The sequence below is a fragment of the Pangasianodon hypophthalmus genome, chromosome 12, assembly GCF_027358585.1.
Source record: "Pangasianodon hypophthalmus isolate fPanHyp1 chromosome 12, fPanHyp1.pri, whole genome shotgun sequence".
NCBI classification, from domain to species: Eukaryota; Metazoa; Chordata; class Actinopteri; order Siluriformes; family Pangasiidae; genus Pangasianodon; species Pangasianodon hypophthalmus.
The window spans coordinates 23,919,849-24,064,027 of record NC_069721.1 but is presented as its reverse complement, the minus strand read 5'-3'; the positions used below and the strand labels follow the sequence as shown (position 1 = coordinate 24,064,027).

At 39.1% G+C, this 144,179-nt stretch overlaps 6 protein-coding genes and 1 pseudogene across 12 annotated transcripts in view; 5 read left to right on the top strand and 2 right to left on the bottom strand.

Moving 5' to 3' along the window:
- The window catches only part of LOC113527250 (C-terminal-binding protein 2), a 105,195-nt gene extending 98,522 nt beyond the window's left edge, over nt 1-6,673 (bottom strand). For 3 of the 4 annotated variants that reach the window (XM_034309376.2, XM_034309377.2, XM_034309375.2), the window contains exon 1: nt 6,225-6,673. The gene's annotated coding sequence lies outside the window, so the exon portion shown is untranslated. The remainder of the gene's footprint in view (nt 1-6,224) is intronic. The other variant, XM_053238638.1, reaches the window with a different exon arrangement.
- Nucleotides 6,674-60,621: 53,948 nt separating this feature from the next.
- Nucleotides 60,622-86,009, bottom strand: LOC113527253 (matrix metallopeptidase-21). Its single transcript, XM_034309130.2, has 17 exons — nt 85,627-86,009; nt 85,170-85,249; nt 83,229-83,312; nt 82,265-82,361; nt 77,572-77,643; nt 77,003-77,077; nt 76,820-76,903; nt 75,837-75,922; nt 73,873-73,971; nt 72,888-73,016; nt 69,357-69,539; nt 67,449-68,163; nt 65,291-65,430; nt 64,055-64,196; nt 61,300-61,557; nt 61,033-61,205; nt 60,622-60,945 (listed from the first exon to the last, which is right to left on the bottom strand). The coding sequence occupies exons 2-17, from the start codon at nt 85,230-85,232 to the stop codon at nt 60,637-60,639; spliced, it is 2,709 nt and encodes a 902-aa protein (XP_034165021.2). The 5' UTR covers nt 85,233-85,249; nt 85,627-86,009; the 3' UTR covers nt 60,622-60,636.
- Nucleotides 86,010-96,995, top strand: zgc:92749 (elongation of very long chain fatty acids protein). Its single transcript, XM_026914559.3, has 4 exons — nt 86,010-86,212; nt 89,922-90,053; nt 91,545-91,696; nt 93,957-96,995. The coding sequence occupies exons 1-4, from the start codon at nt 86,058-86,060 to the stop codon at nt 94,397-94,399; spliced, it is 882 nt and encodes a 293-aa protein (XP_026770360.3). The 5' UTR covers nt 86,010-86,057; the 3' UTR covers nt 94,400-96,995.
- A 130-nt stretch (nt 96,996-97,125) lies between these two features.
- On the top strand, nt 97,126-114,357 carry LOC113527068 (transmembrane protein 150A). 4 transcript variants are annotated; one of them, XM_026914560.3, is made up of 7 exons: nt 97,126-99,094; nt 102,094-102,141; nt 103,531-103,617; nt 105,904-105,971; nt 106,898-107,028; nt 110,834-111,011; nt 112,467-114,357. In XM_026914560.3, the coding sequence occupies exons 1-7, from the start codon at nt 99,030-99,032 to the stop codon at nt 112,670-112,672; spliced, it is 783 nt and encodes a 260-aa protein (XP_026770361.2). In that variant the 5' UTR covers nt 97,126-99,029; the 3' UTR covers nt 112,673-114,357. The 4 variants fall into 4 exon arrangements, with proteins under 4 accessions (XP_026770361.2, XP_026770362.2, XP_026770363.2 ...); XM_026914561.3 differs by lacking the exon at nt 102,094-102,141; XM_026914562.3 differs by lacking the exon at nt 103,531-103,617.
- Nucleotides 114,358-115,680: 1,323 nt separating this feature from the next.
- Nucleotides 115,681-126,736, top strand: dydc2 (DPY30 domain containing 2). The gene is made up of 10 exons (XM_026914776.3): nt 115,681-115,741; nt 117,088-117,235; nt 118,988-119,098; nt 120,203-120,304; nt 121,373-121,486; nt 122,916-123,014; nt 123,246-123,371; nt 124,922-125,005; nt 125,154-125,600; nt 125,957-126,736. The coding sequence occupies exons 2-10, from the start codon at nt 117,089-117,091 to the stop codon at nt 125,975-125,977; spliced, it is 1,251 nt and encodes a 416-aa protein (XP_026770577.3). The 5' UTR covers nt 115,681-115,741; nt 117,088; the 3' UTR covers nt 125,978-126,736.
- A 2,450-nt stretch (nt 126,737-129,186) lies between these two features.
- Nucleotides 129,187-134,963, top strand: LOC113527154 (peroxiredoxin-like 2A; annotated as a pseudogene).
- Nucleotides 134,964-135,084: 121 nt separating this feature from the next.
- pdzd7b (PDZ domain containing 7b) overlaps nt 135,085-144,179 on the top strand; it is a 10,132-nt gene continuing 1,037 nt past the window's right edge. Inside the window, exons 1-15 of the mRNA XM_053238507.1 lie at nt 135,085-135,199; nt 136,590-136,865; nt 137,179-137,313; nt 137,481-137,655; nt 138,143-138,319; nt 139,273-139,420; nt 139,982-140,042; nt 140,127-140,513; nt 140,627-140,779; nt 140,877-140,989; nt 141,083-141,174; nt 141,560-141,651; nt 141,954-142,025; nt 142,124-142,645; nt 143,446-143,546. Of these exons, the coding sequence (XP_053094482.1) occupies nt 136,763-136,865; nt 137,179-137,313; nt 137,481-137,655; nt 138,143-138,319; nt 139,273-139,420; nt 139,982-140,042; nt 140,127-140,513; nt 140,627-140,779; nt 140,877-140,989; nt 141,083-141,174; nt 141,560-141,651; nt 141,954-142,025; nt 142,124-142,645; nt 143,446-143,546 (2,331 nt within the window). The 5' untranslated portion in view covers nt 135,085-135,199; nt 136,590-136,762. The remainder of the gene's footprint in view (nt 135,200-136,589; nt 136,866-137,178; nt 137,314-137,480; nt 137,656-138,142; nt 138,320-139,272; nt 139,421-139,981; nt 140,043-140,126; nt 140,514-140,626; nt 140,780-140,876; nt 140,990-141,082; nt 141,175-141,559; nt 141,652-141,953; nt 142,026-142,123; nt 142,646-143,445; nt 143,547-144,179) is intronic.

Genomic DNA, 144,179 nt, shown 5'->3' with positions numbered 1-144,179 from the left:
CTTTTTGAGATTTAGACTAACAGCTTCTGAAAGTGCCCTTAAAGACATTTAAAAAATCACCCTAAATGTGACGACTTGGACTTGACAGTAACAATGAACGTTGCTCAGATAAGAGAAATAATGTATTCGAGATTACCCCACTCAACCACGTATAATTTTGACGTAGTCCTTTCACAATTCACTTGTCTAAGTTAGAAACAAACAAGTGCTTTACATCTAATTATCATCATCACTGAAATTATTTGTACACTGGTAGATTTCACACTATTTAATCTTATTTTCTGTCAAACTTGTCAGCTTGTTTCTTTTTTGCCCGAAAGAGTTACTTTTCTGAACCGTTTTCCATCCAAAAATTTTCAATGGCATCGCTAATAAATATAGTTAAGTGATGTAAAGTATGTATGTGTGTAATGTTAGCTAAGTTGAACATACGCTGATAGATTTTATTTCACATTCATGAACTTCATTTACCAGGACAGAAAACAACAATGCAGCATCAGTGCATCTTTCAAGCAGGAAAATCAGCTCAAGTTTAGATATTAGTAATGCAAGATGAGGGGAAGGGGGCGGGGCTTCCAGGGGGTCAGTTAATATCAGCGAGTCCAAAACACCGGTCAATCAGTCCAGATTCCTATTGGCTCATCTGCTGGTTTTATTGGGTTTTATTGGGTATGAGTTTCAGTGATAACTCATACTTGCGGAGCCTTATGCAAAGTGTGTGAAGGTTGTCAGGTCTGAGATTAAACCTTACGTCCAGTTGTTCTGACTCACTGCCTTATCATTCATGACTGGGTTAGGTGTTTAATTTTTAACGCCATGTTCAGCATCAAGTGCTAAATTCATGGCAGGAGCAAGGTTATATATAATAATTGAATAAAAATGTATAAATGAATACATGGGAAGATATACATAAGAGCAGACACAAAAATAAATAGGTAAACAAATAAATTAACACAATTAATTAGAAGATATTTTAAAAAGGAAATAATTTAAAAGTGTAAAATATTTCACAAGGGAAGCACCTATATGGATAGTTTCAAATTAACTTCATAAATGTTATAAATTTTAATAAATTTTAAAACTCTTTCTGGTGTTACCTTGTCAAAAATCTCCTTAAAAGACCTTACTGAGTCTAATCACGACTGTGAAGCTTCCAAAACCAAGCTCACACTTTAGCTTTACAGATCCGTACACGCTCACACCGGCTCGCAGGACGACGCGCTTTTACCCCTATTTATGAAATCGTTTGCTTGACAGGAAGGTGACCTTCAAATGGCTCACATCTGCTGTCATCTTTAACATTAAAGTCAACAATACAACCACTAACAGCTTCTTAATGACTCACTCACACACACACACACACACACACACACACACACCCACACGCACACACAAACAATATTATCCCTCAACCAATTATCACAAATTTCATCATGTTTTACTGCAGTGAAATTTACTCACAATCTTTAACAAAATGGTTCTGCAGATATTTAACACTCCTAGCTTTCGAAATGTTTTCTTCTTCAAAGCTTTCGAGAAATTTTATGTAGGTTCTACGTTTATTGTTGGTTAAGTTTGAGAAGCTGTAAAGTTTAAACAGGCACTGAAGTGTGCTTGATGGAGGTTTTTTTCCTGAAAGTTTCTGTTACAGATCATTGGCTGGTTAAATTTACAAAAAAACACACTAAAGAATAGGACACGCTCTTCTGAAAGGTAAGAAAATCTTAAAGAGTTTCTGAAATCAAAATCTGAGTTCTTTTTTTTGAGCTTTTTTGTACCTTTTCCTAAGTGTTATCGACAACAATACAATAATATATACGTAGAAAACAAAAAAAGACCAAAAAGCTGGGTGATATGACGATATAATATCGATATTGTGATAAACTACGTCATAATACACTTTACTGAGACGTCACAGGTATTTTCATATCCTTTTCTGACATTTTTTAAAAGTAACAATTACAAACCGATCAGCTGATTTGATTTTTGATTAATATATTATATTATGAGATGTTATTAGAAAGTATTATTTTTCTCCTTTTCAGTTTGAAGCAGTTTGTAAACATATGAAATAAAAGCATCATTAAACTCTGTGTAAATATTAGTGTTGTTCTGGCAGGTTGTTAGCAGTCCTGTATATCATCATGATGCAGATCATGAACCATAGAAATGTCACGATATGATGTTTTTGTCACCCCTATAAGCCCTATTCTGGAGGTTTTTTGTTTGTTTGTTTTTTAACAGTTCCTCACTTCTGGAAAAACGATCCTTCTTAGCTGAAAAAAGGCTTTTGTTAAACCTTTACTCCATATTTAGCTAGTTCACTAAGCTACTGTCAGGTTTGTTTAAAATTTACAGGGGTGTGGCATGGCGTATCATGAACGCTATTGGCTGTTGTTTAAATCAGTGATGCTCTTCAATCACTCTGACTTCCTGTTTCAAAAGGAAATACTTTAGCATATCGAATCAAATCCTGGCTCTCAGTTAAGGCTGGACGATATGACATCATTATATGACTATCGATACACTTTCTGGAGATTTCTCAGATATCGTGATATCCTTTTAAGATTTTTAAACTTGACCAACTTCGGAAGCAGATTTGATAAAGTTGCTACTGTCTGTTAATTTATTTTTGTACACATTAAATAAAATGTAGCACCAAACAAATTCTTAAAGGTTTATTTTTAACATTATGCATAACGTGTATCGCAGAAACGTCTAGAGAAATTGCGATACGATATTTTTGACACATCGCCTACACTCTGAAGACTTTAAGTGTTCTTCGGTTGTCCTTCTACATGTTCTATGTAGCTTCCTACTCCAGAGCGTTTCCCTACTAGAGCTGTTTTAGGAAGTTAAAGACACTTATTTGTACAAAGATCCCTTGAGGATTGTACAAAAATGAAACAAGAACCATTTGGAGAGCTGAAGTATGCACTCCTGATGCTTTACACTGTTCATGGACATCGCTAAGATTTCCAGGACATCTCATCTACGCTCTTCACATTTCCAGGTGTTTTCTATGTTTGAAAACTAGCACACGTAGCACGTGTGTGATGAGACTGGAGCGGGGTGAATCTGGGTGATCATGGAGGGTAAATGGTGCAAAGGTCAGCAGGGGGTCGCTGAAAGACCCCTGAGGCCTGAAGACGCAGCTGGTGAAGGAGTGGAATTAAAAAAAAAAAAAAAAAACACTTTGTGCAGCTTGAAAATCCCAAAAGCACGGCAGCGCAATGTGAGAAGGTCGTTTGTTCGAGAACGACACTCAAAACTCTCTCTAATTAACTCGGATGATCTTCACGCTCTGGTGCTTTTGGGAAACAGGGTCGCGTTTAGCGTCTTTTAGAGGACACGCTGATTTATCCCTGCTTCACTTCACCTCGCCTGCTTAGATCTAATGATCCTCCTGTACAAGGAGAGTTTCCTGACAGATAGTTGGGTTTTGTTTCAAAAAAGAATGAAAGATTGGAACCTATTTGGTGAGCATCGAATAAATCGGACGTTCCCTTTTTAAAGGCAGCCAGGCGAGAGAGGAGTGATTCTGGCCAAGGTTCTTCGTGCATTCCTCTGACAAGGCTCCTTTTGTTGCACCGATTCGTCCACCATCTTAAACCTCGACAATGGCAGGAGAAAACGCAGTCAGTTGTCCGAGGGAGAGCACATCTGTAGTGCCAGAACCCCCTCCCGCTCTCCCTTCTTCCTTCCCTTCCTTCGTCCATCTATCCCTCACTCCTTGTTTCTCTGACATTCCTGCCCTCCCTCTCGCTCCTTTTCTTCTTCTACTCTATCTTTCTTCTACTCGCTCCCCCTTCCTCACTTTTTCTCTCCATTCCTCCTTCCTCCCTGCTTCTTGCTTTTTCTCTCTCGACCACACAAAAGCTGCAGGTCCCAAGGTTGCGCTCCATTCAGCCCACTTCTCTCCATCCATTCAAATCCACAATCGCCTCTTTCAGGGACAAGGAGAAAGAGATGATAGCATGCAGCACTGCAGCTCCAACTTCTCTCTGGTAACACCGTCACTATGTTTATGATTTTACGTTATAGGGATGCGTTGTTTTTGCTGGTTCGGGTTGTGTTCCCAAATGCATTAACCTCTAAAATCCCTCTACAACTACAGGTCAGTGTCTTGCTAGCTAACGTTACTTTGGCTGGTTGTGATTTGAGTTTCCTGATATTAGCATAAAGATATCCAATCAGAATTAGCAAACTGGTTCACTAATTAAACTGAATTTTATTTACACAAAGCAGCTCTACAGAAACCCGGATATAGATTTAGATCCCTAATGAACAAGACATGAGGATGAAGCCTTGAGTCAAAATGGAGCCTGTATTCTTCCGGGTCACACCGGGTAGTGGGATTAATAAATCATTACCGTGTGCAGGTGTAAAAGAGTAAAGACTAACAGTACTGAGTGTGTTTACAGGATGTTCAGTATGAGCAGACTGTAAATACGAGCACAGGCCAGTCTTTATGATTACAGCAGCAGCTCTCAGCTACAAATCTACAGAATCCAGGCGAGATTATCAACATTAAGGCCATGACTACAACAGGCAAATCCATTAAATCCTTTCAAACTCCAAATTAAAAAAAGAGACAAAACTATTAAAGTATGTTAATCAGTATGTTAGAGCTGTTCTATCATGTTTTAATGTACTAAAAAAAAAAAACCTGCAACCATTCCTCATGCATACAAAGACAGAAATTAGCATAATGCGTAACAACGAAGTTATCTAAAGCTAATGATCACTTCATGATTTAAAAATCAGCTCTAAAACCCTATCAGAGCTCCTGTTGGTCAAACTGCTTTTTCAGGGTCAACCATGAAATAGATTGCTGATAGAGTACTCGATTTCTGATACCAAGGTAAAAGCGAGCAATAGCAACAATGTCGTATAATAAATTGAACTATGGAAAATACTAAAACTATGAAATTTGAATAAAAATTAAAATTTGAATAAAATAATGCACACACAGCTCTCTGTCACTCTCCACAACTCCACCATCTCAGAAGTTCAGGGTACTAAACTGTACCGTTCCTCATGACTGGCGTGGTAACTTTAATGTGTATCTTGCACTTCAGCAAGAAGAATATAGTGTATCTTTACTCTAAAATGTAATTACAGTCGTGTAAATCTTCCTTAAAGGTACACCATGTCCACGTTTCATATTAAAGCAACAAGGAAAGGTACTATTTAGTATCCTTTTATCTGAAAGCGCGCAGCAAGACGTGCAACAAGCTACGTTTCAGGATAAATAAATCAGCTGCCCTGCTTCTGACAGCTTGTCAATCAAATAAACCACGCCCCCTACTTTATGCTGACATCACAATACGTGACAAATCTAACGATTTCGCAATACACCAGTGACGGAGTCTGGAATCACACACAGTAAGAGATGATAAAGTTATAGATCATGTTTGTGTTATGTTTTATAAAGTTAAATAAGACGAAAACTTTACTGCTGCTGAAGAAACATTTTAGCGCAAACTTAGACGATACAAATAACTCTGGAAGACTCGATTTCGTGAAAAATATATACATGTTTACATAGACACAAAGCTGGTATGTGTAATAAAAATAGAAATTGTGTTTTAATTGTAGCTTGTGTGTGCAAAAAAAGAAAAGGAAAAAAAGAAATTGTGTAACTTTTGGAGCAAATTTTGGGTCCATGCACATAAAATCAGTATATTTATTTATTTATTTATTTATTAATCTAAACATTTCAGTGTTCAGCTTTGTAATAATCGACTGATGCGATGATTCGAATAATCGCTCCATCACCTTGGATGCTAAACTCTATCCTCGTAAACTCCAACCTGTGTGAAGTGAAATAAATCTCATACTTGATCATGTAGTAAGATTGAACACGAACACACACACACACACACACACACACACACGCGCGCGCGCGTCAGAGAGAGAGAGAGAGAGAGGTTATTTATGAGGACCGAATGACTGGACAGTGTCTTTTGGACACATTGTTGCTGTTTGTCCAGACAAATAAACAAACAAAACACAGTGTTGCTCTCCTTCGTCCTTCTCTTTTCCCTCCGTGGCGCAATCGAGGCGAAAACAAATGGCCACAGAGAGAGAGAGAGAGAGGGAGAGAGAGAGAGAGAAATGTTGAGCCACATCTCGGACAAAAACGCGGACAGAATAACGCCATGGATGACCCTGGAGAAGTTTTACACCGAATATTCGCTTCATGCGGAACAAAATCTTACCTTAATGTGACGCGTTTTGTTGCAAGTTGATGAGATATTGAGTTTTATTTTATTTTTTTTCCTCCTCAGGCTCCCGGAGACACCACCACCATCATCATCATCATCATCCTCATCAGAGCCGCAGCGTTTCAGTGTTTCCTTCCGATGTGTCTCTTCGTTTACAAACAGTTGCTCCAATTGAAAAAAAAAAAAAAAAAAACAAGGTACGAAAAAAAGCTAAATAAACTTAATCATCAAATTCCGAATAATCGAACAATCCCAAAGGACGCCGCCGAGCCGAGCCGAGCCGAGCCGAACCGAACCGAACCGGGTCCGAATGAACGGGACGAACCGGGATGCTGCTGGTGGAGAGGTTCAGAGTAGGAGGGAAATGTTGGTTGTTTTCTCTCTCTCTCTCTCTCTCTCTCTCTCTCTCCTCCTTTTTCTTTCCTCCACCTCTCCCACTCTGCTTCTTCTTCTTCTTTTTTTTTTTTTTTTTTTAACTAAGGCGGGATTTTGGCTTTTGCAAAACCAATGACACAAAGCGGAAAAAAAAAAAGAGAAGCCCCGCCCACTCATACCCCCCCCCCCCCCCCCCCAACACACACACACACACACACACACACACACACACACACACACACACACACACACACACACACACACACTCAATCCTGCGCTCTCTCTCTCTCTCTCTCTCTCTCTCTCTCACACACACACACACACACACACACACACACATTTGTATGCCTATCCTTGTGAGGACCTTCCATTAACATAATTATAAAATGCAGCTAATTAATGCTATGCTGCGCCTAAATCTAACCCTAACCTTAACCTCAGTAACCGAAAGGAAACTATTTCACTCGTTCAGTTTATTATTCTTTATTCTTAAATAAAATCTGCAATTATTATTATTTTTTTTTTTTACATAAAGGAGATTTCCTCATGGGGACCAGCCAGATGTCCTCGCAAGGCCAAAGCCATTTTGAGGAGAAACAGCGTTTCTTTTCTCAAGTTTCAAGTTTATTGTCATGTGCATAAAGAGTGCTCATCTATATGCAATGAAATTCTTGTGCTGCAGTTGCACCCTCCTACCCAGAAATGATAACGAACTCTTACCTAGTACAAAAGTAGCAACCTGTAAACACTGAACACAGACAAAAGACTGTGCAAGATTATTAAGGTGCTCTAAGCGAGTGTATGCAGTCAGAAAGTGACATAGTGGGAGATAGCAGTGCAGTGCATGGAAGGTAGAGTGGGTTGTGCTTGTGGTGATGTTATTGATTGTGGTTCAACAGTCTGATGGCCTGTAAGAAGAAGCTGTACCGCAACCTGCTGGTGTGGGATCTGATGCTGCGATACCGTCTGCCTGAGAGTAGCAGCGAGAGCAGTCCATGGCTCGGGTGGCTGGAGTCTCTAATGATCTTCCGTGCTTTCCTCACAGATGTCTTGGAGGGAAGGAAGCTCACCTCACACGATGTGCTGGGCTGTCTGAACCACTCTCTGCAGAGCTTCGCGGTTGAGGGCGGTGCTGTTCCACGCTCCCTCCGATCCTCTAGCAGTGCTCGACTGGTCCCACCATCTGTCAGGGTACAAGCAAGGCATGCATCGAGACTCTTCTCTGTTCTGGCACCAAGGTGGTGGAATGAACTTCCCCTAGATGTCCGAACAGCTGAGTCACTGGCAGTCTTCAAACAAATGTCTAAAGACTTACCTCTTCCTTAAGTACTTAAGTTAGCACTTACAAAACCAAAAAAAAAGGATTGTTGGAGCGCTCGTCTATTACCTCCCCAACAGAGTTTTGGACTGATGATATTCCTAGTTTGTGATCTAGTGAGCCAATATGAGAATGTATTTTGATAGACTTCAAAGCTCTTTTGTAAGTCGCTCTGGATAACAGCATCTGCCAAATGCCATAAATGTAAATGTAAATGTTCCCATACCAGGCGCTGGTGCAGCCAGTCAGGATGCCCTCCACGATGCAGGTGTAGAATGATTTGAGTATGTTGGGGCTCATACCGAACCAGTGTGAATGGACCATGGGAGGTCCTCAGTGATACGAACACCGAGGAACTTAAAGCTGCTGACCCGCTCCACTGGCGTCCTGTTGATGGTGATGGGGGTGTGCTCCCTGTCCTGTCTCCTATAGTCCAATACAAGCACCTTTGTTTTTTTTTATGTTGAGCGAGAGGTTGTTTTCAGAGTGCGCATCTCTTCTCTGTAAGCTGTCTCATCGTTGTCGGTGATCAGACCTACCATGGTGGTGTCATCTGCAAATATGACGATGACATTAGAACTGTGTGTGGCCACATAGCTGTAGGTGTATAAGGAGTGCAGGAGAAGGCTGAGATCATATCCCTGCGGGACTCCAGTGTTGAGGGTCAGCGGGGAGGAGATGTTTTTTGCCGATTCTGATCACCTGGCTTCTGCCTGACAGGACGTCCAGGATCCAGCTCTACAGGGAGCTGTTCAGGCCCAGAGCCTGTAGTTTCCAGTCAAGCTTGGAGGGGGAAGGATTTGTAGCCATCACGGAAGGGAGAGTAGCAATGGTCCAAAACCTGGTCCCCCCTGTGTGTTGCTTGCGATGAGCTGAAAATACTATATTGTATGTGATGTGTTGAGTTGTTGTTCTGAGGTTGGCTTTTTAACATTGAAGTCCCCGGCGACAATGAATGCGGCCTCAGGATGCGCAGTTTCCTACTTGCTGATATTTCCATACAGTTCCTTGAGAGCCTGGTCTGTGTCAGCTTGAGGGGGGTTGTACACAGCTGTAATAATAACTGCCATGAATTCCCTCAGTATCCAGTATGGCCGACATAGAAGCAAGAGGTATTCCAGGTCAGGGGAGCAAAAGGACTTGATAGAGTGTATGTTCCTCCAAACACACCATGAGTTGTTGACCATAAAACATAGATCCCTCCTCTGCTTTTTCCCGAGAGGTCTTTCGCCCTATCCGCATGGTGCAGCAGTCCCTTGTCTCTCGTTGGTAGGAGATCCTTGCTCAAAGCTTGCAGAGCTTGTTGTCCAGGGATTGAACATTTGCCAGTAGAATGCTGGGTCGCGGGGGTCGATTAGCATGGCGTCTTAGTCTGATGAGGACGCCAGCTCTCCTTCCCCTTTCCTGGTCGCGGATGAGTGGCCCAGACCAAGGGCTCCACTGCAGCATTTGTAAACAGAGGGTCAGCGTTGAGGAACTCAAAGTCCATTTTGCGGTGTGCGATTGAAGAGCCAATTACTTAAAGTGTCTATTTGTCATAGACAATGAGGCTGACTGCTTCCAACATGAAAAACATTGTAGACAAAACAAACAAAAATGACCAAATGGCCATACTTGGCAACATATTGGAACTACTTGGAGTTCCTACTAGTGAGTTTGAACAAACTAGTGAATTTGTTTTTTGTTTTGTTGTATTTGGAATTTTCACCTTTGATTGGTTATTTATCTTTTAATAAAGTGGTGTGTAAATGTTTGCGTAAGCCAGACCTATCTAAAAATTCTTGCCGGATTTACAAAAATTTTGGAAACACTGATTTTGTTCGTACTCGTGTGCTTCTGTTGACGAATTACAAATCACCCGTAAATTACCAGTTTTAGTGACGCCCACAAAACTCCATAAAAGGCAAAGCTCAAAGAGCTTAAATGACGAGTAAAAGGTTAAAAACAAAGAGACTTTCTCTATATATATATATATAGATAGATAGATATAGATATAGATATATATTTTTTTCTTTTTAACAGCATACAACCCCTTGATAAGGCCAAAAAAAAGATGTGGATTAAGCGAGATGAAAAACTGGTTTGACATAAAAAAATATATAAATATAATATATCTACTGCACCCAGGTGATCGTGGACACCAAGCACTTCACACAGAGAAACTGCTATTTTTTTAATTCAGAGTGAAGTATCTGAGTGACTCTGCTACAGAAACTCACACCCTCTCCGTTGCCATGTTGGAAAAGCAGGAGAGTGTGTGTCACAGGATGTCAGCGTTGGCACACGGCACACTAGAGAGTTTACGGCACATTGCAGCTGGAGACATACCAGATCGGTCACTTATCGCTCGCTTAGTGCTGGCTCTAATAAAGTTCTGCACAGCATTAAAAGAAGACGTTGTATCTTATGGATTTATTTTGGCCAGCTTTCTTTCTTTCTTTTCATATTTAATATTTCTTTAGTTAATCCCATTTATCTGAACTGACCTGGTTTCACAAAATTGTCATTAAATTTGTGTGTGCAGTTGAAAAACATACAAACTTGACAGTGTAATCTGTATATAAAAGTGCAGTAACTCATAGCAAATGATATGATTTGAAGTCGATCAATAGACAATAAAGAGGTTTTAGTCATTAGTTAGTGTTATGTGTCAATTTACACACACTCAGGCGCACGAGTAGGATACGAAAGTTTTTTCCGGAATTTACGCGATGTTCATAAATACCAAATTTCTTGTATAAATGCTTGTTTAAATGATTTACGAATAAATCTGTTTGTATCCAGCTTGATGAATAGAACTGCAAAAAATATTTCTCATGGTTTTTTCTCAGGCGAATGCTAGTTAGCGTTTCATCTTTTTAAAGAATGTCCACAGTTCTTGTTGCTATATATAGCGTATTTGCTTTGCTGTGTCAGGCTGAACAGTAAACACTCCACAATGACGGATGACAGACATGTTTTCCAGTTTATGTGTCCTAAACCTGTTGGACTGATATGAAGAACTCACAATGTGTCCAATGAGCTGGTGTGTAAATCTCATGAATTAAAATAGAGCAGCTGCAAGTCACAGGTTTATATTAAAATCTGTTATTATATTATATTGTTCTAATATGTTATCGTTTCTATAGAACAGCTCATTCAGAGGGACTTGTGTGGCGGACATTCCACGTAGATGGATTAAAAACAGTATGCAATTGTTGATATGCTAAAGTTTTCTTAAGGTATAGAGACGCTTATTTAACATTTATGGAAGGAGTCTCCAGTGTCAGCTTTTTGTAACAGTCAAAGGTAACGCTTAAGTTTTCTGACATCTTCAGGACAGACGAGTTTTTCGCTTCTTTGCGGTTTCTTGGTAACATGACAAGCTGCGTTTTTTTTTGTCTTATTAACTTCAAGAGAGAAAAAATAACGTAAGTGAGAACAGGAAGTAACTTGTTTCACAGACGTTCCACAACATATAAATGAATAAATGATACATTGGTCTTTAATAAAAAAACTAAAAAAAATTCTGTTTTGGTAATTTGTGGAATAAAACACTTTGGAACTTTCCAATGTTGGAAAACTTCTGACTGTTACAAAGCCCTGACACTGGAGACTCCTTCCATAAATGTTAAATAAACGTCTCTATACTTTAAGAAAACTTCACCATATTGACGGTTAAACGTGTTTTTTAATCTGTGTATGTTAAGCATTTGCTGTACAAGTCCCTTTGAACGAGCTGTTACTATAGAAACGGTAATGTATTAACAACGAGAGCATTAATATAAACCTGTGATTTGCAGCTGCATTACTATCACAGCTGTTGTTATAGGAAATGAATCAACACCTTCTGACCAATCAGAATAAAGGATTGATTCATCAGTGCCGTGCTTTAAATTGTCGTAATCAACATTTATAAATATTGTTATTATACAGTGGTCAGTCAGTAGAGGTCAAGTGACAGTTTATTGTTTTTTGTTTTTTTTTAAAGCTGTCTTTAGAGATTTTATTTATTCTCCAAGGTTACTACAGTTCTTCACAACAATTCAGCAAATTTATTTGGAAAATTTTGCACATCTGTTTTTTATATATACAGTATAATCATGTAATATTGTTATAGACTATGATTAAAAAGTTATTTAGTAATATATGTGATGTGATAATTTACCATCATCTCATCTTCTCATTATTGTGCAGCAGTGTGACAGAATTAGCTTCCTGACGCCGCAGAGGCTTCATCATAACACACGAGACGTTATAACAGCGTGTAAGTCATCAGTTTCGAGCGAGATGCCAAGTGACATCGGGCCGATAAATAACATCGTCTCATATACAACTTTAATGAATTATTCACCAGAGTCTTCTGTCATTCTGAAAATTTAATGAAGACAGACATCACACATTAATCCATATTTACATTCCTCTGGGCCTCTCTCTCTCTCTCTCACACACACACACACACACACACACACACACACTCACACACTCTCTCTCTCTCTCTCTCTCTCTCTCTCTCTGTCATCAAACCTTATCAAACTCTCCGAGCGTAACACAACAACAGCTCACTGTTTGTTTTTGCCTGTCTGGGATTTTTTTCCTGTTTATGCACAGTTCAGGCCATTCGAGCATAAAGTCCATAAAAAGAGCGTTTGCATTTGCGTGTGTGTGTTTGTGTGTGTGTGTGTGTGTGTGTGTGTGTGTGATCAGCGTTTCAGTGGAGATATGGAGCCATTTAGAGTTAGCATACACACAGTGAGGATACGAAAATAACACATTGATGCTAATATCCCAAAAAACACTTATTAATAACTTTGCTAACAGTATGAGGCTTACGGCTACTGATACTCTGTGTGTGTGTGTGTGTGTGTGTGTGTGTGTGTGTTTGGACCCCCATCCTTTTCCAAGGCTCATGTGCTGTTATTGATCCACACATCGACCTCACATCATGAGCCGTTTTCTCTTCTCTTCATCCTCATAAAAAGACCTTTAAGAGCCAAGACTAAGTCGTGTTGCTAATCTAGTCAGCTAGTTTCAGTTCTGTAGATGATGTTTAGCTAACGCTGTGAAACGCTGCCTTATTCACGTTATTTGATTTAATACTATTTTACATTAGCTATCTAACTACAAAACTTTTGAGCTAAATAGCAAGTATTTGGCTATTTAATGTTTAGTTGCTCATCTGTGTGATGCTAGCCTATATTTTCACAGCTGACTAGCTGATTATGCTTCGCTAACATACTCCAATGACTCGTGTGAATTTGAACCTTAGCCAATCACAAGGCTGATGTCACTCATTCCATACAGATTAGCAAAACCATGCGTGCCCAATTGAACAACAGCTGACTAGCGAAGAAAGTAAACTAGCAAGAGAATTCTAGCCTCATACACAAATGTTTACTCGGGTGAAAGCTAACTCAGTGAGTGAAATCTTTCTTTTTTTCTTTTTCTCCACACCTCTTGCTTTCTTTCTGCTTCTCTCTCTAGCTCTTTTGCCCTCTATCACTTTGTTAGTGATCTCCGTTCTGTAGGTGATGTTTAGCTATCTAACTATCAAACTTTCTCGCCGTTTAGCTATTAATGTCCTTGTTGTAATGTTAGCCAACTAGCTATATTTAATACTTCATTTCATGGATCTTTCTAGCTAGCTGTTTATGTTTAGCTAACATACGACAATGACGACCCCTCCCTGCAATGAAAAATGAAAAGTGGGTGGGGCTAAACATAGGTAACCCTTGTGTAATACTTTAATCTTTAGCCAATCACAAGGCTGATGTCTGTCATCACACGCATACAGGTTAGAAAAACAATGCACTCTCATGTGATTGGTCTGTATTGAGTGACGGCTAACTAGCGAATAACATACACTAACAATAAAAAGTTAACGTAGCAAGACAGCATAGCGAGTGAAAGCTAATTTAACACGTTAAAACTAACATAGAGCGTAAAAGCTCATCAAGCGAGTGAACGTTTCAGATAGAGGGCTGTCAATCAAGCATGCTCATTAGAATATTAGGCCACGCCCATTAGGTCAGTTCCCAGATTTTCCAGATTGGAATTTGAGCAGGATTGTATCACTTTCATTTCATCCAAACTTTGCTGGATGTTTTATAGAACCCTGAAGTTTAATACTAAATAAACACTCAGGGATTCCTGAGCAGTGTCCTTCCTTCCTTTCTGCTGTTTTCTTTCTTCTCTTTTCTCATTTTCTTTCCCTTTTTCATATACGTTTTCATTTTTTCCTTTTGTTTCTTTCTTTGAGTTATTTTCTTATTTCTTTCTTTCATTCCTTTCTTTTTCCTTTTTTATTATGTACTTTCCCCTCTTCTTTCATTCTTTCTTTCCTTCCTTGTAAACTTCTCACTTTCTCTCTGTTTCTCTTTCTCTCTTCAGTTCTTTGGTCCTTTACCACTTTGTCTCTATCTTTGTGTCTCTTTATTTCTTTACAATCTTTCTTTCAGTTTTCTTTTTCCTCTTTTTCCATTTTTGTTCCATTGTTTCTTTTTTTTAAATTTCTTTTCCCCCCTTTCTTTCCTTCTTTTTAATTTATTTGATCTTCTTTCATTCACATGTTTGTGTCTCTTTCTGTCTCTTTCTCTTTGTCTCAATTTCTGTCTCTATCTCTCCGTTCCCATCCTTCCCTACACATGCTGCACCTCTCAGTGGGGTTGTTCTGTGATGCATCGAATGAGATTCAGAAGGACGGATGTGGAATTCATTACAGCTCTGCTAATAAGTTCAGAGCCGTAGCCTCCATTTTCATGTTGACCTTTGACCTCTATCATGACAGTCTCAGATTCACAGTTGGACAGAGCAGTGCGTCTCGGGGGAGCTCAACACCGAGTGTGTATATATTCACACTTCCCCCGAGATCGACACCTGTCAATCATATGCTGAATTATTAAAGAAAGAGAGAGAGACACAGAGAGAGAGAAGGACAGAGAAAAAGACAGAAAGACAGAGAGAAAGACAGTTACAGAGATACAGAGAGACAGAAAGACAGCAAAAGAAAGACAGAAAAAAACAGAAAAAGAGAGAGAGAGATAGAGAGAGACAGAGAGATAAAGAGAGAGGGATCATCTCATATCTTCATCTTATACAACTAATAACCTTAAAACCCCGCTGAACTCACTCAGTCTAAAACTCTTCACATAAACGGATTAAAAAACATGTAATCATCGATATGGAGAAGTTTTCTGTAAGGAGATGTTTATGTAACATTCATGTAAGGAGTCTCCAGTGTCAGCGCTTTGTAAAAGTCAGAGGTAAAGCTGGAATTTTAAGTTTTCCAACATCTTCAGGACAGAGAAGTTTCCGCTTCTTTGCAGTTTCTCTGTAATACGACAAGCTGTGTTTTTTTTGTCTTGTTAATTTAAGAGAGGAAATAAAAGAGAGGCTGGCGAGGGAACGAGTGTTTATAGCTGCTATAACGTAAGCGAGAACAGGAACTAACTTATTATATGTAACTATAAACGGATAAAAAGTAAGATCTGTTCTTTAATTAGTAAGAAATTGTACTTGCGTCACAGCTTCAGGGCGGCAACCGTAACCCTGCTTCATCACATCACGCCATCATTGATTATTTTCCTAGAACAGCATGACACCGAGTGTTTTATTTCTTACTTAATGAAGCTAATAAACTGGAATTGACAGGTTTATCAGTTAATCCCAATCTCTCGTGATTAATCTGAAATCTCTCTCTCTCTCTACATAACTCTGAGGTAATGAACATCTCTCTCTCTCCTCATCCCCCCCATGTGTATCCCCCCCCTCGTGTCTTCGGTGGTGTCTGAAAGGGGGACGGACTCCGGGAGCCGAGCTCGATCCCCCAGGATGCCGACTCGAATCAATTCTGCTAATGATGTTTGTAATTTAGCAGACTAATGACATGCACAGCAGCCTGGAAGAAGTGGTTTAAAAAAAAATATCACTCTAGAGAGAGGTCTTTCCCCCCACTTTCCTCCGACATGATGGAAATGATGTGAGGAGACCAGTGACCTTTTTGACTGACTGATGCATTTCATATGTGTCAAATTAACTGCGAGTAGTGCTGAAGCAGAAGCTGAAACGCCTTCAGCAAGGATGAAAACAACATGCTGATGCTGGGATTAGCATTTCATTTCTTTATTGAGTGATATTTAGGACATCGTGCAGCTGCTGTCATTTAGACTCAAACTTAGAACCGGAAAATAAAATTAACACGCTGTTCTCCTTTTACCCAAAAATGAAGCCCAGTGCAGTCCGTTTATCTCACTGCACCTGTCAATCATTAGCTTTGACCAATCAGATTTGCAGACTGAACGTAATGTAATTAGTGGGAATAAATCCTGATAAATGAATAGCGTTTACAGTGAATTAGGAGAAATAGGGGTGGAGTGGGAAAAAAAAAGGAAAAAAAATGATTTCAGGTTGTCCAAGTGTCAGGATATACCAGACTCGGAAACAAAGGTAAGAACCCAAGACAAATTTATGAGAGGATTTGGCAAAGACAGGGTAAACACAAAGATAAGTACTGCAGGCTGGTGGGTAACACAGATAGAGTCACTAGGCAAATGAATGAGGGAAAGGAGCACACACACCTCATGTGTCTTGAAGGAGAATCGCTGGAGAAAGCGTAGGGAGACATAGGGAAGTTCCAGTGTACACAGGTACTCACAGAGAAGAGGTCTACTCCTAGCTGTGTGCTTATATAGAGTGCTAATGAGAGTGGTGATTGGGGACAGGTGGTGCTGGTTAGTACTCTGCGGAGAGAGGGCGCTGACTGTTGGTGACAGAGCCTGGTGTTCCTGCGACACCAAGATGGCTGCCTTATTATACAGTGAAGTATAGTTGATGTATATAGGAAGTGTAACGTCACTGAAGAAGTGGGCGTGGTTTAAGATTTTGGGTGTGACAGACTTCCGTTACTATGTTAGTGTCGTAGCTTTGCAAAAACAAAACACTTGATTGATTGACTGACTGTGTGTGTGTGTGTGTGTATGTGTGTAAGTGTGCATGTTAAACGGTTTACACAGTAGTTACTGTGTAAGGTGGTAGAGTATCATAGCATAACAGTATTAGTGTGTGTGTGTGTGTGTGTGTGTGTGTGTGTGTGTGCGCATGTTAAATGGTTTACACAGCAGTTAATGTGTAAAGTGGTAGAGTTTCAGTATTAGTGTGTGTGTGTGTGTGTGTTAAACGGTTTACACAGCAGTTACTGTGTAAGGTGGTAGAGTTTCATAGCATAACAGTATTAGTGTGTGTGTGTGTGTGTGTGTGTGTGTGGTTAGCGTGTAAAGCAGTGGAGGTTCTTGATGTTAACCGTGTGTGTGTGTGTGTGTGTGTGTGTGTGTGCGCGGTTAGCGTGTAAAGCAGTGGAGGCTCTTGATGTTAACTGTGTGTGTGTGTGTGTGTGTGTGTGTGTGTGTGGTTAGCGTGTAAAGCAGTGGAGGTTCTTGATGTTAACTTTGTGTGTGTGTGTGTGTGTGTGGGTTAGCGTGTAAAGCAGTGGAGGTTCTTGATGTTAACTGTGTGTGTGTGTGTGTGTGTGTGTGTGTGTGTGTGTGTGTGAGACAGATGTTGAGTGAGTAGTTGAGAGTGAAGCGCACCACTGCTGCTAATTGTGGATTTATCCTCTGGGTTTGCTGATGGCCGACTCCTCAGAGACACACATCCTGAGAGAGAGGGAGAGAGAGAGAGAGAGAGAGAGACTGTTGGAGAGCACAAAAAAGGGGAAAAAGAGCAAGACTGCGAGACAGCAGGAGAGAGAGAGAGACAGGAAGAAACAAATGAAAGAACAGACCAGAGACAGGTAACAGTTAATAATGAAAGAAAGAGGGATCAAAAGAGAGAACTAACAAAAAGAAAGACAGAGCCTCAGGTAGAGAAGATAGAAAGATGAGGGAGAGAGAGAAAAAGAAAGAAAAGAGATAGATAGATAGATAGATAGATAGATAGATAGAGACAGCCAAGGAAAGAGAAAGTGAGAATGAAAGAGAGAAATAGTGAAAGAAAGAGACAGAAAGAGAGATAGTGAAGGAAATAGAGAGAAATAAAAGAGGGAGATAGTGCAGAAAGAAAGAAAGAAAGAAATAGGAGAGAGAGAAAAAGAGAGAGTAAAAGAAAGAGAGACAAACAGAGAAAAGACACAGAAAGAAAGAAGGAAAGAAAGAAAGAAAAGGAGAGAGAGAGGGAAAAAGAGAGAGTAATAGAAAGAGAGACAAACAGAGAAAAGACAGACAGAGAAAGAAAGAAAGAAAGAAGAAAGAGAACATAAATTATTGAGGGAGCAGTTACTTGTAGCAGAAACTGTTGTGCTCTCTCTCTCTCTCTCTCTCTCTCTCTCTCTCTCTCTCAGGGGTCCTGTGACAGTCATTATGTCGGGTCATTAAGGCTCGTTTACACTTTGCTGTCGGGGGCCAAAACCAACTGCACTCAGCTCACACTGACTCCGCCCCTTCTCCCACAACCTCATTAATATGCAAATGAACCCTGCTGTTATTAGGCTGGGAGGAAGCTGTGATGTTCATTCATTTTTAAGTGCTGTGTGTGTTATGTTTATTTAAAATGTGACTGCGTTAGCTTCGTAAGTACGTGATTGAAAACGTTTGACGAGTAAACGAGGCGTCGCATGGCTCTCTGTGGTTTTATCTCGGCTTTGTTTCACTTCTCCAGATGAAAACCTGCTGTAATAATAAACAAATAAACAAACAAACAAACAAACAAATAAATACATTTTAATTACAGTTACAACGTGTTATTAATGACAATCAGCCTCACCATGAGAACAGGAGCTAACTTGTTTCATTGATGTTCCACAACATTAATGTAACTATAAAAAAATAAAAGTTTGACATGCCATTTTTTTAATATATTGTTGTTACAATATATTAAAAAATTATTGTTGTTGCTGTGGAGTAAGAGGAATAAAACACTTTGGAACATGCTGTTATTGGAAAATAATCAATTTCCTGGTGGTAACAGTAACTCTGCTTTATCACATCCCCCTGTCACTGATTACTTTCCTATAACAGCACCACATGGAGTGAGTTATTTACTTAAAATACTTAAAATGTATTCTGAACACAGGAGTTTATTCCACGATGTCTAGAAATCCAATAGTGCAATAACTGTTTTACATTTTAAACCCAGAGCACAATACGAACCCCAAAACTCTTCAGAAATCATCAATAAGCCAAATATCAGGTGTGTTGAACCTGAGTGTTATTGATGGAAACTTTCTGGAAAGTTCTTCCCTATCATATTTGGTAAAATTTCAGTTAAAAATTTAACACACAGTATCTCCTCTACCTGAAATGTCGTCAATCAGCCAAAAGATGTTCGCGAGCTAAAGCTAGCTTCTTTAATAGTCTATTTTATGAAGCTATTTTTTGCGTTTTAAGGCGCACGTGTGATGATTTAGACATGTGTTTTGCTGTACAAGGCTTATTGATATTCACACTTTTTTGCTATTTAGGCTGAGAGATTAGAATCAGTAAACAAATTAGAAAATTAGTAAATGAGTCCTCCAGAAGTCATGTGTGCAAGATTTACCCTGAATGTTCTGTATTCGAGCTCTTCTTCTGTGCTCTTTAATCAGCAGCTTGTTGTTTTCCCTCATTAGTATATTTTTGGATGAGTGGACGCTTATGGGACGAATAATTTGTGAAACGAATAATTGTGAAGTAGGCTCCAGTGGAACGAGTGGTTTGTTTGTGTGTTTAGTCGCCTGGTGGTTAATCAGGAGCCATCTTATGGAGGGTTTCATCTGCTCTCAGACATTTTAAAAGAGAAGGTGTTGATTTATATTCTATAACAGCAGCTCTGACAGTAGAGCAGCTGCAAAATCACAGGTTTATATTAACGCACAGTATCGTTTCTATAGTAACAGCTCATTCACAGGGACTTGTATGGCAGATGGATTAAACAATCGTGTGTAATCGCTGACATGGTGAAGTTTTCTGTAAGGAGGTGTTTATTTAACATTAATGGAAGGAGTCTCCAGTGTCAGAGCTTTGTACCAGTCAGAGGTAGAGCTGTAACTTTAAGTTTTCCTTCATCTTCAGGACAGAGGAGTTTACGCTTCTTTGCGGTTTCTCTGTAACATGACAAGCTGCATTTTTTGTCTTATTAACTTCAAGAGAGAAAAAAAGAGAGGCTGGTGAGGGAGCGAGTGCTTATAGCTGCTATAACATAAGTGAGAACAGGAACTAACTTGTTCTCACTTGTGTTTCTAACATTAAATGTGACTATAAATGGATAGAAAGTATGATGTCATTTATTAATTAATAAAAAGTTGTTACTGGCAAATTGTTGTGGTGGAAGAGGAATAAAACGCTTCAGGATGTGCTGTTATTGGAAAATAATCAACTTTGGAGGGGTAAGTATAACTCTGGTTCATCATGCCACCCCATCACTGATTATTTTACCATAACAGCATGTCACTAAGTGTGTTATTCCTTACTTAACTCTATTTAACAATTTGATGATTAATGAGCATATTAGTCCATTATTATTATTATTATTATTATTGTTGTTGTTGTTGTTGTTTTTATTTTTCCTCCTTTCCTCTTCTCCTTCTTCTTCTTCTTACTACTATATAATATTTTTTCACAAAAGTTAAATAAAAATGTTCTTTAAAAAACAGTCTGAGCCCTATTTCCTAGAAAATACTTGGTTCTAATTTGTAAATGATGCTGAAGGCCTTGATGAGACAGATCAAATGTGTGTGAATAGGTTTAGAACCAGCTTCCACCAGGTTATAGATCTCTATAAACATCCTACGTCTGTCTGAGTGAGCAGTGGATGTGTGTTATCTCTCGGTCGGTACATACAGAACGGCTGTAACGTGCCATCAGTGTGACAAAGCCTGAATAACGGCATGTGACGAGTGTATGAGCTGAACATTCTGCCTGAGCACATACTCTGAATGGAGACGAGATGATTCTCGCTGTATCTCTGTTAAAAGCCACGCCACATTTACTGCCCTGAAAAGCAGCTTTGAGTAGAAAGCAGACAAAGAGAGACGCTGATGAACGCTCAGGAGCTAATCATGGCTTTGTCCACATGGAGAAGGAGAATGAAAAAGGAAAATGCTTCTTCTTCTTCTTCTTCTTCTTCACAGTGTGATAGCTCTGAGGGAGAAAATGTCCGAGTCCCTCAGGGTTACGCTGTGTTTATGAGTCAGGATCTGAACAGCGTGTCAAAGCGTCAGGTCAGTGTGGCGAGTTCAAAGAGCAGCATTACTCACAAGACGGATACAGAGAGGGAAATCGATGTTTCTGAAGATGTGACATGAGTGACTGGAGAAGCGTCCTTCATGTCCTTCTGCTGCCTGAAAAATGAAAAGTTATCTTCCTTCTTCAGAGTGAATCGCATGAACACAAGAATAAACTACGAACACAAAAAAAATGTAGGAAAGTCTTTTCTATGTTATTAAAATGAATTTAGAGTAGTAGGGGCGGGGCGTCCGGCTCGTCTACAGGTCATGGTGATGATGTCCACTACACCGTGGTCCAGTATCTGCTTAAACAAGAGGGCACTCCGTTCTCTTCCTCCTTGGCAGATGAACAGTTATTCTGAGGATCAGATGGCTGAAATCTGGGATAAATAGTACTGTAAAAGTCTAGTAAAGAGGCAGTTTCTTTTTAGAGACACACATTTCAGCTTGGCATCTTGCATGGGCTTGTAAGAAGGCAGGGTTATTGGACTCGAGGACAAACAGGACAGCTAATGCTGGACTCGTAGTCTTTCTTTTCTTTTTTTTCTGTGAGCTTCATATCTGACCGCTCACATGACTTGCGTCCCAGTCCCAATGCACACCTCTACACTCAGATGCCTTGTGAACCTTTCTGCAAAGTGTTCTTAAACACAATGACATCAACAAAACGAGCTGCTGATTGTCGCAGCAGAAAAGCGTTCGCTCTATCGTTAGGAGATTGTGAGCTTGAATCCCAACGATGCCACAACTATCCGTGACCAGCAGTCGAAGAGAGCAAAACTGGCTGTTCTCTCTCTCCCCTGTCAATCACAGCAACACTGGCCAATCATTGGCATCTGTAAGCTCATGTATTTGGAAGAGGGCAGATAGAGCTTTGCTCTGAATGTGTATGAGCAGCAGTTTGAGATGATGCGGTCAGCTGACATGTCTGTGAGAGGAAGCACGTGTTAGCCTTCACCCTCCACTTTTGGTCGCTGATGTATGATAGGAGAGAGAGACGGTGGGAACTAGCCAGGACTAAATCAGAGAGGAAAATTGGTCTCCGTTTACTGTATATTTATGGCATTTAGCAGACGCTCTTATCCAGAGCAATTTTTGGACACATTATCATTATTATTGTTATGTATAGAGCTGTAACCCAATACAAACACATTCTAAATAATGCTCTATAGCTCTATAGCACACTTGCTGCACCACTGCTGTTCGATTAAATTTTTAAATTTTTTTTAAATGTAATAGCTGATTTCAAGCAACATGCAACGTCATTATCTGTACCAGTGTGGTATAACGTCATTAATGTAACTGTTTTAGATTTCATCATCATGTTGTGCCATCATACAAGTGCATAATAACTCCAAAAAAGAAAAAAAAAACACGTCGAAGTCCAGGTTTGAATATTAACCTGAACTCATCAACATAGAACAAACTGAGAGCGAAGCAGCGTATGATAAGATCTGTATTCTCTTTTTGTCTCTCTCACCTTGTGTGTGTGTGTATTATTTTGCATTTATATTCATCTATCCATCTCTGTCTCTGTCGGCCGACTCTCATTTCCATGCAGGCTGATATATAACGGCATCCAGGAGGAATCTCGATAATAGGATATTTACTTTCTGTGTGAATTGCAAAATGTCAAAATAAAGATAAAAAATTCAAACACCTCAACGGGAACAAATTACGTTGTCCGTCAGAGCTGCATGGAGACAGAGGGGGGGAAAAAAGTTCGAGCATGACATTTGGAAAGTGTCAGACACTGAAGGATCTGTAATTTTACTGAATGTGTTATTTATTCAATTCCCTCGGGTTAGTTTTTAACCTGCACTTTCAGCTCTCATACACAAAACAAGTTGAGGAGATGGAGGGTGGAGTGTTTCTCCTTCATATGTCATCCGTAGTTACTTATATAATAAAAAAGATATATATATTCTCAGGTGATCTTGATCTGATCACACTCTCAGTTACACCTCATCCCGGTCCTTGTGCCTGCTCCTTATTAAAACAAAGAGGAAATATTTATACAACTTTCTTCTTAACTCAAGAGAACTTCAAGGTTTGATGTTTGCTTATGTAGTTAACAAATAAAGGAAGTCTATCTCACCCAAAATCTTAATATACATACATGAATTCCTTAAGCTCTATAATCTCTTTTCTTAAAGTAAAAAGCGAAATAAAATTGAAAATCAGAAAGTCTGCGTTTACAAATTTAAGTTCAACTGCATTATCATCAGTTTAAACCACAGCGCTGTTGAATTCTGGATTCCTGATTGGTCAGATGGTGTTGATTATTTTTTATTAACTCAGACAAAAATAAAACATAAACAGATTAGAAAATGTGAGTAATCACTTATATGCTGAAAGTAAGGAGATGTTTATTTAACATTTATGGAAGGAGTTCCCAGTGTCAGCGCTTTCTAACAATCAGATGTAAAGCTGTAACTTTAAAGAGGAGATTCTGTTCTTTGCAGTTTCTCAGTAACATGACAAGCTGCATTTTTGTGTTATTAACTTCAGGAAAGAGAATAAAGTCTGTTTACAGCTGCTATAACGCAAGTGAGAACAGGAACTAACTTGTTTCAACATTAAATGTAACTATACACATAAAAGTATGACGTGTTGTTCTTTAGTGAATTAAAAATTGTAATCGTTGGCAAAATGCAGTGGTATAAATTGTCACTGAGAGAAAATATCCTTCTCTTTCAGGAAAATGGACAAGCTATATTGAGCAGGTTTCCCAAATGTGATTTTTTTGGTGTCTCTTTAACTTTTTTTGACGTTTCCGAGCACATTATTAGAGCTGAGCACTGCTTCACTGCTGACTTTCAAGGTGACGAGAGTCACAATTGAATTTTAACTTCAGATTTAACATTTGTCCAGTAATAGCGCTATACATCATGAGTTACTTGTACAGATTTCTGCCATCATGAGCGCTGGTCAGTTCACTCATCATACAGTGTAAGAAAGAAAAACACTGACATTTCCACCTAAATAGAAATGACATTTTAGAGATGGAATTAGCCCAAGTCCCATCTGAATAGGGTTTAAAATGAGAATTAAACAATATACCTGAATGCTAACTCTTTGTTTATAAAACTATTTGTACCATCTCTGTATCTCCAACTTCACAAAGTCACTCTCTCTTCATTGTGAGTGCGGTTTTTAAGAAACAGCCTTTAATATTTCAGGAATTTCACCCTGCTAAGAGTTCAGTCTGCAGTGGCCAGATAATGAGCTCCCACCCAATACACACTGAGGGTAATAAAAGAACAGAAACTCCACCACAATAACGATGTCTGCATCAATAGAATAAATTTCATCATTAGCCTTTTATTACCGTTTCCTTTCCCGCTCTGTTCACACACACACTGATGGAAACCCGTTTGGCTCATTTTCAGCCCTGATCATAACCATTCATTACTGCGGCTTTTTCTTTGCTTTTCTTGGCCGGTGTTATAATACTGCTTTTAACACACTCTCATTGACCTTCCCTCACATCTCAGTAGCATGCATCACGTGCGTCACGCAAGCGGCCACTTGCAGCACAGAAGCACGGCTTAGTTGAAGTTGTTTGAGTTGAAGTGTAAATTGACAATTTGCACTGAATTTCTTTTAAATGATGTACAGTCATGTACAGCATTACGTCACAAAATAAAACACTCCGTGTCATGCTGTTATAGGAACATAATCAACAACGGTGTAGTGTGATGAAGCGGAGTTACTGTTACTGTTACTGAAGTTGATTATTTTCCTATAACAACATGTCCCTATAACAGCAAGTGCTTTATTCCTCTTATAGCACAGCAATCTGGCAACAGTTACATGTTTTTTTATTTATTAAAGAACAACACATTGTATTTTATAACCATTTATAGTTATATTTCATACAAAGGGTATGCATGCAGCATAAATGTAATCTTTATACCACAGCGATGCCAGATTCTGGATTCTGATTGGTCAGAAGGGGTTGATTAATTTTCTATCACAGCAGCTCTGACAGTAGTGCAGCTGCAAATCACAGGTTTATATTAATGTTACTATTAATTATATTAGGTTTATTAATCATGTGTGACAAACTCCACATAAATGGATTAAAAAACGTGTGTAATCATTGAAACCGTGAAGTTTTCTGTAAGGAGATGTTTATTTAACATTTATGGAAGGAGTCTCCAGTGTCAGTGCTTTGTAACAGTCAGAGGTAACGTTACAGTTTACAAAAAAAACTCCACAAAATATGATGAGAAACTGCACAGTATAAACTCCTCTGTCCTGAAGTTTTCTGAATTTCTGAATCTTAATCTGCAGATTCTTGTCATATTGCATTTTTTTGTCATATTACCTTTTAGAGATATTTAAAAAAGAGAGTCAGGTGAGGCAACGACTGCTTATAGCTGCTATAACGTAAGTGAGAACAGGAACTTTTCTGGTTTTGTGGTTGTTCGACAACATTATATGTAACCATCAACTAATAAAAATATGATGGAAGGTTCTTTAGTTAATTTGAAATTGTTAGTGTTGATTAATTGCTGTGGTATAAGCAGAATAAAATACTTGGGGACATGGTGTTATAGGAAAATAATCAACTTCGGGGAGGTAAGAGCAACTTAACAGTAACTTATTTTCCTAAAATAGCATGCCCTCAAAGTGTTTTATTCCTTCATATTCCTGAAAAGTATCTTTTGCCATGTCGGCTGATGATGTCGCTAATATTACTGTAATAACCATTTCAAACTAGGAAGCTGAATTTTACGTGGTGAACACAGACGAGCGAGTGATACACACAGTCAAACATCCCAGCGTGGCTATAGTTAATATAGGCACTCTCAGAACACCGCTCAACCAATCAAATTAGTGGACTGGAACTAACTGTAGCATAATGTCACATAAATACTGTAAATTTCTATCTAAGAGCTACTGCTGTAATCATGAAGACGGTCCTGTGCTCATCCCAGAATGAAATGCTCATATTGAACATTGCTTGAACACACTATTACTGTTTGTCTTTATTCTTTTATGCCTCTATACTGTACTGATTTATAATCCTACTATCTGGGGTCGCTTTTGAGTCAGGTTCCTCTCAAGGTTTGTTACTTATGTTATCTCAGGAAGAAGATTTTCCTCACCACTGTCTCCTCTGGCTTGCTCATTTTGGATCATGAGGTGTTTGTGTGTGAAAACCGTAATATTGTGTTATACATTTGTCACACCATGAATTTATCTTACCACTCCGACCTTAGTGCTAGTAGCTTCTTTCCCTGTGTGTCGACTCATGCTCTGTCTTCCTTTTTCTCCTTTTTCTCCTTTTTCCAGGCAGCAGAGGAACGTCTCTGCTTCCTCACATCTCATCACTCACATCACATCTTCAAAAACATTGATCTCTCTCTCTCTCTCTCTGTCAATCTTGTGAGTAATGCTGCTCTCTGAACTCACCACACTGCCCTGACTTGTATTTAGTGTTCCTGCTTCTCTGTCAGGTTTTATATGGGTGCATTGATTTAAAATGTTGGCAGAGTAAAATTGGTATTATTTTTCTCTAACTGCTAATTAGCCAATTATCTAGCAGGCCGCATTAGTGTAAAGTTATGATATACCCTTGTTCACTGAATTTTGTGTTTATTAAAGTTGTAAATCAGTTACAATCACTTGGTGAGCTTTTACAATTTTCCTTAATGTATCACAGGCAAGGGAATATAAGACCCAGAACATTAGGGTTCTGGGATAATAGATCTATTTGAACACAAGGCCCTGAGAATAAAGGACAAATGGTATCTAAGAATATAGAGCTCTGGGAACACAGGAACACAGTTGTGTATGGGTCTGGGAAAACAGGGACCTGTATAGCACCATAACTTTATGAGGCTCTGGGTATATATTTATAGGGCCCTAAGAATGTAGAGCCGTGGCTATATAAAGTTCTGGAAACATCTGGATCCAAGAACATTGGGGGCTGGGAACACAGAGCTCTGGAAATACAGGACAATGGCTATATAGGGTTCTGGGAAAATAGGGACTTTTGTATGTATGGCTGAGAGCCTAGTATAGACCTCTGGGAACATATGGCCATTAAACACAGGACTACATAGGGATGTGAGAATAAAAGTGGCCTGGAACAACAAGGGCCTGTAGACCTAGGGCTCTGGGAATATAAAGCCATGGCTACATAGGAACATATAGGAGCTGTACAGTCCTATATAGGCCTCGGTGAACAAATGGTCCTGGAACATAGGGTTGTGTCAGGCTCTGGGAACATAGGGCCCTTTCAACATAGGGTTGTGAGAATGTAGCGTCATGGTGACATAGGGCTCTGGGAACGTAGAGATCTAAGAATTTAAACCCCGGCCAGTATAAAGCTCTGGGAATACAGGACCATAGTTGTATTGGGCTCTAGGTATATCAGGCCCTTTGAACACAGGGCTACTGAGAATGCACAGGCATGGATACATAAGGCCTATTTAGTCCTATGTGGGCCTGTGGGGAAAAATGGCTCTGAAAAAAAAAAAAATAGGGCTACATAGAGTCCTGAGAATATACGACTACAGCTATATAGGGCTTTGGGTATATAGGGTCCTTTGAACATAGGGCTCTGGGTATATAGGACAGTGGCGGCTCAACAATTAAGGCTCTGGGTTGCTGATCAGAAGTTCAGGGGTTCATGCCCCAGCACTGCCAAGCTGCCACTGTTGGGCCCTTGAGCAAGGGCCCTTAACTCATATCATGACTGACAATGTAGAACCATAATTATATACCGAGCATGAGTCTATTATGCAAGTAAAAGCAGCATGAGGTTTATTAAGGGTAATCTATGAATCATTGATATTGTCTGTAGCATAGGTAAAGGAACAGGCAGACGGAAAGTAAGCAGGGATAATTTATATTCAGAACATGTAAACAAGAAACAGGGCTCAGAACATAACGAGACAAACAACATGATACGACCTTGTGATAAGACAAAGAAACGGGAGGGTATAAATGTACAAACTAATTACAGACTTAACACAGAACACATGGACGCAATCAGGTAACAGACCAATGAAAGGACCGGGGTGGAGACAGGGCAGGAAACAAAACACATGCACATGGCCATAACAAACAGAAGCACATGGAGTGGACTGAAAGCACAGCAAACGAGAGCAGCACTCATCATGCTGGATACACGCCATGCACTTGAGAGGGAGAATTCATGACAGTATAGTTCTCTGAGAACATATGGCCCTGGAATTACAGGGCTCTGGGAACATCCAGTCCTGGAAACAAAGATATGAGGGAACAGCTTGCTTGAGACACATCCAGTGTGTAAATGGAGATGATGGGACTTTGGGTGTGGTTTAAAGATGAGATGAGGAAGTTTACCCTAACTGTAGAAAGCACTAGAAAAACTCCAACAGCAATCTGATCCATCTTTCCTTTCTTTCCCTCGTCCTTTTCATCTTTTTCTTCCTCCTCAAGCCTCGGTAGGAGAAAATCCCCACTTGCATGCAAATCAGCCCTTTTCTTTTGTCCCTCCATCACAAAACGTCCTCGAATTCATTGAGGTCATTGATGGTTTAATCGAAATCTCTTTCATTCACAAGAGTGGGATTAAATCGAGTCCTTGTGGAGACTTCTAAAAAAGATATTAGCCTGAATATATTCCGATACAAATTACGCACAAAATGTTTGAAGCCTCAGCCAGGCGGGACATAAGTTAAGAGACTCTCACTAGTTAATTAAAGTAGTGTGAGACTTTTTTAATAAAAAAGGTATCAAGAACCTTGTGTCCTTCATGCACGCTTTTAACACATCACCTTCCCTAATGACGAAATAATGACCTCGGTCTGACCTGTCCAGTGGCCTCTGTTCTGCTTCTCTCTCATGGAGTGGGGTAACGTTCATGAGTTCTCCGGGTCAAGATGCATAATTGAGCTCAGACGTGATGTGCATAAGGACACAGACATGAGAGACAGTGTGCGCTTGGTTTATTTAAGATCATTTACCAAGTTAATTTCTGTTCAGCCTGCCACCATTTTATTGATTCTGAACTTGTGTGATACCGGCTCTAGTGAGGAGCACTATTAAGTACAATGCCACTGTCTGACAGTTTGATGTAACCACAATATATCGTGCTGAAATTTATGTTTTGGATGTAAATACACTCAAAAGCACTATGAAATGCCATTTGAGGTCAATATCAAATATAGAAATATGCCACTATTCATGTATTAATAATACTATCCCTTTACTATCCCTTTATAAAAAGGTTTTTCACATCAGAGGACATCAGAGGATATGCAGCTTAATCTGAGACATTGCTTATCGCTAATATCGCTAGGTCAGCTTATCCTTCAAACCTTGGTCACATTTTCTTTACAGAAGAGAGCATTGAATTAACAAAATCATGAGAACAAGGGATACACAAATAGTGAATGAACAGCATGATAAAATCTCCTACATCCACTGCACACATGACGATTTCATGACCTCGATGTAGTATCTTGGGCCTTCAAGTCATGTGCACCAGCACGACATAAAAAAAATAAAAATTTAAATACACAATTATAGGATGTGCTGGATCAAGTGCTATTTTATAAGGTGCTGATGATGAGATAATAAGAGTGGAAGCCGTATCGTTAAATTAAACCAAATTTGCAGCAATCACAGAGTGAAATATTTACAATTTGCCTTTCATGTGCTGAATAATAATTCTATATATTGGCTGTATAAAAACCTAAACAAAGAAAGAAAGCAGCAGGATTTTATTTATAAATGTGTTTGAAACTGTCCGCGTTTACATCAACTAGTTATTTTAATTTGGTCAGCATCAAAAGGACAAAAAATAATCCACAGACACAGAAGATTGAGTAAATTTTAAATGACATTTTGCTAAAGATTAAAACTAAACAATATGTTATCATATCAGTCGGTTGGAGGCATAGCTTTTTGTTGAAGTACGCACATTTCCGAATCATGTCAGTGATGCCACAGCTGCTAACCTGGAAAACACCAAACTCTATTAAGAGAAAGAAAGTGAGAGTGAAAAAGAAGGGACTATCCCAGAATTTGGATCGGTTAGACCATCAAATCCACCTTTGCTTCAGTTTTTAACCTCTTCTCTTAAGGAGGTGTAGGAAGGAAGTCAGGACAGACTGATGAACAGGAAAAAAGGAAAATCATAAAGGAATGAGATATGACCTGTAGTGTAAGATTTAGAGAAACAACATGTAGAAGTTTCTAATCTGCTCCCTAGATTAGATTTATTAATACAGATGGAGTAAAGATTGGTGTAACTCTGGTGATGAGGAAGTTGTTTGTCTTCGCTGTAGCTTTGGAGGCAGAAAATGAAGAGAATTTGAGCTGCTTGTGTGATGTGACTGCACGCAGCTACAGTGAGACATCACGTAACAGTGAACGTCCCATACATACACACTGTGTTATTTTTAGTTACACTGCAACATTGAAGTATTTTTCCTTCAACCTGCTGTAAATCTCTTCATGTTCAGTCAATAACAAGAATCATTTTCCCACCAGCACTTTGTCCTCCATGTTTGTTTTTGTCACTAGCCCTATAACTTGTGATCTGATCGATCAGGAGGTGAAAAAGTGTGCAATGTCACTCTGTAAAGTTAACTTTGGAAACTCCTCTATAACAGTGATGGCAGTGTTTTTAAAAGCTTTCCACAGGAGAAAAAAAAAGCCAAAAAAAAAGTGGTGTGAATCTTACTTCTAACTTGGCAGTTTTGGCAGAAAAATTTTAAAGGAATTTTTACAGAAGGCCAAATTGTATCTAGCTAGAAACCTTAAATGCCAGATGTACTGTTTAAAACAAAAATTTCTATTTAATAACATATTAACATAATAATAATAATAATAATAATAATGATGAGAAGTGACAAAGAAATAATAACCTTATTATTTTATAATTAATAATCTATATTATTATTATTATTATTATTATAAAGTAAAAAAAATGGGAAATGTATTAAAAGATGTTTAAGCTTTTAATTGAGTTTATATGAGCTGTCTCTGTTACAAATTGCTCAAAACTATGTTAGAGAGAACCAAAGACATCTTTATTTGATTCCCTGATTCCCTTTCCTACATCACTTATTTGTTTAAAAAAAAATGACAGGGAGAGAAATTGAGAAAAATGAAATATCAGTGTCTATGTGTGATCCGAGGAGCTCATCACAGAGCGAGAAAAGGTGAATAAAACATCCTGCGTTCAGACCTGCCTTCTGTTATTGCAGCATTAATATCAACAGAGAGAGAAAGAGAGACAGAGTGAGAGAAAGGGAGAGAGAAAGACAGAGAGAGAGAGACAGTGGTATTGGAAAGTAAAAGAGAGAACATAACAGCAGTGAAATAATTAAGGCAGTAAATTAAATCCTCTCCTGTTGTTAATTTCAGAAATAACCCATTTTCTTCATGAAGCTGTGTTTGCTCACGGAACCAGAGAACCTTTTTAAGAAACAGACTGTATTCCTAAACCATTATGTTCTCAGATAATTTCCTAAAGAAGAGCATAAAAACTATAATCTAGAAATATTGGAAAAGAGTTGTAACATAATGCACTGTTGCTATTGATGATTTTAGTCTATTTTGCCTGCTTTTCGGAAAAGTGGCTTATGTCAACATTTACACGTTTTATTACCTGCTAGCTGAATAAGATTTTAGTAGCACGGAAAACCTGATTCCCCCCATTCCCTCACCATCCTTCCCCATTCCCTCACCATCCTCCCCCATTCCCTCACCATCCTTCCCCATTCCCTCACCATCCTTCCCCATTCCCTCACCATCCTCCCCCATTCCCTCACCATCCTTCCCCATTCCCTCACCATCCTCCCCCATTCCCCCACCATCCTCCCTCATTCCCTCACCATTCCCTCACCATCCTTCCCCATTCCCTCACCATTCCCCACCATTTTCTCATCATTCTTCCATTCCCTCAACATTCCCTCTCCATTCCCCCTATTCCCTCACAATTCTCTCACCATTCCCTCACCCTTCCCCCATTCCCTCACCATTCCCTCACCATCCTCCCCATTCCCTCACCATTCCCTCACCATTCTCTCACCATCCTTCCCTCATTCCCTCACCATCCCTCACCATTCCCTCACCAACCTTCCCCATTCCCTCACCATTCCCCACCATTTTCTCATCATTCTTCCATTCCCTCACCATTTCCCCATTCCCTCACCATTCACCCATTCCCTCACTAATCCCCCACCATCCTCCCCAGTCCCTCACCATTCTCTCACTATCCTTCCCCATCCCCTCACCATTCCCCACCATTTTCTCATCATTCTTCCATTCCCTCAACATTCCCTCACCATTCTTCCATTCCCTCAACATTTCCCCCAATCCATCACCATTCCCACATTCCCTCACCATTTCCCCAATCCCCCACCATTCCCTCACCATACCCCCATTCCCTCACTAATCTCCCACCATTCCCTCACTAATCCCTCACCATTCCCCCATTCCCTCACTAATCTCCCACCCTTCCCTCACTAATCCCTCACCATTCCCCCATCCCCTCACTAATCTCCCACCATTCCCTCACTAATCCCTCACCATTCCCTCACCATTCCCCCATTCACTCACCATTCCCCCATTCCCTCACTAATCCCCCACCATTCCACACAATTCCCCCATTCCCTCACTAATCCCCCACCATTGCCCACCATCCCGTCACTGTGGTGCCCATGCACTCATCTCTCCACGTGATTCTGGTGTTCGTGTTGGTACATTAAGGCCGGGTTCTCAAACCTTTTGCAACTGTTAAAAAAACTCTCCCTGAGTGTGTATTTCTTTTATCAACATATTCCAGCTATTGAAATATTAGGTGCATTATTTAAATATGTATATTAAATTTTATCTCTTTATTGGAGCTGTAGTGCTTTTCACTTCTGAACTTTCTACTCACCAACAGAGCATTACTCTTGTCAACTGGTTGTCTAACTCGACTGCACTAAAGCGTAAAGCAGCAGATGAAGAAAAGTTCTCAGAATGGTACATTACACTGAAGTCATAATAATATCCAATGCATAGATGAACCATATTAAATACACACGCGAGGAGGGGGTGGATAGAATGCAGCTAAATTAACACTAACCAAATGCAGACTTAATTAAAAGATGTCTGCTGTGAAATACAAACAGGAGTAAATTGTAACCTATTAATAAGACAATAATTATATCCCAGTTTCCACGCTGTTTATGAGTTGATTAGATTAATTAGGTAAATGGCAGCCGTACTCTTAGTGCAATAGCAGTTGTTATGGAAACTGTGAAAGACCACAGGGATGTAGTTATAATGGACTGTAAATATAAGGTCTATACATGTCAGGTACAGTAATGTATAGATTACTGCATCAGGTAAGCAGGCAAAGATACTCAGAATTGGAGATACATGTGTCTTAAGGCTCTATGAAATGTCTTGAGAGGTGTGGCGCACAATCAAATGTTGCGAGATGGCGAGTTTGCTGTGCTCTCTGTCCCGACAATCAGAGTGATATTAACCAATCGAGGGTATCTTTGAGCTCAGGTATGTGGACGTCTGTTCCTCTGAAAGTGTGTTAAACATGCAAAATAAGCTAGCCTTATGAATGAACTACGTTTTCAAATACGTCTTGATGTTTTTGGAGGAAGCACATGCTAGCCTTCACTAGCTAGTGGGTGGAGAATGGAAGTGAACAAATTGGGGGGAAAATGGGATAAAGATAATTATCCCATTTTTTATTCCAAGTAGTTCTCTTACAGAGAGAGAGATGTAAAGAAAGAAATAACTTCAGCACAAGTTCAACAAAAATGTAATGTTGAATTATAAAAAATATGAAATAAAAAATCTGTCTATGCAGAGAAAAAACCAAACCTACATGAAACTGTGAAAAGTCAGCCAGTCTACTATCTTAAAACGAAAGTAGAGTCAGCAGCATCATTACACTAGTTATGGGAATTCCAGCTCTCTTCAGTGAGTCACATCTCCAATGACTTGTTCCCAGTTTTTTCAAAACTCTCCCAAGTTGTTGGTCGCTGCTGATGTCACATAGCAAAATAGGATTATACTTGATATAAAATCTGTTTTAGATAAATGTAAATCCATTTGCAAATGAAAATACCTATCCGCTATCTATAAGACCCTGTATTGTTTTGTTTATTGCCCCTGATCCTGAAAACCCGATATTTCACACCTCTATATTGTGTATTTGTGGAAAGAACATTTGAAATCCCACCCAGATACACTATGCTAATCCACTTTGTGGGTTTGTTGGGGATTGTTGGGGTGACGCATCACTAGCTGTAAAATAAGCAAACAGAGAGAGAGAGAGAGAGAGAGAGACAAAGAGAGAGAGAGAGGGAGTGAGTGAGAGAGAGAGAGAGAGAGAGAGACTGACAGCAGCTGAGGATATTAGATATCTCCACTCCAATCCCCCGTACTTTCCAGAGACGTGATATTCATCTCCGTGCATCTGATCTCACAGCGTTTCTTGTTCTTTCACTTTTTCTCACACATTTCCTCATCTTTTTAAAAATATTAGAGTATAGACTCACCTCCTGTCTTTACACATAGTAAGTCATTTTTAGTGTTTTTATGCTTCGTAATATAGATTATACACATACACATAGCGCGAGAGAGAGAGAGAGAGAGAGAGAGAGAGAGAGTGCGAGAGAGAGAGAAGAAGGATGCCCTAATTTTTTGCTCTCAGCCCAAGGGGTCCAGCATGCCCTGAGCACTTCGGCCTACTTTCTTGTGTTTTTTCCCCTCAAAAGCCACTCACACTCAATCTGTTCCTTCTTTTCATTATTCTTTCTGACATTACCTTGGTACTGGGCCAAACAGAGGAATGATATTACAGTGGGATAAGGAAATGTAAACGTTACACAGATAGCTTCATGCTGTATGAGTGTAGCTAGTTATCACGTTTGCAATCATGTCATTTTCTCTTGTAATCTGCTACAAGATTTACAAATCGATATTTTAAATAGGTCAGATATATTAAAAAGTATTTCTACAGTAGTTATTTTTAATATGCAATTCCAACAGAATGTAGCTATCTCTAAATTCCACAGCAATATGATGACCATCTAATGAAGGAAAAGATTCACCAAAATATTATATTTACACTGAAACATGATTCGGTATTGAAAAAAAAATTATGTCAATATAAAAGTATTAGCTTTGATGATTGAGAGGCCACGCCTCCTTCACTTAGACTGACAGGGACAGAGGCCACGCCTCCTTCTCTGAGACTGACAAACACAGAGGCCACGCCTCCTTCTCTGAGACTGACAGGGACAGAGGCCACGCCTCCTTCTCTGAGACTGACAGGTACAGAGGCCACGCCTCCTTCTCTGAGACTGACAGGTACAGAGGCCACGCCTCCTTCTCTGAGACTGACAGGTACAGAGGCCACGCCTCCTTCGCTGAGACTGACAAACACAGAGGCCACGCCTCCTTCACTGAGACTAACAGACACAGAGGCCACGCCTCCTTCACTGAGACTGACACACATAGGCCACGCCTCCTTCAGAGACTGACACACATAGGCCACGCCTCCTTCGCTGAGACTAACAGACACAGAGGTCATACAGAATAACACGATGAGCCCATGACCTAACCAAATAAATTTAAAATAATGAAAAAGTTCCTTTGTAAGAAATAATTTATATGTCCTCACATTACCTCGGGTAATAACACACACACTGGTGCTGAATGGGGTTGTGTTTAATATGGGCGCTTTATCAGCTGGATTCATGTGAGGAGTGAGATATTAGAGTGAAATGAGTTTGTTGTTGTGATTTCACTCCTCCTCCGTCTGCACTGCTGGGAATTGGACCGTCGTCACACTTATCGTCTGCGTATCTGCTCTGGAAAATTGAATCGAAACAAGGGGTGCAAATTAAAGAGCCTGTGAAAAATCGCTTTCAATAATGACGAGGAGAGAGAGAGAGAGAGAGAGAGAGAGAGAGAGAGAAACTCTCCGCTCGACTGCTTTTATGAGCCCTGGAACAATATTCCAGGATAATTTGCAGCTACATTGAGGTGTTTTTGTCATGTTGATATAAAACATTAGCCTGTCTCATTTACGCACACCGCCATGTCAGTGACGCTCACACTCTTATGCAAATTACTGCCTGCTGGAGAGAATTAAGTGCATCAGAGATTACCAAAAAAATTAATTCAGCAGTCGGGATTAGCATGGGGTGAGCGAATCCCAGAAATAATAATGTATGGGTGTGTAGTGTGTAGTCATTAGTGTTTGTTAAAGATTTATAGAACTGTATAACTCTGCACACAGAGTTGCTCGGTGCTGATAATTCTGTACTAATGACGTAAAGACTGAGATCTCGGGTCAGAATATAAAGACTTCATGCCAAAGTTCATTTCTGACCTGAGGAATACTAACAGCAGTGTACCTTATACACTGTATGTTATTGGATTTATGGATTTTTTTTTAAATATTACAAATTCATAAATAAAACAAAACTAATAATTAATGCATATGTGAGAGAAAGAAAGAAAGACAGAAAGAAAATGGAGTAAGAAAGGAGGGAAAGAAAAAGTAAAAGAAAGAAAGGAAAGGAAGAAAGAAAATGGAGTAAGAAAGAAAGCATACGGTGAAAGAAAGAAAGAAAGAAAGAAAATGGAGTAAGAAAGGGAGGAAAGAAAAAGTAACAGAAAGAAAGAAAGAAAGAAAGAAAGAAAGAAAGAAAGAAAGAAAATGGACTAAGAAAGGGAGGAAAGAAAGAAAGAAAGAAAATGGAGTAAGAAAGGGAGAAAAGAAAACATAAAAGAAAGAAAGGAAGAGACAGACAGAGAAGGATGGGAGAAAGAGAGAGAGAGCGAGACAGAGAGAGACAGGGATGGAGAGAGACAGAGAGAGGGAGAGAGAGAGAGACAGAGAGGGATGGGAGAGAGAGAGAGAGAGATGGGAGAGAGAGAGAGAGACAGAGAGAGAGATGGGAGAGAGAGAGAGAGAGGGAGAGAGAGAGAGAGGGATGGGGAGAGAGAGAGAGAGAGAGAGACAGGGATGGAGAGAGAGAGATGGGAGAGAGAGAGAGAGAGAGAGAGACAGACAGAGAGGGATGGGAGAGAGAGAGAGAGAGAGAAAGGGATGGAGAGAGAGAGAGAGGGATGGGAGGGAGAGAGAGAGAGAGAGAGAGGGATGGGAGAGAGAGAGACAGACAGAGAGGGATGGGAGAGAGAGGGAGAGAGAGAGGGATGGGAGAGAGAGAGAGAGGGATAGAGAGAGAGAGAGAGAGAGGGATGGAGAGAGGGAGAGAGAGAGGGATGGGAGAGAGAGAGAGAGGGATAGAGAGAGAGAGAGAGAGAGAGAAAGGGATGGAGAGAGAGAGAGAGGGATGGGAGGGATGGGAGAGAGAGAGAGAGAGAGAGAGAGAGAGAGAGAGAGAGGGATGGGAGAGAGAGAGAGAAAGGGATGGAGAGAGACAGAGAGAGAGGGATGGAGAGAGAGAGAGAGGGATGGGGGGAGAGAGAGAGAGAGAGAGAGAGAGGGATGGGAGAGAGAGAGAGAAAGGGATGGAGAGAGACAGAGAGAGAGGGATGGAGAGAGAGAGAGAGGGATGGGAGAGAGAGAGAGAGAGAGAGAGAAAGGGATGGAGAGAGAGAGAGAGGGATGGGAGGGATGGGAGAGAGAGAGGGATGGAGAGAGAGAGAGAGAGAGAGAGAGAGAGAGAGAGAGAGAGAGGGATGGGAGAGAGAGAGAGAAAGGGATGGAGAGAGACAGAGAGAGAGGGATGGAGAGATAGAGAGGGAGAGAGAGAGAGAGAGAGAGAGGTGTGTACAGATTATTAGTGTTAATGCAGGCAGCAGATTGTAAAGCAGTGTGTTAATCTTTAATAAGCAGCAGATGAAGTTTGAATTAATGAGAACTGATTAATGGTAAATTTGTAGCATTAATTAAATACAGTCAGGTTATAAACACAAATTATTTATAATATTCACATGTACATGTTAACCTTTTAAATATTTTCTGCTCACATTTTATAAACGTTAGAACATTTACAGACCTCAGCTCTTCACCTGCGACGTTCACTGAGCGAGAGAAACTGCTGGAACTGCTGTTCTTACGTCAGTGATTTATCAGTCATGCAGAAACAGCGTTTCTTAGAACTGTTGCTTATGAAAATGAGGGACAAGTTGAAATTTCACCATCTCATCATCTCACTGCAAGAAATACATTCACCTACGATAAATAAAGTGTATAAGCTGAATCTAAGATGGTGTGTGTGTATTTCTGTCCGTCCCACACATGCATGAACACACACTCGTCTGTGGATACACTGTGTGTCAGCTCCAGAGTCTCTCTCCACGCAGAAGGTGCATTCAGGTGATGTATCTGTCTTACACACGCGCTCCTTTACACTGTGGAGTCTTTACTCCGAGTGTGTCATGACAGATGTGGAAACGTGACAAGAGCCATGATTAAACTCTGCAGGAAGTGGAACCTCAACATACACGTGAGGAAAAGGGGCAAATCTGTGGCGTATCTGATGATATGTGACATACAACCTGCTCGATTTTCTACCCTGTGAATGCGATAACCTTTTTTCATGTACATATACAGTGTCATTTACTCAAATGTCATTTTACGTGCTAAAACGTACAGAAATGCGGCGTGAAATGTCACTTCATCCCCAATGCAATTTTTCTTATAGTGCACTGTTATTAGGCATCACAGCGCTACTTAACGTCCGTCATTACCATCCTTCACCAGTTACACAACTGGACAAAAAAATCCTCTGGTTTCTCCGTAAGGAAAGCTTTACATGTTCTGTGTAGAACATTACGACAAAATGATTCCCATTTAGAGAAGCTTCAAGACTTTCCTCCTCTCTTTGCTAGCTTTAAGCACCAAAAGTGTACGTCAGTTGTTCCTGTGCTGTAAAAATACTAAACAAAGTAAAAGAAGAGAAGAGCAAAAAAAGAGAGGCTGGTGAGGGAACGACTCTTTACAGTTGCTGTAATGTAAAAGGAGAACAGGAACTACTCGTTTACAGACATTAAATATAACTATAAACTGATTAAAAAAATTAATCACTGGTATAAGTGGAATAAAACACTTCATGACATGCTGATATAGGAAAATAATCAATTTTTTAAACTGTGGTATCAGTAACTCTGCATCATGTTGAGTTCATTATTCACGCCGAGTGTTTTATTCCCTAGTTACAGCTAATATAGCTAATAAGTAGTGCAGGTTTATTTTCCATTTTAGTGTACATTTGATAAACTTTACGATTAAAAAAAAAAAAAAGAAAACAGACTATGAAATGCCAGGATCCATGTGTGTGTGAGCGATACCGAAGTCACACAGGTAGACAGAATAGAAATGGAAATCGAAAAGGTGGATATTGACTGGTACACAAATAAACACAGGAAATGTAGGTCAAATGGACATGAGTGTTAGGAATAACGATGCTCAGAACTTACGCAAACGCAAGATAAGCAACATGAGTTCATATACAGACTGAACCAGGAAGTAAACAGGAAGTGAACAGTGGAAGTAGTACAGTACTCAGGAGATGGTGACCTCTGCTGGTGGGAGGGGTAATGTTCAGCGTTGCGAGTGTGTTGGTTAGTTTAGCTAGTTAATGTCAAGTCTGGAAATATTGTCCAAACCGTATGCTTTTTTTGGACATCACATGCTTTTTAAAAATCATTACACCTCCAAAAACAGGCTTTCTGTGTTTCAGATTATTCGTCTGAATGCAACCAGAGACCCACAAGTGGCTATGACATCGATGGGATTCATGGGAATTCACCATGGTCTGTTTTTTTTTTACACATCACTTTTCTTATGTAAAAAATGGTTAGTGTTTGAAAAGGACCAAGTGTTCATGTATGAAACTGATCAAATATATTAAGCAAGGAATAAAACACAAAGGGGTGTGCTGTTATAGGAAAATAATCATCAATGGGGTGGTGTGATCTGACCGAAGTTGATTATTTTCCTATTAGAGCACATCCTGAAGTGTTTTATTCCTCTAGCCACTGAGTATAATTTTTATTTATTAAAGAACAACACACCAGTGTTTCATTTGCAGCTGCACTACTGTCAGAGATGCTGTTATAGAAAATGAATCACCTTCTGACCAATCACAATCCAGAATTTAACAGCACTTTACATTTAGGTATTAAGTCATAGCATGCAATGTGAGGTGCAACTAGGACCTAGGAGGAAAAACAAACAAAACACAGAGGACAGGAAGTAAACCAGAACATGAAAAGTAAGACATTGTGACATAAAAGCAAGGCTAATGTGGACATGTGTAATGAGGACAACATTTATATAATAAGAAAAAAAAATCTGGATCCAGATGCATTTGCTAAAGAACGAGATTAAACTACACTTTATTTTGGCAGGTGTTAAAGATTACACATGGCAGCAGATCCATGATGGTATGTTCCGGCATCTTCTGGGACCAACGGTAGCTCTGCATGCTTTTGTAATTGCTGAAGATTAGGAAGGCATTTTAAAGGAGCAGATGGTGGAGACGCGTTTTCCTCATCATACTCCCATATTCCGAGACGATAATGTTCCTGTACACACAGCTAAACGAATTCAGGAGCGCTTTCATCAGAATGAAGCCATCAGAAAGTCAGAATGAAGGCCACGAGCACCTTCCATGCTTCTTTCTCTGCAGCACTAACATTCATGTGATTTCTGGAGGTGATGTCATAAAAAAATTAATTTGACAATCTGTTCTTCCTAGAGGTGTAATGAGATACAAAATCCAAAATGCGATTCGATACAATACAGTGGTGTTTTGATATGATGCACGTTTCGATACACCGTTGTCTGAACATGCGTGTTAAGTATGGAGTGTGGCCTTGATTAAGTTTAAATATTTATTACCTCATGATATTTTATGACGAATACTTTAGCATGCAGTCTGTTGGTCGACGCTGCACTGTCTCTTACTGTGGCTATTGTACTGTTTTAGTAGCTATTGTACTGTCTTGTGCTGTTTACACACATTTATATATGCACTTTATGTAGTAATGTGTAGTCTCATGTAGCTCTGTGTTGTTTTATGTAGCATCATGGTCCTGGAGGAACGTCGTTTCGTTTCACTGTGTACTGCACCAGCTGTATAAATAACAATAAAAAGCCACTTGACTTGTTAAATGTATTTTTCAAATTTCTTTTTGAGCATATTGTTACAGCCTGAGTTCTTCCCCTGAAAAAAAAAAAACAAAGCAACTGGTTTGGATCTTCTGATGCACATTCTGAAACTGAATAGCATTTCTTTTATATAATAGAGCAAGAGGTCAGACAGAACCATGCCAAGCAAAGCACATCAATTCTGAAATATAAAAAAGGAAAAGAAAAGGAGGTCAGTGCAAAGGCACGGTTCATCGTCTCACTCTTTTCTAATAAATGAAGCAGTGTTAGCAGATTATTCAGGGTGCTGAGGTTTTGTGATCTAGAAATAGGGTGATGTCATGAGGGCAGTCAGAGCTAACACCACTCTGAGTTGAGCTGACCATCACATCCATGTGGTTCTTCCCCAAACACACAGTTGTATAGAATGGCTTTGTATTCTGTAGCATTACAATTTCCCTTCACTGGAACTAAGAGGTTCAAACCTGTTCTAGCATGACGATGCCCCTGTGAACAAAGCGAGCTCCATGAAGACATGGTGTGTGAAGGTTGGAGTGGAAGAACTCGAGTGTCCTGCACAGAGCCCTGACCTCAACCCCACTGAACACCTTTGGGATGAACTGGAACACCGACTGAACCCCAGACCTCCTCGACATCCCAACATCAGCGCCTGACCTCACTAATGCTCTTGTAGCTGAATGAACACAAATCCCCACAGCCACGCTCCAACATCTAGTGGAAAGCTTCCCAGAAGAGTGGAGCTCATTACAACAGCAAAGGAGGAATCAGTCTAAAGTGCAATTTTCAACAAGCACATCTGAGTGTGATGATGTGGTGTAACTATATTTGTGTAGTTCTGTATTTATTATATTTTAAATGTGTATAAAACGAAGCCTTCATTTGGTGCACTTTGCTCATAAGACCGCATGCATGTGCATTATTGATCCTGCCTTTTAGCTCACGCAGCACATTCCTCTCATTCAGAGCGTTTCAATGAGGCTGACTGACACAGTACTCAAGGCTTTCTGCTGCCGTGTGGAAAATGGTTAATAAAGAAACTCTCATTATAATGAGATGTCCTCGCATGCCGTTCTGTAATAATCACGACTCTGTGCTGTCGCAGGTGATGATGGCCGGTCATCAGCCGCTCTGCAGAGGAGATGAGACCCCAACCATTCCAGTGCTGATATAATGAGTAAATTAGTCCTGTGTGAAATGTTGGTGCCGCTGAAAGCAGGTTTTATTCTGTACTGTGCTTTCTTTCAGTTCATATTCAGCATATTATCATGTCAAAACGCCTGAGAGGGTGTTGATGAAGAAACCCTGAGAAGAAACAAGACTAACTATCTTCCTCTCATGAGCAGATTTGTTAATTATGATGATGAAATTTTCATTAGGAGGCATGAACAATGTAAGTATGATAAATTAATTGCTAACATATTATCAGGTATCTCAAATCTCAATATATTTTTGTACATTTTCAAAGAAGACACAATTAAACTAAAGTTACCACAGTCTATGCTTCTCATTTCTCTTATAAACTCACTGGTCACTTTAATAGGAACACCTGTATAGCTTGCATTCATGCAGTTCTGCAATCAGTCAATCAGATACAGTTAAAGAGCTTCGGTTAATGTTCACATCAAACATCAGATTGGGGAAAACATCTCAGTGATCTCAGTGATGCCAGTTTGAGAATTTCAGAAACTGCTGATTTCATGGGATTTTCATGCAAACAATCTCTAGACTTTACACAGAATTGTGGCAAAAAAATAAAAAATAAAAAATCCAGTTCAGCAGTCTGAAACATTTTGTTGATGAGAGAGGTCAGAGGTGAATGGCCAGACTGGTTCGAGCTGACAGGAAGAAGAAGGTTAACTCCCATAACCACTCTTTACAACCATGGTGAGCAGAAAAGCATCTCAGAATGCACAACATATCATAACCTTGAGTTGGATGAGCAACAACAGAAGGACAGATCAGCAGAAGGACACATCAGGCTCCACACCTGAACAGGAGCAGAACAGGAATCTAGGTCTACAGTGGGCAGTTGAAGACAGCTGAACATCACCTGGGCTTTTTGGTCACTTTATTTCAGTTCCTAATAAAGTGGCCAGTGAGTGTATATAAATCTAGCATATATAAAACTTTATATGAAAGAGTACAACTGTAGAAACTGTCAGTGAACTGACACACAGGAATTTTTCTTCACTTCCTGTCAGTGAATAAAGACCAGCTTCCTGCAACTGCTTCCTGAAAGCACGAGTCCAATTTTCTAAATACAACATTAAATACATTCTGTATATTTACTGTGCATTTTGTTCGTATTTTAAAATTGTAACCATTGCTAGAAAAACTTTATTACTTTTAATGTATTGGAAATTCATAGACATACTCAAGCACATTTAAAGTTGGCTAATTCTTTATAAATAATTGAATGTATTTTTTCTGTGTTAAATTCCCCAAAAAAGATAGATAGAATAAAAAGAAGACATACTTTAACTAAAAATTAATTGTTCTTTCTGTGTACTGTATTTTTATACTTTGTTGACTTCTGAGAGTCAGACAGTCTGATTATCACTGTGATTAATATTAGATTAGATCTCATGGGAAATAATACATATTCAACCAGATTTGCATAGTACAATTTATTAGAAATAAAGTCGTAAGAAAATATATGAAACACTAACCCCGCCCCTAAGGTTATACTCTATACTGACTGAGTTCTGCGTTCCAGATGTCCCTCATGCTTCCAGTTACATTTTGTTGAATTTTGTTCAAATGAATGAAATTATAAGAAATAAGTATGAAATTTAACCCCGCCCCCTGACCCTAACCTTAGTCAATTTTCTTTCTTAACTAATTGGTGTGAATTGTTACACATTTTCTTTTCTTTCAACATCAATTATATGAAATTGAACAAACCGTTCTCGGGAGTTTAACATCAAATCTTGATCAGATCCTGCTCGTTATACTGAATATCTTAGAGTTTCCTGTTCTTCCACATCCACGTTCACCTTGTTATGAGCTTATTAACGAACCATCATTTCAGTCAGGTGTTTGAGTAGTGTGAAACACACACACACACACACACACATATGCAGTGTTAGTCCTACACGAGCTTGAGATTGAGCTGAGATTGCGAATGAAAGACACCTCTGCATCCCATCAGTCCAGTAAACAACACAGTCCATAATGCATAATGCACCGAGACTTTTTTCACTCCTTTGTTTCCATAGCAACGGCTATTTTCCAGACCTACCTTTAATGAAAAGGTAATGAGAGAAACGTAACACCCCCCCCCCCCCCCAACATCATTAGCCTACCAGTGTGTGGAATAATGGCCTGTTTTTCTCTGCAACGCTGACATTTCTTACGGCCATCTGCATTACGACTGCGTGTCCATGCGCCGATCCAAATTTTTAAAAATGTGTTTCATTTTAACAAGAAGAGCAAGGTGATGAAAGCTGGTGCCCGAAGGCTGAGTTCATTCAAGTGACTGTTGAAATGTCAAAATAAGTAGTTTTAACAAGCAAAATGTGACCTTTTTTCCGGAGTGAAGGCCAGAAGTGGATGGACAGCACACACAGCAGAGCACCAGCTAAAAAAATGTAATAATTATTAAAAAAAAAAAAAAAAACAGCGAATAAAACAAAAAGCCAAACACCAAAGTCTTTCCACCAACTTGGTGTTGTTTCAGGAAACCAGAGAAGTTTTCCAAGAACTGCTCCCACTGGTCTGAGATCCATGATGTGATGTGGGCTTTTGCTAATGCATGCTGTAAAAATAATAACGCCCGTGGAGGATTTTATGTTTTACCTCACACTTCGAGAACAATTTTTATCACCCAAAGTCAAACCCACATCAGCATCAGGACAAAGACTCCACTAACAACTATTCTCAAGACACAGACACAGAGACAGTTGAGACAAAAAGATTTTGAATAGAAATTTATTTTAAAATTTATGTACAAAAATAGAATTAATGTAACAAGACAACGATCAAGAAGCAAAATCACCAAAAAAATGTTGAAAAGAAGTTTGCGTTTAGAGTTCAGTTCATTTGGTAAAGTGTGAAAGCTGTGTTCAATCCCTGGTCCTCTTTAAAACAGTGATCTGGGGTTCACTTCAGCTGAACCGTGGTGAGATCCACATCGGGTGTGACCCCCATCTGTTCTTTCATCGATTCGCTCCGGAAGGAATACACAAGGACGACATGTTGAGCTCGTGAAAGCAGTGCAGTGAGTGTATGGAAACACCACAACAGTTAAAATGACCATCTCTCCAGTCATAGCCTTCACCTTGATAGTGAACTCTCGACTCATGATACAATAGTAAATTAACATTTTCTTTCTTTTTTTGTTCAAAGAACTGAGCTCATAATTTTTTTCAGTTAAATACTAAAGACACTACACAAACAGACAATAAAAAATAATACTATAGCATGCCTGGAGTATAGTAGGAAACGCCACAACAAATAAAATTACCATCTCTCTGGTCATAGCTGTAAATAAAATGTATAAATAAAATAAATAAAACACTTGCGCTTAAAGCATGTTTCTCCCATCATGTGCGAGTTACACAAACAAACCACAATATACTTAAGCATCTTCAAACTTTACAAATTACACAGACTTTGATAAATAAATTCTACCATGAAATAACATGAATTACATCAATCTCAAAGAAATACCTTCATTTAAAATGGAAATGAAAGAATATTACAGCATATTAGCCAGAGAGATGAAACTACGTACCATTCACTTTGACAGTGAACTCTCGAATGACGAGAAAATGGCCGACCTCCCTTGTTATACTCATTATCTTTACCTTTTACCAATTACTCATACGCTATAGGATGAACAAACATAATGTAAGATCAACCATTTTGGTGAGATTCATAACCTCATTTCCTGTGTCTGTTACACACGCTTGGCAACACATGCCAGATAACCTGATTGGTTCGACTTCTCATGTTACTTCCTGTTTCTATTTTCATGATGCTGGGGAAAGGGTTGTTATGGTTAATGATATATAAAAGCAGACATTCACAGGAATGGAGCTCTGTAATTAGCTCACCTTTGTGGTGTGAGTGTTAGCACTGAGAGCATTGTGAAAAAACAAGCGTCAGATGCCGGCCTGCACGACTAAACACGGTTATTCTTATACAACAACAGCTCCTCATTTGTAGGTATTCCTGTAAGATGACATGCTGTGCATTCAAAAAACTCCATTCTTCACCACTTGATTTTTTGGTACCAGAGAAAAATAATTAAAACAGAAAACAGATGAACCTACAGTGGGGCGTATTATTTTGCAAACCTGCGTGCAACATATTAATGTATGGCATTGCACAGTTGATCCCAATTTTGGAAGGAATTCTTCTATGTGAACGCAAACCTGAGATTATGAGCCTCGTCCCTAAACGAGCCCAAAATCAGTCCTGAGTGCGGACCTGAGTATTCAAACCAAAGGTGAAAAAGCACTAAATGTCTAAATGTCTATTTTAATCAAACTAAGTTATCAGTAAATCATTATTAAAGAAAGAACTTGCACTAGGTATGAGCATCATTTTGATGATTTGCCTCTTTTCAGATGGTCAAAGGGGAAGTGTCTAGCTAATAGTTCTCTAATGAGTTCTGTAGCACTCATAATGTGTTAAAAAAATACACTCACCGCAACAGAAGAGATGAAATGAGAGTATCGCCAGGATATGCGGAGCTCGGAGCGTAGCCACAAGCTGCTAAGAGGATAGCTCCACATGCAGTACAGTTAAGGTGAGAAGAAGAAGAAGTGAAAAGATGACTGTATGCAAGCGGGATTTATTGTGACTTTGTTGGAAGGACTTAGTAAGTGTGCGCATACACACAACAAGGATTTCACGTGATTCTCACTACGTGAGGTGGGTAGGAGGGGTGAAAGAGAACTTTTAACGTTTGGTGGATTTTTACCTGCTAAGTTATTTGACTCAAATATGTTTTCCATACAGGTTTGATGTTGTCTCACGCCATCCATTCTTATATAATGTCTTTGCCTTAACGCTGGAAACTGGAATAGATGATTGAAATGTTACAGCACAAACAACATACAGTACAGTTCCAGATGAATTTTGTGAGTCATTCCATGATGATGGGGTGATTTAATAAAAGCTTTCTTACCAAATTCAGATCTTACTGAAAATACATCAGAATAAATCTCACAGAAAAAAACGTTTGCACCTTCTATACGTTGAATATCAAAGTTCTGGCACAAGCGTATGTTGGATAGCAACATATCAACCTTTCACTCTATATAAGAACTTTAACATATTAACATAAACATATTAATGCGTAAGGTTTGTGCTTTCCATGATATAATTAGATTTACTAGGCTCATGAAACTTCTCCTCTCTGCAAACACAATCAGGCTTTAACGTCACATGGAATCGCAGTACTCAACACACATATTTTCAAAACACAGAAACTCTCTGGATTCTCAATAGCCTAAAGAATTTACTGCCAAAAAAACATCCGCATTCTTAAAAAGACCTGCGTTACCATACTGTGTTACCACGTGACCTGCGAGCCGGACTGTGTTTGCAGAGAAGAGGAGAAGTTAGGCTTATTTCATGATATATTGACCTTATTCCAGAAGCGTAGTGGTCGAGGTGGACGTGGTTAAACATTCGAGTCAAAGTTTGATAGGTTGCTTGTGCCAGAACATTGATATTCGACGTATAAAAGGTGCTGCATGTGAATGTTTTTCCTGTGAGACTCAGTTAGATGGTCTGTCATGCTAAACATGAAGGAAGAATTGCCTTGTACACAAACGTACTCCAGTGTATCTGTCTTAACCCTGGAAATGGCGAGCAATCAGTCATTCGATGGAGATCACAGTGAAGAGTAACGCTGCGAGCATTTGTTATGACAAACAGAATCGAACGATTTCAAAGCTGACACCATTGAAATATCACCATGATGTGAAATAAGCAAAAATGTAGCTTCAACGAGTGTTTTTTTTTCTAAACACGCACTGCTCCTAAATGAGAAACAACAGATTAGAGAAACATCATTGTCAGAATCAGGATGCGTTGTGAGTTATAACCCGACTCATCGTGTTAAATATTCAACACCATCAACATGTGATCTTGTGTATGTAAATATGCACACACACACACACACACACACACACACACACAAACAGAGTCATGTGTAAGAGTGTCTTTGTTTGTGTGTGTGTGTCTGTGTGTAGACAGCAGGTGCAGATGTAGAGAAGCAGGTGTGAAACAAAAACATCTGGGTGGTCTAAACACACACACACACACACACACACAACCACTCCACTGAAGATGATTAGCTTTGCTGCAGAGCACAATGATGTACAAGACCCACAATGTAATTAGGGTGAAGAGCAAAGACCTCTCTCTCTCTCTCTCTCTCTCTCTCTCTCTCTCTCTCTCTCTCTCTCTACTCTGTCATTCTCTTTCTGTCTCACTTTTTTCTCTTTCTCTTCTTTGCTCTCTCTCTCTGACTTTCACTTTCTGTCTCTCTCACTTTTTCTCTCACTGTCTTGCTCTCTCTCTCTCTCTCTCTCTCTTGGTCTCTCTCTCTCTCTCTCTCTCGTTCCTGCTCTCTCTGTGTTTCTCTCTCTCTCTGTCTCACACTTTGCAGTTTCTCAGTAACATGACAAGCTGAATTTTTTTGGTTTTATTAACTTAAAGAGAGAGAATAAAGAGAGGCTGGTTTATAGCTGCTGTAACGTAAGTGAAAACAGGAACTAACTTGTCTCACAGGCATTCCACAACATTAACTGTAACTACAAATGGATAAGAAGTATGACATTTCGTTGGTTAATAAATTAAAAATTGAAATTGTTGGCAAATTGCTGTAAAAGGAATAGAGGAATAAAACACTTCTCGGGGGGGTAACAGTAACTCCGCTTCATCACTGATTAGTTTCCTATAATGCAAAGACACAGAGTGTTTTATTCCTTAGTTAGTAAATGGTTATATGTGGGTTACGTATGTAATCTAGGACTTAGATTTGAGCATATAGAGGTTATACTGTATATGGACTGCATATCTTTACACATGGTTTCTGTTTAATTAATGCCAATATTTTAAAAATAATACTAAATATGGGTTATTTGTGATCAAATCTGGTTTCTATAACACATTAGAAAAGCACAGCACAAGTATTTATAGCAAACCACAGACAAGTATTAACACATATTAACAGTGTAACCTCTCAGAAGTGAAACCCGCACTGACACACACACACACACACACACACACACACATACACACACACACAGCTCTCTGACAAAAACCAGGTTAGATCCAGAACAGATCTAAATAATTTAATAACCACAATAAAATAAAGTGAAACTGAAAGAGACCTGCAGTTTAGAAAGCAGAAGAGTTTCTCCTTTCCCATGTCTGAGAGAGAGAGAGAGAGAGAGAGAGAGAGAGAGAGAGAGAGGTGGGGGGGATGATGTAACTCTTTGATGCATAAATTACAAAACATATACAGACTTTTAAATGGTTTATTACTCAATAATTTAATGCAAATTCAAAGTAATTTTGACTTTTCTTTTCTTTTTTTTTTTTTAATTAAAAGCGATTGAAAATAAAAGCGACTAAAAGCGATTGAAAATCACAGGCACCAAAGGACATCAGAGGAGTAAACTGGGGTAAAAACATTACTGCTGAAAAATACATGTAACATTTTAGTTCAGAAAATATCTACACAACAACAAATGTGATGTCCAAAATGATTGAAAATACCATTTTAAATAAATACAGTTGTGCACATGTGCCTTTTAGGTCACAAGTGATATGATGTTTTATTAATTATACAACGTGTTATTAGTTATTTACTTTATTAGACCTTTCTGTGTATAAGGTTTAAACGTACAAGTAAATATGTTGCTTCTGTCACTGTCAGCCATGTTGGCAACACACACAAATGACAAGGTCTGTGGTGAAGATGCAGCAATACACACTATACACAGTACATACTGTATGTATGTAAGTAAGTTCATTTTAGTCGACTGCTTTACATCTCTGTACATTAAACCAAACGCTGCCAATCAGACTTTCAGATCTCAACAACCCTGGAACAACCGGGACTCTGTCTAGTAGAAGACGTCCATTAACAGTCAGTGACTTTTGTAAAGACAGGATTAGTCAGAGAGGCAAGCAAGATGCCAAGGGAGTCATTAAACATGATGCTACCACCACCATGCTTCACAGTGAGGTCAGTGTTCTCGGTGTGCTCAGCAGTGTTGGGTACCAAAAGTAGCGCTTTGTTCCAAGGCCAAAAATTTCAGTTTTAGTCTTCAAATCCCTGTACACTATGTGTTTATCTGTAAGAGTGCTCTCTAGTGGTGAATCCAATCAGTGCACCTGGGACTTTCGATAAAATAGGATGCTCTGTTTGGAAAGCTAACATGTGGAAGAGATAAACAGCATCCTCAGGTTTTGGGAGAAAAAAAAAAGATTTGAGAACAGGATATTCAGATTCAGAGATATTTCTTACACAGATAATTTGTCAGTTTAATACATTGCATTTTTAAACTACCATATAAATAAAAAAAATAATAACAAGGATGCAGACCCAATCTACATTCTACATCCTACATCTGCTCTCTTTCTCCGTCAGTGAGGTGTGTGTTCACAGTGGCAGTGCTGAAGAAATGTCTGCTACAGCTCCTTATATGCAGGCACGTATAGAAGTCATCTGAAGGACCACAAATACACACACACACACACACACATACCACCCACTCCATTTCCACCTCCTCTCACAGCTGTCACTCAACATGGCAGCACCAGCTTGTCAGTATTTATATCAGGTCAAAGATCATCCATCACATCTGAGTGGGCGGAGCCACATCATACTGGGTATTCACATGGAAAATGTGTGTATGCGTGTGACAACAGATGTTGCTCTACAATGTTTCGAATTAATTCGAGACAAACGCAAATATCGATTTCTAAGCAAGGGGAAAACATCATTATACCTCAAAATATCAGCCTTACATACACACGCCTCTTTTACCTGATCAGGTCAGACATTACGCTGGATTACGCTGACCAATGACGTCGTAATGGTGTTTAATCGCAGGTCAATCATTAGAAGATCGTCTAATCCAACATGGAGAACACACATTATCACGCCGTCTGTTACACAATTCAGCCCAGATCTTATTCATACAGTTTGTTAAGAAATAATCTTAAAAGAACTGCAGAGTCTAAAACCGGCTTTACTCATTATACACAGTTTAACATCCAGTATAAAAGTACTCCATCCCAGCCTCACAGGCAGATCTGCTGTTTTTTTCCCTCATGCTGATTTCTTTAATTAACTCTAATGGTGTTTTATTCCAGCTCAGGAATTGTGGGTAAAAATCAGAATCAGGCTCCACAGTATTCAAAGTTCATTAAAACACAGTGCTGAGATTTAGGAAAGACAGAAACACTGTGTCCGGGCTCGCTTTCGACTCAGAACCTGCTGTGCTCTTTCTCTTTTGATCTTTTTGATTTAGTTCTTTAGCACACACACACACACACACACACACACATACAGAGAGAGAGAGAGAGAGAGAGAGAGAGAGAGAGAGAGAGAGAGAGAAAAGACTACATGTTTTCACTGATGCAGCAGAAATCAGAACCGATATCACCTTCTGCTCTTCTGCTCACTCCATCCTCTAAGTTCTTTATGAGACAGAAAAGAGGGATTAAAAAAAGATTTCACTCTTTTCATGTGGACAGAAAAATGAAAAACTTATGATTTTTGAAAACACTCACCCTGTGCATGCCCTTTGCGGTTCGACGTGTGTTAAGTATGTGCTAGGATGTTTATCACCCAGGTTATGTGGCCCTTTCTGACAGATTTTTGTTGTTATTATGTCGTCATGTTACCCAGGGATATAATTATACAATGTACATTTAAAAGTAGACAAAACACATCTAACAGAACATAAAGAGTTTCTTTTTTACAGCTTCATGCTGTGTTTTACAAATAGGAAATCAAACCTCAGTGAGGAGTATTTTCATTGTTAGTTAACGTTAACTAATATTAACTTACGTATTAACTAACGTGAAGTATTGATTTGCGGGAGTAAGTGGGACAGTAGAACTACTTGCCGAGCGTTGCCGCCGGTGTTGTGCGCATCGGTGTTGTACTGTAATGGCTTGGGACTGCGATTGCTGTAGTGGCTTTGGGGCTGCAGTTGCCACGAGCAGCTTCGTACTCAGGACTCCATCAGTGGACAGTGGATAGATTTTAAACCAGCCGGACTTCTTGCAAAAACTGTGATGAATTTATTGGTTGCACAATTGCACTATTTGTCCATATAGTACACAATAGAAGGGATTTATTTATAATCGCACTATCCGTTGCACCCAGATGAGGATGGGTTCCCTTTTGAGCCTGGTTCCTCTCAAGGTTTCTTCCTCATATCATCTCGGGGAGTTTTTCCTTGCCACCGTCGCCACTGGCTCGCTCATTAGGGATAAATTCACAGTGATAAATTCAAATATTTACAATATATTTTTGTGAATCCATTTATTTCTGTAAAGCTGCTTTGTGACAATGTCCATTGTTAAAAGCGCTATACAAATAAAACTGAATTGAATTGAATCACTCCCAATACCACCTATTGCATTTCAGCCCACATTAAGAACTGCTAACACTACTCAAAACATGCTAACCCTAGCTAACTATTACCAATAATTCTTCATATCTTGCAAATAATAAGGTGAAATAAATCTTTAATTGGACAACAAAATGTGAGTTTGTTTGTTTTTTAATTATCCTTAATTAATTCGTCATTATCTCCATCACTTCCTGCTGTCCCGTTTCCTCTTTTCCTCCTCTGCTTGTTTTCTCTTGTGTTTCTGGCTGCCAGATAGGTAGGCTATGTCCTCTTCATTTTCAGGAATTAAAGCAGCCTGCAAAGGGGGTTGCTAAGATGTTTATTCACATTATTGAAAAGATCAGCCCTCAGGAGCCCTCTCAGAATGCGGGGTCCCAGGCGATTGCCTGCTCTGTAGCTATGCCTCTGATCACGGCTGCTGATCAGGTTGTTACTTTTTTATTTATTAACCTGTTTGCAATTTAGTCTAGCTGTTTTATTATTACACCCCCATGTGATCCATGCTGTACTGCTCCTGAATCCACTGCTTTAGCTCCACACTTTTTCTGTGTCCGTGTGTGTGTGTGTGTGTGTGTGTGTGTGCTTGCGTCTGTGTTTCCGTCTATTCTGTGTTCACTTCCGGAGGCAGCCTAGCACTCGTTGCTTGTTGTGTTGATTGTGAATGATAGTTCTGTACGATCCTTTGCTTGCTCTTGAGTTTTAATATTAGCTTTGCTTTGTGTAAATAGTGTCACTTTTGTACATTTTCTGTGTATATGTTCTATATGCTAAGTCACCGGGTGTAAGGCTTGGCTGCCATGTTGTTTTGGTTGTGGCTTTTGTCTATGTTTTTGGTGAGTCAACGAGTTATGCAAGTCACTTGTTATTGGTTTATTGTGTTTATTGTGCTATGTAAAGTAGTGTCTGTCTGTATAGTTATAGTTAGTTTGGGGTTTTGTTTGTTGACGATACTCCAGTGAATATCCATACTGTACATAATGATTGAAATTTTCTCACCAGTGTCCTTTTTCCATTCACGTTTCTTCAGTCACATCTGTTCTGTTATTGTCCTCAACCCTGGACCGGGGCGTAACAAAGTGTAAAATTAAACTCACACCTCATCATCAATCCACACATATAAATCCTCGCGTTTGTCATTTTCTCCTTTTGGATCTATTAGTCATGTTGGTGTCTTTTTGTGCTTTTTGCCTTCTCTACAGTTCTTCAGCTCTTAATGATATTCTTGAGGCATAACAGTTTATGCTCATGTGAGTATTTTACTGCGCCCTTATTACAGCGTTATAACTCATGTAACTACAATGTACTGAACAGATTTGGGTGTAATGCGTTACTGTGTAATGCGTTACTGTGTAATGCGTTACTGTATTCGAATTACTTTTCCTGATAACGCAGTAATGTAATGCATTACATTTTAAATTTCTGTAATTTGATTACAGTTACCAATGTCAATAACATTACGTTACTAGCGTTACAAATGTAGTGTTTAAAAATGAATTAAAATGCATTTTAAAATCACGTTTTGCGTGGAAGCGTCAGTTAACGAGCATGCGCTTTAATCAATCATCGGAGAACGCGGGCTAAAATGGATGCAGAGTGTGGTGGTTGTTTCTTCAAGTGGAAATACAGACATTATTTTGATTTCATTGAGCGTAAAAACAAAAATATTACTGTTAAATGCAAACTGTGTGCAGTTCCTAAAGAACTTTCTAGCGCTCTTAACTCGACGAGCAATTTAAGCAAGCACTTAAGCAGAAGGCATTCCACGACAAAACTCCTCGCCAAGGAGGATGCCCGCGCCCAAGAAGAGAGCGGCCCAACCAAGCCTAAACAGGTTAAATTGGATTTTTGTTCAGGATCAGGAGGGAAAGTAACTTCAGAACAAGTGAAGTGGGGCGTAGCAGCGTACGTCGTGGAGGAAATGCTGCCCTTGTCCACTGTGGAATCGCAGTCATTCAGAGACATACTTGCGAATATAATACATTGTACAGACACATTTAAAGATACAGTTTTCATTGTTAGGCAGGTTTATATGAAGAATGTTTAGTTTTATTTCTAGAGATTGATTACATCTCTAAGTCAAGTTGCAGTTTTCATACTTCTGTAATATTTTTCAGTCAGAATTAAATTACTGAAAGAACTGAGTTTCACTTTGTAGTTTTTTTACGTTTGATGTTTTCAAAGTAACTTGAAAGTAAAGTAATTAGTAACCTGATTACTTTTGACATGTAGTAATCAGTAATGTAATCAAATTACAAGTTTAAAGTAGTAATTAGTAATTTGTAGTGGATTACTTTTTTGAGTAACTTACCCAACACTGGTACTGAACAATACAAAACAATACCAATTACAACAATTCCAGACCAGAGACAGATTAAATGTGGGAATTTTAAATCTCATTCCCCTCAAACAGGCATCCAAAGCCAAAGGAAGGCACTGTGAAGAGGGAGGAGTGTGAAAATTTACACTCCAGACCTGAAATGTCCAGAACATGCCAACCTTCTCCTGTGTGATTGACAGGAGCTTTGGCAAGGAGTCTGTCCTCAGTAGGGCTGGGCAATACGATGATATAATATCAGTATCGTGATACATTTTGTCCCGAAATACTTTTCGGAGATATCATGATATCTTTTTATAATATTTATATAAATTTTTTTTTACTATGAATACAAACTGATCAGGCAAAGACAAAATGTTGTACCGTTACCCTATTTTTCCTCCTTTTCACAGTACAAAATATATTTTAGATATTAACACAGTGTAAAAGTAATGTGACTGTTTTGCTGGAAGTTTCTTAGCAAACCTACAGTATATATCATTATATATATATATATATATATATATATATATATATATATATATATAGTGTATTGTAGAAATGTCTTCGAGGATTGTGATATTTTTGTCATATCGTCCATCCTACTCCTCAGACACATTTATTTGGTTGTTGTAACTGCATTTCCTGTCGTGAACAGGAAACGGCATTTCGTTTAAATCAAGTAGCTTACAAATAGACTGTTTTTTTCAGCCGAGCAGCAGACGATAATCCATGCAGGTTGTAATGTAGCTACATTTCTGTGAAGGATAATTTGATACGTTTTACTCTACACTCCACAAAGCACCTTGTATTCCTCCATGAATATGAGGACTTTATAGACCAGCACACTGTGATCCCTGATTCAGTTTGTCACGCGTTAGTGACTCGGCTTTTCACAACCAGAAAAAACATGCCTAAACATTTCTATAATGGGGAACGATGGATCGATTATCAATGACTGTAAAGCAGCGACTCCTGCAGTGAGTGGAACGTCTCTGATAATTACCTGCAGCAGCCTGAAATTAGCCGAGCAGCTGAAGCAGAAAAAAAAACCCCTCCGTATGTTCCTCCAGTCTGCTGATTTTTTTTTTCTTCTTGTCCTTTACAGTCATAGGCACCAATACGATAGAATATCTAAAGAAAAACAAAACAAAATAAAAAAATATTCTTGTTTTAATTTTTTAGTTTATCACTTCCAGGAAAACAATACAATTTTTTGATTACTCATCCTGAACTAGTCCTGTGAACATCCAATTAAATGCTTTCTAAGCGTATATGCCCCGCCCCCACACTTAAAAAAAAAAAAAGCTCTAAGTTTACAGGATTTATTTTACAGTAAAATACTCACGTCTCGTATTCAGTCTCCTTTGGGCTACATATTGCTGGAATTGCCAAGCTGGAACTGCAGCTTCAATACATTAAAGAGAGTACAGAGATACATTCAATGAAATAAAAAGCCCATGTGTTGTTTTAGCTCCCTCTACTGGTCGCTTGGTGTGTGTGTGTGTGTGTGTGTGTGTGTGTGTGTGTGTGTGTGTGTTTCTTAAACAGTTCTTAATCGCTCTATTAACAGTTTGATGAATTTAATAATCAGTAAATGTTCATTGCTGTGACTGTGATGATGAGATGGCAGTAAAAGCTTGACAAGGGAACAGTGTAACAGTATAACACCTTCATTCCAGACAACACACACACACACACACACACACACACACACCTGCTTTGTCAGTCAACACACAAAGGTGTCTGTTAGCACTCATACAGTACACAGCTTGCTCAGGTGCAAGCAGAGTCTGCGGTTTGATAAATTGTTCCTGTTTGCACTGAGTTGTTCTTTTTGTGGTCAGAAGGTAAGTTTCCTGAGTATAACACACTTTGGTCCAATAGTGCGCTTGTGTTAAACCCTACTGAAACCTGCATTAGCACAAACACAGTGCAAAGATGGGAATTTTCCTGGCTTTAAGCCTTAAAAGCCCTGTCTTAATTTTGTACAACCTGGTTTTGTAGATGTTTATTATTTATTTAATATTTAATATCGCTACTAACGAAAGTTGATTATTTTATCTGTAACAATTCAGTAATTCACAGGACGTCTAACAAAAATAAGTAGATCCCCGAGTCGCTAAATTTATTGCCATCACAGAGATGGATGAAGAAATGATGACCGAGAAGTCATAACGCATTAAAATATCACTGTGGTATCTACAAGAGATATCTGATCATACGTTATTATGAAAATGATAAAATAGTATAAGCAGATGAGCATGATGGACATTGATGCATCCCATCATGCTCATTTTCTCGCACTCGTAATAAATGCTCTGATACCATCATCTGATATGGTGTGATACTATGTGACGTAAACCTTAAAAAGTGCCGTGAAGGAACTGGCGAATGATGAGCAGTGAATCAGAGAAACTGTCTCGTGTGAGGACACTTCACTTCAGCGAGCACTGAGCACTGAGACACTTTGTTCATGAATGAAGATGCAATTCACGCCACATTGCGCTCATTTTTGATGAACACGCTCATTGGTAGTGCTCTGTGTGCTCATCTAACTATACAAGTTTGTGTTTGCACTGGTCAGTGTGTGTGTGTGTGTGTGTGTGTGTGTGTCTGAAGAACAGGATAAGGTCATTCAACAGCGGGAGTTTAATCTGCTCCAGCCAACAGAGTGAATGAACAGAAAAAACTTGAATTGCACACACACTGACTGCATGATCGATGTGTGCCTGCAGCCTCGCTTCATTTTTTCATAGAAAACACACACACACACACACACACACAGTGAAAATGAATTACATCAACAAGAGCAAGACTAAATTCACACAGCTTAATACTGAGACATCTGGACATCACGCACACACACACACACACACACACACACACAAAATCATGCAGAAAAACCAATAACACACTTAAACTTTATATAAACTCTCTTGTACTCTGTAGATATGAATCTAAGAGTTGTCATTTTATTGTACTCATACAAAAAATAAACAATTATTAATAAAAAAATTCAAACAAACGGGTAGTAAACACTCTGTTTTTGTCTTACACAGATAAATAGGGTTATAAATAACAGTGCATAAAATGAAACATTGATCTCTATAGCTCTCTATACCTGAACTTTTACACATACATTTATATTCTTTAAAACCTTACGAGATCGGAGCGGCTGGGGAAATTTACAAACGTGTCAAAACACGTCTAAGTCACATATAAGTCACACATATAAAAATACTTATGTCAACAATAACACTCATTTCATAATATGCCTACAGATATTACAGTGATTTTCCCCAGAGTTTGAATAATTTTCTCTCGATTTGCTGATCATCAGGAAAGTTTGTTCTGGTTCCAAGATGGCTTCCTCAGTTCAAAGCTACTTTTGGATAAAATGTTCTCCAATTGCATAAATGTAAATGAAATGATACCTGCTAATATAACTGATCTCGCGATGTCCGGTTCTTGCTCAAATTGGCTTGTAAAACTATATTCTGTAATGTCATTTGAATACTTTGAATACACAGACTATTCAAATGGGGATGGATTTCAATTCACCAGTTGGTTCCTTTTCATATATTTGTGGAATGTGGAACTTTAAGCAGACAGCGTGTAATCAACCGATGTACCTGACTGGATCCCTTTTAGGATCATTAGGATCCATTTACTTCCATTTAAAAAGGTGTCTTATTGATATCTAGCGTCATCTGTAGTGCTTTTGTGTTTACATTACTAAATGTCTAATATACTGCAGGAATGTAAGTTGTACATGGATCCTATGGCATATTACATTATACCAAGAGACTCAAAAATGTGTAAAAATTGAGCTTTGGTTGTGTATTGCTGTCTGCGTTTGCATTTGTAGCATGAAGCTGGTTTAAAAAGCTATAAGCTGTATTCTGACACTAGGATTGGAGGAATTCTTTTTCGCAAACATTCAGACAAACTGGAGAACAAATGAGGAGCTGGGACGGTTGTTACGGTTTGAAATTCTCACTGTAAGATAACATAGTCTAAAAATATCCCAGGCCCTGGGTGCATCTTGGGTGATCTGATGGTAAGTGGTCAGCGCTAAGTACAGGTGTGGACGGGGTTCAAATGTGTCTCGGAGACGCTTTGTGATCCGATCTCTCAAACACCTTCGGAGGTGGTCTGGGATACATATGACCACATAACATTTGTAGTGCGAACGCAAAATCGTCTCAGTGTGTCCCGTACAGCAACAAAGGACCAACTAATTGACTGTGTCATTACCCTAGGCTGAAAAAAAAACAATCGTTGCGAGACATCTCTCCACCGCAAGGCTAATGGATAAAGACGACGCTCTAACAGCAGAGACGAAAGCAGCTTCTTTTCATAGCTTCTTTCTTCATCTCTTCTGCCATACATTTATAATTTTTTTAACAGATCAGGCAACTAAAGCGTTTGAAACAGCTTGTACAGTTACATGAGATATGATTCGTGGGACATTTCTGCCTAAAAACGAATGCAGTAGAAGACTGACATAATAAATGTTCGTGACAGCCTTCCTCCGGCAGAAACGATGAATTAAATCCGATCACTGAAGATGCGTTTATAATGCCAGGTGTGAACGACAGTATACTTGAGACAGATGTAACAGGTGTGAATAGGGCCATAGTCTTACAGTATGACAGTATTAATTTAAAGCATATTAAAACAAATAATCCAGTGGTGAAATAATAAAAGGAAAAATGTAAATATATGATATAGTTATATATAAAACAAAAAGAACAAACAAACTAAATCCCTTAATTGTTCTTTTTTCCTAGAAAGATAATTTTGAGAGTAACCTTTCCACAAAATCACTTAAACTGTCAGTATTTATCACGTTGGCATTATAAGCTGAAAGAGAGCGCAGCTGAGAGGAAATGTGGAGCACCGAGCCAGAAAAGTATGCAGTGCTGCTTAGACAAAAATACAGCGTTGTTTGGTTTAGCCGTGTTTCATAGTCGTCATGTATGATAAAGTTTGGAACGTGCTAGGAGCAGCGGCAATGTAACGGAAAGCAGAGGAACCAGAAATGGAGGTTGCTCCTGAGTCCAGAGGGAAGGAGGTTGTAAAAATTTTGTGGAGTGGCAGCCAGACACAAGAGAGATGATAAGCTCTGGAGTAAGGAACAAGATCAGTTGTTAATAGGCAGGTAATCAGAATTAAAAGTCGGCATTTGATCACACACTGGAAGTAATCATTAAATCAGGAGAACCGAAACAATCCGAGAAGCTAGGTTGTGGAAAAAACGGAGGTGTTTGTCGGCTGGGTAAAGAAAATGCGGGTTTCCATTTTCCACTCGTCCAGAGGGCTTTATCAGGGTCCTCTGTTTTGTAAAAGTCTTTGTGGTTAACAGGAAAATCCAAACATTGCTATTAAAGAAGCTGTACGCTTCTATGAGCTTCTACACTGCAGTGTGAGTATCAGTCTCTGACTGATGGACAGTGCTTGCTCTTGCGCTGACCCTCCGTCACCGGCGGCTAGTTTTCAGAGCGCTGGCGTGGACGTCGCAGATGTCGAACCACTGCTGCTGCACCTCTCGACTTGGCAGCAGGCTGTTGTAGGGCAGCGAGCGCTTCATCTTGCGCTCCCTCCTTCCCACCACCCTCCAGTAGGAGGTGCCCTTTAGCAGGAAGAGGGTGTTGTGTGTGTATGAGAAATATGCGGCGTCCAGGTTACTCGTAGGATGATCTCCCAGAGTCAGGGCAGGAAACAACTCGGTCATTTTCTGAGGAGATTTAGCAGCTAGCTTGTTAGCTTGGACACTGAACCTATAAACCTGGGGGGAAATTCAACATTAAAATATGACTGTATTTTATGAGGTAGTGGACATGTATTACTCAGGATTATAGCTCCTAGCTCTTACCATGGAACCTCTGAAGAAGTAGATGTGAGCGTCTCTCCTGTCGTAGTAGGCCGTGTCGATGGGGCTCGGCACGCCGGGGAAGCCCTCGGAGATGAGACGGGGGTAACGCTGGCCGTCTGCATCTTCAGAGAAGACCTGATCGTTCTCACTGTCGTATCTCCAATACTGCGTTCCTACAGCACAACACATCCGGTCAACATGATCATACTATAAATAAACAAAATCAATTATACTTTAAGTAGGTCACATTTGTTTTTTTGAGTTTACCTTTAAAGAAATACACTTCGTCCGTGGTGTGGCTCCACACGTGCACGTAGGCGTCCACGCCGGAAGACGGGAGTCCGTGCCATCCGACCTGCACGGAGACGGGATCTCCGTAACGAGTTCTGTTGCTGCGGTTTTCGTAGAGCCAGTACCAACTGTTGCGCATGAAGTAGGTGTTAAAGCGCACGACCACCTCACCGTACGCCGTTCTCTCCTTTCTGATCCAATCAAACACGGTGCTGAACCGACCCTCGCACCCTCCTGAACATGAAACAGAAAGACTGAGCATAGGCACGAGGCTGAACCTCAAATATAATCCAATTCAAGAACCAGATTAAACACAGAACCTGTATATTTACATTTAATCTTCTGGCAGATGCTTTTATCCAAAATGACTAGAACTGAGCTGAGCAGATTATGGGCCTTGCTCATGGTAGTTGTATTTTATACACTTCCTTTTCTTAACTGGAAAGAAATTGTGTATATGATACATAAAGAACAGCAATGATCACTGTTAATATATTTATTACTTTAGATAACGTTACTTATAGATGCTGACCTGCAGGATTGTTACCTAAATGACTAAATGCTCTGATTTTAACTATAAAGTCTTTTCTTGAAGAGACTGTTAATCTAAGGACACCTACTTCCAGAGTTTATAAAAACTCTGAATTTATAAAAATGACCCCGTTCAAAAGTTTACATCCCCTTGATTCTTAATACTGTGTTGTTACCTGAATGATCCACAGCTGTGTTTTTTTGTTTACTGATAGTTGTTCATGAGTCCCTTGTTTGTCCTGAACAGTTAAACTGCCTGCTGTTCTTCAGAAAAATCCTTCAGCTCCCACAAATTCTTTGGTTTTCCAGCATTTTTGTTTATTTGAACCCTTTCCAACAATGACTGTATGATTTTGAGATCCATCTTTTCACACTGAGGACAGCTGAGGGACTCATATGCAACTATTACAGAAGGTTCAAACGCTCACTGATGCTCCAGAAGGAAAAACCATGCATTAAGAGCTGGGAGGTGAAAACTTTTGAACAATTCATGAATTTATTAATGAATGACATGTATTGCATTTTATCTGTTTATAGATACATTTAATGTTGTGGAAGTTAATTCCTGTTCTCACTTATGTTATAGCAGCTATAAACAGCCGTTCCCTCACCAGGCTCTGTTTTTCCTCTCTCTTGAAGTTAATTAGACAAAAACAATTCAGCTTGTCATGTTACTGAGAAAGTCCTGAAGACTTTCCTGTGGTGGAAAACGTACTGTTACAAAGCGCTGACACTGGAGACTCCTTCCATTACTGTTAAATAAACAGCTCCTTGCAGAAAACTTCACCGTATCAACAACTATCGATTTTTTAAATAACAAGTTTTTTAATCTGTTTATGTGGAGCGTCCGCTACACAAGTCCCTGTGAATGAGCTGTTACTATAGAAGCGATAATTAATATAAAACTGTGATTTGTAGCTGCGCTACTGTCAGAGCTGCTGTTTTAGAAAATTACTCCACACCTTCTGACCAATCACAATCCAGAATTCAACAGCACTTAACTGTGTAACTACAGTATAAGATTCTGCAATCTATAATTTTTTTCTCTGCAGTTAATCAATAATTTAAATGTATCTGTCAAACATCACGATGTGCACAGTATCATTTCATAAAAATTTATACACACGCCTGACAATGAACTAAACAATGAACTATTTTTATTCTGTAAACATAAACACAGAAAAATATCACAGAATAGAGTGGTACCTGTGGTGTTGTTTCCCATTACTTCCTGATTTAGACTACGCAGAAAATGACAGACTTTATTTACAAGCCATTACAGCACTTTTTATAGCTGAGTTTTACTTTCAGGACCGAAATGATCAGTGACATGAGGGCCAGTCAGCGGTAATGAACCTTCCAAAACACACCCCATTATAACGCTGATGGATGTGACAGCAGCTGCTCTGCTGGGACTCGCTTGGGCAGAACGTGATGTTTTACGCTTGCCTTTTCTGCAGCAAAGCGATCATTATCCTTAATGAATTGTCATCTGGAGAGATTTATAATAGCAATCTGTGAGCCACTTTAGAGTTGATATACAGTATATATAACAATACGTACATTAATTATACTGCTTGTAGTATATGCTCTGAAGAATCTGATAAAATGCTCATTAGAGCTTTTTTTTTTAAATTTATTTAGTCACAATGTAATGGACTATTACATAAAAAATAGCTAGCTAAAAATAGTTAGCTTTGGGTTTTTACCGACAGATCAGCTTCCAAAGCTGCAACGTTTACGCTAATACCACTGCACTCGTCATCTTGTAAATCGCTAACTTACTGAGTGTCTGATGTTGTATAGCTGCATTGCATCCTGGGACTCTGAGTCCACTAACATCTCCACTAATTCTGTGCTGGATTTCTCAGTAGCGTAACATTGAATGTCACTGCAAAATGGTGAGTGAAAAAGAAAATCTTGTTGTTTTTCTCCTATTAAACACCGTTTTAACGGCGCTAGCAATAACAACATCCACTTGTGACCTCAGAGCGGCAGATAACCGCTAATGTCTGACAGCAATAACAAAAATACAGCACTAGGTTTCCTTTAATCACATGTAAATACTGATAAATTGGATAAGATCTGTATGAGCAGTATAAATACAAAGCTTTGCTGGGTTTGTCCTCCAGGTCTAGAAATTTGTGCTGTGTTGCACACACACACCTACTCCAGGTCGCACTCAGTCAATACTACTTACCGTAGAGGTTCTGAATGGCCTTCCTGTCGAGCCAGTCGAGCTCAAAGCCGTCATCCTGGGGCCGATAGCTGGGCTGCATGATGGATCCTGAGCGGTAAATATGAGGAAGGCCCAGCACGTGGCCGATCTCATGCACAGCTACCTGAAAAATAACAGCCATTATTGGGAATGATTGGTTAATAGGCCAAACCTCCTACATTGGAAATGATGGCAAGTAGAGCACATGCTTTTCACAGTGGCTGAATGGCACATAGGCCACACCTCATTCACTGGGAATTAATGGAACATAAGCCACGCCTCCTTCCCTGGGGCTGAGTGTGCACATAGGCCACATCTCCTACCTTGGGAATGATTGGCAAACAAGCCACATCTGTTTCAAAGGGGTGAATGACACATCGGCCACACCTTCCTCACTGGGGCTGAATGGCACATAGGCCATGACTCCTACATTGGGAATGATTGGTAACTAGGCCACACTTTTTTCATTGGGGGCTGAATGGCACATAGGACATGCTACCTACATTGGGAATTACATAGGCATTTAGTAAATGGGAATTAGTTGAGGGCACATAGGCCATGCCTTCTTCAGTATGGTTGAACGGAACAGGCCACGCCTCCTTCCCTGGGGCTGAATTGCACATAAGCCATACCTCCTACATTGGGAATGACTGGCAAATAGGACACACCTTCTTTACTGGGGCTGAATGGTACATAGGCCACACCTCCTTTACTGGGGCTGAATGGTACATAGGCCACACCTCCTTTACTGGGGCTGAATGGTACATAGGCCACACCTCCTTTACTGGGGCTGAATGGTACATAGGCCACACCTCCTTTACTGGGGCTGAAAGGTACATAGGCCACACCTCCTTTACTGGGGCTGAATGGTACATAGGCCACACCTTCTTTACTTGGGCTGAATGGCACCTAGGCCACACCTCCTTTACTGGGGCTGAATGGCACCTAGGCCACACCTTCTTTACTTGGGCTGAATGGCACCTAGGCCACACCTCCTTTACTGGGCTGAATGGCACCTAGGCCACACCTCCTTTACTGGGGCTGAATGGCACCTAGGCCACACCTCCTTTACTGGGGCTGAATGGCACCTAGGCCACACCTTCTTTACTGGGGCTGAATGGTACATAGGCCACACCTCCTTTGCTGGGAGTTAATTAAGGGCACATACGCCACACCTCCTTCACTGAGGCTAAATTGAGGTTAGATTTAGAGTTTTACCTTAAGCAGGCTGATCCCATTTCCTGTGTTGGGGGCCGTGAAATGTTCATCATCATCAAAATGGATGTCACCGAGGAACCAGGCATGAGCAAACTCCCTTCCAGCACCATCGAACCTCTGAGAGCATCCGAAGTGTCGACCTTAGTGAGAGAGAACAACTCTGTGATCCACCGTACATCCTCGTCCTCTGACTATCTGATGATATGATTATAAGCGTATGAAGTAAGCTGTTATTCCAGCGGGGCAGACTCGACAGCTGCTATAGTACAGTAGAATAATGCTCGCTGCGTGCAGCCTGACACTAATCTATAGTCGGGGTATTCAAAGATAACAATGCAGGTATTCAGTGTATTCCTGTTTAATCATATTTCAGTAATGAGCTCTCTTCCTGAACAAAGGAAAGATAATTAGTGAAATGAAATCAGGTTGGAACAAAACCCTGTAGACACCTTTAACACTCTCAGCTGAATATCTATTGAGCTTTACAGAATTCCACTGTATTTATGAACTGGAAAAACATTGCAGTTAGAAAAATTTGATCAGATTTTTTTTTTTTTTGTAACAAGTCCATTAGTTTTATTGATGCTCTTCCTGAAAAGTGAATATTTTCAGTGGTTCCATTGAACGATGGTGAATGTGTTAATGTGTGAGCAAAAAGATGCCTTACAAGTGAAAATAAATCTGGATAATGCAGAAGGTTTATAAATGAAGTATTCCCAAATTTCATCAAATAACAGCTGCAGCATTTCGCTAAAACATTTATTGCAATATTTGTTCCAGCTCTAATCAATTCTACTTTGAAGTAATACTACAATTATGCAAATGCTTGCTAGTAAACAACAATATATTAACAGACTTCTGTGTTAAGCTTCTATAATACCTAAAATTATTTACTATGTACAAATATTAAAGTACATTGCGCTTGTGAAAAAACTACAAAATATTAGTCTTACACATTTATAGTTCTGCTTCTACTGTTGTGTAAAGGAATATTTCACCCAACCATGCAAATGTTGCTAATAATTAATAAAAGCTGCAAGACACCAGCTTGAGTTATGCAAATGAGGCCATGCTATTAGTCCCTGCTGCTTCATTAATGGCCTCATTAGGATGTTAATTTGCCCCTCATCTTCTGTTCAGGTCAAAATGACCCATTTTAATTCTGTTAAAATGATTTCCCAACATGACTTTTTTGGTATACTGTAATGAACATGAACAATACATTTTAATATGCATACTGATTTAAATATGGAGACAATGTTCGGCTCGTTTTGATCCTGAGAGTAATACGACTATCTGAAACTTCTGAAACGGTGAATGTGACTGACGTTCAAGACTTCGTTTTCATCAGTATTGTTTCAGCTAAAATTTGTAAAGGTCAGGTACATTAAATTCCTTCCATACAGAGGTCCAGCAAATAAGCGAATCACATGACTAAATGGTGACAACAGCTACCTAATAATGGTTTAACCATTAACGATGAGTTTAACGATTATAAGTAAGACAATTTATGAGAATACGGGGAGAATAAAGGCATACTTCTCGAACTGTCTTTAAACATTCTGTTTTTGTCACTGACTTTTTTTTTTAACTAACCAGAAGGAGGTCAATTCATTAATCTGACCAGAGCAGATAAAATAAAATGAAAATCTGTGAAAGTCTGTGAAAACTCCCCTTTTCTGAGTTAACGGCTCTAGTGCTGTAGCTAGTCTCTATCCTGACGATTATTATATAATTTAAATAAATGCATGTGATTGGCTAAGCTGTAACAGAAGATCTGCTCCAAAGCAGGAAACTAGATTAGCCGAATTACAGCCAGTCGGCTCTGCTACAGTTTTTTTTTTTTTTTTCAAGTACTGTGTTCAGTCTGCTTAAATACTTTGTTGAGTCTGCTTTTGGACCCTGGTCTGCTATTTCGCGACTCCTGGTTTAAACTAAATACTAAATTTATTCAGTATAATTGTCAGTTTTCTGCAAGTAACCTTACAAATTTTCCAGATACTCCATTCTTCTATTTTTTTATTAATAAAGTTGAAGTTCAATGTTCTCTTTTTATTCCAAAAAGTTTTGATTGTGCAATTTTACTTGTGCTAAAAATCCATTTTCCATTTGTCTTGCCTGGGTTAATATATCAGAGCATAATGAAGAAGAGTAACACCTGTGCCGAAGCCCAGTCTGATGTCAATCTCGTCCAGCGGCGAATGCAGATCCTCTACAAACTGCAGAGGCGAGACTTCGCTCCACATCCTAAAGGCCAACCTGAAGATGTAGCGCTGCTCATCCACCGAGAGCTGGCTGCTGTAGCCTTCGCCAATCAGCCGCCATGTTAGGACACTCTTAGAGAACGCAGCATGGCCCCACAATGCACCGGTGCTTCTTTTCCTCCTTCTGGTCTTACGCATCAGTGTCTGTAGGTGGTGCTGCTTCTCTGTCTCGGTCTTGTCAGAGGTGCTGTTCTGAACTACGTCAGTGTCTGTGTTGTTACTCTGTGGTGTTGCTGTGGTGTTGAAAATCTCAGCGGATTCATTCAGATCCTCTGCAGCGGTGGTAGTCTCCATGGTCTCAATCTGGTCCTCTTCCTTGTCAGGGACACCACATCTTGGTTTGTTCATGGCCACTTTGGTGGCGTCGTCGAACACGCCTGTAACTGGTAAACCAGACACGCGCTGGAACTCCAGCAGAGCTCTGACGAAGTCGGGCGACTCTGGGGGATTTTCACTGTCTCCTGAGCGGGACGAGGCGAGTCTCCCCTCCTGAACGAGAGACACTGTGTCCTCTGAGAAGATGTCAGCATCAGTTAGTGTGTCAGCATCAGGGCTTTGGGTGCTTTCCCAATTCACTGGCTTAATGAACCCATACTTGAACAGAAAGTGCTAAAGATGGAATGGAAGAACACAAAACTCATTGTGTCAGTAACTGAACTCAGTAATCTCCAAAAACTGCAACACAAAAAGAATCATAAAAATTGAACACACTGACTTCACAAAAAAAAAAAAAAAAAATCTATAGTATGCAGCTTCAGGCCTGCAAACCAACAGTGCATTGTCCCCAAACAATACGGAAGAAGCCCCAGGCTGGATGGAGGAGACTTCAGGCTGGACAGAAAGAGGTCCAGACAGGACAAAGGCCCAAAAACAAAAGCCCAAGGCTGGATGGAAGAAGCCTTAGGCTGGACAGAGGTAGCTTCTGGCTGGGCACAATGTAGGAAGCACCTGGCTAGACAAGGAAGCCCCCAGTTGGACAGACAAGTCCCCAGACTTGATGGAGTTAACATTTGTTGGGACAGAGGAAACCTCTGGCTGGACAGAAGAAACCCCAGGGTGGGAAGCCCAAAAAATTCTATACAGTTCTACATAATATAAGGTGCAGATGTGTGGTCTGGTTAATACAGTTCATTTTAAAATCACGACTCTAAGATGGCTAGAGAATTCACACATAATCAGTTTTGGCAAGATACTCATTTCACTGCACAATTACATCTAAAATGAATCCATAATAAAGGCTTCTTCTTCAAGCGGAGTCAAGAGAAATGGGATGACCCACTGTATTGATGCTCAAATCTATGTTTTGGCTGAATGAATGATGTCACTCAGACAAAATATTCATCCATCCATCCATCCATTTTCTGTACTGCTTATCCTACACAGGGTCATGGGGGAGGCTGGAGTCTATCCCAGGGGACTCGGGGGAAAAGACGGGGTGCGAACCAATCACAGGGCATAATCACACACATACTATGCACACACTATTTGGAAATACCATTGAGCCTAAAACACATGTCTTTGGACTGGAGGAGGAAACCGGAGTACCATGAGGAAACCCCTGAAGCACGGGGAGAACATGCAATCTCCTAATCATACCAATCGAACCCCCAACCCCGGAGGTGCGAGGTAACAGTGCTGACCACTAAGCCACTGTGTGAAATTTCTAAGAACTAACCCAACTTTTGTTTTTGTTTAGGGGTTAAAGTGTCAAGTAGGAAGGTTTACTCTACTACAGTACATGTGCAGCTGAAGTGAGCCTTTCTGGATTGTTCCAGCAGGTGTAGTGTGTTTCTCTTTCTCACCTGAGCAGTGTTGGTATCAGTGATGAGCTCGGCCAGGTGAGAGGAGGACATTTCTACATCCGAGTGATCCCGACTGTGGAACAGTTTCTCCGGTACCGTCGAGCCCATGACCGCCATGAAGACAAAAACAGTCAGCTGTGATGACATCACTACTTTTAGTACGTTTTTGAAAGGGTAGACGATCTAACAGTGTAGTGTTTCTTGAATTAAAATAAGCTACAGAAACCCGAGACGAGTTTTAGTCGTTAAAATCAGACATGATGTTGACTCTGGGGTGAACCTTCAACAGTGAAGCGGCGGCCATTAGAGGAGCCGTTATATAGGCAGCAGGTGTCACGCGCGTCCTCTTTGAAGTTCGTTTAAAAGAAATTCAAACAGTAACGGTCATAACGCCTCAGCCTAACGGTTGCGTGTGAAAACTGTCATTTTTATTGTTTAAAAATACTGACTCCTGTTCAAATAAGCCTTGATATCTATATAACAACACATTTTTTAAGAAAACAAACTACTTACAGTAGCTTTCCAATTAAAAAAATTACATATACACAGCAACTTATTATTTTTTTTAAATCTTTACCGCGCGCGCACGAGCGCCACGCGCCTCACACCTACCTGTGAGCGCACCTGCACCTGCGCGTGCACGTGCCACTCCCTTTTATTGACAAGCAAAGCCAGCTGCATTGACTCAAAGCTAACAGCACGTTTTCTTTTTATGACTTTATTTCTGTTTTTTTCTTTCTTTCTTTCTTTTTGGTCAGGTGAATACACCTTTTCAGGTTCTCCTACTGTGGAAGGCAGGTGCGTGAAGGTCGCGTGCATGTTTTTCATGTTTAAATGTAAAATTTCCCACTCATATACACAAAGTTTGCTTAAAATGAAAGTTAAAAGTCATTAATGGCTTGTGCATTTGGCCCTGCATACCAGTAATGACATTTTATTCACATAATATTTACATGAAAGCTGGAAAATCAAAATATATTACCCAAACTGCACGGATATGCCATGTTTAACTACTGAACATGTGATGTCAAATCATTAGAAATAAAATTATAAATATTAGAAATGTATTTCTAATTAAATGAAACATCTGCATCTTTAGAAATCAATAGAAAAGGGCACACCTTTACCTTTATTACAAATAGCAGGATTTATGAATATGCATAAATATGCTAATATGGCAGCTAGATTAACATCACTAATATTAGCTAATATATGTAGCTGGCTAGCTGACTGCTAGTGACCTAGCTCACATTTGTCACAGGTTGACACAAGTGGGATTTTAGTTCTAGGTTTTGATTTACATTTTTATATTCATAGTGATTTTGTTTAACATTTATCCTCTAAAATATACCCTTACAATCAGGGCTGTAGTAATCACTAATGATATCTAGTGTAAGTAAGCTAGCTAGATTAGCATGCAAAAGGTTTCCAGACCCCACATCATTCTGTAACTTTGTGACTGGTCCATGTTTCATTCTGCACTTTTGTTGATTAATTGTATAGCTGCAAATCAGAGATTTATATTAATGCACTTTTCCTAATGTTATCGCTTTTATATTGCGTGATCGTTCTACATAAACGGATTAAAAACATGTATTATTGTTGATATGGCGATGTTTTCAGTAAGGACCTGTTTATTATCCTTTTAGAAGGAGTCTCCAGTGTCAGTGCTTTGTAACAGCCTGGCATAAAACTGTAATTTTTTTCATTTTCCACTATAGGAAAAACTTCAGGACAGACACTTTGCAGTCTTTCAATAAGAAGCTGGATTATTATTATTATTATTATTATTATTTTTTAATATCATTAATTTCAAGAAATAGAAAAAAAAGACAGAGTGTTTATAGCTGCTATAACGAAAGTGAAAACAGGAACTAACTTGTTTAGCAGACATTGAATACACAGTTGAGGTCAAAAATTTACATTCCCCTTTCAGAATCTGCAAATTTTTCATTATTTTACCAAAATAAGAGCGATCATACAAAATGCATGTTATTGTTTATTTAGTGCTGACCTGAATAAGATATTTCACATAAAAGATGTTTACATATCGTCCACAAGAGAAAATAATAGCTGAATTTATAAAAATGACCCCGTTCAAAAGTTTACATCCCCTTGATTCTTAATACTGTGTTGTTACCTGAATGATCCACAGCTGTGTTTTTTTGTTTACTGTTTTTGAGTCCTTGTTTGTCCTGAACAGTTAAACTGCCTGCTGTTCTTCAGAAAAATCCTTCAGGTCCCACAAATTCTTCGGTTTTCCAGCATTTTTGTTTATTTGAACCCTTTCCAACAATGACTGTATGATTTTGAGATCCATCTTTTCACACTGAGGACAACTGAGGGACTCATATGCAACTATTACAGAAGGTTCAAACGCTCACTGATGCTCCAGAAGGAAAAACCATGCATTAAGAGCTGGGAGGTGAAAACTTTTTGAATTTGAAGATCAGGGTGAATTTAACTTATTTTGTCTTCTGGGAAACATGTAACTATCTTCTGTAGCCTCTGAAGGGCAGCACTAAATCAAAAAATACGATATTTAGGCAAAATAAGAAAAATGTACACATCTCCATTCTGTTCAAAAGTTTTCACCCCCCGGCTCTTAATGCATGTTTTTTCCTTCTGGAGCATCAGTGAGCGTTTGAACCTTCTGTAATAATAATATAAAAAAATTATAATGCATGAAGTATGCTGTGGTATAAGAGGAATAAAAGACACCATCCTATTGTTGATTATTTTCCTATAACGGCACCCCGTGTTGTGTTTTATTCCGTACTCGGCATACTGCATGTGCAGTCACTCTCACAGCTTTGTCTAAGCGAGAAAAACAAACAGTGTGAAAATATAAACTGTCCTTTATTTGCATTTTCATCTCAAACAGAACTTAACACTCATTCACACACATTCCTAATTATTTGCTGTAACCCAGTGACTCATTTCAGTGCATCAAATACTCGAGTCGCGATGAAAATCAAACTAACAGCAGAGAAATGAAATACAGAAAACATTCATTCTATTGTAAAAATGCATGGAGGTATCACAGGGTATCAACTGTAACAAATTATAAAAATGTTCAGTAAAATATGCACTAAAATACAAACAATTTCGGGCTGTTTTTGTGATCTTAAATTTTATATAAATCAATGTTGTATATTGGTTTCTCTGTCTTCCAGTCCTCCAGTTACATTTCTGTATTTAGTGCAATTCTGAAATTAAGATGAAAAAATGGCAAGACTTCACAAATAAAATAGTGGTGTGTGTTCGGTATAGCTTACAACTGATTCGCAACTTTTGTTGAATATTGTCTAAATTGTGTGATCTTTCTTGGCTTTAAAGTGTCTCATTTATGCTTTAACAGACTAATAATTCTCTTGAAATACATTTTTTTTCTGTCCTAAACCACATTCCACTGTAGTAAACAGAATAATATGACGTGTTACGCTACAATTTCAACGTTTAATATTATAGTATATCTTTCAGCTTTGGGCGTGATGGCTCAGGTGTCTGGACGGACTGTGCCTGGGGTCAGAGGTCATCGCTCAGGCTGTGTGTGATGGCTGTGGCGAGATGCTGCGGTGTGGGTTTCTGAGCCGAGCAGCTGACGCTCACACCCGCTTCCTGTAGAGCCTCGGCCGTGGTGGGACCGATAGCGGCGAACTACAACACACACACACACACACACACACACACACACCAACAGTTACAATCCAAATGAACATACTTATAACCTAAATTACACATAATACAGTTTTATAATACTCTAATCCAATGTAAATCTTTACATTAACAATTTGTAATAAAGCATAAAATCAAAGCATAATTCTAAATTAACAAATTTATAATCTAATCTTATTGCAGCAATCAGCAAAAAATGTAAAATTTTTAATGTTTTAAAAATTGTAATATGGATTATTATTATTATTATTATTATTATTGAAGGTGTACAGAAACTACAGGGGCAAAAAAATATATCCACCCTTTGTTGATTATTTTCCTATTACAGCACGTCCTGAGGTGTTTTATTCCTCTTACACTACAGCAATGTGCCAACAACTACATTTTGTTATTTATTAAGAAACAAGAAGTCATACTTTTTATCTGTTTATAGTTACATAGTTACATTTAAGTTAGTTATAGTTTATATTTAATATTTATATTTAAGTTATAGTTACATTTAATGTCGTGGAATGTCCACAAAACAAGTTAGTTCTTGTTCTCACGTTCTTACGCTATAGCAGCTATAAACACTCGTTGTTTTCTCTCTTTTGAAGTTATTTAAGACAAAAAAAAACCCTGGAGACTCCAGAAACTTCACCATATCAACGATTACACGTTTTTAATCTGTTTATATGGAGCATTGTCTGTCCAAATCCCTGTGAATGAGCTGTTACTATAGAAACGATAACGTATTAGAACGAGTGCATTGATATAAACATGTGACTGTCAGAGCTGCTGTTATAGAAAATGAATCAACACCTTCTGACCAATCAGAATAGCAGGTGTGATTTATCACCTTGATCTGGTCCAGTTTTTCTCCAGCCAGCTTCTTTACCAGCTCCAGACAAAACTTCACTCCAGAAGGACTGAAGAATGCAACGCTGGCTGGCACTCCCTGACACACACACACACACACGCACACGTTAAACACTGTACACTGAGCAGTAATTATACATTAGCACTTGTAGCCATTTTTATATTATATAGAACCCTGTCTATTTTTATTGTTACTGACAATTATATAAATTTGTATTCTTTTTTCTTATTTGAGAATTTTACTATTTTACTTTCAACTTAGTTCTTGGTTTGAGGTTTTTTTTTTTTTTAGATAGAATATGAAGCACTTTAAAGTCCTTTTCCTTTTGAAACAGGAAGTGTTGGAGAGTTTGACTGATTTACACAACAGCCAATAGCGTTTGAGACGCACCATGCCACACCCTCACCTAACCTAAACTAACCTAGTAGCTTAGTGAACTAGATAAATATGGAGAACAGTGAAGTGATTTCAGCTGTGGAAGATTTCTCACCATCACCTTCACCCAAACATGTCCACTTTAACCATGACGATTGTTACGACCCCAAGATGAGCCCAGGGGTGACTCAGGGTCAGTAATGGGTTGTTTACCAGTGTGACCTTGTAACCAAAAAGGAGAATCCACAACAATACTGTCGTATAACAGAGTTTACTAAGTTTTTCTTTTTTCTGTTAGTGCGGTACATTGAGGGACACCAACGGGTTTGTAACAAAGGGGTTGGACTCCAGCAGTGCTAAAGGAAAGAAAGAAATATAACAAAACTGTCTTCCATATCCTCAATTTTCACACACACACTCACCTAGAAACAAAAATGAAACCAAAATAATTAAAATCTAACTCCCCTGGTCTTCCAGCACTAACATAAGTACAGGGGTTGGCACTCGCCTCTTCCCTAGGGTGTTTAGACAGTTAGTTTCCTCCATGCTGTGTGATGTATGAGCGCGCTCTTGCTTGCTGTCTGAGCCCTGGTAAACAGCAAACAGCCCACACAAAGTGGGGACTGAAGACATGACACACACACACACACACACACACACAAAGCGAAACAAGACACGAAATAATAGAGCGAAAAGGAAACACTGGCTGTAGTGTGCAACTACTAGACGACGAGACGCTGTGTGTTTTTAGAGTCACGTTGTACGTGTTTGAGCGTCAGCCACGCGGATGGTGACAGAGAGCTGCAGGGTCGTCACTGAGAGATCTCTGCCTCGTCTGAGTGGTGGATAAAATGATATTACTGACTCTTACTGATGGAGATGCTGTATAAAGACATAATTCTCTTTCAGTCTGAGGTACCGACATTCCAACACTGAACAGCTCCAAGCTGGTAAAACTCACACAAACTCCGCCCTCATCCAAATGAATAAACTCCACCTGTTTATTCTCCACCAAGCGATTTTTGGAAAAGGGAATAGCGTACAGGAAGATGCTGCTACAAACACATAGATGAACCATGTTTACTGCTACCGAGCTGCTACTGTAGAGCTAGACACGCCCCCGGGGGCGGGGCATATACATTACAGAGAGCATTTAATTCGATAATCACATCAGACATCAGAAAAGGGAATCAATTTCCCTTAAGTGACGAACCATAAAATTAAAATGTGAATCTCCATTCTCAATCTCCAGGAACAAAAAGCTCTGAAACACAGATTTTGATTTCAGGGCCGCTTTGAGCTGCAGGTGCTGAGTCAGAATTATTCTGCATACCGTACATGAATCATTGATTAATACTCTGATGAATATATGATAGATTCTGAGATCATGTCAACTTCCAGCTTCACTTCCATCTACAGAGCCTGAGGTGATGATCAGATTCGAGGGAAAGAGGATAACGTTTCTGACTCTTGTAGTTACACTGTAGTTACTGAATAATGCATTTAAAGGCGAACATCTGAATAATAAGGCAGGTGTTTAAAGGGTTAAAGCTGTGCGTGAACATCACCTGCTCGCTGAAGTAGTGTGTGATGTTTTTCTCCAGGTCCGGATGTTCAGCCGTCTCATAGACTGTTAGTGTCTCCAGAGAAATACCTGAGGAAAAAGAAGTGGAAGATTTTCTTTAATGAAATAACAAACAAAATAGCCAGAAGATGATGAGAAGTTCTGGCTCATTTAGAGAGAGAGATTCAAAGTGAGAGAGACAGAGAGAGAGACAGACAAAACAAGCGAAAAGAGGGAGAGAGAGACAGAGAGAGAGAGAGAGAGAGAGAGAGAGAGAGAAAGCAAGAGAAGAGAGGGAGAGACAGAAGGTGTGTGTTAAAAAGAGACAGAGAGAGAGAAGTGAGTGAGTGGGAAAGAAGTGAGAGAGAGAGACAGAGACAGAGAGAGAGAGAGAGACAGAGAGACAGACAGCAAGAGATAGATCAAGACAGAGAGAGAGAGAGACAGAGAAAACAAGTGAAAAGAGGGAGAGACAGACAGAGAAGGTGTGTGTGTGTGTGTGTATGTGTGTGTGTGTGTGTGTGTGTGAGAGAGAGAGTTTGAATGTGAGAGATACATGGAAAGCAGTATAAGAGAGGGAGAGAGAGAGACAGAGAGAGAGATTCAAAATGAGAGAGAGAGAGAGAGAGATGAAGAAAACAAGCAAAAACAGGGAGAGACAGAGAAGGTATGTGTGTGAGAGAGAGACAGAGAAAGAGAGAGAAAGAAAGAGAGAGAGAGATTGAAAGTAGAGACAGTGGGAGAGACAGAGAAAGCAATAGAAGAGAAGGAGAGACAGAGAAGGTGTGTGTTAAAAAGAAACAGAGAGAGAAAAGAGTGTGTGTGAGAGAGAGAGAGAGAGAGAGAGAGAAGTGAGAGATAACCTGCTAATGTTCTTCATGTAAGAGTACACAGTCAGACACTGTGCTGTAATTAGGAGTGTGAACACACACACACACACACACACACACTTTTTTCAACACTCGTGTTGGTATTCTGGTGTCTCACCGTGTTGTCTCAGTGTGGTAGGCAGCACTTCTCTCTTCAGAGAGCCGCAGGGAAAGAACAGAGGCAGAGACGTGGAGTTTTCTCCTGCATTCACACACACACACACACACACACACACACACACACACACTAAATAACTTCATATTAGATGTTACTAAACTGTAAGGTGTTTTTTTTCCTTACTCTCGATGACGAGTTGAGACAGAACGTCAGCCGTGCCTGTGTGTTCGCCGAGGGGCTTCAGACCCAGAGCCTCAACTACACACACACACACACACACACACACACACACACACACACACACATTTTAATTAGCAGCTCATTAGCTAATGCAGTAAAGAGAAAGGCAGCAGGAGTGTGTGAATGTCACCTCTGTGTAAGAGTCAGTGGCTGAGCTCCTGAACAAACTTCCTGAGTGTTACGACTGCGTAATTCACTTTATAGAGCTGTTATTACACTCAGCGCACGTTCACACAGGACACACATTAATACTGATTCTGTGATGCGTCATTACAGCCGAAAAGAAAATACCGGAAGCTGGTTACAAGTCGACTAGTGCTTTTGTGAGACTTTTTTCCCCCTTTTTTCCCCCCATATTGTTGGGTTGGAAATGTTATAATATAAATTTAGATATGTATTTATTATTATTCTGTACTACTAACACTTTGGCAACTACACTGACTCCAAACAAACTTATTAATGTGTGTGTGTGTGTGTGTGTGTGTGTGTGTGTGTGTGTGTGGTTCACTCACCTAATGACGCCGTCGCTTTCCCCACCACATACACAGATTTTGCGTTCCACTGTTCTTTCACCGTGTTCCACTCTGAAACCGTTCAAAACAGGACACACTCAGGGGGGATGATATTAACTCAGAAGGTCAGGTTCTGTGTTTGAGGATCCTGCTTCATTTATAAGCCACCCTGAATAAAAAAAATAGCTAAACTAATTGTTAAATAGTTAAACAAATTGTGAAGTTTGAATAATAAAATGTCCAAAAATGGAACAATTTATAGTTACGTCAGCATAAATAATCCGTCTTTCTTACTTCCGCGACATATCAGTACTCTTCCGAGTACTCTTCTAACCTTCTCTATCAGCCAGGGTTCCATGCAGAACCCCTTTAGAAAGATAGAAGCATAATTCACCCAAAAAAAGTCTCTAAATATCAAGATATAATTTTTAGGCTGAGATTAAAATCGGATGATCTCTGACCCCTAGTGGCCAATCAATGTTACTGCATTAATTAATAACTATTATTATTATTTTATAACAATTGTTGTATAAAAAAACTTTTTAGATGTTTTAAAATCATGATAAGCTTTCAGACAGGATTATAATTTCACAGTTTATAATGATCTCCTTAACTCCAAAGACATGTTTGGTGTTTAAAGTTCATGCTTTGAGGCTTTGGGAGATATGAGACAAATATCACATCATACTTGAAATCATTTCTACCGTATATGGGATGGCGCAGATCCGATATCCAGGATCATTATCGGGTGAATACCAGAAAAAAAAAAAAGCTGGATTAGATGTCGGAAAAAAACAGAATGAATTTAAGCGGATCCTGTAACAAAAGGAAAAGTTTGGAATATTGGTTTTGGAGCTGAGACTTGGATGTATAGTTTATTAAAATTGATTTTATTACATTTATACTTTATAATATTTGCAATGTGTTATATTACCTGTGATTTTTGTCAAAGCTGCAGTTTTGTTTAAGTCGTGTTTTTAGTGTTCTTGTATTCTTTAAGTGCTTCATGCTTAAAAAAAAGCAATTAAAAATAATTTTACCACTTAGTAGTCTTTAAAGAAAAAAATATCAGCCGGATATTGATATCGGCTTTTTAAAATAAAAACAGTATTCAATTATACTTTTATTTAATGTCTACAAAAAGAAATAATTGAACACTGAAAAGGAGGGGAAAAAATTCGGTATATTAAATCTGACCATTTTACATGTTTAAAAATTCAGTAAAAATCTGAACATCAAATCGATTACTGCTTCCAATCTGTTATACTTTATTAGGAACACTACACTATTACTGGGTAGGGCTCTCAGTCCCTTTGCTCTTACACTAGCATCAATTCTTCATGGCATGGGTTCTACAACATGTTGGAAACATTCCTTTGGGATTCTAGTCCATGTTGAGATGATCACATCACGCAGTTCCTGCAGATTTTTCAGGAGCACTTTCATGCTGTGAATCTCCCGTTCTGTCACGTACCAAAGGTGTTCTACTGGATTCAGATTCGGTGACTGTGAAAGCCACTGAAGAGCACTGAACTCATTATCATGTTCATCAAACCAGTTGGAGATGACTGTTGCTTTGTGACATGGTGCATTATCATGCTGGAATGATAAGCCATTAGATTGGTAAATTGTGGCTATGAAGGGAAACACATGGTCAGCAACAATACTCAAATAGACTGTGGCATTTAAGTGATGATTGATTGGTATTAACGGGTCCAAAGTGTGCCAAGAAAACATTCCCCACATCATTACACCACCTCCACCAGCCTGGACTGTTGACACAAGGCAGGTCAGGTCCATGGATTCATGCTGTTAATGGGAAATTCTGACCCTATCACCTGTGATCCTCAGCAGAAATCGAGATTCATCAGACCAGGCTACGTTTTCCAGTCTTCAGCTGTCCAGTGTTGGTGAACCTGTGCCCATTGCAGCCTCACCTTTCTGAGGAACCTGAACCTGGAACCTAACGTGGCCTTCTGCTGTTGCAGCTCATCTGCCTCGAGGTTCAATGTGTTGTGCATTCTGAGATGCTTTTCTGCTCACCACAGTTGTACAGAGTGGTTATCTAAGTTAGTGCAGCCTTTCTGTCAGCTCGAACCAGTCTGGCCAATTTACGTTGATTTCTCTCATCAACAAGTTGTTTCACTGGATGTTTTTTCTTTATTGCGCCATTCTGTGTAAACTCTAGAGACTGTTGTGTGTGAAAGCAGATGAGCAGTTTCTGAAATACTCAAACCAGCCCATCTGGCACCAACAACCATGCCATGAGATCACATTTTTCCCCATTCTGATGGTTGATATGAACATTAACTGACGCTACTGGCCCGTACCTGCATGATGCACTGCAATGCTGCCTGGTGATTGGCTGATTAGATAACTGCATGACTAAGTAGGTGTCCAGGTGTTCCTAATAAAGTGCTCAGTGAGTGTATATTGATATATATTTATATTATATACTCCAGTGATAATAATTCAAGCTAGTAAAGTAATTTAGTGTCTTAAACAGACTTGCTGATCTATAAATCTTATCTGTTATTTGTAAACATGGATAAAAACGGTAACACTTCAAGGAACATGTATAAAAGGTCAAATAAGGTCACTTAATAAAGCTCAAATTAGGCATTTGTAAATTGTTATTCACAATGTATTAGTGATTTTTAATTAAAAACATGACCTGTATTGGTGCATAACTAGACATCTGTTAGGTGATAATGAGTAATTATTACATTATTAGTTGTAATAATGTGCAATAAACACTTTATTAAAAAACAAACTATTGATAATGAATTATTATGACGGTGTTGGACTTTTAGGTTCTATGTAGCATCAAGTGACTGCAGTTTACGGCTTTAAGAGCTAATAAAAGCTGAACAAAACGTAACACGTGCTCTGTTTGCTAAAGCAGAGTTTTAGTTATCAACAATCAAGCACTGAAACGTAAGTGCAGAGAACCTACAGGTCTAACATGGACGTCTAGTTTATTAGATTATGCGCGACAGATTGTATAACAAGCCTTTAATAAAGTGTCTATTGGGAATGATTACAATTAATAATACAATTCTTACTCATTTTTACAACCTCATTTCCAAAAAAGTTGGGACGCTAAATAAAAACAGAATAAAAACAGAATGCAAAGATTTACAAAATCACATAAACCCATATTTTATTCGCAACAGAGCATACACAACATATGAAATGTTTAAAGTGAGACATTTTACTAGTTTATGAAAAATATTAGCTCATTTGGAATTTAATGCCAGCAACATGTCTCAAAAAAGTTGGGAAATGGCCATGTTTACATGTTCACTGTGTAACATCTCTTCTTTTAACAACAGCTTGTATACGTTTGGGAAGTGAAGAGATGAGTTGCTGGAGTTTTTCGAGTGGAATCTTGTCCCATTCTTGCCTGCTGTAGGATTCCAGCTGCTCAACTGGCCGTATTTTTCACTTCAACTATTTTCAGTTGGTGAAAGGTCTGGAATGCAGGCAGGCCAGTCGAGCACCCGGATTCTTCTGCTATGAAGCCATGCTGTTGTAGGACGTGCAGTATGTGGGTTGGCATTGTCTTGCTGAAATATACAAGGCATTCCCTGAAAAAGATGTCATCTGGATATGTGGATAAGCTGCCCGTGCCATACGCACTAATGCAGCCCCATACCATCAGAGAAGGTGGCTGATGAACTGAGCGCTGATAACGAGTCGGATGGTCCTTCTCTTCTTTAGTCCGGAGAACGCGGCGTCCATGATTTCCAAAAAGAACTTCAAATTTGGACTCGTCTGACCACAGAACAGTTTTCCACTTTGCCTCAGTCCATTTTCAATGAGCTTTGGCCCAGAGAAGACGGCGATGTTTCTGGATCATGTTCATATGGCTTTCCCTTTTGCATGGTACAGCTTTAATCTGCATTTGTGGATGGCACGGCGAACTGTGTTTAATGCCAATGATTTTTTGAAGTGTTCCTGAGCCCACGCAGTGATATCCGTTACAGAAGCATGCCTGTTTCTGATGCAGTGCCGTCTGAGGGCCTGAAGATCACGGGCATCCAATACTGCTTTTCGGCCTTGTCTCTTACGCACAGAGATTTCTCCTGACTCTCTGAATCTTTTTATGATATTATGTACTGTAGATGATGAGGTGTTTAAATTCTTTGCAATTTTACGTTGTGGAACATTATTCTGAAATTGTTTCACTACTTGCCCATGCAGTTTTTCACTGGTCTTTACTTCTGAGAGACTCTGCCTCTATAAGATGCTCTTTTTATCCCCAATCATGTTACTGGCCTGTTGCCAATTAATCCAATTAGTTTTAAAATGTTCCTTCAGCTGTTTCTTGTTAGTATTATTTACTTTTCCAGCCTTTTGTTGCCCCTGTCCCAACTTTTTTGAGACATAAACTAGTAAAATGTCTCACTTTAAACATTTCAAATGTTGTGTATGCTCTGTTGCGAATAAAATATGGGTTTATGTGATTTGTAAATCTTTGCATTTTTTTGGAAATGGGGTTGTACATAACAGATGTCAAGGTCTGTTGTATTACAGGTCGCGATAACGACTAATATACAGTGAATAAACCTTTTACAAGTTTGTTGAGCTTTATTTAACAATTAGTAACATCATAGTACATCTTCCTTAAAATAAAGTTTCACCACAAAAAAAACCACACACACACAAACACACACACTCACACACTGACCTTCTCTGTGTGTACTGCTCTCAATGCACCGTCTCACAGCCTCGACCGCTCTAGGACTGGTGAACACGAGCCCCCCGTGCCTGTCCGGATCAAACAGCTGCACACACACACACACACACACACACTTCATGTGAGGGCTAAAATCTAAAATCTATCAATAACTTGACAATGAAACTGTTGAGGAATGCATTAAATCAGAGGTCTTACTGATGGATAAGTATAATAATAATATGGGGCAAATTATCACACACTCACACACACACAATTAGACAGATAGACAAGATTATTTGTCACTTTGAATTTTATTTTTAATCCATAATTTTTCATACTGTGTTTCCTCCGAGTACCAAACAAACAGGAAAGCTGTAACTCTTTCATTCAAACCCAAAAAAGTTCAGTCATCTCTTCTTTCGGTGTAATTTCTATTTCGATTAGACAACGTGTGTGATTTACTTTCCTCAAAAGGCATTTTTCATGGATTAATTCTTCTCAGTCGGTGCTGATGGCGTGTCACAGATGTGCGTGGGGAAAAACAGCAGCGTAAATGGAGATGTAATTTAGGGGGCGTGTCACTCCGTCACTCTGTCGAATCACATGACTGTCACTGATTGGCTGTGTGAATCTACATTCTGGGCCAGAAAGAAATCAGCCCCAGCCTCGCTTTTCACTTTTTCACACCATTTTGTGTGGTTTTTTTTTTTTTTTTTTTACTAAAGAACGTCAGTGTTGATGTTGCGTGTCTAAAAAAAATCTGAAATAACCCAACAGCAAATAATCTGGAATAAATATGGACGCCAAAAATAAAAACATACTGCTGGGTTTTATCTAAGAAAGGCAAGGAAGGGCTTAGCGCTGCTAGCACGTTTACACCAGCCGCTCCTGAGTGCTAACTATCTGCCTGAGAACAAAACGCATATTATAATCCACAGTGCTGGTGTAGAAGTGTGTGAGATCTGATACTAACCCGATCTGACAGACGATCCAGAGAGACAAACTGAAACGCCAGGACGGGGACGAGTGTCGCCGAGTGTCCACACGCTGCCAGCTCCTGAAAAACACACAGCCAGACATCCAAAAACATAGATTTTTACTGAAACTGTAAAGGGTTAAATATTTTGATTGTGTTAGTATTGATTGTTATTATATTTATACTTTATTATATTTGCAGTGTAAGTGACTGGGGTGTGAAAGCTGTGGTTGTGTGTAAGTTCTGTTTTTAGTGATGTAATTTTCCTGTAATCATTTTAAAGCTTTAGGAGATTTTAAAGAAGAAAGAAAAGTGTTTAAAGTTAGTTAGTTACTTGGGAGTTACTTAACAGTGTTAAGTTAGTTAGAAGTTACTTGGTAGTTTGTAGTTTTTAAAGTTAGTTAGTTAGTTAGTTAGTTATTAGTTACCTACTGGTTAGTTTGGTTAGTTATTTAGTTAGTTATTTAGTTAGTTAGTTAGTTAGTTAGTTAATTAGTTAAGAGTTACTTAGTAATTTTAGGTATTTAGTTAGTTAGGAGTTACTTAGTAGTTTTTAAAGTTAGTTAGTTACTTGGGAGTTACTTAACAGTGTTTCAAGTTAGTTAGTTAGGAGTTACTTGGTAGTTAGAAGTTTTTAAAGTTAGTTAGGGGCTACTTAGTAGTTTTTAATTAGTTAGTTAGTTAATTAGTTAGGAGTTACTTAGTAGTTTTTAAAATTAGTTAGTTAGTTAGGAGTTACTTAGTTAATAGTTTTTAAAGTTAGTTAGGAGTTACTTAGTATTTTTTAAAATTTGGTTAGTTAGGAGTTACTTAGTATTTTTTAAAATTTGGTTAGTTAGGAGTTACACAGTAGTTAGTAACTCCGGGTTTCAGTATCGTTGTCGGTACACATCTCTATTAAAATTACATTAAGTGAAACGTATGCACCGGATCCACCGCCACCCTGACCTGGATACAGCACTTACTGAGGAGGAGTGAATGAATGAATTGCAAAGTGATGACAATGTGCAGTAAGATTTCAGGCAAAGATGAACAATCACTGGACAAAATATCGCAAAAAGAAGAGGCAGTGAGTCGTTTGGGAGTTGATTCTTATTTGTGAGCCGAGTCAAATGATCTGATTCACTGAAAAGAGCCGTCTATCTATAGAGACAGATATCGAGTGTCATGGATCTATCCATCTAGCTATCATGATTCCACACAGAGCAACCCATAATACTGAGGTGCAGGGGAAAATTGATATAGTTTGCAAAATTATTTACAAATCAAAAAATTTAAATGTAGTGATTGTATAAGTATTTGCCCCCCTGTTGCTATGAAACCCCTAAATTAGTTCTGTATAACCAGTGCCTATCAGGAGTCAAATGATTAGTCGAATGGAGTCGACCTGTGTGTTATCAAAGTGTCATGTGATCTCAGGAAAAATAAACCTGTTTCTGGAGGTTTGTTAGAGAACATCCTAAACAAACAGCATCATGAAGCTCACAAGGAGCTATCAAAAGAAGTTCTGGAAAAGTATTCATCAGGGAACATCCCACAGAGTGACATTAAAAAGAATACAGAAGGACCATGACTCTCTAGAGGAGACCATTAATCAGAGAAGCAAGCAAATTTACTTACGCAAGTGACTGTATTACAAATAAATAAACTAATAAACGTTAAAGTATAGAACTATGACCTCAGCAGATGCATATTCCTCTTGTTCTAAGCCACAGGTTCTGCTGGTCCTGGTCTTGGTCTTGGAGAACCTCCTGTCCTGCACATTTGAGTGTTTTTGCTCCTCTGACACACCTGATTCAACTAATCAGCTAATTAACAGCCCTTAATGAGTTAAATCAGGTGTGTTAGATGAGAGAAAACACTCCAGTGTGCAGGGCAGGGGGATCTCCAAGACCAGAGCGGTGAACTTTGCAGTCATCATGACAATGATGATCTTACCTTGATGTATGGATCTGCTCCACTCTCACTCTCTCTGGGTTCCTTTAGCACCAGCACCTTCATTCTGTCACCTGTAGCTACTACAAACAACAATGCAATGTGACACAGGGGGAGTGTGCATGCTTATGAACGGTTATAAGCAGTGAGTAAGCACAATGCACATGGAACAACGCCTTAAGATAAACACACATGCATCAAACTGATAGCAGATAACTGCTCACAGAGCAATGCAAGCTGCTTCAACACCACACATGGTTGCCACAATGGCTCCTTTTCAAACACAACCACTAAATAGGAGTAGAAAAACAAACAAACAAACAAACAAACAAACCTGCAGTTCCTGATCATCACAAACGAGGGATATTTATTATGCCTTTACACTTTCTCCTTCTCTCATCTTAGACAATATTTAAACTCAGAACATGATATAACACATCAATAAATATATAAAATATACCTCCAGTGCTGGGTTTGTTTTTATTTTCTTCCCATCTGTAAAGTAACAGAGCACCAAATGACCTGTGCTTCAAAATTAAAGCTCGGTTTTCGTGAACTTACACGTTGCAAGATATATTTATGCAATTAAAATTCTTTAAATAAGTTATCAACATTTATTATTATATAAACATCATATAAATGTGTTCTAAAATGAACCGTAATTTTATTTCATGAAATAGTTTTTCTTCCGGATGAGACACTTATCTTAAAAAACCCAACAAGGAAGTATCAGAAGTCAGAGTCATCTTATTGGCTGATTGGAGTATTTTAGTCCCGCCTTCCAATCTATGATTGGCTAGTACCACCCTGCTACCTGAGCTGTGATTGGCTACCAGGAAAAAGGTGACGCTGGAGGGTGGTACAGCAGACCTGCTGGTGTAGATTTAATGAATGACAGTCTGTCGAGTTCAAATTGTTCTCTTAACCAAACTGAGTATATTTAAACTTAAAGAAAAAAAAATGAATGAGACGTTACTTACAGTATATTTTGACTTCGAGCGGCGTTTCGATGAAAAAGTCGCATTTAAATGGTTTGAGGAAAACTGGTGAGTAAACTGATCAATTCACTTTTACTCTGTCAATCAATCAATCAATCAATCAATCAATCCATCCATCAGTCTGTCTAGGTTGAATATTATAAGACACTCTCTGATTACATTCCATTACACATTTCTTTTTAGTATTCTATAAATTCTATAGAAATAAAAAATATAACTAAAAAAATCTTAATTAGTTTTAAGACAAGGCAAAACTTTCCATATATTACTGAAATCACTCAGTAAACCTGTCTGTCTATCTATCTATCTATCTATCTATCTATCTATCTATCTATCTATCTATCTATCTATCTATCTATCTGTTTGTCTGTCTGTCTTTCTGTTTGTTTTTATCTATCTATCTATCTATCTATCTATCTATCTATCTATCCGTCTGTGTTTATATCTATCTATCTATCTATCTATCTATCTATCTATCTGTTTGTCCGTCTGTCTTTCTGTTTGTGTTTTTATCTATCTATCTATCTATCTATCCGTCTGTGTTTATATCTATCTATCTATCTATCTATCTATCTATCTATCTGTCTGTCTGTCTTTCTGTCTTTCTATCTATCTATCTATCTATCTATCTATCTATCTATCTGTCTGTCTTTCTGTCTGTCTATCTATCTATCTATCTATCTATCTATCTATCTATCTATCTATCTATCTATCTGTCTGTCTTTCTGTCTTTCTATCTATCTATCTATCTATCTATCTATCTATCTATCTGTCTGTCTGTCTATCTATCTATCTATCTATCTATCTGTCTGTCTGTCTGTCTGTCTGTCTTTCTATCTATCTATCTATCTATCTATCTATCTATCTATCTGCAGTGTAACAGTAAATATAAAAGTATTATATAATACAGAAGGTAGAATATAGAAACAGGACGTTTTGAGGAAAAGCTGTAAAAGTAATCTGCCTTCCCCTCCTGCAGCTTTGCTTTTACAGCTGATGAAAGACTTTCGCTCAAAACATCACATTTCTTTAGAAACCTTGTTGTTGTTGTTTTTTCTTCCATCCATCCCTGGTATCTGCAGTGTACTTTAAGAAGCTTAAGTAGAAGTTCTTTGAGAAATGTGTAAGTCTTTCATCCGCTGTGCGTTCTACTTTCAACTCAAACTTTTTCAAATTCAAATTTTATGTGTCACGTGCATAACCATACACAGTACGACTTGCAGTGAAATGCTTTTTTACAACTGTTTAGTAATTTTAGGTTAAATATAATATTAAATATTATTAAATATATCAATGTAACTATTTATTAAATATATACAAAATATATACATTAAAAAGAGCATAAGAATAGGTGTATATATGGATGGCAGCAGCAGTCTGACAGTACTGATATAAAGTGCAGATATGTGCAGTTTTGTGCAATATGTGCCGTTGTGCGATGTAATGTTCAATAATGTGCAATAAATGCAATACTAAATACTAAATAGCAATACTAAAATAAATTAGTAACGTTATGTCTGTAGATGTAGATGGAGGCTGGGTGTTTGTAGGAGATGTATAGATGGAGATGAACGATTCTTAGTCCTTGGTGTTGTACTGGTTAGCTCACGGAGCACGCGATATTTCTTCACTCACCATCACTTGCTAGTTTTTCAGAGTTAGGTCTTACAATAAGTTTATATCTATAAATGTAACTTCCTCAGTGTGAGCACCAGCCCTGTGCATTGTGGGTTTTTTAGGAACTCTCGTGCCGTAACCAGAATTATGAGATTGCCTTCATTTAGAAGAGACACGTGATTCTGTATTCACATTTGTCCAAGATAAGATATGAATGCTGTCCTGAATCTGTCTATCTCTCTGCCTGTCTCTGTGCCAGTCTGTCTGTCTGTCTATCTGTGTATCTGCCTGCCTATCTGTATTCTTATATACCTGTCTGTCTGCCTGTCTATCTGTCTGTGTCTGTGAGTCTGTCTGCCTGCCTGCCTACATGTCTGGCTATCTGTAGGTCCATCTGCCTATCCATCTGTCTTCCTATATGTCTGTCTGTCTTCCTATATGTCTGTCTGTCTTCCTATATGTCTGTCTGTCTGTCTTCCTATGTCTGTCTGTCTGTCTTCCTATATGTCTGTCTGTCTGTCTTCCTATATGTCTGTCTGTCTGTCTTCCTATATGCCTGTCTGTCTGACGGTCTGTCTTCCTATATATCTGTCTGTCTGTCTTCCTATATGCCTGTCTGTCTGCATGCCTGTCTTCCTATATGTCTGTCTGTCTTCCTATATGTCTGTCTGTCTGACGGTCTGTCTTCCTATATATCTGTCTGTCTGTCTTCCTATATGCCTGTCTGTCTGCATGCCTGTCTTCCTATATGTCTGTCTGTCTTCCTATATGTCTGTCTGTCTGACGGTCTGTCTTCCTATATATCTGTCTGTCTGTCTTCCTATATGCCTGTCTGTCTGACGGTCTGTCTTCCTATATATCTGTCTGTCTGTCTTCCTATATGCCTGTCTGTCTGCATGCCTGCCTCTCTGATTGTCTGTCTGCCTGCCTGTCTTTCTGTCTGTCTGCCTGTCTGTCTGTCTGTCTATCTGTCTCTCCTCCTATCTGTCTCTCTATCTCCATCCTAAACTTCACAGTACATGATGTCACGGATTATCGCTCTATAGAATAGAATTATTATTGCATTACAGTAAATAGACATGATGAATTGAACATGTATTAATTTTGATAACTTTTACACTGATAACTGCATGAGAGACGATGATCAAGCAGTTTTCAGAAAAGACGTCCAAAGTCCCTCTTTTGCAGGATCATCTGAGGACATTTGACTGTCCCTTCTACACACACACACACACACACACTCTTACACACTCCACGTGCATATCCATAAAAGAGGTTTAAACATCACTTACACCGCTGGGTGTGTGCTGGTGCCAGTCCGTGACGTATCTGACTGCGGGTTGATGGATCAGTGACCTGGGGCGAGTGAGCAGAGCCTCTGTATTCACTGAGCGTTATATAACACCTGTAGTGTGTAACGAGACAGAGTTCAGGTGGAGAATAACCTTTGGCTCTTGCCTTTGTCCTGGTCGTGATTGCTTCAGTTTAATCAACATCTGCTTTTTCTATCAGACGTGCTGTGGGTGTGTCACTTTATCAAACTGACAGACGTGCTTTAACCTTACAGCCTCTTTAACAAATATTAAATATAGGGGTGTCAACAATTTAGATTTTTGGGAGAGTCTTATTGGAAGTGTCCACTAAATATTTTCATTTTTGCTCATTTTCAGGAAGGGTGCCAATAATTCTGGTGTTGAGTCTGTCTGTTTGTCTATCTATTTAGCTCTTTATCTGTCTGTCTGTCCTACGTGTCTCACATTCTGCCCATCTGCTTTCTTATCTCTCTGCCTGTCTGTTCGTCTGTCTGTCTGCTGGACTGTCTATCAGTCTCTCAGTCTGTCTGTCTGACTATCTGACTCTCTGACTCTCTCTCTTCTTGTCTGTTTCTCTGTCTCTCTGTCTGCCTATCTATCTGCCTGTCTCTCTTTCTCTTTCTATTAACTATCTATCTGTCTGCCTGTCATCTTCTCTCCTGTCTATCTATCTGCCTGGCTCTCTGTCTGTCTGTCTGTCTGTCTCATTATATATCGTTATGTGAATAAATAACTTTCAGGCGTCACTGTTGTCTGAGTAGAACTATACTTTAATACTATAATATTTTGTGTGTGTGTGTGTGTGTGTGTGTGTGTGTGTGTTACAGGACCACGTCCTTTGTGCTGTGTGCTCTGTACGCCGCGGTTATTTTCCTCGGCCGGTACCTGATGAGAGACAGACAGAAGTTGGACCTGCGTGTTCCGCTGGTGCTCTGGTCCCTCAGCCTGGCTGTGTTCAGGTGAGCTCAGGGACTGGATTTATGATGGAATGACACGATGCTGGGTTAAAAAAAGTGCTCTGTAATAAACTTTATATGCCAGTAAATCTTATTTCTACAGTAATGTCATTATACTGTTGTAATAAAAATATTACTGCTGTACTGTAATACGAGTCTGTGTTATGAATGAGTTGTTACTATAGAAACGATAACATAATAGCTGTACGGCAGACGCGCCACACAAACAGATAAAAACAAAAACGTGTGTAATCGTTGATATCGTGAAGTTTTCTGTAAAGACAAGTTTATCTAACATTTAAGGAAGGAGTCTCCAGTGTCAGTGGTAAAGCTATAACTTTGTAACTGTAACTATAAACGAATAAAAAATGATGCGTCATTCTTTATTAAATAAAAATGTGGAATCGTTGGCAAATTGCTGTAGTGTAAGAGGAATAAAACGCTTCTTGATTATAGAAAATAATCAATCCATCTGTTTATTTAAAAGCCCAGTAGTTATTTGTTCATTTGAATTGTTGTTGGAAGATGAAGCACATGCTACATGAAATATTTACACCCTGAGGATCATGTTATTATCATTATTGCAGTTTTTAACAGTTCAATACGTATGTAAAAAAGTCCAAAAGAACATGTTGTGTTTCATAAGTACTAAAGAAATTAGTAAATATAGTACAAATAGTAAGAAGAGTAAATTAATTAATTAAAAAGGCATTGTTGTCCCATTCAGATGAGACAATAAGGTCGTTAATAAAATCTCATAATGGGGTTAAAGGTCCTGTGGAAAGATTCCAAGGATCCTTGGTATTGTTTGAGAATCGTAATGAAACTGTTCATGGTACATAATCTGAAATATACTTTCCTGGCTCTGTCTAACGTGTGTTTAAGGAGATACGTGTCAAAAAAATAAATAAATCAATGCCTTTCTTTCCCAGCTTGTTAGGAAGTTGGGGTCAGATATGATAAGGCTCTATTGGAGCAGAAAGGGTTAAGGTTCAAGGGCTCAACAGTGGCAGCTTGGCAGTGCTGGGGCTTGAACTCTCGACCTTCTGATCAGTAACCCAAAGCCTTATGCTGTGTTTGTATTTACTCAGAAGTGATAAGTCAGAATTTGTTATTACACCATTTTTGGCAGTCATACATTCATGATACAAAGTAGGAAAAAAACATGGACGCCTCCATGTTTGTCTTTTGTTAGGAAAACGCTAGCTATCAGTGATGAGTGCTGTATATTTGTGTGATGAGTGCTGTATATTGACCTCCTTAAAACAGTGAACTGTACAGTCAGTGTTGTAGAAGTGACAAATGTCTGTATGCTGACTGATCTAAAGTAAATATCTGTATATACAGTGTAACTCATTTAAAGGTGAGAAGTGCTGCTGTGTTCCCAAGTAGGAATTCCCAGTTAGGAGGCGTTTTGGGATTTTGTAGTACGAATTTTCCATCCTTCTGTGTGCAGTCAGTGTGAGTGAGCAGAGTGATGTGTTTTGTGCTCAGTATAATAGGAACAGTGCGTACAGGATCCTACATGCTGGAGCTTTTCAGCACCGGCGGATTCAGAAAGACCGTGTGTGACACGAACTTCTACAGCGCCCCCATCAGCAAGTTCTGGGCCTACGTCTTCGTCCTCAGCAAAGTGCCGGAGCTCGGTGAGGTCATAGTTTTATTTACAGATAAAATGGCTCAACATGAACACAGCGCAAGAGTGTACTCTTCTGCACCTCAAAAGTTTTTGCCTGATTTTGCATACCCATGAATTGCTATATTTTGTAAATGTATAATTTAAGCTTTCCTCATCATGTTTTGTAGGATGTGTTCCAACAAAAATAGACAAAAATAGATTTATTAAAAACACACAGTCAAAATATCCTTGCAATTTATTCCTCTTCTTCTTCTTCTTCTTCTTCTTCTTCTTATTATTATTATTATTAAAAAAGAATGGATGCCCAATGCCTTTGGGATCTCTGCGTCTAAAATAAAGCTTACATCTAAATCTAATAAATAATATTTCAAACCGTATTCAGCGAGACATATCACATATATTTACGCAAAAAAGAAAAATCTACAGCAGCGGTCCCTGAACTAGGGTTCGTGACCCCATGTGGGGTTGTTTGATTGACATATGGAGTGGTTAGAGAACTCACGAAAATGTTTTTATTAAATTATTTTACATTTAGGTTCATATTATGAATATCATTCTAACTCTGAAGATTTTATTTCTTACGATTATGAAATGTTAATTGGAGGCACATTCAGACAAACCACATTTAAATGAAGAGTTCAACAATGAAAATAGAAAAAATGTATGCATAGCATAGCATAGATATAATATACAGTAGATATATTATAATATAGATATACAGTAGCTATAAATACACTGCTCAAAAATTTAATGGAACACTTTTTAATCAGAGTATAGCATCAAGTCAGTTAAACTCCTGGGATATTGATCTGGTCAGTTAAGTAGCAGAGGGGGTTGTTCATCAGTTTCAGCTGCTTTGGTGTTAATGAAATTAACAACAGGTGCACTAGATGGGCATCAATGAGACGACCGCCAGAGCAGGAATGGTTTTACAGGTGGAGGCCACTGCCATTTTTTTCCCTGCTCATCTTTTCTGACTGGTTTTCAGTAGTTTTGGATTTGCCTGTGGTCAGTGTCACTACTGGTAGCATGAGGTGATACCTGGACCCTACAGAGGTTGCACAGGCAGTCCAACTCCTCCAGGATGGCACATCAATACGTGCCGTTGCCAGAAGGTTTGCTGTGTCTCCCAGCAGAGTCTCAAGAGCATGGAGGAGATTCCAGGAGACAGGCAGTTACTCTAGGAGAGCTGGACAGCACCGTAGAAGGTCCTTAACCCATCAGCAGGACCGGTATCTGCTCCTTTGTGCAAGGAGGTACAGGATGAGCACTGCCAGAGCCCTACAAAATGACCTCCAGCAGGCCACTGGCGTGAATGTCTCTGACCAAACAGTCAGAAACAGACTTCATGAGGGTGGCCTGAGGACATGTGACAGATGTGAAAGGGTCTGGAGAAGCGGTGGAGAACGTTATGCTACCTGTAACATCGTTCAGCATGACATATCCATGGAGGGATGCACAGACCTCTACAGGCTAGACAATGGCACCCTGACTGCCATTAGGTATCGGGATGAAATCCTTGGACCCATTGTCAGACCCTACGCTGGTGCAGTGGGTCCTGGGTTCCTCCTGGTGCACGACAATGCCAGGCTTCATGTGGCGAGAGTACGCAGGCAGTTCCTGGAGGATGAAACAATTGATACCATTGAATGGCTCCACGCTCGCCTGACCTAAATCCAATAGAACACCTCTGGGACATTATGTTTCGGTCCATCCGACGCCGCCAGGTGGCACCTCAGACTGTCCAGAAGCTCAGTGATGCCCTGGTCCAGATCTGGGAGGAAATACCCCAGGACACCATCCGTCGTCTCATTAGGATCATTCCCCGATGTTGTCAGGCGTGCATACAAGCACGTGGGGGCCATACAAACTGCTGAGTACCATTCTGAGTTGCTGCAATGAAATTTCAGCAAAATGGCCCAGCCTGCTGCATCATTTTTTTCACTTTGATTTTCAGAATTTCTTTGAATTCAGCCCTCTAGGTTGATCATTTTCATTTCCATCAAACGATGTGGCATCCTTTCGTTCCTAACACATTACCCAGTCCATATCAGTACAGATCTCCAGCATGATATTTTTCCCCATTGAGATCGGATGTGTTTTCAAAGTGTTCTTTTCATTTTTTGAGCAGTGTATAATATTAATAGTCATTGGGGTCATTAGAAAAAAAACCAAACAATATTTTTTAAAATACAAAATGATCTAATTTATATTCTGCATGCAATAAACAAGATTTTTGGTTCTGTGTCATGTCCCCCCATCCCCAGGAGACACAGTGTTCATTGTTCTGCGTAAGCAGCGTCTGATCTTCCTGCACTGGTACCACCACATCACGGTGCTGCTGTACTCGTGGTACACCTACAGAGAGCGAGTTGCAGGAGGCTGCTGGTTCGTCACCATGAACTACACCGTGCACTCGCTCATGTACAGCTACTACGCGGCGAAAGCGGCCGGCCTGCACCTCCCTCGGCCCTGCGCCATGATCATCACCGCCCTCCAGACTCTACAGATGGCTCTGGGCCTGATGGTGCTGGCGCTCGTGTACCGCTGGCAGAACGACACGATGTGCAGATCCACGGACAGCAACATCACCTGGGGCTCGCTCATGTACCTCAGCTATCTGCTGCTCTTCACCTCCTTCTTCTACCAGTCCTACATGAAAGGAGGGAAGAAGGTCACGGCTGGGGAGAGAAGAGTTAAAGCTGAATAGTGTGTGTTGGATGGGAGTGGGTGCTGTCTTTCTGTCTGTCTCTCTAACTAACTGTCTGTCTGTCCAGGGTTTAAATTACGGGGTCTCTGGTGTGTATGTGTGTCAGGAAACATACAAAGTGTTCAGTTAAGCCAGATTTAAACTGCTGCCACAGACAAAAATCGCACCTTGTTAACATAATTCTTTGTTTGTGAGTTGAGATCGGTGGTCACGTGAAGTGATATTCTCACCGGGCGTTTTAGCGTCACTGAAACCAAAGTGTAAGAAATCTTTTTTTATGAAAATCCCAGAGTGTGAGCGCTGCTACGACGCTCGTCGAAAATCCAACAAATAGGAGCACGGCACAGGATGACGCAAAACACACACCACATCTACAAACACGTAGTAATACATAGTAATCGTAAACTAAACACACTAGTGGACAGAAAAATTTGCCTTATTTCCTATGAAAAATGTGTGTTTACGCTGAATTCCTGATCTCACTGACTGACGACGTAAACTACGCAGAACGTAGTAATTTTCCTTCATCACAGGTCTATCGTTAGAGGATCTTTATCGTTTAATCTGACATGGAGAACACACACAGTTTTCGCACAGTCTTTTATTGAATTTGTCTGAAGGTCACGTCTCCTTTTTTAAATAAATTAGATTTAATCATTAGAGAATGAAACATTTGAGAATATCCATATTTTAGCTCGCTGACAACAGCAGTGACATCATCACTGGCCTTCCAAAGGATAATTAGCCCTCAACTGAAAATGTAATAAAGCTTGAATAAGCTTCTCTACTTTAATTAACAATCTAAAATCTTGCATCATCTAAAAAGATGTAAATTTATTCTCTGCCACATGAGTATGTATGAGTTTCTATTGGACTTTCTGTGTTTACGTTTATTGATTTGACGCTTAGAAACACTGCGAACCAGCAAAATTCTAATTAGTAATCTACGATTGCTTATAAAAATGACTATAAAAGTGATTCTGTATAAAATGCTTGAACTTAGTAAGAGGTGTAGTGTACTGTAGTGTGTCCTTTCAGTCAGACACTGCCCCCTGGTGGTGGAACTCAAACACTGCGTCTGTCTTCTCCATGTCTATCCGATTCTATCTCATTTATTTTTAATGTTAACTCACTGTGGTCAGTAAAGACAAACGTCTGACTCTCACATCAGTCGAGATATATTATTATAAAGCTCTGATATAGTATTTAAGCCAGTGTTTCCCACACAGTGTCCTGTACGTGTGGATTCAACACCAGCGGTTTATTGCTACTGGACTGTACTGCAGCACAAATCAGCTCCAGAGAAGCGCACTGTCCAACTCGAGGCCTGAAATTAACTCTTTAACTCTTACACTGTAGATAGAAAAACAAGATTTAACCCATTTTATCACCAACACGTCCAATAACCAACAATAACCGAAAATAGAATTTTATTTATCAGCCTGCACTCATTTATATATTCTCAGTGTATTTCTATGACTGTCCGTCCATCTATTCATCCATCCATCCACCCTTGAATCCAACAGTATAAACATCCATCCATTCATCCATCTATTCATCCTTCCACAAATCTAACAGTGTAAACATCCATCCATCCATCCATCCATCTATTCATCCTTCCACAAATCTAACAGGATAAACATCCATCCATCTATTCATCCTTCCACAAATCTAACAGTGTAAACATCCATCCATCTATCCATCCATCTATTCATCCTTCCACAAATCTAACAGTGTAAACATCCATCCATCCATTCATCCATCTATTCATCCTTCCACAAATCTAACAGTGTAAACATCCATCCATCCATCCATCCATCCATCCATCTATTCATCCTTCCACAAATCTAACAGTATACCCATCCATCCATCCGTCCATCCATGAATCCAACAGTATACACATCCATCCATCCATCCATCCATCCATTAATCTAACAGTATACCCATCCAACCATCCATCCACTTTTCCATCCATCCATCCATCCATCTTTCGATCCATGAATCCAACAGTATACCCATCCTTCTGTCCATCCATCCAACAGCATCCATCCATCCTTCCATCTGTCTGTCCCCCCAACCATCTGCCTATCCATGTGTCTGTCAATCCATCCATCCATCCATCTCTCCATCCATCCGTCAGTATATAGGGGAAATTATTTATAATCGCACTATCCGGTGTCATCCAGATGATAATGGATTCCCTGTTGAGTCTGTCTCCTCTCAAGGTTTCTTCCTCATATCATCTCAGGGAGTTTTTCTTCACCACCGTCACCTCTGGCTCGCTCATTAGGGATAAACATATAAATTTAACATTTATATCCTGAATTTATATATCTCTGTAAAGCTACTTTGTGACACTATCCATTGTTAGAAGCGCTATACAAATAACACACGCTATATGTGTGTGTGTGTGTGTGTGTGTGTGTGTGTGTGTGTGTGTGTGTGCGCGCGCATGCATTTTAATGTAAATGTAATCTGACAAATGTGTCGATTAATGTAAATTCTGAATGGCTGTCTAAAGATGCCTAAAACAGCATTTATACCTTTTTTATGGTTTACATTTAAGAATAAACACTGCACTACCTTTATAAATCCATCTGAATGCGCCTTAATTGTCCTCACATTGAAACTATTTTCTAACAGCTGTCTAAAGGAGCTGAAGATTATTAAGTTTTTTTCTATAAATAAATGCTATTAATTGTTTTAAAATAAATATTAATTGTTTTAATAATCAATTCTGACTCAAAAGACGAGCACTAAACTGAATTAATATACACAGCTAATAATCCCTGTATGAGTGAACTGTCTGTCCCTGTGTACAGCCAGAAAACCCTACATTCACACTAACAGGCAAGAAGTCGCTCGTGTCGCTTGCAGTTTGTCTAACGATCTTTAACGATCTTTTCTACTTCCTTCCAAGCTTTATTTTTCTCCGCCATGTCTCTATACACATTTACTGAGAGGTTGTAGTGCCAGTCCCAAGCCTGTACCAACTTGAAGAGGGTTGCATCAGGAAGGGCATCTGGCGTAAAAACTGTGCCAAATCACATACGGACCAGTGATCCGCTGTGGCGACCCCTAACGGGAGCAGCCGAAAGAAGAACAACAACTTACCTAACAGCAATGATAATAAATTGTTGTTCTTTATAAGGTACACATTACTGCACTACCATTATAACTATTCAAAATAATAATAATAATAAAAGTAATGACATGCTTTAAGTTTGTTTAAGATGTTCCATATGTCTATTTGTAGACATGGACAATGAAAACTGTGTGTAAGATTTACTATTTTCAACCTTTTCTTTGTAACAGGACTGCTAAAAAAGCGATCTTCCTCCATGTTAATTAACATTAATCACCACTGAGACACACACACACACACACACACACACACACACACAGTATTTATACAGTCAGGTCCGGAAATATTTGGACAATGACAGAGTTTTTGTGATTTGATGGATTTGAAATAAAACAATCAAGATGTGATGGAAGTGTAGACTTTCAGCTTTATTTGATCTCTCTTATAGATTTACGTTGTTTCTTCAGCCTAATGATGGCCTCCTTCACTTGCACTGAGATCTCCTTGGCCTTCATATCGGTAGCTCCAGTCGAACAGCTGCCAAATGCCAACTCAATACCTGATATCAACTCCAGACCTTTTATCTGCTTCATTTGTCTTGAAGTAACGAGGGAATGGACCGCACCTGGTCAGTTAACGTCTTGTCAGTCAATTGTCCAAATACTTTTGAGCCCCTGAAAATGGAGGTACTTTGCTGAAAATGGCTGTAATTCCTAAATGGTAAATGCCATATTTTTGTGGAACCTCTTAAAATAAAGCTGAAAGTCTAAACTTCCATCACATCTTGATTGCTTTATTTCAAATCCATTGTGGTGGCGTATAAGGGCAAAATCACAAAAACTCCGTCATTGTCCAAATCCTTCCGGACCTGACTGTATATTTTAACGTTATCTCTGATGTCGAACACCTGATAGCACTGACTTAACTGATGAAAGATATAAATTGCTTTGAAGATCATGTTTAGCCTGGTTTTTTTAAAAAGAAAATAAACTGAGAAAACTTTTACAGTGTTGAATAAAAAAATAACGTGTTCTGTCGTGTACAGTTGGACTGATAGAAACACTGTAAGATATCCAGTGATCGAAGTGTATCAGTGTACGTGTTAATCCAGCGCCGGCCTTGTGACTGTGTTATCTGAGCGAGGGATGAGTGTGGAAACACTGGACCATGATTCCTTGATCTTGACGCTCAGCTCGTATGGATTATTGACTGAAAGTTGTGCTTCTTTCCGCTGGTGTTTTGATCCTAGTTGGACTTTTGCTTCTGGACACTGTGCACACTGATTAAGAGTCCAAACATTAACAGTGATTAAAGTAATTAGTAAACTTGTTCTGTTTGAAACCTGATGCTTTGAGGGGAGGGGTTTACAGCAGCATGTGGGCTGAAGAGAGAAGAGTGAGAAAAGTTTACGAGAGAAAGCTGGTCACTCTGGAAGGACACTCAGGAGTTTTCTTTTTAATGACGCGATTGCCACAATGATCCTGCGAGATGGAAAATGAGGGAATCCTGCAGAGTTGAAGCTTCCTTCTGATACCTCATGAAAAAATGTCGCTTTGGGTGCTTTTACCCCTCACTTTGCCTCTCGGCACCATCTCTGGAGCATGGATTGTGTGAGTGTGTAAAGATCCATCGCTAATTCCAGTACTAACTCCGCTTTCTACGAGGATGTTAATATCTAATGTGTGTCAATTAAATTTGCATATCATAATTATAATTCCCTGACCTTAAGCTACAGTGTATGATATTATCATATATTAATAGTAATGTGAGTCATAAAAATAGTGCATGTTTAAGCAAAGATTTTTTCAATAGCATGTTTAGCTCTTTAAAAAGCAACATCACAATCTACTATTTGGGATTAAATGAACTACAAAGAGAATAAATTTTAAAATGAAATAAACTAATAAATAGGAAGTACAGGAATACAGCATCCGTGTGTAACACTCTCCAGAAAAGGCAAACCACAGGCTTAAAGAAAATTAAAATTTAATTAAAATGATCAATAAAAGTGTCCACAATAACAATATAATGATAATTACAACCATGCAGCGCATACATTGTGTGTGTAAACACTGAAAATTGTTTAATCGTTTAACATGGTTTACGATATGTAAGGAATAAAACACTATAACAGCAAGGTGTGTTGTTACAGGAACGTAATCAACATCCACCATGAAGTGTTTATTCCTCTTATACCACAGCGATTTACAGACGATTACAGTTTCTCTTTTATTAAATAACGATACATCATACTTATTATAGTTACATTTAATGTTGTGGAACGTCTATTAAACAAGTTAGGTCCTGTTCTTTCTTATATTATAGCAGCTATAAATGCTGGTTCCTTCACCAGCCTCTCTTTTATTCTCTTTTGTTCTCATTCTTATGGTTAATAAGGCAAAAACTACAGCTTATCATGTTCCTGAGAAACCACAAAAAAGCGTAAACTCCTCTTTCCTCTTTGTCCTCTGACTGTTACAAACCTCTGACACTGGAGACTCTTTCCATTAATGTTAAATAAAATCTCCTTAGAAGAAGAAAACTTCACTGTATCACCGGTTGCACCCATTTTTCTTTGCTAAATAACACATTTTTTCATTTGTTTATTATTAGACTTAGATTTCTACTACAAAGTGCCCTCTAGGGTGTCCTTACAGTGGAGAAAATGAGACGCAGTTCCCTAAATGCTCCTGTATATGCAAGGAAATGTGATATAATGCCCTCTAGGTGCTCTTAAGATAATAGAATAAAATAGATTAAGAGCATAAGCTCCATGTTTCAAGTGTTTCCTGCAGAAAATCCAAAAAATATCTTCAGTTGTGTCACTGAAAAAGAGTTTTAGATGAAAATCAGAGCAGGTCTGTGAGCGACATGATCTCTTTACATCATTTCTGCATTTTAGTGATGATGAAAATGTTTAAAAAATTTGTCTATCTCTCTCTCTCTCTCTCTCTCTCTCTATATATATATATATATATATATATATATACTGGATAAAGCCTGCTTTATGAAAGCTGTAAATCCTTTACTTTAGCTAGAACTGAACGTGGAAATAAATAAATAAATGAACAAATAACTCACTGTATTCTGGGTGAAAGTTCAGACGTAAGCTGGCATCGTTGTCGAGTTAAGTTGTTAATATCACACTACATCAAACACAACAGCAACAATGTCCTTTATCCCGAAAGCTCTGAGACAGGAACAGTGGAGTAAAACTCAAACCCATCCTCGTCTGAGTTATTATTTAAACCAATACCTAACCAGCTCAGATCCTGCAAGGCTACAGCTCTGCATAACACTGCTACACATTCAGTACTGACCTGAATCGGGGTGATAGAGCAGGCGAAGTGGATTAAAGATGCTTTTATACAGTTACTCATTCACTAACCTCCTTTTCTGTACGGACGCCAGAAAGATGTCTAACTCATTGACCAGGGATAGACGTCTTCACTCAATCCACTGTTTTGATTTTTTCCTAATATTTTACTGGATGTCCATCTATGGATTTATATTTCTCTATTTTTCTTATTGTTACACTTTATCTCACGTTCTTAAAAGTTTATTTTCTGTTCTTTTTTTTTTGTTAAATTTTCACCCTTTGTCTATCTTTTTGTCTCCAGTCATTTCTTGAGTCATTGTGATACAGGGAATGGTTGTTTAATTTCTCCAAAGTGTCTAAAGTTAGCGTCTGTACTTTTCACGCTGAATCTACTGAAGCTAGTGTAGCCAATAAGAAACAGAAATCACCCCAATATTTTTTTTGTTGAGGCGTACACGTTTTGCTCAGATGACATCCAATCCAATTCTCTCGTCAAAGTCATACATTGAATTTTATTTGTCATGTGCACAGTACGCCAGAGACAATTGTACATCGAAATGCTTGTGGTAAGGCTCTGTAAACTCGCTACGGCACAGATGCAACAGAAAACACACAAACCTTCTTTGAGAGAAGTGACTAGACAGTAATTTCAATAAATACAAATAACATGATGAGGTTTAGGACACAGTGCGACTTCCTGTCTTTTATAAAACAAAACTTCTTATATAGAACAAAACTTCACCACCATGTTACCGGGGCTGCCATATTGGACTTTTATTTATTTATTTATTTATTTATTTATTTATAATCTCAGTGCAGTTTAGTATAACTCCGCCCCCTAATCCACACCCTCTTACATTTGAAAGAGAAATTGTTTGTACGGACGATCTGCATGAAAGTTGATGTAAATACAGGCTCTTGCTGCTATTTTACAAAATCGTTTATTTATAATTGACATTGCAGTGCTTAATGATATTAATATTAGGGCATATACATATTTACATACACAACGGATTTTGGCTATGATAGATTTTCATTACATCTTTGCTGAAGTTCGTCTCTTAGCTCACAAACCTCACACACTAAACATGCCCTGGCTAATCGATTACATTTGGAGGAAGTCAGGGACGATGTATTTAATGGACTTTGCTTTAAGCACTTATCCAGTGTAGAAACGCACAGAGATTCTCACTGATTCCTCCTGCCAGTCCATGGACTTAAACTTAGATACAAAGGTCATAGATACAAATCCTTAACCTCTGAGATTTCTCTTTCTTTTCTTCCCTACAGATATGCCATGGCAGTGTATAACCAGCATGTCTGCCCTATAAATAACTGGTAAATTTATTTACTTTTACATAACTCACTTCCTCTTACTGTCTTATACAGTTTCGTTTAGAATTTATTACACAGCAATAACATTTCTGTGGGTTTGTCTCTGTTTTTCCAGTATGTTGGATTTAAAACAAAACAGTGACTATTATAGGATTTACATCTACACGCTACATGCGAACAGCAGCGTTAAAAAGTTTTTCGGCTGTAACTCAGTGACTCATGGTGCCGCCATGTTGAAGTGACATCACCGAACCGCAACTCAGAGAAGTCGTAGCTCTTGAAAAACTCTTGATGTAGGAAGAACGAGCTGAGGAGCCGTTCAAATGGATCTTTCCTACTCGGAAGTTGGACATTTCCCAGTTCCCATGTGATTATGAATGCAGCATAAGCTACAAAGTGTGAAAAAAACATTGACGCCTCCATGAAATCGTGCATTTTGTTAACAACAAGCTAGCCAGCTAACATTAATGATTACGAGTGATTGATATGATTATTCACTTTACTTCTTTATATATTTGATGCGTCTGTGTTTGTTGATCTAAAATAAATACTATTATAAAATCAAGTCAAGTCATATAAAGTATAAACTCATATAAAGTAGCGAAGTGATGTTTCATTTACGGCCGATGGTGCGAGCGGCCATGTTGGCATGACGTCACTTGGTGAACTCGGTGGTTAAGTTGACCTTTCCATCTTTCCGTGCTGAAGGGGCATTTTCTTTTGTTTTGCCTAGTAAGCTTTAGACAAACGAAGCATTAGTAACTAGAAAGACAACAGGAAATAATGACCATATAAGGAAAGCAAGACAAAAAAAAACAGAACAGAGGGCGTAGAGAGTATGAGGGGCAACGGGGGCAGACTCAGAGCAGACGTGACAAGTAACCAATCACTGGTCAGTTGTCAATAATTAATATTGATCAGGAGACATGGGGCAGTCAGTGCATTGTGTCTGGGGGAAAATGAATAATTTTCATTTCCATGCCTCTAGTTTGGACCCTTGGAGTCATCGACATATTTCTTTTCCTGTTTAGGATTAACGTGCAGGTTTGGTCAATGATGAGATGAAATCAAAACTTTCCGATTATTTTTTGGAAAATGTTCCACATCACAAACGTGACTGGTGTTAGTGTGAAAGTGCGAAAGTAGCCCTGAACTCAAAAAACGTGATTTTTTAAAATTGATTTTTAAACAATTGTTTTGATTGTTATTTGGATTTTTGGTTAAACTTGTTACCAGAGCACAAAGTTCACTTTTTAAATATTTAAAACAGAGAATTTCTCAGGTATAAAACTGGAGATAATTGGAGAATAACAAACATCAGAATAATATGGATGTTTAATACACGCAACAAGTGTGTGTGTGTGTGTGTGTGTGTGTGTGTGTGTTATACAGGGTGTATAACTCATCCTGTGAGGAACCTCTGGTGATGCAGAGTGGACAGTTTCGCTGCTGCACTCTGGATAACATCCCTCTCATCAGGTAGCTGATACCTGAATTAATACACTTTCTGATTTCTATTTATTCCTAATTTTCTATAATATCATTATAATTTAATATCAGACAGGCACAAGAGAAATCAAAGACCACAGAAAATAAATAAATAGATAAATAAATTCCAGACTCCTAGAGAAAGTCTACACTTTACTAAAAGAGACAGAAGAAGAAGAGTTATACGCTACATGGCTTTAGTTAGAGCTTTAATATTTTTTACAAAAATTATTTTATATTGCAACGTGTTATTGTAGTTTTGATTTTTTTTTAGTTTAAATTCATTTAAATGATTTACAGTACTGTGCAAAAGTCTTAGGCACCCTATATTTTTTAGTACAAACTTTGTTATAGATGTTTATTTTCTGGCTTCTACATTATTGATTCAGTACAAAAACATTTTAGATTCCAAACATTAGTTTTCCAGCACAAAATGAAATGTTACAGAAAAATGTTTGTATGTCAGTAAAGAAAGCAGCAGATTCCATAAGAGACACTTTTCAGATAAAAACATAATGAAGGCTGCTGGGTTTCGCTGCAGAAATAAGAAGCGAGTCGACAGTCAAAGTCTCCAGAAGAACTGTGGCTGCTTCTGCAAGATGCTCAGTAACACTTCCAGCTCATTTCCTTATAAAACTGCACACACTGCTCCTCAGATACTGATTTATTTATTTAAAGCGAAGGATCGTCACATTAAATACTGGCTTTGTTTCATTTATTACTGTTTACTGCTCTTTATAGTACTTTTTTTTTAATGTAGAAACATTTAGTTTCATTATTTTTTAAGGTGTCTTTGCTCTACAGCATTTCTTTGCATGTGCCTAAGACTTTTGCACAGAACTGTATATTAATTTAAATTAATTATTTAATTACTTAATTCATTTGTTTTATATATTTTTTAGTTTTCATTAATAAATTCATGCGTGGTTTTGTTGTTTGTTTGTAGGTTTTGTTTTTATTTTATTTGCTTTTTATTTCATTTTTTCAGTTTCTGTTTTTATGTTTAGATATTTTAGTTCAGATATTTTTTCTTCTGATCTGTGGCTTAGTGGTTAGCACTGCTGCTGCGCACCTCCAGGGTTGCGGGTTTGATTCCCGCCTCCACCCTGTGTGTGGAGTTTGTATGTTCTCCCTGTGATTTTGGGGTTTCCTCCAGAAGATTTGTATTGTAGGCTGATCAGCATTTCCAAATTGTCCATAGTGTGTGAGTGAATTGTCCAGATTGTCCCCTGGGTATACTGTATTGAATTTTGGTATACTGTTTCTTTTCTTTATTTTTTATTGTCGTATTAGTTACGTTTTTTAAAAAATAAATATATTTTTATAGATAATACTTGCATACTGTATCTGTGCAAATTTGACAGGCTACACATTTATCCACCAGATACCTTTTTTAAAAAAATGCATCCACTTAAAGGTGGATGTTTAGGTCTCTAATGTTTAAAGTATGATTTTTTTACTCCTTGAGCCCACCCCCATTCCTGCCCATGTAAGCAAAGCTCCGCCCACAGAACCTACGGCGGTTCTACTAGAATTAGCAATAGCTACGATTGTCATGACACGTTATAACCCTATAAACACACAATATATGGTTTACAGTGATTTATGAGAATGGTCACTAGTAAAGTACCGTATCTGCTTGATTCGTCATGTAAAGCCGGCTGTTCAGACACTTCAGAGCTTTCACCGGTAATAAATTACTCCATTATGGAAAAGTGCTGTGAGTGTTTATTCTGGTTTTACTACGTTTCTTGTTGTTAAGGTTTTTTTTTGCTCACAGGAGAATTATCTGGCTGTGCTGGGCGCTTAACAATTTCAGACTGAGATGGGGGCGGAGCGAAAGGGGCATTAGGGGAGTGTCTATAAAATGGCCGACAAGAAGCTCGTGTAAACATAAACTAGTGCTACGAATAGTAACGCTGTTTTCCAAATGGTTTCCTTTTCCACATAAAACACCTGCCGTGGCATAAACAATTATCTTTTATCACATTCTATATATTTTCCACGTTAGAAATAAAAAAATGACTATTGCACCTTTAATGTGTAATATGAGTGCTAAGCCTAATCTTGGAAAGTCAATGATTTTAATTATGTCAGCATTTTTATTAGAGAAATGGATTTCATCAAATTGAGCCAAGTTTAGGAGCAATTTTGTTTGAGCGGACGATTTCACATACGTTAATTTCTCTCTCTCTCTCTTTCTCTCTCTCTCTCTCTCTGTCCCCTCTCTCTATCTATTCTGTCCCTGTGTCTGTCTCTCTCTCTCTCTCTCTCCAGTAAATGTGGTGTGTTGCCTCCAGAGAGTTGCTGGTTCAGTCTCCTCTGCAGTATTGGATCCTTTCTGGGTGAGTGATGGAGTCGATTTCCATCCAAATATACACTCACCGTCCACTTTATTAGGAACACCTGTATACCTGCACGTTCATGCAATTATCCAGTCAGCCAATCAGGTAGCAGCCGCACAATGCATCAAATCATACAGATCCAGGTGAGTTAATGTTCTGAATCCGGCCCTGTGTGTGTGTGTATGTGTGTGTGTGTGTTCCAGTGATGCTGATTGGTGTGTGTGTGTGTGTGTGTGTGTGTGTTCCAGTGATGCTGATTGGTGTGTGTGTGTGTGTGTGTGTGTGTGTATGTGTGTGTTCTAGTGATGCTGATTGGTGTGTGTGTGTGTGTGTGTGTGTGTGTGTGTGTTCCAGTGATGCTGACTGGTGTGTGTGTGTGTGTGTGTGTGTGTTTGTATGTGTGTGTTCCAGTGATGCTGATTGGTGTGTGTGTGTGTGTGTGTTCCAGTGATGCTGACTGGTCTGTGTGTGTGTGTTTGTATGTGTGTGTTCCAGTGATGCTGATTGGTGTGTGTGTGTGTGTGTGTGTGTGTTCCAGTGATGCTGATTGGTGTGTGTGTGTGTGTGTGTGTGTGTGTGTTCCAGTGATGCTGACTGGTGTGTGTGTGTGTGTATGTATGTGTGTGTGTGTGTGTGTGTTTGTATGTGTGTGTTCCAGTGATGCTGATTGGTGTGTGTGTGTGTGTGTGTTCCAGTGATGCTGACTGGTGTGTGTGGGTGTGTGTGTGTGTTTGTACGTGTGTGTGTTCCAGTGATGCTGACTGGTGTGTGTGTGTGTGTGTTCCAGTGATGCTGACTGGTCTGTGTGTGTATGTGTGTGTATGTGTGTGTTCCAGTGATGCTGATTGGTCTGTGTGTTTGTGTATGTGTGTGTTCCAGTGATGCTGATTGGTGTGTGTGTGTGTGTGTGTGTGTGTGTGTTCCAGTGATGCTGACTGGTCTGCTCCGCTACGCCCAGGTGATGGAGCAGCAGAAGCAGGACAGTGTGTTGAACATGATGGGGCTCTGCTCCGGCTGGCTTTGCGCTGCAGGACTCAGCATGGTGGGAAATTTCCAGGTACGGAAGCCTCAGAGGGACATTTTACGTCTTTATCACTTTGTGTACTATAACAGTATGAGTTTAACGCTCGTGTAATATCACTGACATCTGTATCGATGTGTTTATCTGTCTTCTCATTAATCTGTTTGTCTTTTTAATCTGCCTGGTCGTCTATGCTCTGTTGTCTGTGTGTCAGTTTGTTCAGTCATTTACCTGTCTGTCTGGTCATTCTGTGTGTCTGTCTGTCTGTCTTTCTTGAGATTCACCAGTGTCTTTATGTGTCTTCTTACACAAAGGTCAGTCTGTCTGTCTGTCTGTCTGTCTGTCTGTCTTGAGATTCACCTGTCTCTCCATCTGTCTTATCATTAACAGGCCTGTCTGTCTGCCTTACTGTCTGGCTGTCTGGGCATCTATCAGTCTGTGTGTGTGTCTTATTGTCTGGTTATCCACAGCCCTGTTTGTCTATCTGGCCATCCACCTGTCTGTCTGTCTGTCTTGTCATTCACCTCTCTGGCTATCTGTCTGTCTGTCTGGTTATTTACCCATCTGTCTCCCTGTCTGTTTCCCTGTCTCTCTGTCCAACTATCTGTCTGTCTGCCCATCTGTCTGTCTGCCTGTTTGTATGTCTGGTTATCCACAGGCCTGTCCATGTCTCTGTCTGTCTTGTCATTCACCTGTCTGTCTGTCTGTCTGACATCCACCCCTCTATCTGTCTATCTGGTCATTTACTGTAAATTGTGTCCTTTAGTTATTGATCTGTTTTCATGTGTGTCTCATCATGTGTCCATTTGTCTGTCTGTTTATCTGTTTCAGTGCTCACTTGTCTGTCAGTATGCCTATCAGTCTGTCTGTCTGCCTGTCTGTCTTCTTTTCTCCTTATCCGTTCTTTTCTCCTTATCCGAAGTCTGTGTGTTCACCTCTCAGTTTGCCTGGTCACCTTTCTATCTATCTATCTATCTATCTATCTATCTATCTATCTATCTATCTATCTATCTCTAATCACTCATCACACTCCATTTGCAGTTTCTAATAATAATGTGTTTCTCTGAATCAGATTTTATTTATACACACCCGACCACGCCGTGTTTTCCTTCACTGCATTAAAGACTTTCTGCCCTGCTGTTAGAATGTACTGGAGGTTTGGTGGAGCTTTGATATGCCTTGGCTTCAGGCTGGACTTTTATTGTCTTTATTGTATTGTATAAAATATCTAATTTGCTCGCACTAAAACAATTCCCTGCACACTAGGGCTCCAGATGGCTATCTCACGGTAGTTTGTGCACACTGCATCCTCTGATTGTGTGATGGTGAATAAGTGTTTCATCAAAGACATTCTTAATTTTTTTTCATTCGATCCGCTCTGTTACCTGTCTGTAGTTCTGTATTCCAGTAATTATTATTAAACCATGAAAAATTAGCTGTTATTTGTAGTTTTTCTCTTATTCATCATATTACTGGAGGAGGAATTTTAGTCAAAAATATAGCAGTTACTTCATGATTAAAGAGTGAAAGCAATCCTAAAGGAAAAAAACAATCTTAGAAAGCAAAGCATTACTCTCTAACTGGATTGGCTGTTACTAGTGGACATTTTCTGCCAAATAAATCATAGTATAAAATAGATGATATAGAGCCATGTTCCTATATTATGTTAATGTTCAGAGTTGGTGACTTTACTTCAGTATTTATGTGGGGAAAGTTTTGTGTATTCAGAGTCGGGTTACGCAGGTGGTTAAGTCAATTTTCTGAGCTCCCCATTCAATTATTAAACTCTCACGCCTCTTAGGTTACCAAATTTATCTTCACTGGAAGCATTCAAGATGGGGTTTTTAAATAGCCATTACCTTTAAATACAAGCACTTGCCTTTACCCCCCTCCCCCCCCCCCCCCCCCCCCCCACACACACACACACACACACACACACACTCTACAGAGTAAAACAAACCGATAGAGAGTGAAAGATAACCTATAGCATGAAAGCATCTAAAGAGTGAAAGCAAATAAAAAGAGTGAAAGCAAATCTAAAGAGTGAAAGCAAATAAAAAAGAGTGAAAGCATTAAAAAAGAGTGAAAGCAAATCAACAAGTGAAACAAACCTATAGAGAGTGAAAGAAAACCTATAGCATTAAAGCAAACCTAAAGAGGGAAAGCGAATAAAAAGAGTGAAAGCAAATTAAAAAAGGAGTGAAAGCAAATCGAAAGAGTGAAAGCATTAAAAAAGAGTGAAAGCAAACCAACAAGTAAAACAAACCTATAGAGAGTGAAAATAAACGAAAAAGAGAGAAAGCAAATCTACAGAGTCAAAGCAAATTCTAAATTCTGCCTAAACCTCTTCTGTAGATTTTCTACATTTTGTTGCTGTGAATAAAATGACGAGACAGCGAATGTTCAGAGTAGAGCGAGTACATTTCCTCTCACTGTTCTGTGAAATCAGAGCCTGGCTTGGACTCCTGCTGGTTCTGGTTGCTGTGTAGCCACTCCAAACTCTTCTCCTTCAATTCCTTTCGGTCTCGGGAAGACATCCGGCTTGGAATGTTTACTGTAAACGGTTCGGTTTCTTTCAAGCGGGAGTGAAAGCGTGTGTACCATGTGGTGTAGAAAAATCTCATTTCAAAGTGTACTAACACAAAACACTGTTTCTCTTTCATCCCTCTTCCTCCATGTGCTAGAGGTTAACAAGTTCACACACACACACACACACACACACACACACAAGATGAGCAAAATTTGCGAGACAAACATCATTTTGCTCCAAATCCATTTGCTTTAAATCCATTTCTGAAGATTTTTATTGTATTTTATTTTAGCCTTGTATCCTTTCTATGGAGTGTGTGTGTGTGTGTGTGTGTGATGAACTACTAAAACTTCACAAGACGCATATTATACTGGCTATTATGTGTATTACATATTACTTGTGAATTATAATGTTAAAATAAAACCAGAGTGAACTGGTTTGCAGTTCAGATTTTGGTTAGTGTCTGAAATTCTTTCACTCATTTATGAGACACGATAAAACACAGCATATCTCTGGTCTCTGTCATTTGCTTCTTTAGTTTTGGAAATTTCTGCCTCAAGCCACATCCAGTTGTTTAGTGATGTCATACAGATGTGCTGATGTGGTTTAGGACACAGTCAGACTTCCTGCTTTCTTTACACATCAGCTATATATGTGGCATCACCACATAGCTGAACACTATACTGTCATGGAAGCTGCCATCTTGGAGAGTCACTTTTTACTTCAGTGCAGTTTGATATGACTCCGCCCCCATAAGCCCCGCCTCTCAGAGATTGAAGCGGATTCTTCTAGAAGCTGGAAGTTCTTCTATGATCCTAGATTGTGTTAATACGGTCTTTTGTTTAATAAAAAAATGAGATTAGGAGGCACAACAATGTTGTTTAAAACAAGTGTATGTACATTTGGGTTTATGTTTATGAAAAAGTTTCTTGTTGTTAGCTACATTAGCTTTGTAGCAGCAGAGCAAACCTGAAACAGCAAATATTTCTTGGCAGATTGATTACATCTGGGGTTGTTGGAGATGTTGTTGGTGTAAATTTCATTTTTGGTAATGTGTATTGTTAAAAGCACTCTCCGAGAGAGGAAATCCGCCACAGCCTTCTGCGCCTCCGCCCTGTGGACCACCTCGAACTTAAACGGCTGAAGTGCCAGATATCAACGAGTGATCCTTCATGCGGTGGAGCCACTGGAGTAGGGTGTGGTCCGAACAGAGGGTGAAGGCCCGGTCCAACAGGGTGTATCAGAGAGTGAGGACCGCCCAGTGTAGAAATAATACTGAATTATGTGTGCATGTGTGTGTGTGTGTTTCAGGTGGACTTTGCTAAGGTGCTGCACTATGTGGGAGCGATTCTGGCCTTCCCAACAAGTCTGCTGTTCGTGTGTGTGCAGACGATCCTGACTTACCGTCTGGCAAAAACACACACACACTGCCGAACCGCCCACCTCCGACTGACACTCAGCCTGCTCGCCCTGATCACACTCGTTCTCTGTATCCTTTACCGTGTGTGTGTGTGTGTGAAAGAGAGAGAGAGAGAGAGTGTGTGAGAGAGAGAGAGCTGCATTGAGAAGACAGTACTGAAACACTTTTATGTTTTATAGCTCCCTCTGCTTTCATTAAACCTCTCTCAGTGTTTTTTATGGTAACAGTGCCGCATGAGCATATGCTGATATTAGTATTCACAAGATGTTATGGGATGTTTTATATAGTAAATAAAGTACATTGACATTTTTACTTTTTAACTCTCATAAGCACTGAATAAATATTTAAGAAGCATTGCTTGAGCATTTTTGAGCAGCTCACTCTACCTTTCCAAAGTTTGTCATTATTAACACTCATTATTTTATTCATGAACAAATTATATAATGGGGAGTAAAACAATTTGAACCAGACACCAAAGGGTGATTTCCCATTTTCTTAGTTATTAAATAATTAATAACAAATTATAAATTATATATTGCAAGTATCTATATACAGTGATTTTAAGATTTCATCACCACTTTCCAAATTCAAGGCGTTTAAAGATTTCATTTTACACCACATTGCTGTTGAACTCTGGATTCTGATTGGTCAGAAGGTGTTGATTAATTTTCTATAACAGCAGCTCTGACAGTAGTGCAGCTGCAAATCATGCATTATCGTTTCTATAGTAACTGCTCATTCACAGGGATTCAAAAACATGTAATTGTTGATATGGTGAGGTTTTCTGTAAGGAGATGTTTATTTAACATTTATGGAAGGAGTCTCCAGTGTCAGCACTTTGTAACAGTCAGAGGTAAAGCTGTAACTTTAAGTTTTTCGACATCTTCAGGACAGAGGAGTTTACGCTCTGTGGTTTCTCAGTAACACGACAAGCTGCGTTTTTTTTTTTTTATCTTATTAACTTGAAGAGAGAGAATAAAAGAGAGAGGCTGGTGAGGGAAAGAATGTTTATAGCTGCTATAACGTAAGTGAGAACAGCAACTAACTTATTTCATGGATGTTCAACAACTTTAAATGTAACACTAAATGAATAAAAAGTATGATATGATGACGAAGTTTCCTATAACAGCATGACGTAACAGTCATCCAGCACAGATCTCACAGGTCTTCACTTTTTACAGCTTCCTACAAACCAGTAACAAAATATTTTTTAGGATTGAGAATATACATAAATTACATAAAAAAAACATTATTATTTGCCTGTTTTCCCAGTATAAAGTGAATAGCTTTAGTGTTTATCTGCTTGGTAAGGAAGTAATTTTATTTTTCGTCATTTATAAAATACCCCACATCATGTTATAAAGCCGATGTGTTATTCAGTGTGTTGCGTGGTAACATCTTCTCTGAATTATTTCTATCGCATCTCCTGTTTTGCTCTGTTTTCTGTGACATTCCAGTTACAGTTGAAGCTCTGATGTTCAGTATATGGAGCTGATGGATGATCCTTAACCTCCTGTGCTCCAGGTGGCGTGTTCTTCCCGCAGGACAGTTTTACCCTGCAGCACTCGGCCGCTTTGTGTGAGTGGCTCTTCGTCATCACCGTGTTGCTCTTCTACGGCACGTTTGTTATCGAGTTTCGCTTGGTGTCTGCACACACTTTGGTGGTTCTGATCCAGAGAGGACAGCAACAGGGTCTTTCTCAGAACGAGTGTAAACAAGAGAGGGCTTAGTCGCTTGGATTAGGACTCGGATTAGATCCATTTGTCCAGCAGAAGATACCAGCGAGAGCTGAAGGTAGATGAATAATCTGCGACTGCATGGGTCGGCTGCATTTCTGTTAAAATCTTCTCAGACTGGACTGAGTAATGGTGCAGTTTGGGTGGAGCTCATCATATTATTCCCTGGTATACCTGGAGAAAGCAAGCCTTGGGTCTATGATAAAGGATAACATTTCTCTGAATGAAAGCACTGAAAGGATCACGGTGCCATTCTCGACATTTGATATAAGATGTTATGTATCATATTCTTTACACAATTGTTTTGTGTAATATCTAACGTGGATGTTAAACGTGTAATGTGGTGGTCTGGGAAAACCCGCCTGAAGTTCTTCCTGCCTATAACATACTGTACATCTTTAGGAAACTATACATATATTTTTATTGATGTTCTAACCTTGCCCTGATGTTTGTACAGATGTTGTTTAAGGAGCTGGATTACGAAACGTAACGGTACACATGCTGCCTTCAAGTCCTCAGAAATTCACGCGTACGTGTTCGGAGGTGGTGGTTACGACGTGGTGTGTATTCAAGTGGTTTTGGAATTGAAGAACTGAAAAGTTAACGTGCAAAATTATTGCTTAACTCTTTCTGCTGTAGATGTCACATTTGCTGTATATTGGAGGCTGCCGTGACTTCTTTTTGTCACTGACACACCCACAGCTCGGGGTTCATGGAGTTCCCGGGTTTGTAATTACGACATTGTCGTGGTGTTCAAGTGTGCTCGGCTCATAATTACGATATTTCTGACAGGAACTGAAGTCAGCACTAAACCTAATTATTTCAGTTTGTAATAAGAAAGTGGTTGTCAAAATGTCTGTGATGCTCCTGCGCCTTCATCATCCAAACAGAGAAGAGCGCTTGCTTACACTATCTGTACAGATGACACAGTTTAAAAATGTTTAATTGACCAAATAAAAAGACATTAATAACTAGAAATAGAGTCAACAGAGCAGTTATTTGCTACACTGATGTTAGCGTGAACAGAGATCAGTGGAGTGAAGGCACAAGGATGAGGCTCATGTTTAAAGTAAAGTGACTTTTACCTCAGGTGATAAAACAGAGACTGATGTGGATGATGTTGTGATTCAAACGGAGAACTTATTTCCTGTTCTTTAAAATCTGTCAGTAATAATGTTCTTAAGTACATTAGGTTATAAATGTAGAGGTGGTGGGGGATTTGGTTGCTTTTCAGTTGAGATATATAACATAGAAATGACAGCACAGTGTTTAACAACTCTTAGAATAATTAATGATATAAATATAATATAATGCTTGCTAATAATCTACATCTATATGTTCTTTGTTGTTTTTATATGAAAATAAATGATATTCTTATTGAATATGGACTCAGTGCTGGATGGGCGGGGCTTCTGAACAGCCTGTCAGTCAGCAGACTGTGAATAAAAGCTGCTGTAAAGATTGACACAGTTTTCATATTTATTATTTGTATGTCTGATTTATTACATATTCCCTCTCCTATTTTCACGTTTGTTTTTTCCTTGCCACTGTCACCTCTGGCTTGTCATCTCATTAGGGATCTAAATCTAAATCCATATTCAGATATCTGTAAAGCTGCTTCGTGACAACGTCCAATGTTGAAAGCACTACATAAATAAAATTAAATTGATTCAGTTGAATTGAAGCTCCTGACTTTTTACTGCAGTATAAACTCATAAGACAGTATAAAAAATAATAAGATTTAAAATATTTTTAACACAGTTTGATTTTGTTGCTTTTATAGAAGACTAAACATAAATAGTGATTTTTTTCTCTCAGTGTTTGAGTCATTACAGGATGAAACACTTCCTGTACAGTTCCCAGTATGTGACAAATAAAAAGTTTACATTTGTCATTTGAAATGCTTTTGATAGTCAAAATACACTTTAGTGTACAATTGGAGCTGCGTAAGTACATCTGATGCAGTTTTATCTTTGGTTATAATACACTGTATGGCCAAAAGTATGTGCACCCTGACCATCACACTCATATGTGGTTCTTCTCCAAACTGTTGCCTCAAAGTTTGAAGCACACAGTTGTATAGAATGGCTTTGTACGCTGTAGCATTACAGTTTCCCTTCACTGGATCTAAGAGGCTCAAACCTGTTCTAGCATGACGATGCCCCTGTGAACAAAGCGAGCTCCATGAAGACATGGTGTGTGAAGGTTGGAGTGGAAGAACTCGAGTGTCCTGCACAGAGCCCTGACCTCAACCCCACTGAACACCTTTGGGATGAACTGGAACACAGACTGCACCCCAGACCTCCTCGACATCCCAACATCAGCGCCTGACCTCACTAATGCTCTTGTAGCTGAATGAACACAAATCCCCACAGCCACGCTCCAACATCTAGTGGAAAGCTTCCCAGAAGAGTGGAGCTCATTATAACAGAAAAGGGGAGTAAATCTGGAATGAGATGTTCAACAAGCACATATGGGTGTGATGGTCGGGGTGCACATACTTTTGGCCGTATATTGTATTGTATAATGAGCTTTAACTCACTCAGTCACTCCGCCCCTTTCTTTATGGCATGCCACACTTTTTGTTTGCGATTTTATCACATTATCTGTGTATTAATTGTTCACTAAATCTCAACACTTGCATTAGAAAAACCAAAAATTTAAAACTGTTAAATGTAAGGTTTTGTATTTTATATATAATGTATTACATTAAGGTATTATATTATGTGTGTGTATACTGTACATGTGGTTATGGTTGATGAGATACAGCACTCAGGGATTATGATCAATGTAAAAAGATCATAAATCACGGATTGAATTTCTAAATTAATTAAATAATTAATTAATTAATTAATTAATTAATTAATTAATCTTTTAAAATATTTAATAAGCTGTTTAGCTTAGCTTAGCTTAGTTTAGCTTTTTGTTTGGGTTTTATTTTGATGTAGGAACCTTGGTTTGTTTCTGAGGGAAGATTGACCGTGTTGCACGGTTACCATGGAAACGGAAAACAGTCACGGGAAGGAAAAGAGAGACGCGACCAGCAGAACAGTTTCATTGCAGGTAAAATCTTTCACATTTAGCCTTACATGTTTTTATTTTAGTGAAATTAACACATCAAATGTTTAACATTTTAACAAAGTCGTGAGAAAATGAGTATAATAAAGGAATAATGAACATAATTTGATTGTAACAGGAGGGTAGAGCTCCAGGTTAAGTTTACTTTAACTCTGAATCACGGCTTGTTATACAATATTTATTTTAAATATAATTTTATTATTAATAATAATGTAAAATAAGGTACTTAACATCTCGGGACCCAAATGCATTGTGTGTGTTTTTACTAAATAGCAATTTTAATCTTATATATGTATGTATGTATGTATGTATTTATTTATTTACCTATTTATTGATTGATTGATTGTTTGCTTGTTATTTATTTATTTATTTGTTTGTTTACTTGTTTTCTTGCTTATTTATCTATCTATCTATCTATCTATCTGTCTATCTATCTATCTAATTATTTCCTTACTTACTTACCTATTTATTGATTCCTTTTTTGTTTACTTGCTTACGTATTTACTTACTTATATATCTACTTATTTTTTATTTATTTATTTGTTTGTTTACTTACTTACTTATTTAATTGCTTGCTTATTTACTTACTTATATTTTTGTATATTTACTTATTTATTTACTTGCTTGCTGGCTTGCTTATATATCTACTTATTTATTTATTTCTTTGTTTGCTTGTTATTTATTTATTTATTTATTTACTTACCTGTTTGCTTGCTTACTTACTTATTAACTTACTTATATATCTACTTATTTTTTTTTATTTATTTGTTAGTTTGTTTACTTGCCTGTTTATTGATTGCTTGTTTGTTTACTTGCTTACTTATTTACTTACTTATGTATCTATTTATTTGTTTGCTTGCTATTTATTTATTTATTTAGTGAATTACTTCCTTACTTACCTATTTATTGATTGCTTGTTTGTTTACTTACTTACTTATATATCTACTTATTTATTTATTTGTTTGTTTACTCACTTATTTATTTATTTACTTGCTTGCTTATTTACTTACTAATATTTTAATATATTTATTTATTTACTTGCTTGCTTGTTTACTTATATATCTACTTATTTATTTATTTGTTTATTTATTTGTTTGTTTGTTTGTTTGTGTGTTATATACATTTTCTACTCCTGCTAGTCCTGTGTTTTTAATACCACACTGAAATATTATGTTTTAGGACACAAAAGGATTTATTAATCACAGAACTTCCTTTTAATACCTAACAGCAGCCTGAGTGTGTGTGTGTGTGTGTGTGTACGTGGTTGTTGTTGTTGTTGTTGTTGTTGTTGTTGTTGTTTAATCAGTAAGGTAGTGTTTTCTTCCTGTCAGGATGGACTCTGAGTTCCTGAAACGCAGACTGGGTAAATGTTTGGTGGAGGCTCTGGCAGAAGTGGTGGAGCGGAGGCCCATGGACCCCGTCGAGTTTCTCGCTCACTACATCTACAGATACAAAGAAAACATGGAGTTCGCCAAAAAGGTCACGAGAACGAATGAAATTCTCGTCCATAAGTCTGCTTTCACACCATCGCTCTGCCGGACGCACTTCCCTACATCACTGCGCTTAAACCTACACGCTGCACGGGTTTTACATTTCTATTCAATTCAATTCTATTTTATTTGTATAGCAATGAACATTGTCTCAAAGCAGCTTTACAGAACATAAGAAACAAAGAACATGCAAACAGTCCTAGATGTTAGACAGAATTATCCCTAGTGAACAAGCCTGAGGCGACTGAGGCGACTGTGGCGAGGAAAAACTCCCTTAGATGATACGAGGAAGAAACCTTGAGAGGAACCAGGAACCAAAGGGAACCCATCCTCATCTGGGTGACACTGGAGAGTGTGATATGAACAATGTCCTTTCTGCATTTAATTATAGTCATGTAGAATTTTATGTGTATATTAATTTAGAGGTTGTTGTCTTCCTCAAAGTCCACACAGGGTTGGCAGCGATGCTTTGAATACTCACATCCTCACGAGGCAGAAACCGGCTGGAGCTGGTCCATCTCTGGATGGGTAGAAGAAAGGAAACATTTATTCATTTATTCATTTAGCAGACGCTTTTATCCAAATGAGGAAACACAAGCAAAACGATAGATCAAGCACAGAGCAATACGAGCAGTGCTACTAGACTTTTAATTGAGTGCTAGAGGTGTGAGAGCAAGTGTATGTTCAGGTTTTTTTTTTTTTTTTTTTTTTCAATGGGACACATTAGGGGTTAGTTAAGTGTTTTCACGGAAGAGGTGGGTCTTTATAAGTTTTTTTGCTGAAGGTAGTGACGGATTCTGTTGTCCGGATTGAGGTTGAAAGTTCATTCCAGCTCTGAGGGACGGTCGGTTTGAAGGCGCTACAGCTGCTGCGTTCTCTATCGTCTGAAGATGACGCGCTCGAAGACGTGGACTTATTTCATGCTCTAAGATCTGGACTTACACAGAGCATAGAGGCCACTATTTCAGGGGTGTGAATCCTACAACCCACGGGTCAGAACCAGCCTGATAAAGATTCGACAGTGTTGTGGACTGTAATAGAATTGAAACAAGAAACAGCTAATCTCTGTTATTCCACTAAGAGGCAAAATAGAGCACTAAACTCAATTTAGTGTAATGTGATTTTCATAAAGAACTAATGAAGAGATTTTACAGTAAGAGGGGTGAATACTTACGCAAAGCACTGTCCGGAACCACTTAACACCGAGTTTATTAAAGGAAGACTCCAACCTCAAACACATTAAAATGTTTATACTGAAATATGTCAGGTTTCACTCTTAGCACCCAAAAAAACGAAAGAGCAAGAGCTTCTCTTCTCTCGCCTTTTCCTTTCACTCGCCATTTTTCATATCAATGAGAAATCCAGTGTAGAAAACACTGGACTCAAAGTCCCAGAATGCAGTGCAGCTGTACGAGGCAGAAACACGGCTCGGCTAATTGGTGATCTACGAGATGACGAGCGCGATGGCGTTGATGTGAAAGTGCGTTAAGTGTGAAGAGGTGAGAGAGCCGAGCAGATTAAAGGACTAAAGCGCCGCTGCATCGCTCTCTTTAGGTAGAGATGAAGCTCTGGTGAAATCCCACTATCAGCAGGTAGCCGAGCGGCATTGTGGGTAATGTAGGAAACTGTGAAAACAGAGCAACGTGTCCATGAAAGAGGGTTATGAAGGTTAACATGCGAGTCATTCATAGTGGATTTTTCCTTTAAGTTCATGATGTCTTGTTTCACTGCTTTCGCTCAGACGGCTGCAAATGAGAAGCGGGTGGAGGAGGAGGTGGAGAAAGCCAGAGAGGAGGCCGAGCAACAGAAGCTGCTGAAGGAGGAGGAGGCGCGAATACGAGCCGCGCAGGAGGTGAGAGACGGACAGAGGACGAGAGGTTCAGATTAAAGGAGAAATCCGGGAGTTTTCGACCTCGTCATTGTGTGTGTGTGTCAGTGTGTGTGAGTGTGTGTCAGTGTGTTTGTGAGATTACCAGAGACAAGAATTTCCTCACATTTCATATGTCACATACATTTAAAAATAAAAAAAACAACAACAGAAAACCGGTTTAATCCAAACTCGTGTATAGTGGAAGTCTGAGGGCAGGTGTTAAGATTTTTAAAGTCATTAAAGATTTAAAGTAGAAAATATGTGATGCAAATTTAAAACTTGAGCCGTTACACTGGAAGCCATGGTGGAAAATCAACGCTATATTTTTTCCCAAACCTTTTTTTTTTTTTTTCCCTTTTTTCCGCTTGTCAAAATATGATGAAGATATGCATATAGGTGTTGGTCATTCTTAAAGTAACATGCGCACAAAAAGTAAATAATTTTGTATAATATTTAAAACGAAATATCTTTGCTTACTTTTTTCTTATACAGACATTAACTAGGTGTCATAAGAAAGCTTGTCTTCTGCTCGTTCGCACAGTTATCTGTTTGTTTCTGTCTTTCTATCTTTCCGGAGTTATTCCAAGGAGAGTTGAAGAGTTTATAGAGTTAATGGTAAAAAAGAAAAATTAACCAAAGCTGTTCTTATGGAGTTTTCCCACTTCTAATTCCCAACACTGGAGCATAACAGTAAGAAAAGTAGTCCCGGTTGCTCTATCGATGGCTTTGTGGTATCCATACGCCATCAGAGCCACACGATCTCACTCTTAAGCACAAATTCATCCCTGTGAAAGGACAAAATGTTACAGATTTTTTACAGAACTTTATTTAAAATTATCTTTAATTAAAAATAGGATTAAAGATACATGTGTCACATAAACGTATGACTGAGTTCAACATCTGCCCTTAAACCTCTAGTACAAGTGAACGCTTGTTAATGGTAATCAGAAATCACACATGCAGTAAATAGAGATCCACTGGAGTAATCTTCCACTTTAATCTTCCTGAGATCAGGAAGGAGGACAATCATAACATTTTTGTCCTGCACTTCTTCAACAATAGGTTTTTTTGTTATGTTTTTTAAAGCTCACACAAGAGCCGGTATCTACACCTCCTCCAGCTCCATTGCAAGAGCGACCCAGGATGGTGAACCCACCCAAGATGGAGGTCCTGATGGAGGCTGATGGGGTACGTGGTGGAAAAAACAGGACCAGTGAGATTCACAAGTCTTCACTCCTATGAGATTTTGAATTTCGGGTGTACTCCTTCTCCGAATTGGAGACTGATGAGATTAGTCATATCAGAAATGTGGCTCAGTGCATCATCAAAGATGGCTAAGCAATATGTCCAAACACTGGACTATCTATCTTCACCACAAATTCTGCTCCAAAGACAACTGGCATTTTATGGGGGTGGTGGTTGTGTTGGGGGTGATGGTGATGGTGGTTGTGGTGGTGTTTGTGAAGGTGGTGGAGGTGATGGTGGCGGTGTTGTTGGTAGGGTTGGGGGTGATGGCAATGGTGGGGATGGTGGTGGTGATGATGGTGATGGTGGTAGGGATTGTGAACATGATGGTGTTGGTGGCAGAGGTGATGATGGTGTTGGTGGTTTTGGTGACGGTCGCGGTAGTGGTGATGGTGGTGATGATGGTGATGATGGTGATGATGGTAGGGATGGGGGTGTTGGTGGCGGAGGTGATGATGGTGTTAGTGGTTTTGGTGACGGTTGCGATGGTGGTGATGGTGGTGATGGTGGTGATGATGGTGATGATGGTAGGGATGGGGGTGTTGGTGGCGGAGGTGATGATGGTGTTGGTGGTTTTGGTGACGGTTGCGGTAGTGGTGATGGTGGTGATGGTGGTGATGATGGTACTGGTGGTGAAAGTGGTGGTAGGGTTGGGGGTGATGGCAATGGTGATGGTGGTGGTGATTGTGATAATGGTGGTGATGTAGGGGTGGTAGGGTTGGGAGTGATGGTGGTGGTGATGGTGATGGTGGTGCATTTTTCTTTACTCTTCACAAGACAGTGCTCTCTGCAGAGCTGCTGTGAAATTTGGCTTCTACATTACATCTTTTCTTGCTCTTGTCTCTTTTAAAGTCTGATCTTTTCAGCTTATAAGACTGTCTCAGTATGCAGGGAGATCTAAAGCAAACAATCTGTCCTGAGTGTGTTTATTTCTGCTCACATCAGCATTAGAGAATTATGAAAAGTTCATCTCTACACTTCATCTCTCCACTTTCATCTCCACCAACCCAGCCAAAATCCGGCACTGAAGCAGGTCCTGTAGAACCTGTCGCACCGCCTCAGGCAGAAGAACCAGAAACACAGTCTGAAGCTGAGACATCAGCAGAGGCTCCACCAGACGAGGAGGTAAAGCATCTAAAGCATGTCACTGATCAGGAACGTCCATAAGGGAGGAGATGCACACATGCAGAGGAGGGAATAGTAGGAGAATTATCTGAGAACCAGACAAAATGGAAAAAGTGACATCAGGTTCAGTGCAGGAGAAAAGAAAACATGATTAAAAGATACAGAAGTGTCATTAAAGGAGCAGTATATCCCTCTAACCCAATGTCATCAAACAATGTCGAGAGTTTGCTCCTTCAGTTTGGCATTGTAGCTACAGGGCTAATGTCGCTAACAAACAATGGAAGCACTAAGCGACATCCTACAGGAGGGGAGCCTCTGCAAAAGCCTGCGAAGGCATGGACTCAGTCATTAATCTCCAAAAAGATATTATGAACAAATATTATATATATATATATATATATATATATATATATATATATATATATATATATATATATATATATATATATATATACAGGGTGTCCGAAAATGATGTACAGCTTTTATCCAGTATGAAAGTCAACAAGGAGATGTAGAAATACTGGGATTGTCCCAGTTAAAAAGAGAAACACTGTGTTTTTCTAAATACCGAGTTTTCTCATCTTCATTACATAATCGAAGGCAAGAATCACAGCTGCTCTTGAAAGCACTGATGCGGATATGTAGCTGCGTACATCTGGATCATCGCCCAGATGTGTTAACACTCTTCATATCAAATGTTTCAAACTTTTGGGGTTGGTGTGTCGAAATTTCCTTGATTGGAAATTTTGTGTGTGTTAGTATCAGAATCAAATGATTTTCAGGAACCCTGTATATTGCTAAATCCTGCTGCCCCCTGGTGGCTCGGGGCCCTGAAGGAAAATGTTTATTATACTGATTATAGCTACCAGTTTGGTGTCGCTTCAAAAGATATTGCCTCAACAGCACCACTTATACATACACGTCTTCATAAAACAGCACATTATGTCAAAACTGGAGCCACATCAGCAAGTCTGTTTGAGACACAATGCTAAACTGGTAGCTGTACGCTACTTGATAGCTACATTATCCTCGTAGCTCAGGTGCAAATCTAAAGAAACTAAAGGAACTCACTGATCACATTTGGAGTTAAAGGAACATTGAGCAATGGCCTTTTAGGCAGAACTGTTTCAAATTGCTGTATGATTCCATTCAAGTGGTTTGCACGTTTTAAGTAAATTTACGTCACCTATATTTATGCGAATATGATGATGAGCAACTGAATGAGCACAAATTATTTCTTGATCACATCTTCTCTTTATATGTACACCAACTTTTACACCTCAGTCAAGCCATAATTAGGCATTTTTCCAAAATGAGTATAAAACCAAGTGGATGGAAAAAAAAGCAATGAGAGACTCTTATAACAGGCTCAGAACTGGAAAAGAGGAAGAAAGCTGCAGAATCCAGCTGTTTGTGTGTTCACCTCCAGGACGTAAAGACGGCGGAGACGACAGATGTGGAGAGAGCGCCCTCTAGAGCTGCAAATGAGGACACAACCGAGGAACCTGAGAATGAACCCACTGTGAGGGTGATACATCATTTATCATTGTTCATACTCACTGTTGGAGAGGGAGAGAAGGAGAGAAAGAGATAGAGAGAAATGGAAAGTAGTTCACTTTGTTACACTTTATTATGAAAGAGTGAAGAAGAGAGACTGAAACGCAGGTCAGTAAGGAAACCAGAGGAAAGATGATTATGAATGATTCTAAGATGATGCAATTTCTCCACTTTTTACCTCCATGCCTTATTATTATGGCAGGATTCAGACGACTCGAAACCTCCAGATGTAGAAGGTACAGTCTCAGAGAGCACAGATGATGCAGCAAGACATCCAGAAGAACCAGTGAGCGAGATACAACCGAGTCAAAGCCAAGCAGAAGAGGAGGTGAGGACAGAAGACGTCAAATTTAACTGTAAAAACAACGGCTTCAAATGGCGATAAAGTGCTTGTGATTGTGATTGTGATTGAAAAGCCGATATTTAAGTAGTTTGGCTTTAGTGTAGCTATGACAGATGGATCAGGAAGGATCAGCACTGTGAGTGGAAACGATGAACAGGTTTGAATGATAGCATTCCTCCTTTTTTCTTTTATGGTGAAGGATTCAGATTCAAAACCTCAAGATGTAGGCATTATGGTCAGAGAGCGAAGTGATAAATCCTGAGGAATCAGTGAGCGAGACACAACCGAGTCAAAGCCACGCAGAGGAGGACGTGAGGACAGTCTAATTGCTCAGTGAGAGAAAGACAGACAGTAGGTAGAAAGACGACAAGAAAGATGGAAACAAGAAAGATGTTTAACTGCACACTTTGATATGAAGCTCATTCTGCACACAGCCATTTCCATTCAAACCAGTTAGTAACCATAGATACTGTATATGTGCCATAAAGACGCTCACGAGAGTTGTTATTTAATAAAAAGTTAATCGATTAACACATTATCTTCGTTACTAAATCTGTAGGCTAACACATGCTTCCTCTGAGGCGCTATCTGCCCTCTTCCGCATACGTGAGCTAACAGAGGCCCACGATTGGCTAGTGATTGACAGGGGAGACAGCGTATGCCCCAGCAGCAGAATCAAACACCGCTCATGAGAGGTTTTACAGAAAACTGTGAACTGCAGTGGAATCATATCTTGAATATCAGCGTGTAAAGTATTGTTTGCAGAAGAGTTTCTGTGAGTAGAGATGGTTTGATATGTGAAGGAAGCTAATCTGACAGACTCTTAAGTCAACCGGTGGAGTTCAAGTTCAACTCCAAGTTTGTGCGTTCCTCCTCATCGACCACTAGCATCTGACTACCACGTCACCGTCGACTAACAAACAAAACAATCCTCATTCTCATTACAAGTGTTAGCTCTGCTTTCAATTAACTACAGATACAGCTACCTGAAAGGGTACTACCAGTGATAAAAGTTCTCCTAACTCTCCACATTTTGTGATTAATGGAAGTGAAATGTGGTAAATATGAAGCGATAGACACACAATATCAATGAACTCCATATCTAGCTACTTATCATCAGTGCTAATGTTACCCTAACCTGATCGCTGGTATAGTTTATATGCTTTATTCAGCTTGGAATCCTTCGTTGTTAAATTCACGTCTTCAAAAATGAAGTGGAAAAACCTTTCCTTTGTGAACGAGATAGCGATAAAAAATGCTGGTGTTTCTGTAAACACTCGGCTGGAAGACTTACCGGAAATCATTCTGCCGTGCGTCAGAAATGGAGAAAAAGTGAAAAAAATAGGCAAAAGATAGCAAGAGAGAAAAATAAACTGAAAAACATGAAGAAAGGAGAGAAAAGCTGTGTAGATACGCTCTACTGACTATAAGCATAAGAAGAAGGAAGATGAGTACATGGTGGTAGAAATGATAAAAGGCTGAATTTCAAAACCAGAGCTGTTTTTTTTTGACACTCATGATGTCACTTCCTGCAGAAAGCAGGCGATGATGCGTCACAAATTCTGTTCAAATCAGCAGAGGAAGAAGCAGTCAATCCTGAACCTTCTCTGATGCTGCAGGTGACACTTTTATTCTCAGCCTCTAACATCACAGATTCACAGAAAGAGTTTAAGTGAAATAAATTAAAGCAAAACGACAGAGAGAGTCAGACAGAAAGGGTGGAGTGATGAGGGCTGTGAGAATTCAGTACGCTCTCTTCTGGAACAGGACGACTCCGAGCTCACACACACCGACGTGGATGAAGACCAATCAGCAGCTCTGGTGAAGAGCGTGGATGAAGACCAATCAGCAGCTCTGGTGAAGAGCGTGGATGAAGACCAATCAGCAGCTCTGGTGAAGAGCGTGGATGAAGACCAATCAGCAGCTCTGATGGAGAGCGTGGATGAAGACCAATCAGCAGCTCTGGTGAAGAGCGTGGATGAAGACCAATCAGCAGCTCTGATGGAGAGCGTGGATGAAGACCAATCAGCAGCTCTGATGGAGAGCGTGGATGAAGACCAATCAGCAGCTCTGATGGAGAGCGTGGATGAAGACCAATCAGCAGCTCTGATGGAGAGCGTGGATGAAGACCAATCAGCAGCTCTGAAGGAGAGTGAGGTTCCCGGACAGGAAGAGCCCGAGACCCTCACCGACCCGAACACGCTCAAAGACACGGTGACGTTTCCGCTTGTTTCTATGTCACTTATGTGTTTTAGCGTCTTTTCTACAGGCTTCAACCCATGGTTTGTTTTTTTTTTTCAGCATGAAGAATATTTTGCTTCAATTTCTGACATGACAAATAAGTAATAATGCAAGATGTCCCTCTGTAGATCTGTACTGAGTTCCATTAACGCTCTTTTTCTGTGACGGAATTTAAATATTTTTGGTTTTCTAAGTGAGCCATCAGATTTTACACTGCAAAAATGATATCTTAAAAGGGAATATATCTTGAATAAAATCAAATTTATCTAGTATTTCTAATTACAATAAACCAAATAGAAGCTTCTTAATAACAAGTGTTATTGTTGCAGGGGGAAGAAGAAGAAGAATGAAGATGAGCCATGTCCTCTCTAAATATGCTTTATACTGCATATGTATTATAATGTATGATATAATATGTTTTAATGTCTATTTAAATGATAAGCTTTCTGAAGCAGGCTGAACTCAGTGTATTCGTCATAGGAACATGTTAAAATACATGAGTCGGTCCTCTGTAGCTCATTTCTCACAAGTAGAAAAGATTAAATGATCTGTTTTCCTGCTTCGTGGGTTTGTGTTTTCCTTCATACTCAGGATTTCACCTGATTGCGAAGTGCTTTAGGAGCCGAATCAGGTGTGTTCGAGCAGGAAAAACACTATACTGTGATATTCATGATTTCAGAAGTGAAATTTATTGAAGAAAAAAAAAAACACCAGGTTTAAAAGTTGTGTTGTTTTTCAATATTGTGGCACTTTTCTTCATTTTCACTTTCTTAAGTTTAACTTGACTTATTTTCACACACCATTTATTTGCACCAAAAAATCAGACACACAAAACCATGGCCTTTTCATCAAATCTCATTTAAATGGAAATGAATGCAGTTTTACTTGTAAGTGATTCACTGGTGAGAAAGTCACATGACTCGGTTTGTTATCCTCGTCCTATTTATATTCCACATGAACAGAGAGATGAAATCAGGAGTCTGATGTAAAATACAAAACATGTGATAATATACAACAGCAGGTCGCTACACGCACAGCATCAGGATAAACCCGATGGTGTATGTGCAAAACTAAACAAGACAGCAAATAAAGACAGGCAGTCTTTGGTTTTAAGTAAATCAGGAAGTTCTTACTGTGTGATAATGGTACTGGTGTTCAGGTCAGGTCAATGTGAGGGAGATGAAATTCCCAGTCAGTATCCGAGAATATCTATTTCTAATTTATTTCTTTCGTTAAGGTGCTTTAGGAGTCGTTGGACCTCGATTCATGCTGATAACATTGTTCTGGGTTTGTTAGTGACTTGTACGTGTGTGTGTGTGTGTGTGTGCGTGTGAGAGAGAGAGAGAGATCTGACTTATCAGTGAGTTATGGAAGATGTGGTCAGTTTAGTGTGCACAAGTTAATCTACTCACACACACCCACACACACACACACACACACAGGGAGTGTGGAAAATAATCAAAAAATCAGAAAAATGCCAAATTGTGCAACACAATGTCTGGATCCATGACAAGTTACCAAACTATCCAAAAATCAAAACCTCCCCAATCCCTTTGGAGGCAAAAACAATCATATAACATGGACTAAGTTGAGAGAACAAATATTTATATAATTAAGTTAAAATCGAGTTTAAATTATACCCGATCTGCATATCTTGAGCTATCTGCTACATTTAAGAACAAATAATAAATAAAGGATTTATTTAATTATATAAATTAAAAGGTTTTTCTGATTAGAACAGGGTTTTTTATGAACCTGCTGGGCTGCTAATGATCCAGTTACAGCTGGGAAACTTTCCAGAAACTAAAAGTGTGTGTATAAAAACAAATTTTCTCTCTGTAAAATAAAATTATGAGGGTGAGTCAAACAAAAACCGTAAAAGTGTGACATAAATTGGAGAAAGTTGTAATTTTACACGAGTGATCAGCAATCAGTGATTTCCAGGTTTTTAGACCAATAAAGAGCACATACTACTACTACTACTACTACTACTACTACTACTACTACTAGTCTGACTACTAGTCTTACTACTGCTCTGACAACTACTATAACTACTAGTATTACTGCTATGAATACTACTACAACTACTTCTACTACTCTGACTACTAGTATTACTACGACTACTACTAGTATTACTGCTATGAATACTAATGCTAGTACTACTACTACTACTATTACTACTAGTGTTACTACAACTAGTATTATTGCTGTGAATACTAGTACTACTACTACTACTACTACAGCTACTACTACTCTGACTACTAGTATTATTGCTATGAATACGACTACTACTATTATTCCTAGTATTACTACTACTACTATTACTGCTGTGCATACTAGTACTACTACTACTACCACGACTACTATTATTACTAGTATTACTACTACTAGTATTACTGCTATGAATACTAGTACTACTACGATTATTACTAGTACTACTACAACTACTATTATTACTAGTATTACTACTACTAGTATTACTGCTATGAATACTAGTACTACTACGATTATTACTAGTACTACTACAACTACTATTATTACTAGTATTACTATTACTACTACTACTATTACTGCTATGAATACTAGAACTACTACTGCTACTGTTACTAAGACTACTACTACAACTACTACTTCCACTACCACTACCACTACTACTACTAGTATTTCTGTTATGAATACTACGACTACTTCTATGACTACTAGTACTATTACTAGTATTAATACTATGACTACTACTAGTACTGCTAGTTTTTTCAGGTTCAGGTTCTGTGGTTGGAAAGTTCTGGAATAAAGCTCTATTTCTATAACTGCTCTAATAAATAAACATGACAGCACAGGCCACTTACAAAGTTCATGAGTGTCTGGAATTTCTGTAAAAAGTTTGAGACCCGGTCTCTTAAATAACCTCGTAAACAAATTCTTTCACAAACTCCAAGATAATAAAATACAAAAAAGACTGTTTCTCTGTTTTACTTCTAATTATAACACATTCTTTCCCACTTGTCGCTTACTTTCACACACACACACACACACACACACACACACCCCAACCCCTGCTCTAAATACCATCAGTTATTTCCTCACAGTAACTCCAGCTCTTGTGTGTGATTTGAATTCGGTTCACGTCTGATGTGTGTGTCTGTGTGTGTGTGTGTGTGTGTGTGTTGGACTGTGTGTTTCCTCAGTCCGCTGTGAGTGTGTGTGTGTGTGTGTGTGTGTGTGTATACTGAGAGCAGGTGTGAAGTGAGTGATGGAGCTTCTAACCAGTACAGTGGGAAATGTGGGAGTCGTGCTCGCTGAGGCTTTACGCTCTTTCACAGAACCCTGAGCTCCAAACACACTCGATGGAGGTCTGTGTGTGTGTGTGTGTGTGTGTGTGAGAGATGGTGTGTGTGTGTGAGGGTGTTCCCACAGAGAGAATACAATGTACAAATTGTGTTACTGAGACAAATTGTGTCTTGGGGCGAGTGTGTGAGGAGTTAGAAATGCACAGTGCTGACCTGGTAGCTAGAAGTTTCCCTTATTTGTTAGTTACATTGTAGTTCTATTGCAAAGCTACAAAAATAAGTAGGACATTGCATTTTTGGTTACACAATTCTTTTATTATGTTGTGTGTTTTCACTGAGCTCACATTCTAACCCTGCCCAAATGAGACAGCTCCTGATTGGCTGATTTCTTCCTTATGCAAATGAGCTCTATGGGTTTTTATATGAAGTCATTCGGTCGTGACGCCGCTGTCGTGACTGTGAGAGATGAAACAGATGAACTCGCAGCCATGAGACGTGACAAAAACTTCTAACTCCTGTGTCTGAATTCTACTCCAGCGAAAAGTGAGTATTTCTAAATCTAAATAACACTTTTCTTCAAAATCGTGCAGTAGATGTAGTTAGGAATAAGGATTAAAATTCTTGGTGTTGTGCTGTTAGAGGAAAATAATCAACAATGTGTCAGTGTGATGATGTGGAGTTCCAGTTACCACCCTGAGGTTGATTAATTTCCTATAACAGCACATCCTGAAGTGTTTTATTCCTCTTGCACCACAGTGATTTGTCAACAATTAAAATTAGTATTGATTAAAGAACAACACGTAGCTCCTTTTATTTGTTTTTTTTTAAATTACATTTAATGTTGTGGAACATCTACAAACGTTACTTCCTGTTATCACTTATGGTATGTTATAGCAGCTATAAACAGTCCTTCCTTCACCAGCCTCTCTTTTTTTCTCTCTTGGAGTTAATACGACAAAATTAAGCTTGTTTTTTTGTTACTGAGAAAGTAAAAAACTTTTCTGTCCTGAAATCTTTACTGCTTTATCTGACACTGGAGACTCCTTCCATTAATGTTAAATAAACGTCTCCTTACAGAAAACTTCACCATATTAATATCAAAGTTGATGTGGAGCATTCGCCGTAAAATGTCCCTGTGAACGAGCTGTTACTATAGAAACGATAACGTATTAGAACGAGCGCATTAATATAAACCTGTGATTTGTAGCTGTCCAATCAGAATCCAGAATTCAAACAACAAACTTCCATACCAGTGGATTGAAAGTGTGAATATTTGGTTGCATTATATATATTTTTTTTAAAAAATACAAACGCTTATAGTTATGTGCTGTGTTCTTCAGGTTGCAGGACACTTCCTGTGTCTTATTCTTACGCTTATTGACACACACTTGCATGTTCTCTCTGCAGTGTTTGTGAATATAGCAGGGTTTAGTGTGGATGTGTGGCTGCTGGCTGTGGGTGTGATCACTGTCTGTGTCCTGCTGCTCAACACCGACCTGTTCCTGACTAAACCACAGCCCACCTCGCTGGACACACTCGCCAACGCGGAACTGAGGACCACCGCGGGGGGTGAGACACACACACACACACACACACACAAACACGCATTGTCATGTACTTTGACAATTACTGCATACGATGTTTCTAAAATGGAGATACTACAAACAATACTTAACAGAAAAGGAAAATCAAAGAAAAATAAAAGGGGAAAAAATAATAAAATAATAATCATTTCCTCCCCAGAAATGATTTTTAATATAGTTAGAACTATCAGTATGAATAAGATTGATTTAATAAGTAACTGTACCTATAGATAACAGATAACAGAGTCATACTGCAGACAGCGCTCGTGTTAATTAATATTAAATCATTAATATGTGGCGCCTAAAGTGCTTCATTAGTGAGATAAAGATTTTGAACTTTCTGATTAGGTTAGATCTGTGTAGATTATTCCAATAAAATAAAATCATTTCTACCATCTATTCATTCACTAAATATTTAATAATAAACATTTCTCCATTTATGAAGTTCGAATTTTGCATTTTAGAGGATTTATAATGATGTCAGTTAAACACACCATGTGTTTGTCTAACAGAACATAATGAACTCAACTTCATAGTTCGGCGTTTTTTTTTTTTTTTTACATCAGTCTTTATTATGTTTTTATCATTATTATTATTATTATTAGTAGTAGTAGTAGTAGTAGTAGTAGTAGTATCCTGACACTTCGGTTTGCATTATTGTTATTAACTTTTTTCTGTTTTACACAACAGGAATTTTCCTATTCAGTTGTTAATTGATGTGTTTTGTGTGTTTGTGTTGTGAACATTGGAGACGCAGAAGAGAAGAGCTTTAAAGCACTCACACTCTGGAAGAAAACCGGAGCCGTGATCATGGCCGTCAGACGACCGGGATGATCTTTGTGCAGAGAGGTGTGTGGGGTTTTTTTTTTTTTTTTTTGTGTGTGTGTGTGTGTGTGTGTGTGTGTGTCTCTTTGTGTTGATATACCAGTATGCTGTGATATGTAAACATGACGGTCCTTCTCTTTCATTTTTATATTTTAAATGAAAAAATGTAAACTTATCCAGCTGGTGTGAATCAGACAACTGCATTTAAACACTTTTAATAAACTACTGAAGCCAAAGCGCAAGTTTCTCTAAATATAAAACCGAACTCTTGGTGTTGTTTCAATGTTTCACAGTGTTTAAAGCTTCAGTACGTATTTCAGAAGTAAAGTTTACACACTTGTCCCGTACTCCAAATGTAAGCGTAGCTAACACGTAATACAACCTTATAACCTCCAGTTTACTGTTTCACACACTCCTTCACCCCGCATTGCACAGATTCACCCAGAGCAGCAGAACTTACATTACAAACTAAAATAAGAGAGCAGCAATAATGCATTTTTTCTACCAGGAGGAGGAGTTGCCAAATCCCCAAAAGTTACACACTGCATCTTTAATGCCTCACAGATACAAAAATCATGATATTTGGTAACACAATAATATATAGGCTGTGAGTAATATTTTTATTCCCTGTGTCTGTACTTTGTGTGTGTGTGTGTGTGTGTGTGCACACGCTATGAGGTGGAAGAACAAGACTTAATTAGGTATATTTTTATCCTGTTACATCTACACAGGGACAAAAGAAAGAAAGAAAGAAAGAAAGAACTAGGGCTAATTCCAGCACATGTACAGTGTTGTTGATTAATTGGCTTTGTCCCTTACAAGTAAATTAGTAAATAAAATAAAAAAGGAATACTGTAGTGTCCCTTATTCAGTGTGTGTGTGTGTGTGTGTGTGTGTGTGTGTGTGTGTTTAATAACAGGAAGCCTCTGAGCTGTCCTCTCTGAAGCCTCAGCTGGATGAGATCGGTGTTCCTCTGTACGCCGTGGTGAAGGAGAACATCAGTACAGAGATACACAACTTCAGACCTTACTTCAGCGGAGAAATCTTCCTGGATGAGAAGGTCTGAGATTCCAAAGAAGCACTGAAGTTTGCTTTTCATTTCTATTTCTATTTCATTTCATTTATATTTTCATTTCTATTTAGAGCAGAGTTGCGTATACAACTACACACATTTTTTTATTTTACATTTTACATTTATAGTCTTTTATATCTTTTCAATGCTCTTGCTCTCCTGAGCAGTTTTTTTTTTTAAAATTTCCTTCTGAATGTTGGTGCTTATTGTTTAGTTACTACATGGGATAAATGTAGTCATTTTTTGGAATTAATTATGGAAATTGATAGTAAATAATTTTGACAATAATTGGACATGTGAGCATTTAACAGAATAATGATTTACCTTTTCTTACTCCTGAGAATCAGCCACTGTAGGATTTGCTGTAGGATTTGTCCATATTGAATGAAGTTGCCTTAACTGTCTGTGAACTTTAATACCTGGATTGTAGATATATATTTGATCATTTCCAGATATTTTAGATTATTTGCCCCTTTGCCACATGTGTTTTCATTGTAACAGAAACAGAAAAGCGTTCCCCTGTCATCGGGACATCCTTAGTTTAATTCCCGACTACACTAAAGCCACCCGTAGCTGGGAGTCAGGTGAGCAAAACTGGCTGTGCTGTCTAGGTGGGAGGGACATATCTCTCTCCCCTGTCAATCAAAGTGACACTAGCCATTCACGGGCGTTTGTGAGTTCATGTATGCAGAATAGGGCGGATAGCACTTTCCTCCGAGTGTGTTACGCCGCCCTGTGATGCAGCATGAGCAACAGTTTGAAAAGATCTGGTTGGCTGGCTTCACGTGTCTCGGAGAAAGCACACATTAGCCTTCACCCTCCCCGGGATTGTAGCTGTCACATGATAGGACAGAGCTGGCTGGTGGGTGGGAATTGGCAGGTGACCAAATTGGGGGAAAATGGAGAAAAAAAACAGAAGTTCATTCTGAATATGTGAGAATACAGACTGAAAACTGCCTCTGCTCATCAAATGACTCATGATTCATTTAGAATGAATCACTTTGAATGAATTGAAATTTGTGATCAAATCGTGATGCACGTTGTGAAATCTGTTCTGTAATTTTTTTTTTCTGTTCGTTGTACGCTGCAGCAATTTTTTTACAGTCCCAGGCAGAGGAAGATGATGACTCTGGGCTTCACTCGTATCAGCGTGTGGCGGAACATCCTGCGCGCCTGGAGGAAAGGTTACCAGGGCAACACGAAAGGGGAGGGGTTTATACTTGGAGGCCTTTATGTGATTGGTCCAGAGAATCAGGTGATGCTCCACCTTTTATGTTATATCTCTATTCATTTTGGTGTTTTTTTTTTTTTTATCAGATGATATAAATCATCTATTATATGATTTATTTATATATTTCTGTATATTTTTTTGCAGGGTATTTTAATGGAGCACCAGGAGAAGGAGTTTGGTGATAAAGCTGATCTCAGATCAGTGTTACAAGCAGTACAGAAAGTGCAGAAAGCTGACTAAAGCTATCAGCGCTGATCTCAAATCAGTTCTACAGACACTTCAAGAACATGAAGTGTACTAAATAGGGTACAGAGTAATGGTCTTTCATTTCCTTTTAGTTCAGTGTGCTATACAGCACTGTGCATAAGTATTCACCCCCCTGAACTTTTCCAGATTTTGTAGTATTAAATCCTGTAACTGAAATGGACTTAATTGCGATTTGATGTCATGAATCTACAAAATAGTGACACACCAGGTTCTTTACTTTTTGGCAGGTGTGTGTTTCTGGGCTGTGTGTGTGTTTTTTCTGTACTTATAGAAAAGCCTTGGATCTGTTCTGCTGTTTGGGCTTGCTGTGTTATTTGTGTTAATTCTTCCCTCTTATCCGTGTGGTAAATGTATTGCAGTGTGTCTCTGTAATGATGAAGGGTTTGGGAGCGTGTTAATGACAGACTGACTCTAAACTCTCTACAGGAGCGAGCAGTTTTGATGCCTCACTCTCCCGAAACACAGAAACACACCCTGTGATACGGTATAGAATTCGAAAAGAACATCTTTGCACTGAATCTAACACCACGAAGAGACGAGAGACGAGAATCTGAATTGTTAATTGCAATGGAATGGAAATAGCTGCATAAAAAACTCTTATGATTGCCTAGTTGATTTATTTTTCATATAAGAATTCTTTGTGTTTTTACTGCAGATGTACTATTTTACTGTTTGTACTCTTTTGTGTTTATTACTTCATTCATACACTGTAAGTACTCTAATATAAAACACACTTTTACATTTATTGTTAGCAATCAAAAAGCACATTTATATTTAATATCAAGATTACATACTTGATACTGATCAGAAGGTTTGTTTTTATCTTAATATATACACTTTAATATTTTCTATAAAACACCTGTGATACTTATTAATGCATTTATAGCAGGACAAAACTACACACTTAATCATAAACATTGATCTGGACTAATAAGTAGCTTAGACACAATCTAATTACATGGAAAACACTATTTTGACAATAGTCCAGTTGATAGAACTGCATATATGTATGAAATAAATATATGAAATAAACTGATTTATGAAATAAATTGATTATTGATTGATAAGTCATTGGAGTTTGTGCATTTTTATTTTTTATTTAATTAAACGCACAATTAAGCCTGAATTAATGTCATTGTAGTTTTATCTTGCCTTCCTCAAATGTGACCGAGATGATTGACACCATTTCATCCAATAGTAATCCTGTAACACAACCGTACCAACCAATCAGCGATAGAAGGCGGGGCTTAGAGCTGCCACTGGAATGAATGGAGGAGTCATTTGGCCTTTTCAACCAACAATATCAGGTAAAAAAAAGAACGCAACACTTTTTAAAAGACATTAATAAGTTGATATCGACTGTGTTGGCGAGTATAACAGCATATTTCTGTTTAAAAACGACTATTTATTTAGTTTGTTTATTCAGTTTCTGTCATTTATAAGCGACACAGGTGAAGACTGACGTAGCGGCTCACTTGTTGCCTAGCAACCGCTGACAGCGTGTTTTATTTCTCCCTCCTGTAACTTAGCTATTAATAATAACTTTTTTTCTGAAATATATACGGGTCTGATAAACGTTACTGTGTGATAAGGACATGTTTTATATGTTTTATATGTCCTTTTTTTTTATATCCACACGGTGTCGTTGGTCATGCTCAAGTTCCCGGCGCGCGCGAGAGAGATATAAAATACCAGACCGGAAGTCATTAACGCGACATACTACAGGTCACATCAATTATTTTTCAGATTAAAAAAATAAATTACATCTATAGCACATCTTCCATTAAAGTCCAATAATAAAAAATAGCATTAGAAAAAAAATGAACAGAAAAGTAGTTACAGTTTTGAAGCTTAACACGACGTCAAGCCCCGCCCACTTCACAATGACGTCACGACATATGGCTCTTAAAAAAGCTTGATTTCTGATATTCAGTGTATGTGTTATTATATGATAAAGTTTCCTTTATAAACCTTATAAACCACATGTACTAGAGTGGAAATATATGAAATTACATTTGTAAAAATTCTTAAAATCAGTATTTTTCTACAATCTCAATTCCTATTTCCTTTTTATAATCATATTAACAGAGGAATTAACCAAAATGATGATGCGTTACATTTATGCTATATTTTATACTGAAACTTACATAAAATACATTTGAAACAACCCAGCCCACTGGGTTTTCTTGGTTAAACAATTAAAAATGTATTTTCTAATGAACTGTTGTGTAAAAATCTTTCTGTGCACTGTGCTATAAACATAAAATTTAACATCATCAAAGACTAGATTGTTAGCTTTATTAAGTATTCAAATGTGTGCAGAAGACAAGGTGATGTTTTTATTTAACAGTGATTTATTCACTACAGTAATTTTGATTAATATTTCTAAACTTTACTTTAATGTTACAGATAAATTCAGTGTTTAAGGGTGCAATAATATCTTGAAATCATTTACCAGACTTTTATCTGTGGAAGAATCAAATCCAAACCCTGATGGTTCTTTGCTCATGTCCTGAGATTTAAACCCACAACCTTCGGAACGCTAATACGGAGCTTACTTACGCTTTACCAGTCAGCGCTGCTAAAATGGTGAAAAAACCTCTAAAGTAAAAATGTCTTCTTGATTGAACGTGTTCTACAACCTTATCCATAATTATTCTCTCTCTCTCTCTCTCTCTCTCTCTCTCTCTCTTTTAGAAAGAATACTTTACCAGCAGTTCGGTTTCTTCCAGGAAGTGTTTAGGTTCTGATCACTTAAATAAGTGAGTGTGGACAGATATCTGGCATTTTGAGGAGATAGAGAGTGGAAATGAGGCAGGATAACCACAGGACACCTTGCTGACCCTTACACACACACACACACACACGCAATGGGGAGTCCACAGCGGCCCACAACCCCACACCAGGGTCACCACAGAAACAGATCTCTGTCTCCAACACAAAGGCCAACTGGTGGAAACACCATCATAGAGGGTGAGACTGTGTGTGTGTGTGTGTGTGTGTGCATGTGAGAGAGAGAGAGAGAGAGAGAGATTGTGTGTGCAGTCAGAATCCAGAATTCAGCAGAGCTCTGAGGTGTGTGTGTGTCTGTGTGTGTGTGTGTGTGTGTGAGAGAGAGATTGTGTGATTGTGTGTGCAGTCAGAATCCAGAATTCAACAGATCTCTGGTGTGTGTGTGTGTGTGTGTGTGTGTGTGAGAGAGAGAGAGATTGTGTGATTGTGTGTGCAGTCAGAATCCAGAATTCAGCAGAGCTCTGGTGTGTGTGTGTGTGTGTGTGTGTTGCAGGTGATCTGCATGGCGAGACAGTGGCAGTAACAGTGGATCAGACAGAAGATGGTCATTTGGGCTTCAGTGTTCGTGGAGGAGCCGAGCACGGCCTCAACATCTTCATCAGCAAAGTGGAGGCCAACAGTGCTGCAGGTGTGTGTGTGTGTGTGTGTGTGTGTGAAAGAGAGAGAGAGAGAGAGAGAGAGAGAGAGAGCGACACTTGCAGCTCCATTCGTTAACCATATTTAGTAGTGTACAGAGAAAGAACTCTATGTGTGTGAGAGAGAACTCTGTGTGTGTGTGTGTGTGTGTGTGTATAGAGCAGGCAGGTCTGTGTGTAGGGGATAAGCTCCTGGAGGTGAATGGTATCAGTCTGGAGAACATCAGCATGAGCAGCGCTGTGAAAGTGCTGACTGGCCACCGCCGCCTCCGATTGGTCCTTCAGAGAGTGGGGCGGGTCCCTGGGATCAGATACACCAATGAGAAAACCACCTGGTGAGCAACACACACCTGTTCTTACTTATTTACCACGGGCGGGAGTTATGAGGAAGACACACTACCGCACAGACAGACAGACAGACAGACAGACAGATAGATAGATAGATAGATAGATAGATAGATAGATAGATTTGATCATTTGTTAATGATTGCTTATTAGATTAATAATTAATAATTTATTCCTAATTTATTTGATACGAATTAAGATGTTAATTAAGAAATGAATTAAGATGTTTAATATTTTTTGCTGTGATGCTGAAAGCCACATTGTTAAACATTATAAAGTGTAACGCTGTTCACACACGTCTCACTGATTAAATGACTGTATCTGATGTTGTTCGTGGAACTTGGCTGTAGTTTGGACATTAATAACAGAAACGCAGCTGCAGAAACCAGGGCAATGAACTGTACTGAGGGAAGTGAATAAGATTATTAAAAAAAGGTGAATTTGCTTAATTGTGTGTGTGTGTGTGTGTGTGTGTAGGGTAGATCTGATCCACCGCAGGATGGTGGTAGAGGAGGGGGGCGTGTCTCTGTCAGAAAGCCGCACAGACGGCGCTCTGTGTCGTACAGTTCACCTGCACACGTCTCTCTCACAGCCCTGCCTCGGCCTCAACATCCGCGGAGGAACAGAGTACGGCCTCGGCATCTACGTCTCCAAGTGAGAACCTCTGCCTGCCTGTCTGTCTGTCTATCTGTCTGTTTATCTGTCTATCTGTCTGTCCTTCTGTCTGTTTATCCGCCTGTCTGTTTATCTGTCTGTCTATCTGTCTATCTGCCTGTCCTTCTGTCTGTTTATCCGCCTGTCTGTCTGTTTATCTGTCTGTCTATCTGTCTGTTTATCTGTCTGTCTGTCTGTCTGTTTATCTGTCTGTTTATCTGTCTGTCTGTCTGTTTATCCGCCTGTCTGTCTGTTTATCTGTCTGTCTATCTGTCTGTTTATCTGTCTGTCTGTCTGTTTATCTGTCTGTTTATCTGTCTGTCTGTTTATCTGTCTGTCTGTCTGTCTGTTTATCTGTCTGTTTATCTGTCTGTCTGTTTATCTGTCTGTTTATCTGTCTGTCTGTCTGTCTGTCTGTTTATCTGTCTGTTTATCTGTCTGTTTATCTGTCTGCCTGTGTGTCTGTTTATCTGTCTGTTTATCTGTCTGTCTGTTTATCTGTCTGTTTATCTGTCTGTTTATCTGTCTGTCTGTCTGTCTGTTTATCTGTCTGTCTGTTTATCTGTCTGTTTATCTGTCTGTTTATCTGTCTGTCTGTCTGTTTATCTGTCTGTTTATCTGTCTGTTTATCTGTCTGCCTGTGTGTCTGTTTATCTGTCTGTCTGTCTGTCTGACTGTTTAGACTCTCCCAGTGAGAGTCACTCTTTATGTCTCAGAGTGAGCAGCTTTGGAGTTTCGATGAAAAAAGTACACTAGTCTTTATATTTATATTAAATAGATTTTTATTTATTTACTCATATTATATATATTATTTATATTTCACCAATATTTATATCTGTATTAAATAGAAATATGTGTGATGAAATGATTTGGCTTTTTTCTTCGTTTGTTCATTGTGTTTGTGTGTGTGTGTGTGTGTGTGTGTGTGTGTGTGTGTGTGTGTGTGTGTGCAGGCTGGATCCAGGAGGACTGGCTGAGCAGGGCGGGATTAAGATGGGGGATCAGATCCTGTCAGCCAATGGTGTGAGCTTTGAGGGTATCACTCACAGCAGAGCTGTGGAAGTCCTGAAGAGCAAACATCACCTCACACTGACTATCAAAGTGAACACACACACACACACACACACACACACACACACACATGTATGCTCTGCAGTAAGTTTATAAGGCAAAGCAGCATCTGATCTGTGAGTGTATTGTACTCTAGAGTGTGTGTGTGTGTGTGTGTGTTGGCCAGGTACTGCATGCATTATTTACCATGCTGTAGGATCAGGTGCTAAGCGTTTAAAGGGTTTAACTATCACTTTAATACACACATTAGAGCTCAGACCTGATCTGTGATTAGTGATAGCTGAGTGTATACAGTTTTATACTAATCACCAGAAGGTTGTGAGCAAAAAAGCAACACATTCCTGAGTGTTAAATATCTCACACGTGTCTCACCTGGAGAGCTGAGAGCTGCTGCTGTAATCATAAAGACGTTCCTGTGCTCATCCCAGAATTCACAAGGTTTCTTCCTCACGTCGTCTCAGGGAGTTTTTCCTCGTCACTGTCACCTCTGGCTCGTTCATTAGGGATCTGAATCTGCTTTGTGACAATGTCTATTGTTAAAACTGTTATATAAAAAAAAATTAATTCAGTTGAGTCTTGTTTGATTGACAGGAGGCGGGGCGATACCCAGCTTATCAAGAGCTAGTGGCAGAGTACAGCTGGCTTGATAAACGTAAGAAACCCGACTATGGATTGAATCATAATTCATGAATAATTCTGTTGAACTTTTGAGACATTATCTATTATTATCTTTTAGGAAGCAGTAGAGCGCTCCATTCTTCATCGCGGGGGTCAGACTCGTTCTCGTCTGCCTCCTCTCTGTCCTCTGGAACCCCCGTCAGCTCGGTCGCTGGTCTCTCCCAGGCCACGCTGCCTCTCTCTCTGCCCCTCAGGTCCCAGATGACCGACATGTCCAGCTTCACAGAGGGCCAGTTTCTCACAGATCCCATCGAAAAAGACTTCCACGCAGAGACGAGTCTGAGCCGCGGCCCAACGGAGTTCCTGCAGGACTCGGCTATCCGTAACGATGGAGGAGGAGGAGGAGGAGACGAGAGAAGAGAGGGGAGGAAAACGTCTCTCCTGATGGCGCTAAGCCGACCTGGTCCACCTATCCGCAGGACCCAGAGTCACATGACTGTCTCAGGTCGGACATATATGTGCAAAGCCATAGTTTGTGTAACTAGTCACAATTTGATCCTTACTTAGATCTGAAATGTGAAAGCTGAGCTTTCCTGTTTCTCTTACACACATATTCAGAAGAGGAACAGAGGAAGCAGAAGAAGCAGAAGGAAGGAAGAGAAGAAGGTGGGATCCCGTTGCAGCGTTCCAAAACCTTCCTCGGCCTGCTTTGGAAGAGGAGCTCATCTAGGGAGCGTTCCAAATCTCCATCCCGACCCGAGCCCAGTCATGGTAAGATGCTACTGTATAACGGATAACGGAGTGTGTGTTTAGGAAAAATAGTGTTCTCTGGGATGAATTTGCTCATAATGATGGTCTGTGGCTGAAGGTACAACGAGCAGCAGGTTGTCCGATCAGGAAGTGCTCACTCAGGTGGAGGAAATGGCCACGAAGCTGCTGGAGGAGGAAGACGTAGCCGTGCTCATGGAGATCTGTAAGCGGGTAATAGTGTGTGACGTCGCTCACTCGCCAATCAGCCCCTTTCCTCATTCAGAGGTATTTGGTGTATATGAAGTTTCCTCTGTGTTTGTTCAGTATACAGTGGAGCGAGAGTTGAAGTCTCTAGTGCTCCCCCTGCTGAGCATTCTGAATGGACCGGAGAAACTCCTGTTACTGAGGGAGATCAGGTGAAAAAAGCTGAAACATTGTTATGTTTTAAATTAAATTATTTTACTATAAAGACAATTCAGCTTCTCTAATAAACATCATACTTTAAAATCTTATTGATATTACAGAGATTATATCATTGTGTCCTGAGAGTAACAAAGCATCCCACACACACACACACACACCTGCCATCAGGATGATCCCTGGAGCATGAGAGGGAATTTCGTGTCATTGTTTCCATCAGTAAACTTTCTACTGTTAATAAAAGAAATGAAGATAACATCTTAGATGGCCTGGGACAGCTTTGCTGAGTAGTGACAAATATTGCACACTTCTAAGGAAATGTATTCTATGACCAAAATAGCTTACGTCTACTTATAGTTTCTTCTCCTGCCCTGATTTCAGAATGCTTGTCCCTGAGGAGGATCTTCAGCTGTTTAACAGCATGGTGAAACCCTTCGAGGAGGAAGCCTACCACATATTAAAGAGACGCTCTCGTAAGCTAGAAAATACGGCTCAAAGCGTTACCAGCTACTGACTTTATACTCTTTCATATTTACCTTGATATATGAAAGAGTTGTCTATGTGGTTGTGTCGAAAGCACTGGAATTCACGACTTGTTATTCTTATTAAAGCTAAATAATAATAAAAAATAAGTAGGGAATTGATAGTATGTAGCAAATTTTATATTAGCTAGCTACTGAATCAGATTCAATTCCCAAACCAGGTGTACTTTTGAGTGGTCTCGATGAGCATTACGTGTTAGATTAAATACTATTTTTTCTTCTTTTTCTCTTAGGACGGTCGTCCCCTTTGCGATCTCCCAAGGCAGGCCACGCCCCCAAGCGCCACCTCATCACACCTGTTCCAGGTGAGACCTAGGATTAGAACAGTACTATATATTTGTGATATGTTAGACTCTAGATGCTCCAGGGTATGTGTGTTTGTGTGTGTGTGTGCATGTTTCAGACCAGCACGGTGGATTCGAGCTCCAGGCAGCCGAGGACGTGGACAGACAGAACCGGCTGCTGGAACAATTACAGCGTCTTCATGTGTCTCAGACGCAAAGCGAGACGGAGGAACCTAACCGAGTGTCCTTCACTCCTCTGCTGGACATTCCTGTAGACTCATATTCTCACCCAGAATCCCTCAAACCACCCAGATCATCTCCAACAATCCCCAACTGGCTACTGACCCAAAATTCACACTCTGCTCCTACCACGGAGGACGAGCTCGAAACCACCACGAGAAGGGGGAGGTCTCCTTTCCGAAACGGACACTCGGAAAGCAAAGCGAATAAAAAAGAGAAGGCAGAACGGGACGTTTTCTTCACCGTAGTGGACACTCCTCGTCACAGGAGACCACTGCTGTCTCAGGTCTTCGGTCCACTCAGGAGATCACAGAGCGGCGAAAAGCAAACGCAAGAACATCGTGATGATCAGGAGTATGAACTCAAAACCGTCTGCATCAGCAAAACCAAGCAGTCACTGGGTGAGAGAACATCTGTGCTGTTTGTTCCAACAGTGGATCAGGAATAAACCACTCCGTGTCACGCTGTTGTAGTAAAATAATGAGCGATGGAGCGATGGTGTGATGACGTAGAGTTACTGCTAACATCCTGAATCTGGTTGTTTTCCAGTAACAGCACATCCTGACGTGTTTTATTCCTCTTATACCACAGTACTTTACCAAAGATAGCAATTTATCCATTTGTAGTTACATTTAATGTTGTGGAACGTCCATAAAACAAGTTAGTTCCTGTTCTCACTTACCTTATAGCAGCTAGAAACAGTTGTTCCCTCACCAGCCTCTCTTTTTTCTCTGTCTTAAAGTTAATACAACAAAAAACAAAACAAAAAAAAACCCGCAACTTGTCATGATACCGAGAAACCGCAAAAAGCATAAACTCTTCTGTCCTGAAGATGTCGGAAAAGTTACAGCTTTACCTCTGACTGTTACAAAGCGCTGACACTGGAGACTCCTTCCATAAATGTTACGGAAAACTTTACCATATCATCGATTATACGTTTTTAAATAACTTATCTGAATCGTCCGCCGAACGAGTCCCTGTGAATGAGCTGTTACTATAGAAACGATAACGTAATAGAACAAGAGGCTGAAAATTAATCAACACTTTCTGACCAATCAGAATCCAGAATTCAGCAGCATAGTGGTGTAGAGCCAGTTAAGACCCTCTAACACACTCTGTGGTGTAACTGCTTTCCTGTCTCAAGGTTTGTTTGCTAAAGTTAGGACTGTACGTGCAATAACATGCTCTCTGAAACGAACAGGGATCAGTATCTCGGGTGGCGTGGAGTCCAGAGTGCAGCCTGTGGTCAAGATCGAGAAGATATTTCCAGGAGGAGCTGCATCTACTAACAACATGCTGAAGGTAAAATCCATTTTTTAGGAAGCGACTGCTCTTAACTACGAAAAAAAAAAGTGACATGTTGCTGTTAATAGATCACAGATCAGGTTTTAAGGAGATGTTATGTAAGGAATTAACCACTCTATGTCATTCTGTAATAGTAAAATATTCAACACAGGAGTGGTGTGATGAAGTGGAGTTACTGCTACCATCGCAAAGTTGATTATTTTCCTATAACATCATGTCACTAGGTGTTTTATTTTTCTTAGACCACAGCAATTTAACAGAGACGAGTTTACGTTTTACAGTTTTTTTGTCTTATTAACTTCAAAAGAGAGAAAAAAACAGAGGCTGATGAGGAAACGAATGTTTCTAGCTGCTATAACGTAAGTGAGAACAGGAACTAAGTCAACTTGTTACATTAAATGTAACTATAAATGGATGAAAAGTATGACATGTTGTTAATTAATAATCAAATAAATTGTAATTGCTATGGTGTAAGAGGAATAAAACACTTCAGGATGTGCTGATAACAGTAACTCCACTTCATCACACCACCCCGTCCTTGATTAGTTTCCTATAACAGCATGACACGGAGTGATTTATTTCTTTTATTGGGAGAAATTCATGGTATAGCCGGGGAATATGTGACCCAGA

Bases quoted from the DNA above. Each gene is read 5' to 3' on its own strand.
- LOC113527068 (XM_026914560.3), top strand. From the start codon at position 99,030: ATGTCGCTTTGGGTGCTTTTACCCCTCACTTTGCCTCTCGGCACCATC. The intron at 103,618-105,903 runs GTAGCTGATACC...CTCTCTCTCCAG, and splicing joins GATAACATCCCTCTCATCAG to TAAATGTGGTGTGTTGCCTC. The intron at 111,012-112,466 runs GTATCCTTTACC...CCTGTGCTCCAG, and splicing joins CCTGATCACACTCGTTCTCT to GTGGCGTGTTCTTCCCGCAG.
- dydc2 (XM_026914776.3), top strand. From the start codon at position 117,089: ATGGACTCTGAGTTCCTGAAACGCAGACTGGGTAAATGTTTGGTGGAG. The intron at 117,236-118,987 runs GTCACGAGAACG...GCTTTCGCTCAG, and splicing joins ACATGGAGTTCGCCAAAAAG to ACGGCTGCAAATGAGAAGCG. The intron at 123,015-123,245 runs GTGATACATCAT...TTATTATGGCAG, and splicing joins AGAATGAACCCACTGTGAGG to GATTCAGACGACTCGAAACC.
- LOC113527253 (XM_034309130.2), bottom strand. From the start codon at position 85,232: ATGAAGGTGCTGGTGCTAAAGGAACCCAGAGAGAGTGAGAGTGGAGCA. The intron at 82,362-83,228 runs GTTAGTATCAGA...GTGTGTGTGCAG, and splicing joins TGGATCGTCTGTCAGATCGG to CTGTTTGATCCGGACAGGCA. The intron at 73,017-73,872 runs GTGATAAATCAC...TGTGTGTTGTAG, and splicing joins AAAAACTGGACCAGATCAAG to TTCGCCGCTATCGGTCCCAC.
- zgc:92749 (XM_026914559.3), top strand. From the start codon at position 86,058: ATGACAGTCTGTCGAGTTCAAATTGTTCTCTTAACCAAACTGAGTATA. The intron at 90,054-91,544 runs GTGAGCTCAGGG...TTTTGTGCTCAG, and splicing joins CTCAGCCTGGCTGTGTTCAG to TATAATAGGAACAGTGCGTA. The intron at 91,697-93,956 runs GTGAGGTCATAG...CCCCATCCCCAG, and splicing joins CAGCAAAGTGCCGGAGCTCG to GAGACACAGTGTTCATTGTT.